The sequence below is a fragment of the Haliotis rufescens genome, unplaced genomic scaffold (genome assembly GCF_023055435.1).
Source record: "Haliotis rufescens isolate VD_foot unplaced genomic scaffold, xgHalRufe1.0.p SCAF_17, whole genome shotgun sequence".
Classification (NCBI taxonomy): Eukaryota; Metazoa; Mollusca; class Gastropoda; order Lepetellida; family Haliotidae; genus Haliotis; species Haliotis rufescens.
Genome location: NW_025963857.1, coordinates 14,469,118 through 14,575,719, shown reverse-complemented (window position 1 = coordinate 14,575,719; position 106,602 = coordinate 14,469,118). Strand labels below are relative to the sequence as shown.

At 42.2% G+C, this 106,602-nt stretch overlaps 1 protein-coding gene across 1 annotated transcript; it reads right to left on the bottom strand.

Moving 5' to 3' along the window:
* Positions 1 to 264: 264 nt before the first annotated feature.
* Positions 265 to 63,761, bottom strand: LOC124140864 (sodium- and chloride-dependent transporter XTRP3-like). Its single transcript, XM_048397620.1, has 11 exons — positions 63,495 to 63,761; positions 50,370 to 51,016; positions 31,980 to 32,287; positions 30,452 to 30,613; positions 26,230 to 26,340; positions 22,523 to 22,724; positions 18,207 to 18,334; positions 17,213 to 17,414; positions 16,507 to 16,666; positions 10,847 to 11,009; positions 265 to 4,041 (listed from the first exon to the last, which is right to left on the bottom strand). Exons 2-11 carry the CDS (start codon positions 50,695 to 50,697, stop codon positions 3,808 to 3,810), a joined length of 1,998 nt encoding a protein of 665 aa, XP_048253577.1. The 5' UTR covers positions 50,698 to 51,016; positions 63,495 to 63,761; the 3' UTR covers positions 265 to 3,807.
* Positions 63,762 to 106,602: the final 42,841 nt, after the last annotated feature.

The window sequence follows — 106,602 nt, the reverse complement described above, 5'->3', positions numbered from 1 at the left end:
TAAACTTGTTTATCATAACTACCTATCAATCAGTGTACATCAACCTTATCTGTCATATAAACATCTATCTATTGTTATGTATATATATCGTGCTCATACCTAGTTTGTACATCATTTGCTTGATAACGGTGTTAGAATCTACACCGAAACGTCGCCCAATTGTAATAAAGAAGTTGCTCATCCATAACAATGTTGTCTTAATGCGGACGTATACCCGATATTAATATAGACAAAAACAACAATCTGTTATCTCTAACTAAGACATTTTATTGTATAGTTTAACGTCATATAACGGTTCATTTATCTACAGTTAAAACTCTCTCCAATAAACATTCTAAACTACTTTATCATCACAAAATAAATTTGAGATTTGGAAACCGAGTCCATCACCAAAATGAAATTCAAAGCAGAAATGACTAAAATCAAACTAATCTGTACTGCATTTCTTGTTTTCTTCAAGATGCAAATACCAACGACGGTGCCTTTGACGAGATACAATTGTAATATCTGTGGCATGGTATTGGTGACATGACGTTGGTAAGCAAATGGAACGTACATTATTCAGCACCTTGTTTTCATGGTTAAAAGCATGAGTTCAAGTATCAATCATGAGTGGTTCACAATAGATGCCAGTATCAATCATGAGTGGTTCACAATAGATGCCAGTATCAATTATGAGTGGTTCACAATAGATGCCAGTATCAATCATGTGTGGTTCACAATAGATGCCAGTATCAATCATGAGTGGTTCACAATAGATGCCAGTATCAATCATGAGTAGTTCACAATAGATGCCAGTATCAATCATGTGTGGTTCACAATAGATGCCAGTGTCAATCATGAGTGGTTCACAATAGATGCCAGTATCAATCATGAGTGGTTCACAATAGATGCCAGTATCAATCATGAGTGGTTCACAATAGATGCCAGTATCAATCATGAGTGGTTCACAATAGATGCCAGTGTCAATCATGAGTGGTTCACAATAGATGCCAGTATCAATCATGAGTGGTTCACAATAGATGCCAGTATCAATCATGAGTGGTTCACAATAGATGCCAGTATCAATCATGAGTGGTTCACAATAGATGCCAGCGTATGCCAGGCATCTGCATTTGTCCTTCAACCGAAATGCTGCTATGCTGTGCCTGTTGGACTAGGTTAGATATGTGAATAAAATATCATAAAAATATTTGTGTTTCTCACCACTTTCCGACCTGTTAATAAAGCGAAATAAATAAAATTGGTTGGTTTGTTGGCCGCACTCAGCAATATTCCAGCTGTATGACGTCGGTCTGTAAATAATCGACTCTGGACCAGACAATCCAGTGATTGATATCATGAGCATCGATCCACGCAATTGGGATCGATGATAAGCATAAACAAATACGGTAAGATAATAATTGTGTTAGGATTATAGGCCTGGGAAATAATATCTATATATGTACCCAATTCTATACAATTCTATTCAGTTCTTCTCATGGCTATATGCTACTCAATTCTACCACATTATCCGGGCACGGCGGCTCAGACGTGAAAGACACCGCAATTCGCTATGAATTGCGTCCCTTAGGCGTGCAAGGATCCTATTCAATTCTACGATTCGGCCTGATCATGATCCTTGTTTGTCAGCACCATACCCCTTAATTTCTCCCAGATTAAGCTGACACGCCGTGATATAACTGAGATACTGTTCCAAACGGCGTTAAACCCAACTCGCTCAGTGGTATTATATCACAGTCCTGTTGTCTATCACAGGCAGGCACATGACTCTACACAACCTCGACGTATCATATAATTTATAGCCAGAAATAACATATATACTTCATAACAGTCCAAACTTGAATTGAAATTATGACACAATTTAACACATAGATATATATATTATATTGCTGCAGAGGTTTAACATCCCGTCATCCACTCATCGTTACGTCTTGGTGACAGTGCAAGCATCTGATTCCACACATTTGTTCATAATAGTAGGCTGGGTAGTCCACCGTTTGTTCGTCACGCAGAAGATCTGGGTTCGATTCCCTACTATCCCATAAGGGGAGGTGGAGTAGCCATGAGATAACAATGTTATCCGGAGACCGAGTTCGAATCATGGGTACAAAGCCCTAAGCTCATTTGACCCCCTTCCCGTGGCTAATGTGTTACTAAACAAGAGTAAAGCTTATTCTCCCATTGGGTAGTGTAGTGGTTGAAGCGTTCGCTCGTCACGCCCAAGGCCCGAGTTCGATTCCCCACATGGTGTGAAGCCCATTGGTGTCCGCTGTGATGTTACTGGAATATTGCCAAAAGCGGCGTAAAACCATTGTCAGTCATTGTTCCTCAGCATTATCTCCAGGCTCGCCTAAACGCCTCATCGAATACCAGGCGGTCGGGTAGCCTAGTGGTTAAAGCGTTCGCTCGTCACGCCGAAGACCCGGGTTCGATTCCCGAAATGGGTACAATGTGTGAAGCCCATTTCTGGTGTCCCCCGCCGTGATATTGCTGGAATATTGCTAAAAGCGGCGTAAAACCGTACTCACTCACTCACCCATCGAATACCAACTGAAAATGGACATTATTATTAAGCAAATGATCAACAAAGAGACGAATGACTAATAAATATGCCCCGTTAACACGTAGACAGGATAACCCAATTATACAAACATCAGTCTCCCACGTCTCCAAAACTTTTGTTCTCATCAAGTATACATGAATGTTTCCGATACTGATATAGGATTTATACACCATTCCAAGAAACAATGCAATTAAATCACTGATTATGTTCAGGTATCCTTGTGGCTGCTCTACATTAAAACATCACGCAAACATCAAAGGGCTCTTACATAAAAGTTCTCAAAACCAAAACTGAATAAAGACGAAATTTCACGACGAAGCAGTCGAGCCTATTTCAGAAATAAGTATGAAATGGACTGTATGCACGAATAATTTTCTTCGAATAAATAGGAAACAAAACAACAATAACTTGCAATTATTCTATGAGCTTTGGGGGGCGGTCGGGTAGCCTAGTGGTTAAAGCGTTCACTCGTCACGTCGAAGACCCGGGTTCGATTCCCGACATGGGTACAATGTGCGAAGCCCATTTCTGGTGTTCCCCGCCGTGATGTTGCTGGAATATTGCTAAAAGCGGCGTAAAACCAAACTCACTCACCCACTCACTATGAGCTATGGCGTCCAAAGCACGCTCTCACTATCAGATGTGACGTCATTAGCCTGCATTCCCTACTCCAGGAAGTGACGTCACCAGTCATGCCGGTGTTCTGAAGCTGCAACGGTGGGCTTGTAGTGTAGTTAACTCACAAGACAACGAGAAGTAGCTGTACAAGCTCGGAAAATAGATTCGATGTTACACATCTTCACTTCAAAATATACATGCATATATAATCGAATCTTTGATTGTTGCATTGGTGAATAATGGGCGAACGCATTGGCCTTTTGTACTGGGTAATGATATCCGCAACACTCTGAAAACCAATTTTGCACGGTCATATAATCCTATCCAGCTCTCCGACTCCATGAAGTTAATCCAGTGACTTTCATCTACTAACATGACGGCTACACATTTATAATTCACTCATACAATTCCCCTTTAACAGCTACAAACGCCCAAAGCAGCACATGGTTATCAACACTTTCTATTATCATGCTATCCGGAAATCGTCTGCTCCAAGTTAAATGAAGGTCAAAGGTGATGTCAGTCGCAAATCTGATCACGTTTCCTCATCGCTGCAGATTTTTCCATTATTCGAAAATTGTCTGCTCCAAGTCAGATGAAGGTCAAATAGATGCAAATGAAGGTCAGTCCCTAAAGCCGAACAAGTATTTTTCCATTGGTGTAGAATAGTGGGGTTGTATTCCTCTTTCTTCTCGGAGCTCCTCTGCTGGGAAGAACGCCGGTGGTTCTTCCTTGACCTCCACGAAGCCGAAGTATTTGACTAGTGCCACTCCCGGGATCCACAGAACAGACGCAAGGATGAGGATGACAGCCAGAATCTGACACCACCACGGCCAGGGCAGCAGCACCGGCATACCCTGTCGACAACAAAACATATGACCTGATGAGTAGAATTTTATATTAAATCACAACCGACCCAAGGGGAGACGAAGATGCTTAGAATAATATCACATGAGCAATGGAAACTGTTTCGTCGGATAATAGAGACTTGACCTGGGTCGGTGTTTGTTGTGGTGGACTGAAGTCTCTTAGGGGCGGTCGGGTAGCCTAGTGGTTAAAGTGTTCGCTCGAGACGCCGAAGACTCGGGTTCGAATCCCGACATGGGTACAATGTGTAAAGGCCTTTTCCGGTGTCCCCCGCCATGATGTTGCTGGAATATTGCTAAAAGCGGCGTAAAACCATACTCACTCACTCACTCACTCACTGAAGTCTCTTAAACTACTTTCTTTACTTATAAGCGGCAGAATCTCTGCATTGTACACAGCAGACGTATTCAAACTTAAAATATCGTCTTTAGTTTCAACAAAGTAAGTAAATGTGCTCCCAAGTGACTGGCGTTCTGACCATCCTTTGAATAACTTGTTTGTTTACATGCCGTCGCCTCACAGCACGACTACTGTGCGATATCAGCCAACACACACACACACACACACACACACACACACACACACACACACACACACACACACACACACACACACACACGCATATATACATATAGTGAGCCCAGAGAGGTGGGCATTAGTGAGTGAGTGAGTGAGTTGGGTTTAACGCCGCTTTTAACAGTATTCCAGTTATATCACGGCTTAATGTGGGAGGAAAGCCCGAAGTCATGCAGGTCTAAGACGTTTACCACTTCGGTGAAATCCACGAGCTGAAAAACCTAGAAACATAATTGGGGCGAACCGGGATTCGAAACCACCATCATAGGTTTCTGGCGTGCCTAAGGGACGCAACTCGGCACAGCGAATCGCGGCGCCTTAGACGACTGGGCCATCCGTGCCCCCAGGTGGACATTAAAAGTGACAAAACCCTTTTCAAAATCATAATAAAATCTCTGCCAAGTTCATTGTACGATTCCGACAGTATCATGAGCATGTGTTTATGAGACACTATCAAATAGGGATGATACCAGTTGCTCGCGTAAAGGTGAGCGTATCCTGTCCCGCTGGTTGTAATCGTCTCAAACACATGCAAATGCAAGTCAATTGTTTAGGTGAAAAAAATGGGCAATAACATCCGACACAATTTTTGAGCAAGCGTTGTATGATGCTCTTTAAAATCTCTATGGAAAGAGCGTGCTCGATTGCACTTCAAAGGTTGTGAAATTTAGACTCCAAAGGCTGCAGCTGCTGGAGTATTGCTCAACATAAACAAATTCCATTTTTGCCCAGACTGGTCAGGTTAAATAGGTGTGCTTGTGTTAATGGCTTGCAATCTCTATATTCCGCGTCCATCCATCAGTGCATCGTCTCTAGTCAACGACTACATTGTCATTCCGCAGCTGTTGTTCCTGATGCCGGCCTTAAAGGATGGTATCGTTAGACAGACCTGACAAACTGCCTTTTCCTGCTCCTTTGCCTCTCATTAATAATACGGTATTGATCAGTTAATGGGACCCTCGTTATAACAGTGTTTTCAAGCTTTTAGCCATCATGTGCCGAGAGCCTTGTATAGCCTAAGTCAGGAACACTATTGACTTGTCGATATACTCGCATACTGTTTGGGACGAAATAGGTAAAGAAAATATTTTGAGTTAACAAGTAGTAATTATTGAGAACAGATATTTCAAGAAACGCCATTACCATATATGGAATGGTAAACGTACAGATCCCTTGTTTGAGTACGTTTATTGGGGTTGTTAAAAGCTTTTCATAGCGTCTTAACATCGTGTTGAGGATCAAACGACAAACATCATACTCTATCATTGTTTGGAAATTCTGAGTAAAGATAGAAAGTTTGTTTTTAAAGTGCATGGTATTTGTTTTAATGTCATGAAGAATATAGAACGAAGCGCCACTCGTGGTTTATTCTGCCAGCAGTGTTTTATTGTACGATAAATAACGATCACGAGTCATTTATTTCTTAAATATATTGACACTCGGAAGAAAAAAGTCAATGACCGGTGTGTGAGTGTGCGTTTATGTGCGCGCGTATGTGAATGTGGTGTGTGAGTGTCTGTGTGCGTGTATGTGGCGTGTGTGTAGTGTGTCTGTCAGCGTGTGTGTGTGGTAATGAGGCGTGTGTGTGTCGTGTGTGCGTGTATGTAGTGTGTGTGTCTTTGTGTGCGTGTGTGTATGTGGCATGTGTATGTAGTGTGTGCGTGTGTGTATGTGGCATGTGTGTGTGGTGTGTGTATGTGTGTGACAGTGTGTGTACGTGTATGAGAGTGTGTGTATGTGTGCATGTGGCGTGTGTGTATATGTGTGTATATGTGTGAGAGTGTGTGTATGTGGCATGTGTGTGGTGTGTGAGAGTGTGTGTATGTCTGTGTGCGTGTGTGTATGTGTGTGAGAGTGTGTGTGTATGTGGCGTGTGTGTGGTGTGTGCGTATGTGGCTTGTGTGTGGTGTGTGTATGTGGCGTGTGTATGTGGCGTGTGTGTGGTGTGTGCGTATGTGGCGTGTGTGTGGTGTGTGCGTGTGTGTATGTGGCGTGTGTGTATGTATGTGAGAGTGTGTGTATGTGGCGTGTGTGTGGTGTGTGCGTATGTGGCTTGTGTGTATGTGACGTGTATGTGGTGGGTGCGTGGTGTGTGTGTGTGTTTGGGAGTGTGTGTATGTGGCGTGTGTGATGTGTGTGCGTATGTGGCGTGTGTGTGGTGTGTGCGTGTGTGTATGTGGCGTGTGTGTATGTATGTGAGAGTGTGTGTATGTGGCGTGTGTGTGAGAGTGTGTGTGTATGTGTGTGAGAGTGTGTGTTTATGTGGCGTGTGTGTGGTGTGTGCGTGTGCGCGCGCGCGCGTGTGTGTGTGTGTGTGTGTGTGTGTGTGTGTGTGTGTGTGTGTGTGTGTGTTCGTGTGTGTGTGTGGCGTGTGTGTGGTGTGTGCGTGAAACTATTACCCTTACATGTACAACGTTATACATGATGTTTCAAGTGTAGCTGTGTTTTGGCGCACCAAACCTTTTTTTTAATGTTCAGTGAACGTTTCTGCTGCCACTCTGGGTTACCTGAAGCTTGTTTTCAATTTGTTGTTGCATCATGTACAAGTTGCAGCCTCCGTTGATAAATAAATCACCAATAAAGCAGATGTTGCTGTTTATTTGTTTTGAGGAAGACGATTCCAACGGGAACGGGGCTGTCCGGGTTGATGAGATCTCGCCGTCTTTTAGATTTAAAAGTTTTGAAAATTGTTTTCAGGAAAGCGTAATGATTCTGAATTTTGCCGCAAGGGCCTTTTCTCATTCGTCTTTGAAGGAGAAATGGCTTTTATGCTTGGCAATGTTCGCCTTCATCACACTCCACAAAATCAAATAGTAACTGATCAGATTAATTGAAAACGCAACCGGGAGTTGATCTAGTTATACAAACACGTAACCCTCAACCGCTGGCGTGAAGCTGAGTGAGACTCCGTCAGTGTCATACCCTTTATATAAGCAGGTGTGTGCTTAAGTCCAAAGATGGACGAGATCTCGTCTCGCGAGAGTAATCAGAGACATTGGGTTTGGATACTTGATTGCAATGTTTCTCTGAGGCTACTGAAATTCTACTTTCAAATTTGGTTAAATATAAAACTATTGATTTCAATCGGAAGGCAATAAAGCTCCAAGGTTCCAAGGCTCCACAGCAGGGTTGTACTTAATCAGTTGATCAATATTGGTTTCATGGGGAAGTAATCTCCTTACAGCAGCCTTCCAATACACTTGAGATAGAAGCCTAAAGTTCACATGCATTTAATCAACATGTTGTTTCTATATATAGTAGTGGTAGTGTTGTTCCTACAACCGACATGGGCTATGTTTGTTTGGAGACACAATACTACACTGTTCATTTAAACTAATAGTTAACATTTAGTAATTCACGAGTCCAAATAATATTTGCTACACATAGCTACAGATAGTCATGTCCCCGAACATAATTTACACAAAACAGGTCACTCGGCAGTGGAGTCTAACGCCGCAGACAAATATTCCAGCCGTACCACAGGATGTAATAATCGAGTCTGAATTAGACAAACAAAGGACTGAGTGTATGATCAGTGACCTACGTCGTCAGGTAACGCTAGGACCAGTCTTAGTGCCTGATTATCCAGTACCAAGTTTAGTCAACTCTACGACCGGCTTAGGTTACTGGGGGTGAAGGGATCGTTATCGTGTAGGTTACTTGCGATAAACTGCCGGGCAAAAGAAAGTATACACCCTTTTTTGATGGTGGCTAAAAATGAAAAAAACCAAAATAACAACAACAAATGGTTATTCGATGGTGTATTTGATACGGGTATCATTGTTGTGTGTTGGACCTTCAGTTTGCAATGTTGCGGCGACTGTTTTCAGCCACGTAACGTTTTGATAACGTTTGTCATTTTTTGGTCCGATCGAATTTTCAAGTGTATACTTTCTTTTGTCTATCAGTTAATGTACCCCCCGGAACTGTTTTGTATGTAGAACTGTACCCTGACCGAAAACGTAACGTAACGTAAAGTAACGTAACGCAGCGAGTCTGGAGATGAGGTGAAATTAGGTTTAACGTCGCGTCCAAGATTATTGCACTTATATATCGACATGCAAACACGCGCGCGCGCGTGTGTGTGTGGCTGCTTGTTCTAGTCCGGACTGATGCCGATTTATAGTGCTAGCCCACTGAGATACCATGCCGCAGTTGAACATGAATACCCCACTCAGACACAGTATACTGACTCCGAGCCGACCAGTCCTTGTTTTAGCCCCTCAATGCCGAGAGCCAGACAGGGTAACAATAAATACCATCTTTTAACGTCTTTTGGTATGACGCGGCCGGGGAACGAACCCCGGACCTTCCGCTCTCCGGGCGGACGCTCTATCACTAGTCCACGGAGGCGGTCTCGTAGCGAGTCCATTACATGGGACCCGTGAAAATGCCGGGGTAGAATAGGTCTTCAGCAACCCATGCTTGCCGTAAAAATTGACTATGCTTGTCGTAAAAGGCAATTAACGGTATCAGGTGGTCAGGCTCGCTGACTCGGTTAATGCATGTCATCGATCCCAATTGCGTGGATCGATGCTCATGATATTAATCACTGGATTGTGTGGTCCAGACTCGAAGATTTACAGACCGCCGTCATATAGCTGGAATATTGCTGAGTGCGGCGTTGAACAACAAACAAACAAACATTACATAGTGTTCGAAATCTGTTTCAGTTTAAAGTAGGACTAAGCTAGCAAATTGGCAGTTATACAAAGTTTCTTGTCCTGCTAGTTCAAACTGTACAGTGTATATCAGTTCAGTGTTTATGGTTATCATTCAAAGACAATGGCAGAATTGGCACCGGACAGTGGAAAATTGTCCCTGTTAGCCTGTAACATCAGCTTCACATCCTGCGGGGGTAGAAAAGCGACTGTTGTGTGGGTACATGGAACACATGAGTGAGTGAGTGAGTTTGGTTTAACGCCGCTTTTAACAGTATTCAAGTTATATCACAGCGTGTCAGCTTAATGTGGGAGGAAAGCCCGATGTGATGCAGGTCTTAGACGTTTACCACTTCGGTGAAACCCACGAGCACGGGTATGGTGCTGACAAACCTAGAAACATCATCGGGGCGAACCGGGATTGGAACCCACAACCATAGGTTTCTGGCGTGCTCAAGGGACGCAACTTTGCACAGCGAATCGCGGCGCCTTAGACGACTGGGGCACCCGTGACCCCCATGGAACACATGGTGCTCCAACACGCACAGTCATGAATAAACTCAGCAGAGGTGGGCCCACCGATGAATGTATATATCCAGTAGTTTCAATTCTAGGCAGCGGGGGGGGGGGGGGGGGGGGGGGGGTACATTCTGTCTTTTATATATATTTCGGTCAAGGTACATTTCTGTAGTACCCTATTCGACAACGACTCCTTCAGCGTTACGCGGGACCAGTCCTACCTTAAATCTGACCGTGGCTACCTTGGCAGCATCCTCACCTCAATCCAACACCTCCATCAACATAAACATGTCTACCGATATTTACTTTTAACCCATACCGTCAGCCATTTCCGTCAGACGCATTTGACAAATGGAGGCAGTTCAGATCTAAGTGCAAACGCTGACTATTCCGCACCCGCAACTGCACACACTCTCATGCATAACACACTTGTATTAACGCTGAAACGGGTTATCTGCCACGCAAGCACCACAGTCTCACAAACATACGCACAGGCATACACACATACGCACACACAGGTGTACCGGCAAGGGTTAACGCACATACCCTCATGCTTAAACACACTTGCATTAACGACCCGTAAAGATCCGGGGTAGAATAGATCTTCAGTAACCCATGCTTGCCGTAAAAGGGGACTATGCTTGTCGTAAGAGGCGACTAACGGGATTGGGTGGTCAGTCTCGCTGACTTGGTTGATGCATGTCATCGTATCCTAGTTGCGTGGATCGATGCTCATGATGTCAATCACTGGATTGTCTGGTCCAGACTCGATTATCTACAGACCGCCGTCATATAGCTGGAATATTGCCGAGTGCGGCGTTAAACAACAAACAAACAAAAATACAAAAAGACTTGCATTAACGCTGTTACGGGCTGTCTTTCACGCAGACACCGCTGTCGCACACGCACACGCACACGCACATGTACGCGGACATTCACGCACATGACACTTACATTTAGGCTGAGATTTACGGTGTCACAATCACACGCAACATTAACACACATACATTCCCGTACAAGCACACGTAGCAACGTCTACCTTATTAGCGTCCCACGCCTCGTACACTACTCCGTCCCTAAAGATGGCGAACAGGCTGGCTATAAAGATGACCAACATGGCGGCGGGCGCCAAGAATCGCCAGCAAAACAGGAAGAAGTAGCTGGGGCGTGAACCAAGCATCAGTTCAATGTCCTCGCTCAATCTGTAAACACAATTAGGCGTGTGGGTGTGTTATTTATAACAGTATTTGATAGTTATGCGAAGGTGTGTCGGCTTAAAGGGCATTCACACTTGCCTTAGTAGCTGCAGTTATCCTTAGAGATATTAACGTAGCCAAAAAAACACCAACGTGTCGAAATATGTCAAAATCTTCACTACGTCGAACAACGTTTCTCTATCAAAGTGTTACCAGGGAAATGTCCGTCAAATTACAGACAAGTACGTTGTACTAGAGTGAACAAAATTGAAGTACGAAAAGGGTGCTACACATTATCTACGTTTTCCTACGTTAAGCTACTTTAGACTACATTAAAGTACAGTAGCTAGTACATTTAGGTACGTTGAACTACATTTAAAAGCGTTACAACTCGGGTAAACAACGCCCATTTCGCGAAGAGTACAGCGTATATAAAGAGACATGTGGTTTTCATCATTCTTTCACTTTTGAATTCCTGACAAAGCACATATATATTTCATTCCTTTCGTCATTTTGGTCTTAGTTAGGGTTAGCTTAACCAAAGTCTAGCCATGAGGAAAACAAGAAACAGGAGAGGTCAAACCCCAGCTTCTGACATTGATGGGGTTACTGAGGTTCCTGAGAATGTTTCTGGGGTTGCTGAGGATCCGATCTATGAAGGCTTGCAGGATATTGATAAAGTTGATGCCACTCCCCCAGATCCAGAAAGCCCTCAGAGTTGCAATGTCCAGGAAGAGGCAGCTGGCGCAAGTACAGTCACGAGCGAGGACGCAAGCAAAGGCACATGTACAGCAACAACAGTCCCAACCTCATCCACATCTGCTATCTCAGACGCAAACACAGCATCAGCAGCCACACACCATCCCTCCTGTCACATCATCCACCAGTGGGGACTACAAGATGGCTTCAAATATTGCGGTTTCACATCAGCAACAGTTTATCAACAACCGCAGCAGGGACAGTCAGAGCGGTCTTCAAGTGCACCTCCAGCACATTCACTACAGGACTTCCTTGAATTCTAGAGTGGAGGTTTTGAGGAATGAATTGACCTTTGTTCCTGTTTGGCAACCACTGTTACCACTGCCTGGAGGATCAAAGACTGTAGATGCTTCCCTATATTTTTATTTTGTATGTTTGTTTGTATTTTAAACATAAAGTTAAAATTTAAATACAAATGTGATGTTGTTGATATGATATGATATGAAAACAGCCAAATTATTAACAAAGAGAGTTGTGCTAACAAACCAAAACAACCTGCTTGTTCCTATTAAAAGGCCATTTGAAACAGCTTCTATAAATAAGGTCCTATTTTCTAATATAGATAGAATCTAAATTGAAAATAGATGTTGGAAGACCCTCATTTCAATTAAAGGTAAAGCTTATATTTAGTTTAAGCTGCTTTACTGTATTTAATCGGTCAAATCTTACCCTTTAAAGGTTTTCAAATGTTTTGATAAAGACATCTTTGCTTAGTATTCATGCAAAATCTGATATTATTTTGTCGAAATTTAAGAGGTGAAAAGGAGGGTCAGAACTTTTGGGTCGTACTTTACATTTTGGCTGCATTTTTCCTGCCATGGAACCGACCCCACGGGTAAACAAAGGTAATGTTTCAGGTAAATCCGCTGCTTCTTGGCTACTACTGTGTCACGGTTACCCCAATAAGTGTGATTCATGTCCTCTAAGTTGGCTGTGTCCCGCCAGGCACCAGGTACCAAGTTGTGGTTTGCATCTTCCTTGTCCAGGATCATGACATCATTGGAGGGGTTCCTTTCTCTCAGGTAGTTGTGCAGCACCACACACGTTCTCACTATCAAAGATGCAGTATCTACCTGAACCTGGACAGTGCTCAGCAGACACCTGAATCTGTTTGCGAGTATCCCAAAGGCATTCTCAACCACACGGCGATCTCGAAAGGCGTTTATTGAATACTAGCTCATCGTGTGCCAGTCCCCGGCGTGAGAATGGTTTCATTAGCCAACTCTGCATGGCAAAGGCATCATCTGCAATGATGTAATAACGGTTATAATTAAAGGTATATCAACATCGTCATATGGTAAAGGCTCTGCATCTTGTATACCCAAGATTCCCTGTTGTATTGATTGGTGGAGGGCACAGTGGTTCCATATTTGGCTATCGAAGCTAGACCCAACATCACAACCTGAATCCATCGGAATTGTAATCTGCATCAACCAGGCCTATTAATACAATAGAGCAGAACCCCTTGTAGTTATAATACGTAGAGCCTGAATTCGAGGGCTTTTGTATGGCGATATGCTTGCCATCAAGAACACCCAAGACATGTGGAAATTGCCATCTTCCTTGAAATCGCTCTGCCACTTGTAACCCATCTTGGGGTTCGATAGGAGTCTTCATAACCTCGGCTTCTATGACATCCAAAATAGCCTTACACACGGAAACAATAATCCCTGAGATGGTGTTGTGAGCAAGTCTGACATTATACATCAGTGAGTGGTATGAGTCTCCAGTAGCCAAGAACCTTAATGTCACAGCCAGCTTGAGTCCAGGAGACACAGGATCACGCCATCGGGTCCCATTCTTGGTGAGGCGGTCCTCTACCCTTGTTCATGGAATGTGGCCATGTCCAAGCGCAGAAGGTTCTTGAAAGCTTCAGAATTCTTCCATCAGGGCGTCATACTGACCATGGATTGATCTGCGCAGAAGCCAGTCACGAGCCCACCATCGTCTCTGTTTTCTCTGCTTCTCTTCGTCCTCTTCAAATTGCATGAGACACTGGGCATAACATAGCAGCTCTTTGTTCACAACAGCCCAGAAGCGTATCATATTTACTCTTCTATCACTCATGTTGTGTCTGCAGAGTTCAGACAACAAATGATCAGACTGATGTCATCATGGGTTATAAATATCACGTGTATCAACCCATACTTGCTACCTAGTGATCTTTAGTTTATCTTAGTTTAACTTATTTAAACGTATTTTAACTTACTTTAACTTACTTTTGCTAAGAGCACACCTAGCAAGACGTGATATAGCATTTTCAAAACGTAGATTACTGTACAAATACTTACTTCACTGTACCGGACCGTTCTTTAATGTCAATAAGGTAAATGTAGTGTAATGTAGTATAACCGGGTCATGTGAAGTTGAACGAAGTTAGACGGACTTGTGCCCCTACTATGATGTAGTTTACCGTAGTTGTTCGTAGATATTTTTATGCCTTGATAACCACGATGTTCGTTACGTTTGGTTACAGTAGACTATGGTTATAACTACGGCAAACTACATCAAACTACATTAAACTAAATTACTACTACGTTAACAAAAATGTCAGCTTACGTGGCTATCTGTTGTGCTACACAACAGATAAATCCCTAAGTGCGTCTTTTTCACGTTAATGGCTATGTTATAAACACAGATAGCCACGGACAGCTACGATGAACCACGTATGGATACGTTACACTACGTAAGATTTTTCTACGCTTTAGTACGTTATTTAACGCAAGTGTGACTTAGGCCTAATGTGGGAGAAACGCTGAGCTGTGGACGTTCACCACTCCAATACTGAAACCCACGATCATGATGAAGCGCTGACAATAAAGGATAAGAAAATTAGGTCGAATCTTGGGTTAGAACCAACCGACAGGGCTCCTGGAACGGATAAGGGGCGGAACTCCGCACATATATCAGAAATGCCTTAAAGCACCTGTATCGCTACATTGTATATCAGAATTTACACGTTTAAGAAAGAACTTGCATGTGTCTATACTTGGTTGATGGTGACTCGTCCAAAGAAACCATACCAAACGCAGAGCAGTGATGCCATTTTATTCCTAGTAGATTATTGCAGTGATTCGGTGTGGATCCCAGATGGATCCTGTAGTGCTTGGAAGTGATGGTGTACGTATTCCGCATTGATCCTGGCAATGATCTGTTGTGGATCCCAGATGTATCTTGGTAGCGATCTTGTCAGTAATCCTATATGTATTCCGGTTGATCCTCTGTGGATGCAAGATGTATCCTGGTAGCGATCCTGGCAGTGGTTCTATGTGGATTCCGGATGGATCCTGGCAGTAATGCAAAATGTATTCCGGGTGGATCCTGGCAATGATCTGTTGTGGATCCCAGATGTATTCCGGGTGGATCCTGGCAGTAATGCTATATGTATTCCGGATGGATCCTGGCAGTAATGCTATATGTATTCCGGGTGGATCCTGGCAGTAATGTTATATGTATTCCGGATGGATCCTGGCAGTAATGATATATGTATTCCGGGTGGAACCTGGCACTGATCTGTTGTGGATCCCAGATGTATTCCGGGTGTATCCTGGCAGTAATGTTATATGTATTCCGGGTGGATCCTGGCAGTAATGATATATGTATGCCGGATGGATCCTGGCAGTAATGCTATATGTATTCCGGGTGGATCCTGGCAGTAATGTAATATGTATTCCGGATGGATCCTGGCAGTAATGATATATGTATTCCGGGTGGAACCTGGCACTGATCTGTTGTGGATCCCAGATGTATTCCGGGTGTATCCTGGCAGTAATGTTATATGTATTCCGGGTGGATCCTGGCAGTAATGTTATATGTATTCCGGATGGATCCTGGCAGTAATGCTATATGTATTCCGGGTGTATCCTGGCAGTAATGCTATATGTATTCCGGGTGGATCCTGGCAGTAATGTTATATGTATTCCGGATGGATCCTGGCAGTAATGATATATGTATTCCGGGTGTATCCTGGCACTGATCTGTTGTGGATCCCAGATGTATTCCGGGTGGATCCTGGCAGTAATGTTATATGTATTCCGGATGGATCCTGGCAGTAATGATATATGTATTCCGGGTGGAACCTGGCACTGATCTGTTGTGGATCCCAGATGTATTCCGGGTGGATCCTGGCAGTAATGTTATATGTATTCCGGATGGATCCTGGCAGTAATGATATATGTATTCCGGGTGGAACCTGGCACTGATCTGTTGTGAATCCCAGATGTATCCTGGTAGCGATCTTGTCAGTAATCATATATGTACTTCGGGTGTATCCTTTGTGGATCCCAGATGTATCCTGGTTGTGATCCTGGCAGTGGTTCGATGTGTATTCCGGGTGTATCCTGGCAGTAATGATATATGTATTCCGGGTGTATCCTGGCAGTAATGTTATATGTATTCCGGGTGGATCCTGGCAGTAATGATATATGTATTCCGGGTGTATCCTGGCAGTAATGTTATATGTATTCCGGGTGTATCCTGGCAGTAATGTTATATGTATTCCGGGTGTATCCTGGCAGTAATGTTATATGTATTCCGGGTGTATCCTGGCAGTAATGTTATATGTATTCCGGGTGTATCCTGGCAGTAATGTTATATGTATTCCGAGTGGATCCTGGCAGTAATCCTATATGAATTCCTGGGTAGATCCTGGCAGTGATCCCTGATTTATCCTGGGTGGATCCTGGCTATTCGTTTCCTAAGTGGATGTACAGACTTTCCATCGTGAACACTCACGAATACTCACTGTTTTAATCCGTAGATGTAGGAGACGGCGATGCATTCAGTGAAGGCGATGATGAGGAGCGGGATGTTTGCCGAGAAGGAGTCAAAGAGGGAGAAGACGTAGGGCCCAGTTGTCGTCCCGAAACAGAGCGAGACCACACAGGAGACGAGGCACACGATCCCTGTACGGGAGAGGAAGGCACATGCTACTTAGACATGGAAAATAACATCCTAAAATATGCCTAGCCTAATTACACCGGTCTTGATTCCATGTGTGAGCAATATTCCAGATATATGACGACGGTCTGTAAATAATCGAGTCTGGACCAGACAATCCAGTGATTGACATCATGAGCATCGATCCACGCAATTGGGATACGATGACATGCCTCAAACATGTCAGCAAACCTGACCACCCGATCCCGTTAGTCGCCTCTAACGACAAGCATAGTCGCCTTTTACGGCAAGCGTGGGTTGCTGTAGACCTATTCTACCCCGGATCTTCACAGGGTCAATTCCACTGAAAAATCGGGTTTAATACCCTAATATACGAGTCAGGTTAAATCTCCTCAGTGCATATTTTTTTAAATACCATCCCAGCGTTCTCCGTCGCTGCCAAATAGCCAAATGCGACGTTCATTTCAAGCCATTCATTCGATTACTAATACGGAATAATAAGAATGTGTATTTTTGTTTATGCATGGAGCGATGAATAATTGTGATCTTACCACAAACGATCTCCTTCCTTATGCGTGGGAACAGCATCATGTCGTTGATAGATGTAAGAGCGCCTTCCAGCGTCCCAAACATGGAGTCTAGACCTAAGGTCAGTAGCATAAGGAAGAACAAGACTGCCCAGAGAGGGGCCACGGGGAACTGGTTGATGGCGTCCGTGAAGGCGATAAACGCCAATCCTGTCCCTGAGGCTGACTGCAAGATAAATTCAGGATTATTCTCTTCCGGCCTCAAAAAGGCTCATTACTTGATGACAAAAATACTATTTCAAAAGTGTATGCATTTCCTGTGGTTTAATGTTTGTGACAGCAGCACTGATGGTATTTCCTCCCTCGCCCAGCAGATCCGGCCCGGCTAAGGGGTGTAACTCTGCACATCGAATTGCTTTACTTTAGACCACCTGGCCATCCGTGACTCCAACATAATGTTGTTGATAAAAGCGACAAAGACCTTTCCATATTCATAAGAATCTCTGCTAACATCAGTCACAAACACATGCAAAGGCAAGTCAATTGTTCACCCGAAAAAACACGGGAACCCTTGTTAAAAAAGGGAATTGCATCAGACAAACATTTTGCAACTGATGCGTCAAATTTGGAAATATTCTCCACATATCCACCATAAAATGTTTTTAAAGACATATACGTTGTTAAAAAGCCGTATAAGATAGATGAAAAAACCCGCTATGAGAAGGTTATAAATTAAGAAAATTGGCACATTTGATCAAACTTAATGATTTCACAAAGGGGCTAAAGCTGCTATGAACATATTGAGACATGTTCCCTGGAACTATCATCAGACGTGTGAAGATTGTTGGTATCGATCATTATATTAGACAGCTGAATGGGATGAATCTATTCATAATTGATAGCTTAAATTCTTCGTCTCTCGCCCACTCACTTGGACCAGACAGAGGTACGTTCAGCAGATCACCAGGATGGGTATTTTAGGCTCGAAGTTCCTTGCAAATCCATGATGGGAGCTTACCTCTTCAATGATTTTCTTAAAGTTACATTCTGTGGTATTCTGCGATGACTCCAGGTAAGGACCCATTGCAGAGCTGTGGTTGCCGTGGTCAGCTAAACACTGCTCGTAGGCCATCGTGGCCTTAAAACCTGGAGAGAGTCAGGCAACGTTTATAGTATGACTTAAACAACAATGAAACAAATGACTAAACTATTATGTTTAAGGGTAACATACGAGGGTCGTTCAATAAGTTTTGCAACTTGGCATTTGTGTTGACACAAACAATGTCAACTTGTGGCAGGTGTGACACTAGTCATAACATCAGGTTGACACATGTCATAACAAGTTCCAGACACAACAATAAGTTAGATGTGATGGCTTCATTCACCTAAGGTGTCTCAAAATGAACAACGCGCTGTAATAAAGTTCCTTACATGCTCCGGTTCACAAGTCGAGAACTGCACAGGCAGTGGATTCGAACAGTTAAATCACCCACCCTACAGCCCAGACTTTGCCCCCAGTGACTATTTCCTGTTCCGGCAATTGAAATCTGCCCTACGTGGAAGACGCTTCCAGGATAAGGAGGACATAAAGGCTGCCACAGAGGCATGGTGAGAGGGCCAATCTGCGTAATTCTATAAAAGTGGTATTAAAAGCGTAAAAGACAAATGGAATAAGTGTATTGAGGTGAATAGAGATTATATTGAAAAATATAAGAGCAAAAGATATTCTGCGACTTGCGACTTTTTGAACGCCCTCGTATTCTATAATCCTTGGCACAATAACATATAAACGTCTAAGACCTGCATCACTTCGGGCTTTCCTCCAACATTAAGCTGACATGACGTGGTATAACTAGAATACTGTTCAAAGCTGCATCAAACCCTACTCACTCACTTACTCTCTCTCCCTTCATACTTTTTGTAAACAAGAATCAATTCTTAATGTGAGCGAGAGTAAATCGATATTGGCTGACCTGCCTTTCGGATTTCTCGATCAAAACACAAGACTTAAATACTGGATATAAAAATATATCTATTTTAACCAGATCACGCAATGTAATCTTCTACCTCTCACGTTAAATAAATCATATCACAGCTGCTAAAACTCATCTCAGAGTCACGTTAGAGCTGAAATGCAGTTTCGACAGTCACAGTTTATTAGTGTATTACTGGCTTCACTTGGGTGCGAGAATTTCGGTGACTGTCGTGGGGATATGGGATATATTCAGATACAAGATTTATTTATCCTGATTTAGAGGTTCAAGGCCTGGAGAAGATTCATCCTCTATATATCCAGGCCTGGAACACCAGCACCATCCTTCGGAACCATTCCCGTTGTTCCCGCAATCTCAAATTACCTGCGGGGCGGTCGGGTAGCCTAGTGGTTAAAGCGTTCGCTCGTCACGCCGAAGACCCGGGTTCGAATCCCGACATGGGTACAATGAGTGAAGCCCATTTCTGGTGTCCCCCGCCGTGATATTGCTGGAATAATGCTAAAAGCGGCGTAAAACCAAACTCACTCACTCACTCACTCAAATTACCTGCCCTTGAATTTCACTAACATTTTACCGACCAATTATACGTCGAGATGAGGAAAGAGGAAATGGGTAGGGGAGGACTTGCCACCGCCATTTTAATAGGACATGAAGACATCCGTTCCATCAGAAAGATTTTTTAGGGCTTATTTTGCGTGTATGTAATTTTTTCAATGCTGAATTTCTCGCAAGCTCTATCGTAAATTCATGGGACTTGGCCGCCATGTTTTTGATATTGCCAACCCAACATTGAGGCTGGCTGGTAACTCGCATTCTGATTGGTCCGTTAGACAGAGTAGGTAGCCAATCCAATTGGCTAATGAAATTAAGGGTGGATAATTTGAGATCGCGAGAACCACGGGAATGGATACAGAGGTTAGTGTAGATTTATCGAAATGCAAGCCCTGGATATATAGACGATGAGAGAACATCCAGTTCTACGATCTTGTCCAAAAAATGAATCATGAATACAGTTAACTAGTTTTATGTACGGATCTTTTAACTTTACTATTCGTCGGTGCCATAGTAGAATTGCTTATCTTTTTAACTGTCATTCGAGAAATCTTTAAAGGAGATAGATACTTAAACTTTGCGATAAAATCTAAAAAAACTCCTATAGACTCATTTGTATCAAATCAACCTGAGCGGCCACACATCTGCCAAAAAATCAATCTTGATCTAAATCGGTTATTGTGCGATGTTCCTTCACACATAAACCTCATAAAAAAACCATCGAAAAAATCCGGTTTTTAACCCTGACGCGATCGTATAATGGGATCAGATCCACGATCTAAAAGTGCTGTTCACCGACATTCTCTGATACAACCAGACTTGTTTAACAATAGCGATCTCATGCTAATTGTATCTAACTGGCTCGCCATGTCTGTCAAGATGTTAGGATTCCAGACACCAAGGTGGAACCCGTAACAGACCAAACTAGTTCTTGTAGTCCCTTGTGCAAACGCCATCTACCGGCGGATGTGTGTACGCCACCTAGCGGCTAGAGTGCAAGGGCGTGTAATAAGGTAGCGCTGTCGGTAAATGCGGTGTTGGGGACCATGATCGACTGGTTGCTATTCTCTTGCCCCTAAATTTGTTTGTAAGTCAATCATCTATCAATAACACCAATGTCAGCGTGGGGTTTATGTGTTCGCTCGTCACGCCGACGACCCGGGTTTGATTCCCAACATGGGTACAATGTGTAAAGCCCATGTCAGGAGTGCCAACATATTTCTGGAATAGCGGTGACATCGTCGAAAAGCAATATTCACTCACTGCGGTGTTTCTCGGTCATATTTCACATAAGCATATATTTTGAAAAATGTTTATTCTGAATTAAAAAAAGACCTTTTTTTCAAATTATCTAAATAGGGTGCGGTGATGTCATGTCAGCGGAATGATTTTACCGAGATATTGCAACACGTGTGTGTGTGAGTTCGTGTGTATGTGTGCATGTATTTTGTTTTTGTTTATTGTATGTGTGTGTGCGTGTTTGTGTGTGCGCGATCGTGCGTGTTTTCTAAATGATGGTAAGCGTTTTTTTCAGACTTACAGGGTTACACTAAAGAAGTTAAGATGCCTTCGACCAATGCCAGCATTTCAGTTCCCCTTTCTCCGAAATTCCAAAGAATCCAGGAACAATGGAAAAAAATGACCTTACTTCCAGCTCGACCCAAAGTGCAGTCCAAAATAGCAACAACAATATTTCATTTGAGCATTTAATGTGAAGGTACAAATAGTAATTGCGGGTGATGTCACCAAGAGTCTGCTTGAAGCTAAAAGAATCAATAATTCCTTTGAAAGACGCAATAATGGTGCCCCGAAACAGGGTAATCTAATTTATTTAGGACTAAGTTTAGAGCAAGGCTTAAAATGTGCTCGACTGCGCAAGGTTAGAAAGACACTAATCTGCTTGTTTGGGCAAAGAGAACCAGAATAGACTAGAAATGGGCGAAGGTTAAAGAGGAGGTGTCACGATAACTGTTTGGAACTGGAAAAAAACATTCGATACCATTTGCGATATGTGTGCAGATTAAACCACTCGAAATCGGTTTTTGACCATTTCAAAATTGCTTTCATAACCTTATTAAAAAAGTTATTCAAGAACTCTATGCTTAACTTTGAGAAAACTGTGGGATTCAACCCTGCGAGATGCACGCGGCATGTTAGTTTGATATGGAAGGAAGGTGACCGGTTCGAACCCACGATCTGGGCAAGCCCTAAAAGGGACGTTAGTGTGCAGGGCGATTTGGGGCGCCTTAGATGTCTGGGTAACCAGTGCCGCCTTAAACGAGTGGACGGGTTTTCATGCAGTGTATGAGAACAGTCCCCCCCCCCCCCCCCCCCCCCTCACACACACACACACACACACACACACACACACACACACACACACACACACACACAACCCCCATTCCCCCCCCCCCCCCCCCCCACACACACACACACACCCCCACACACACACACACAACCCCCATTCCCCCGCCCTACACACAGACATCACCACCACTCTACGCCAGCTGCCGTAACAGTCGTTTACGGTGGGGATCGAGCGGTCAAAGTCGCTGCTTTTGATGTCGTACTTTCAGAGTCGTTACTGTACAGGTCGCCGTGATATAGCTGGATCCTTGCTGTGTGCGGCGGTTAAGAACATTCATTCACTCACTAACTATTTTGTCGGGGACCATATATAGCTCAGTGATGCATGTGCTTGTTTGTAGATATTATGGTTATATTCCATTGGTACCATTGGATAAAAAACATTTCATGCGAGCATATGTTCATATGTTTACTAACGTACCTAGCACGGAGAAGACGACGGTGGCGGTGAAGATGGAGGTGAAGAAGTCACAGATGGTAACGAAGAGCGTCTCCTTGAGGAAGTTACTCCTTACAGGGTTGTAAGAGGAGAGCGCGATCAGACAACCAAACGCCAGTCCAAAGGAGTAGAAGATCTGCGTAGCAGCGTCCAGCCACACCTGGGGGTCCTTCAGTCGACTCCACTGTAGAACATGATGTTATGTCCATTATTTAATCGGCAGATTGTGAAATACTGTAAATAGTGAAATTAATGCGACTGCAAAAGAATGCGACCACTGGCCCCTGGCCAAAAATGCGACACCCCCTTCCTTTATTACTTACTTACTTACTTACTTACTTAAATTAGGAATTTAACGTGCGCTTTCCGACATGTGCGTATTTCGCGCACGGGCCCGCCAGGCCACTTAGGGTATGTCCGAAAAGGTGAGGCAACCTAGGTGGGCTTTTTTTAGGGTTGCTTACTTAATTTGGAGAACAAATTTGGAATTTTGAAATATGCCATGCAAAAGGTGGAGAGGGGGACTAAAAAAGTTTTTGTGTTTTTATAGGTTTAGAATTTTAGGGTTTATTGGCAGCTTGTTTGTTGTGCTTTTATTTTTAAATGCGGCCAAGTAGGCCTGTTTTGATAAGATATATGCCTAGTGCTTTAAATGTTTGTAAGTCATTTAGGGGGTATAGTACCGTTGCTAGTGTCATTTGATTGTTGCAATTAAGTGTGGATTGGAGTGTTGTTCTGTGTCGCAGGTAATGTGTGTAGTATAGTATTTCGTGTTCAGGCGTTTCTTTTAAGTTGCAGTTGCAGCACCTTGAAAATTGTAACCACATAAAACCTGACCAAAGTGGCTTCAGGAAGGGACACTCGTGTCTAAATCATATTCTAAGACTGGAAAATGAAAAAAAAAAGCTCAGTTAAACAGACAATACCTAGCCGCAGTATTTCTGGACTTCAGCAAAGCCTTCGACATGGTATGGCATGACGGACTCCTCTCAAAACTAGCACAAAATGGAGTAGAAGGGAACATGGCAAACTTCATAGACAGCTTCCTGCAACACAGGTCGCTATCAGTTAAAATATGGAAAATCGATCTGATTCTATGGCACTGGACAATGGCACGCCACAAGGCAGCATTATAAGCCCAACCCTGTTTAATATCATGATCAATGATCTTTTTGCCCATGTCAACTCTCCTACCCAAACTTCTAAATTCGCTGATGACGGAGCAATATGGGTAAAGCGCAGAGATATTTCACAAATCAGAAAAAAACTACAGTCAGCCCTGGACGGAGTAGATCAATAGTGCAATAAATGGGGATTCACCCTTTCAAGTGAAAAAACTGTTGGAGTTCTATTCAAACTCCGGGGGAAAGATGCTATGATATCCCTTGTCTCTATAAAAGGCAAACCAATCAAATTCGAAAAATGTGCAATATTTCTTCGGGTGATCCTTGATCAACACCTCACTTGGCGCAAACATATAGAATATGTGGAAAACAGATGTCAAAAGGACCTGAACGTATAACGGGCAATTTCAGGCACATCTTGGGGCACATCGAGGGACACTCAGCTGGACCTCTACAAATCTCGTATCAGATAAAAAATTGACTATGGTTGTGAGGCTTTCATTCAGTATCAAATACTGTCTTGAGGCGCCTAGACAATACAATACAAAGCCCTAATGCTGGCCACAGGCGCAGCAACAGGCACCTCACTCCCATTGAAACTAAGAAGAGAGCAGGCAATATTATCGTACAGGGGACGAACATCAAACCCTTTGGTTAAAAAGATGTGGCAAGACAAAAACACTTGAGATGAAGCCCCAGCTCCAGGCCATAAAAAAACAAAAACACAAAAAACGCCCCAAACTAATACAACATATACTTAAAAGCGCCAACAATCTACGTGAACTAGGTAAAGACATAGAAATAGTTTGGATCCCTGCCCACGTTGGAGTGTTTGGCAACGATCACGCAGACAAAGCAGCCAAATCAGCACTGAAATTAGAAGAAGTAAGCATCAACCTACCAATATAAAAAAAACCCCGAAACTAAAAGTCTCACAAAGGAGAAAATCTTCCAAAAGTGGCAAAATAACTATCAGAAATGTGACTGCAAACTAAAACACCTGCTACAAAAGCCACTCAAAAAAGCAAAAATCCATCATAAAACCAAAAACAATTGACAGAGTAAAAACTAAACTACAAATAGGCCACACTAAGTTAAACTCCCACCTACACCAAATTAAAAAAAACACCAAACCGGTAAATGCCCCCACTGCAACTTAAAAGAAACGCCTGAACACGTAATACTATATTGCACACATTACCAGCAACACAGAACAACACTCCAATCCACACTAAATTGCAACAATCAAATGACACTAGCAACGGTACTAAATCCCCTAAATGACTTACAAACATTTAAAGCACTAGACATATATCTCATAAAAACAGGCCTACTTGGCCGCATTTAATGAAAAAAATAAAAGCACAACAAACAAGCTGCCAATAAACCCTAAAATTCGAAACCTATAAAAACACACAAACTCCCTTTAGTCCATCCCCCCCCCCACCCCACCCCCACCCCCCACCCTCCTCCACCTTCTGCATGGCATATTCCAAATTCCAAATTTGTTTTTTCAAATTAGGTAAGCAACCCTAAAAAGCCCCACCTAGGTTGCCTCACCTTTTTGGACATACCCTTTTCGACCAAATACCAAATCGCCTGGCGGGCCCGTGCGCGAAATACGCAGCGTATGCCTAAGTGGGTATTTCTGCTATCCAAAATGTCTTATTGTTGAGATAAATACCATGTTTAATAATGCGAGCAAAGACCATTTTTTCGCATTTAATTCACGCTCGCGTTAATTTACAGATTTACAGTAAACTGCCAGGCAAAAGAAAGCTTACACCCATGTTGGATTGTGGCTAAAATGAAACAAATAAGAAATTTTTATTCGAAAGTGATGTATTTGATACGGGAATCATAGCTATGTTTTGGACTTTAAGTTTTATGTTTCGGCGACTGTTTTCAGCCTTGTAACGTTTTGATAACTTTTTTAACGTTTTGGGGCAATCCAATTTTCAAGTGTATGGTATTACTTTCTTTTGCCCGTCAGTGTAGTTACACGTGATGCAACAGTGGCTCTTATCTCAGACAAAACAAATGAAGTTTACTGGTCTGCAAGAATTATAGCCCAACTGGTGTGTGATCTCTGAATTGGTGTCTCATTTGAAAGTCATATGATTGTCTGCAGACACGCGTAACATCATCCTAGATACGGCGTTCAGTAATGATCCAAGTGGGAGTCTAGCCAAAGCTGGGGGCAGCCGCACTTTAAGCAGGCGTACAAGTACATTTCTGACTCATACCACTGTGTTGTAATATTCTATTTTCAAATAGGAATGTCATTGTTCGTGTTTACTATAGTGTTTGTTTCTGAGAATATTCGCCCCCAATTTCTGCATAATTGCTGAAGCGGTGTTAAATGTGTGTGTGTGTGTGTGTGTGTGTGTGTGTGTGTGTGAGAGAGAGAGAGAGAGAGAGAGAGAGAGAGAGAGAGAGAGAGAGAGAGAGAGAGAGAGAGGGGGAGGCTCTGCGGCCACTGCTACACCCACCACACAACGGAGGCGGTCGCTCTGAGGAGCATGCATTTGAGAACGGGAGAAGTGTAACATGGTTAAGTCTCACCTCTGGCACAAACAGGTGCTCCAGTCCCTTCTCGAAGCCGTGCAGTGTGACTCCCCTGAAGAAGAAGATGATGAGCACGAGATAGGGGAACGTCGCCGTCACGTACACCACCTGGAGGACATAGAACATGGTTGTATACACGAGTTGTGTCCCCTGTCACGTACACCACCTGGAGGACACAAAACATGGTTGTATACACGAGTTGTGTCCCCTGTCACGCACACCACCTGGAGGACATAGAACATGGTTGTATACACGAGTTGTGTCCCCTGTCACGCACACCACCTGGAGGACATAGAACACGGTTTAATACACGAGTTGTGTCCCCTGTCACGTACACCACCTGGAGGACACAAAACATGGTTGTATACACGAGTTGTGTCCCCTGTCACGCACACCACCTGGAGGACATAGAACATGGTTTTATACACGACTTGTGTACCCTGTCACGCACACCACCTGGAGGACATAGAACATGGTTTTATACACGAGTTGTGTCCCCTGTCACGTACACCACCTGGAGGACACAAAACATGGTTGTATACACGAGTTGTGTCCCCTGTCACGCACACCACCTGGAGGACATAGAACATGGTTTTATACACGAGTTGTGTCCCCTGTCACGCACACGACCTGGAGGACATAGAACACGGTTTAATACACGAGTTGTGTCCCCTGTCACGTACATCACAACTTCGAGTAGCGGACAATCACACGGTGGACACGGTGTATACATGACTTTATGTATACTCCCTATAATGTTGTGTACCTTCCCCGAAGCCATTTGTTGTTCCAAAGAGACTCCGAATCTGCATGAATCTGCATTTTCCAAAACTGACGGAGCAGAGAGGATACAGACTGATATGGGTGTGTCCGAGCTGGACGAACGTATCCCATCTGCCCCCTGCACGATCTCCACTACAACTATCCCATCAAGCTCCCGTACGATCAGGGCCACGTTCAGCAAAGCCATCTTAGCTCCATTGCCGTTTCGTTTGTTTGTTGTTTAACGCCCTACTCACTCATGAGCATCGATACCACGTAATTGAGATACGATGACATGCATCAATCAAGTCAGCGAGCCTGACCATCCGATCCCGTTAGTCGCGACTTACGACAAGCATGGGTTGCTGAAAACCTTTTCTAACCCGGATCGTCACTGGTCTATTGTCGTAAGTCCGATCGACTTAGCGCTAAGATCTCTTTGTGGAACGCGCCTCTGGACTGTACTAAAAGTAACCCAACAAAGTCCGCCATTACTACCATCCACAATATCTCGCCACATGCTTTCAAGTCATTTCTGAAAATGCCCGTGGCACTCCTTAATTAGGGACATGGAGATTTACAACGTCGAAAGCATATACAAGCACCATCAATCTGATCAGTGTAACCACATTGTCCAGGCTGATGTTCCCACAATCAGCAAATAATTCCTCTTTGGCAAATTTTTCCTCTTCAAGACACTATTAAGGTGGCTGAGTTGATTGAATACTCACTACTCTCAACTTGTAATGGGGATGCAATCATAGGAAGAACCATTCTGGAAGTGGTGGTGGTGGGGGGTGCAGTGACGTGGTATGTGCTTCGAATTGTCAGCCACATGCACGACAATGGAGGAATGGGAGGTCGAAGGAGTCGTCGAAGGCAGTGGGGGATGGTGGGGGAGGAGGTAGAGGGAGGGGAAGAGAAGATGGCGATCTGCGCTCTTGAGGTAGAGAAATTAGTAGTCACATGGGCGAGGAAGAAAAATGTAAAAACGTTGTACAGGAAACGCTGAACGCTTAAATAAATTCCATTACCTAACATGTCAGCGTTACTGCACTATGAAACCCGTTTAGATCAATGATTTTCCTTCAGTTTGGCAACATTCGTTTGGAAGTCTGCAGATCTTCTTTTCTGAATAAAGAACTAGCGTTTGTGGGATGTACGTATGATCAGGAAAACTTGCATGTTCCGCCATACTGAACACAGTCAGCGTTAACTACCTGAATTCAACTTTAATAATATCACGACGAAGCAAATACTCTTAGAAACGGAATCCAGAATGATAAAGAACAAGTTACTTTTTTAATGCACCTGGTTTGTTTGTTAGGAAATGAAGGCCAAATTCTATGAATATACAAAAGAGATGAAAAGGATAAACTGAACTCTTCGTCGAACTATTCACAATTTATGTTGTTATATCAATATCTTCTTACAGGTGGGGTAGACTAGTGGTTAAAGTGTTCGTCACACCGAAGATCCGCGTTCGATTCCCCACATTTCTAAGACCAATTTCTTGGGTCCCTCGCCCTGAATTTGCTGAAATATTGATAAAAGCGGTGTAAAACCAAACTCACCCACTCTACTCAAAACAAAGAAGTTGTTATCACTAAGAACGTAACGACACTTTCACAGTGACTAAGTTGGTTGGAGTCACTTTACATATTAGTGTTTCAGCTGTATGTAGGCTGAACGAGCTAGATAAGCCCCGTGATGCAGGGCGTTCACGTTCACCACGCTTGTGAAACTCACGCACAGGGGGTTGATGCTGCAAACAACAATGGCGATAATCTTGTCGAAACTGGTTTTCGAACCAGAGCCCCGTTCCACAAAGCGATCTTAGTGCTAAGTCTATGTTAAAGTATGGGAGTTAAATCGTCTTAGTGCTAAAATCGCTTTGTTGAACGGAGCCCAGGAAGAGACGCGCTTGTCGGGAAAGGGACACAACTCTACCCACAGTTTAACACTTTTCATTTCAAGGCTACTCGTGTCTTTTTTAATGAATTTTGACATCATATAATTCATAAATGTGCTGGAGCATGCTTATTATTCAAATCATTTCTTACTTCTCTGGTGATCTCTAAGTCCAGATGAGCTACACACGTGTGGGTGTTCCTATACAAAATCCCCGGCTTCCATTAAACTCGAGAATATGTCAGTATTTCATTAGATTTATAGGACCGAGATATAAATATACGTCGACATGGGTATTTGGGGAGGAGATGCTATCAGAGGCAGACACAGAGCTTCACTTTGCCAGATTAGATGGCGGCCTGCTCAGAAGGTGCTGAAGAATCGATGAAGTCTTGTCCAGATGAATGCCAGCGTCCGTTGCCGACGTGATGCTCGTGAATGGTTCAAGTCCGGGAGAGTGTCAGGTAGATGTAGTCTCCGAGGCATCCCCGACACCCTATCATGGAGTAAACTACTGTTGGACATCATCGTCTCTAAGCACGCAGACAATTAGGCCACTGGTGTTGTTCTAGAGACACCGGTGCTTGGCTTCCTGGGAGTGGGCGCTGTTTTAAAATCGAACAGGTATTCCCCATACATCAACCAGCCCATCGTTATTGTTTTGTGTGCTGGAAGCTAATCATTAATTCAGTGTCATCGTCAGGTTCAAGAGAGTAGGTTGTTATGTTGGCGGTGATTTACGCCGGGGTAATGGAGATGACCCTGTTTAAACCGAGGCAGGCAAGTGTGGGAGAGGGTGAGGATGGGAGTTGTCAGACATGGTCATGAGAAAACAGGCTTGTACTGAATAATATTCGTTCGTACACTTGTACCCTCAGGGATGAGTCGTCTAGAATAAACACGCTATATTACGGCAGTATGTGGACAGAGATATATAATAGACCAGCACCTGTACTGAAGGTCGACTCTGTTTAGTGAGTGAGTTGGTTTTAACGACGCTTTGAAAAGTATTTCAATGATAAACACACGAGCAGGGTAATGGTGCTGACAAACCAAGGATCATAATCTGGGATTCGAACCAACTATAACGAATTTTCGTACAACTAAGGGACGCAACTCTGCACAGCGAATTGTTGCTGACAAAGCGAGGATCATAATCAGACAAATCTGGGGTTCGAACCTGAAACCAGTGGATCGTGTGACTATAAAGGGACGCAACTCCGTACAGCGAATTGTTGCTGAGAAAGCGAGGATCATAATCAGACGAATCTGGGGTTCGTACCTGAAACCAGCCTATAATAAACAATACATAGAAAGTGAGTGAGTATGGTTTTACGCCGTTTTTAGCAATATTCCAGCAACATCACGGCGGGGGACACCAGAAAGGGTCTTCACACATTGTACCGATGTCGGAAATCGAACCCGGGTCTTCGGCGTGACGAGCGAACGCTTTAACCACTAGGCTACCCGACCGCCCCTGATACATAGAGAAGTTAAGGAAAACAACATAACGGCAATTAAATATAAGAATGGGTTTACAACTCACCTTTCCGGAGGACTTGATCCCCTTAATGATGCAGCAGTAGACAATGATCCACGCCGCCACGAGGCCGACACACATCTTCCAGTTGAGGTGGGGTGGGGACTCCACGGTGGGGGCAGTGTTCAGCGTCTCGCGGTACCAGAAGTACGTGGTGGGGCTGCTTTTCTTATGAGAGAGGGAAAGAGATAACATCAGACTCATGGGACAGATTGTGAATGAAGACAAGAATTAGTGGTACAAACTTAGAGAACGCGTATGAATTAGCCCATATACCAGCCTTCCAGTAGCATTCGGGTTACCAATTACCTTTTGTTTGTTTGTTTGTTGTTTAACGCCGCACTCAGCAATATTCCAGCTATATGACAGCCGTCTGTAAATAATCGAGTCTGGACCAGACAATCCAGTGATTGACATCATGAGCATCGATCCAAGCAATTGAGATCGATGACATGCTTCAACCAAGTCAGCGAGCCTGACCACCCGATCCCGTTAGTCGCCTCTTACGACAAGCATAGTCGCCTTTTATGGAAAGCATTGGTTACTGAAGACATATTCTACCCCGGATCTTCACAGGCAACCAGTTACCTACTTTATACGATAGAGCAATGGATATTGTATCATATGCTGTAATCAATAATTATATTACCGTAATCAATGAACCGCCAGATGAAATATAATAAAACCTCCAAGCACAGAGCATGAATTTTGTTTTTGTTTTATGGTTAATAGCAATTATGTAAATTATAAATACTATATTCTATGTGACAAATCATGAGATATGGCACCCTATGGGTGAAGAATAACAATTTGACTTTTCATTATATTTGAAAACTACAGCATCTTCGGATCACATAAATACAATTCACAAGCTTCAATTCATATTTATTACAGAAATACATGACATCACACATGGTTATCTTCACTGAAGTAAGTTGACGTCAAACGTCTTATGACGTCATAGCTGAATTGTATTCTAGCACCTATAAGGTCCCCATTCGTCACCACTCGCCCCTTTCCGTAACCTGTAAGAAGACTCGCCCCCTATCGATGAATGTTATGTGCGAAAATACGACAAACCACTCAGAATGCGCGTATGATTTCAAGTTCTTCGTCAAAGAATCCCTCAGAAATAATTTTTGATTTTACATATGTCTTGCATCTAAAAAAATACCCAAGACACAGTTTAATGTGTTCAATCATACTGTATAATTCTGCATGTCCAGATGTGCTTTAAATTGCATCTGAAATATATATAATATATGGGGAAATAAATGTGAACCATTACGCAACGAGTTGACAATTGTTTTAGGTATGCCCGTTTGCGCTAAGACCGAACCCGGTCGCAAAAATGGCCACGAGAGGGGCACGAGTCGCTATTCGGCTTGTCCCGGAATAACACGAGTTGGTCACGAATGATAAGGTCCCCTTTCTCCTGGTTGGTCACATATATAGGTAGGACGTGTAGGGGGGTAAGAAGTGTGTCTCACCTGATTGTGGTAGGAAGCTTATAGGGACAAGAATGTTGTCTTACCTCACATTCCGGATCCAGAATAACTGTGCTGTTACCCTCCACCCGATGGGGGCATGAGGCCCAGGGGAGAGGACTCTGAAAGCTCTGGCCGAGGTAGATGAGGCACCATGCCATGATGGTGTTGTAGTAGAGGGCTACGTTGAAGGACACCACTGCAGAGGCGATGCCAAGGCCCCCCAGGTAGGGGGATACCTGGCTCCATGCTCCAACGGCTCCTTTCCTCAGACGCTGACCGATCGCAAGTTCCAGGAAGAAGAGTGGTATACCCTCTATGGCCAGCATAATGGCGTATGGCACCAGAAACGCCCCTGTGAAGAATGACATGGTTTGAGTGCAATGATGAACATTGCTCCTTTGAACTGCATCATAAATGTGTTTTTTGTTTTTTTGTTTTTTTAACGCCGCACTTAGCAATATTGCAGCTGTATGATGTGGGCCTCAGAACGGATATCGGGGAACTTTTATTAAACCGTCTTGATATAATAATATTTGACCTCGGAAGAAACTCGGGTGATATTCTTTAATTTTAATTCATTCCTTGTGAGTGAGTGAGTATGGTTTTATATTCCAATATTCCAGCTATATCACGGCGGGGGACACCAGAAATGGGCTTCTCACATTGTTCCCATGTCGGGAATCGAACCCGGGTCTTCGGCGTGACGAGCGAACGCTTTAACCACTAGGCTACCCGACCGCCCCTCATTCCTTGAGATTTCGCTGCAATATTTATGTTTGTGTTTTGTTTGTTTGTTGTTTAACGCTGCAATATTTCAGTTATATGATGGCGGCCTGTAAATAATCGAGTCTACACCAGACCAACGTTTGGTTGATATCATGAGCAACGATTCACGCCGTCGGTGTACGATGACACTCAATCAACCAAGCTACCGAGCCACATCACGCGACCCATCAACTCGCTTCGTACGAAAATCCTAGTTTGCTGTGACCAGGGCCCTCCTGCACAAAGCGTTCTTAGCGCTAAGACTATCGTAAGCCTATGTTAAAGTATGGGAGTTACGATCATCTTAGCGCTAAGATCGCTTTGTGCAAGTGGGCCCAGGTCTAATCCTGGTACCATATAAATTCCTATATAATTGAACGTGATCCTTTTCTGAAACAACTTTGCAGACTTGTTTCACCGCAACACATACCAACTTTGATGCAGATACATGTTTTTAAAAAAAATTAAAAAGGCGTGCATCGTATAGTTGGTACATATATGGCGATGCGGTATAACAATTTATCGTGCACTACAACCCTACGACACCTGTAGGGTTAATCTTGTTTCCGTTTTACCTTCCTCATCGCCCGAACCTTGAACCGCCATCCAATCAATTTGTATTTAACGCGAGAGCACATGAAACTTAAAATAGACAATGTTGACCTTATATATAATTTCTTTTCAAAAGGGATGTTGCCTCTGTTCATAATTCTCACTGGTATCAACTGTATTAAATCGACAAGTTTTACATTAGTTTTCAATCTAACTAAGCTCCAACAGCGTCTTACCAGGGGACTCTATTATGTTATTGGTAAACGTGATGGGAGCATTATAAGGTGTATTGATTGGCTAAGTTGTCTGACAAGAGTAACCACCATCTTTATCTTCATCAACGTCGAAGTTTAAACACGTAAACGAAAGGATCACTTTACAGTCAATGAATCCTTCCTCGGTTGTCTCCCTTCGAAGAATTCTCCTCCATCAACATTCGATCTAATAAAGCCGACAAGCTGTTTGATATCTTGATTAGCCGGGATCCGGGTTAATCGATGAGTGCAGAGCAAATACAACACATGCACATTTCACTTCATCATCTTGCTAGACGCAGTTGCTGCTGAGGGCGTACCTACTCGCCTAACAAACGCTTGGCACGAATAAGATGGCGTCGATGGGACGGCCCACGTGACGAAGCTCTGTATGAGGTGGTCGGGTACAACTGTTGACGTTCACGTTGCGTGATGTCGATGTGGGAATCTCTGGCTTAATCATGATCATTTCCCGCCCACAACTGAACATGTCGTGCGACAGAAATAACATTGAATGACAGCCACGGATCGCTCAGTACACATATATTGTCCCGAGGTAACTATCTATGAAAAGCTTTGCGTTTAATGAGGTCGTATTATCCTTGTCGTGACATGGACTTTTTATGTGATGTATTGAGGAGATAATATAAAATTATTATGATTCATCTTTATTGAATATTAACGGACATGGCACAGTCGTCTGAGGCGCCGCAATTCGCTTTGCAGAGTTGCGTCCCTTGGGCACGCCAGAAACCTCTATTTGAGGGTTTGAATCTCGCTTCGCCCCTTTATAATTGCACCATGCCCTATATAGATGTATATGTATATTTTGGACAAGGCACTGGTTGGTGCAAGTCAAAATATAGTCTGTGTTCTGTTTCATGTTTCTAGGTTTGTCAGCACCATGCCCATGCTCGTGGGATTTACCAAAGTGGTAAACTTCTTAGACCTGCATCACCTCGGTCTTTTCTCCCACATGAAGCTGACACGCCGTGATGTAACTGGAATACTGTTCAAAGCGGTTAAACCCAACTCACTCACTCATCTTTATTGGAAGGTGATGGACTCCTTTTAGAAATAATATAGGGTGGTATTGATGTTCCTTTTTACCCTTATCCGAAGTTGGCAGAGTGAGCTTCAACATACAATTACAGTAAAGTACGGTTATAACGAACTCAAAGGGACTACTAATTTTAGTTCGTTTTAACCGTAGTTCGTTATAAGCATATATACAGCATAACTACAGCAAATAGTCGGGACCAAAAAAGAAGTTCGTTATATCCGTCAGTTCGTTATAAGCGTGTTCGTTATAACCGTAGTTTACTGTATATAAAAGGGAGTAAGTTCAATCGCCATACAGCTAGAATATGGAGTGAGGCAAACGATCAACCGATGGCATATTTGACTGACTGAGGCCTAGGCCTTGTGATGTGTATGTGTGCGCGCGCGGAAATTGAACAATATATTTTTTGGGTAAAATTTTCCACTTTCGTAATGGAAAAGATGTACATAATTAAATTTGAGTTAACTGACAAATACAGTGGCTTTTAAAATCATTAAATTTTAAATCCTGTGTTTTTCATTTAATTTTGGTCTGATTCTCCTCAGATACCGATGCATTCAGAAAACTTCCAATCCAGTATTCAGTTATCTTGAGGAACGACCGTACACCAGGGACGTGAGTTTAGGGCAATGCTACATCTCAGAGATAATTAGATATTTATGTGTTTGTTGGGAGCTATCGATCTTAATTGACGATAACACTGTTTAAGGTTAACCTCCAAGTGACCTCTAACCCTGCGTCAGTCCCTGCAGGAAGGGCAGCCCAGGGGAACAGATGAACCAGTTTTAATTAACGGAAATACAAGTGAGTGCATATTGTTTTACACCGTTTTTATGAATATTCTAGCAATATCACGACGGGAAACACCAGTAAATAGCTTCAAAGACTGTACCCATGTGGGGAATCAATCCCGAGCTTTCGGCGTGACGAGAGAACGCTTTAACCACTAGGCTACTCTACCGTCCAACAGGAATAGAAGCGTGAAATAGTCATCAAATCATATCAATATTAACTATACCTGCATTTAACGGTACATTTGCATATGATGTTGTGTTAGCTCATGATACATTGTGGAGTTTTCGCTATCATGGAGGCTCATGTACTCTCCTTTTCGGAAGGAACGCTTCGATAAAATGACAATAACGACTGTATTATTTGTTATCCTTCGATAAATGGAACTGAAATCCAGTAAATGTCTTAATTGACCAGCGTATTCCATGATGGCAGGAGTGAGATGATGATTGTTGTTCTCAGTATTACCCCAGCTATGTCAAGATGTCCTTAAAATACGTCCGGACCAGATGAACCTGTGGTTGATAACATGAGCAACGACCCCGCCCGTCAAGGCAAGGCAAGACACCCAGTCAGACAGGTCAGACAGCGTAACCAGTCAAGCCTCTAAAGTCCACTGTCGCGTCCCTTAGGCGTGTCGCAAACTTATGATCATGGGTTCGAATCCCAGATTGGTCGAGGACCTGGTTGGTTGTCAGCTTCATACCCGTGCTCGTAGGATTCCTTAAGTTATACTCATATGCATCACATGCATCACCTCGGGCTTTCATACCACAACAAGCGTGATATACAGTAAACTACGGTTATAACGAACACGCTTACAACGAACTGACGGATAAAACGAACTTATTTTTTTGGACCAGACAATTATTGTTACAAGGAATAAGCGGGATGATAGCCGCATCGATATTCCTCTGAATTGAAGTAAAATTGCAGAAATTCTGCAACATTTTTCGATCGGTAAGGGGGCACGGGTGGCCCAGTCGTCTAAGGGCACGCCAGAAACCTATGACTGTGGTTCGAATCCCGGTTCGTCCCGACTATGTTTCGAGGTTTGTCGTACCGAGGTTTGGACCACCGAAGTGGTAAACGTCTGAAACCTGCATGACACGGGCTTTCCTCCCACATTAAGATGACACGCCCTGATATAACTGGAATACTGTTCAAAGGAGTGTTAAACCAAACTCACTCACTCACTCATAAATTGACTCCAACAATAAGCGAGGGATATTGGACGCCTGTTCTACACAGAAATCCCCTGCAAAAAGAACTGCAAATATGACAGAAATAACAATGCTTTATGTAATGCTGAGAGTATATAAATGAACCCAAATCTTGCAACAAACCTTGTACCGATTGCAAACTGGTTTCATTGGAAAATAAGTAAAAAAGCGAACCATTAAAAGATTAATATTTCCAATTGTTCCAAAGGAAAATCAATGGGATACTGAGGGTTGTTTACACTCAAAGAGGTCAAAGGTGAAATATGAGTAAAAACAGATGCATAAAATAATTTTTTCAGTGATTGACTATGTGTTGAATGTCAACATCAGCATTTCCTTTCATCACAGTCAAAAGTATAATCGGTTATGTCTGTAATTACGATACTTTCTATGGCATATTCAGATATGCTACACGTTATACGTAACCCCACGTTTCTCATCATATTTGCACCAATCTCCTCTAGGCCCCCTATAAATAGGAGCTTCCAACGCTAATTTGTCTTCTATATCGCCAACAACTCCAACAACGACTGACATTTACGACAATGAACAGGAAGCAGCGAATCGATCAATGGTAAACATCCTGTATGGTAGATATCACACCTATAGTCGAGGACATCCTTGCGTTAATGTTGACTTAAATCCGCGGGACAAAGAAGGTAGGATCGAACGGAACGAGCACACAAGAAATCCAAGTGACATGATTGATAGGATGCTCGCTTTCCCATTAACGCATGACTCGCAAACTATAAATGCTGTATGTTTTGTTGATTTTGTGACATTTATTAATTCATGTCTGTGGCCAACGCAGGTTTGTTTCATTCTCATTCTATGCAACTTGTCGTCAGTCAGATGGTACATGTGAGCACAGTTGTAAATGAATAGTGTTTGAATATTCGTAATCTGCGAGAAGACTCGTCAGGACGGGCGATGGCGCAGTCCACTGAACTAATACAAACCCTGAAACCACCGACTGTAGACATGTAAAAGGCGACTAACGGGATCGGGTGGTCAGGCTCGCTTTCTTGGTTGATGCATGTCATCGATCCCCATTGCGTGGATCGATGCTCATGATGTCAATCACTGGATTGACTGGTCCAGACTCGATTATTTACATATAGCTGGAATATTGCATGAGTGCGGCGTTAAACAACAAACCAAACAAAACATGGTTGTACGGAAGCTCATTAGAGCCTTCATTTTTTATCTTGAAAATTCGAAGTACTTAGTTGAAAATTTAAGATAATAATAACAAAATTATCTTATACTATCTTTAAGTTTATTTAGCTGAAAATTCAAGATACTAACTTGAAAATTCAATATAAACTGAAATCAGTTAATGAACTTCCAAGGCTCCACGTTCTTCTTTGAGCTGACACAGTTGCCAGATTAGAACTTAAATTTTCAATATAAGAAGTTAATTTTTCATGAAAGCTTCTTGAATTTTCAAGATAATTTTGTGTGTGGCCCTCATGGATTTCCGTATGGTTACACTGTGGCCAGATACACGGTAAATATTCTGTTGAGAGGTATCTAACTGCGACACCGATGCTAGCTGTGTACAACAACTCTGTTATTATCTAACATCCACTGGTTGGCAATACAAATATGGCTTCGATTTGGGCCATTATGACGTTCTACTTAAGTCCGATGCCCATTTTCAGAAGCCCTGTCGGAGGGTAAATTAAGGAATATCTTTGAACTTGTTATACCCTATATTCCAAACCATTACACCAAATATTTCCCTTGACAATGCCTTGTCAACACTTGTGTTATGAACCTGTTAATACAAAAGGGTCAGGTTTCTGTTTCGGACACTGTTAATATTTTAAGATACAGAGGTCGCAGCCAAAAGCTTTGTTTGTTGTTTAATGCCGCCCCAGCAATCTTCCAGCAATGTGAGGGTCTGTAATTAATCGAGTCTGGACCAGACAATCCAGTGATTGACATCATGAGCATCGATCTACGCAATTGGAATACGATGACATGCATCAACAATGTCAGCGAGCCTGATCCCGTCTCTTGAAGTTGTCTCCTTCAGTTCCTACTCATTGGCAAACTGGCATTTTCACACTGAAACTAATCATGAAAGAAATTCAATGTGCAGTTCAATGCCACGGAAGGCAATCCACAGCTGTCAAAATGCGATGTCGCTTACCGGGGAAGACTCCAACTTTCCATTCAAACGTTGAGATTGGAAAATATTGCCAAAGGAAATTATTGCGCCTGTTGAAAAATAATGAAAAAAACTCACAAATAGTTTTAAAAACGTGTTTGAATGATATCGATTCCAAGATGTCGCCTTCAGTTGGACGAAACAGTGATAGTTGAAAGAGAGAATGAGAGAGAGTGTGTGTGCGTGCGTGCGTGCGTGCGTGCGTGCGTGCGTGCGCCAACTAACGCCGGTTTTATAGTGCTAGCCCACTGAGATACCATACCGCACTTTAACACGTATACCCAGGTCCGACAGGGCATACGGACTCCTCGTTTTATTCCCTGTATGTCACATGACACAAATCTCAAAAGCACGTGTCAGAATTCAGTCGACAAAGGCAGAATAACAATACTCGGCAATAATGATTTTCTTGAGATCGGAGAGAAGGATATTCATTTGGTAGCGTGAAAACAAAGCTTCTCTGCTCTAGTCGTCTTTGTGAGTCTTCAAAAGTAAGACGAAAAGTAGCCTCTAATAACATGATTGAAGGCAATGAAATCAACGGGTGAGCCTCACATGGAAGGAATTGGGTAACAGTAAATCTTTTGTTTTCGACATCACATGTTATAGTGGTGTGGCCACAAACAACTGAGTCAATTAAGCTGATTGTTTCGCTGTTACAAGTCAGTTGAAAAGAGGAGGTGAGGTGAAATGGATTTTAACGTCGCGTCCAAGATTATTGCACTTATATAGCGACGTTCATGTACGTGTGTGTGTTTGTGTGGATGCTTGTACTAGTCCGGACTGATACCGATTTATAATGCTAGGGCACTGAGATACCATGCCGCAGTTTAACATGAATACCCCACTCAGACACAGTATACTGACTCCGAGCCGACCAGTCCTTGTTTTAGCCCCTTAATGCCGAGCGCCAGACAGGGTAACAACAAGTACCATATTTTAACGTCTTTTGGTATGACGCGGCCGGGGATCGAACCCCAGACCTTCCGCTCTCCGGGCGGACGCTCTACCACTAGACCACGGAGGCGGTCGTTGAATAGAGGAACGTGTAGTGATCAAGTACCCGTGGATACTTGTTTGGACTTGACTGGACCTTATCAATCAATCCTCTATAGAGAGACATTCCACTTATCTATAACTACCATATTGTAATAGCATATAAATGGGTGGATGGATTCTAGGTACCAAACTTAGGAAAGTGATAAATAAGTGTAAACTATATTAAAAATGGATTTACTTGCTGTTATATATGTCATGGCATGACAGGTGAGGTGAGGTGAGGTGAGGTGAGGTGAGGTGAGGTGAGGTGAAAAGGGGTTTAAGGCCGCGTCCAAGATCATTGCACTTATATAGCGACGTGCATGTACGCGTGTGTGTGTGGCTGCTTGTACTAGTCCGGACTGATGCTGATTTATAGTGCTAGTACACTGAGATACCATGCCGCAGTTTAACATGAATACCCCACTCGGACACAGTATACTGACCCCGAGCCGACCAGTCCTTGTTTTAGCCCTTTAATGCCGAGCGCCAGACAGGGTAACAACAAGTACCCTCTTTTAACGACTTTTCGTATCCTGGGATCGAACCCTGGACCTTCCGCACTGCGGGCGGACGCTCTACCACTAGACCACGGAGGCGGTTCATGGCATGACAGATGACTGTAGTAACATGAAATAATCGGGTGTTCTTATACTTCTTTTGAGTAACAAGACAGATTAACTATAATAGTTATATGAAATAATCGGGTGTTCTTAAACTTCTCTTGAGTAACAAGACAGATTAACTATAGTTATATGAAATAGTCGGGTGTTCTTATACTTCTTTTGAGTAACAAGACAGATTAACTATAATAGTTATATGAAATAATCGGGTGTTCTTAAACTTCTCTTGAGTAACAAGACAGATTAACTATAGTTATATGAAATAGTCGGGTGTTCTTATACTTCTTTTGAGTAACAAGACAGATTAACTATAATAGTTATATGAAATAATCGGGTGTTCTTAAACTTCTCTTGAGTAACAAGACAGATTAACTATATTTGTATGAAATAATCGGGTGTTCTTATACTTCTTTTGAGTAACAAGACAGATTAACTATAATAGTTATATGAAATAATCGGGTGTTCTTATACTTCTTTTGAGTAACAAGACAGATTAACTATAGTTATATGAAATAATTGGGTGTTCTTAAACTTCTCTTGAGTAAAAAGACAGATTGACTATAGTTATATGAAATAATCGGGTGTTCTTATACTTCTCTTGAGTAACAAGACAGATTAACTATAGTTATATGAATAATCGGGTGTTCTTATACTTCTTTTGAGTAACAAGACAGATTAACTATAGTTATATGAAATAATCGGGTGTTCTTATACTTCTTTTGAGTAACAAGACAGATTTACTATAGTAATATGATAGAATTGGGCCTCTTTAACTTCTTTTGAGCAGTACACATCAAGTTCGCACCGTCATGAGACGACAAGCACTCGGAAAAACGACGTGAATTCCTTTCACGTTTGTCGAAAGTCTGGTCATGCCTTTCCTGTTTTTGGGTTGTCTCCAGACGGACACAGGAAGTAGTTTAGTGTGCGAACTATATTTTAAATGAGGCTTGAACAATCCATCCCTAGCCAGGACAAACGTATCCCAATTAAAATGCCAGGACCACGGTTCAGGGTTTCAATAGATCCCAATATTCACCCCAACGTCCCCGAAGGCGCGATAACTCGATGTATATTTCCGAGAAGTGTTTTTTTGGGTGCAAATTCGACAAATAACACACATTTTTCTATATTTTCGAACACATCTTAATTTAAACTACCGTCAAATCCATAGCAAAACGAACGCACCCAATAAAAGTGCCAGTAGCACGATTCAGCATTTCAATAGACCTCAATACTGCCGCCAACGGCCCCACAGACGAAGATAACGAGACACGCAGCTTGGCCTGAAGTTACTCCACAAATATAATCAGTTTGCCAACAACAGGGGACTCAATTCAAGCATCTGCCTGATCAATTCTTCCTTGCCCAGTCAGAATGTGATAAGTGTTGGATGAACGGAATACAAACCGGGGTAATTGGATTGTTATCTTACATGTATTACGGTAGGGACGAATAAATTGATTTGTTTGCCTTTAGTGACAGGTTTGTGTGCAACTTCTTATCCCTTATCTTTTAAGAATCCAAAATACTAGAACCAGTTCAACTCCCTGAGGAGAGTCATATTTCTTCAAAGAGAATCCCCTACCCTAAGGTTTTGATGTAATTGCCTGAACAGAATACTGATCGACACAGTCATAGGCGGCCTATGCCTGGAGCTGGAAGTCAGAAGAATTGTACTTTCCTTGAGATAATGGTCATATCTAACCACGAAGAAGATCCATTTACGTCCATTATACACCATACTGCCTTAGTCTGTAGTCGGTAAATATTTATCATTCCGTTGACGAATTGTTTGACGTCATTTACAATTACAACACGTCAAAACCCTTGATTTGATTTCATAAGGCGGCGAGAAGAACACGGCGAATATAAATGTTGGTGATGGCCAAATACCCATTTTCTAATGTACATGCCGTAAAAGGCGACTATGCTTGTCGTAAGAGACGACTAACGGGATCGGGGGGCCAGGCTTCCTGACTTGGATGATGCATGTCATCGTATTCCAATTACGTAGATCGATGCTCATGATATCAATCAGTGGATTGTCTGATCCAGTCTTCCCGTGCGAGGCGTTACACAACAAACAAACAAACTTCGTTGACGTGTATGTGTAAGATTTGTACCAATACACGAAAACAGGGAAACACGAAATGATCAATTCTTGGACCTTTACCACTTTAGTGAAACCCACAAGCACGGGTAGGTTGCTGACAAACAAGAATCATAATCTGGTCAAATTGGGATTCGAACTCAAGCCTAGTAAACAACACTACAGAGAGCATTGCCCCTTCGTTGCTTGGGTTTGTTTGTTTGTTTGTTATTTAACGCCGCACTCAGCAATATTCCAGCTGTATGACGGCGGTCTGAAAATAATCGTGTCTAGACCAGACAATCCAGTAATTGACATCATGAGCATCGATCCACGCAAATGGGATACGATGGCATGCATCCACCAAGTCAGCGAGTCGGACAACCCGATCCCGTTAGTCGCCTCTTACGACAAGCATAGTCGCCTTTTAGGACAAGCATGGGTTCCTGAGGACCTATTCTACCCCGGATCTTCACGGGTCTCGTTGGCTGGGAACCTAGCTGCAGATGAATACTAGATACGTCCGCCGCTTGAGTGTGCATGTGTAAGTGTGTAAAAATACATTCCATTTCACGCTAGACAAATTACTGTCCATATTCACCTTATATCATCAACGCGTGTGATTTTTATTGACATTCTGGAACATCAAGTCGTATAGGAACTCGCGCTGGCAAATGAAATAGCTTAAACAGCCATAAGAACAGAGCGGCTATTCGCAAAGAGACGGACGTGAATTGTTCGGAAACGAGAGAACAATGGCTTACATAGGAAATCATTGCACTGCAAATTGACACTGGGTAATTCTCATCGATTAATGCAAATATATTGGCAATGAAGCCAGAGACTCCATGACGATGGAATGGCGGAAATGGCATTGATGGTGCAGTGTGCGCCTTCTCGGGCATAAATAGTTTAACAGCTTGAGAATATTATCATACAAACTAGAGAATTATTATTCGACCTAAGGGTCAGTGACTGGTGTCGTTCACCCCCCATCTCCTTCCTTGTAATTAATGTGTTTTGGGGGTCGACTTCGTCAAAGTAACCATATTATTCTTCGCCTCTGTTTTCCGTATTGGAGAAACGTATAGCGTTTTTCGTCAATATTTGCATTAGTTTTTTAGATTTGTCCTATTTTATTACTCTAATTCCAAAATTGTGTTTAAACAACGTGCCCTAGTACAAATTTACAATTTGCATAAATGTTTTTGGTGTCAGTGGTAACTGAACCACGGTATTGTATGAGACCAGGCAATTATTGTTGCAAGAGGTATCGATATTCCTCTGAATTGAAGTTAAATTGCAGAAATTCTGCAACATGTTTCGATCGGTAAGGGGGCACGGGTGGCCCAGTCGTCTATGGAAGGATTGCTGTGCATAGTTGGAACCCTAGGGCACGCCAGAAACCTATGACTATGGTTCGAATCCCGGTTCGTCCCGACTATGTTTCGAGGTTTGTCAGCACCATACCCGTGCTCGTGGATTTCACCAAAGTGGTAAACGTCTGAGACCTGTATCACTTCGGGCTTTCCTCCCACGTTAAGCTCACACGCCCTGATATAACTGGAATACTGTTAAAAGCGGCGTTAAACCAAGCTCACTCACTCACTTCAACGGTAAGATTTGGGTTTGGGTGTGAATGTGATGTATACTTATAGATGCACCTATTATATCATTGTATGAGGAGTAAGCTGGCGTCAATCAGAGGTGAGTGAGTGAGTGAGTTCAACACGACTTTCAACTTACAGTATTTCAATTATTGCGCGTGTCAGCTTGATGTGGGAGGACATCTCGGACGGATGACACAAAGAATAGATATAAGATTAATATCCACAGTGGGATTCGAACACATGCCATTTTCATTGCGGGTTAACATAATAATAAGGTCACCTTGGGTCCACCGGAAGTGAACTGTCCTATGAAAGGCATTGGGATAACTGACTTGTAGAATCCTGAAATGAAATGCCCCAAGTAGTCTGTTTACTAAATAACGCGGCACAAAATATATCTTATCGTTTCTCAGGTCTTTATATTAATTGGTTAATGGGTCTAAATTAGATTTATTGTTGCCATGTTTGTGTAATTCTATATAAACAGTTTATTTGTCAAAGTAATTAATTTTCAATTTGCGATTTTCTTTGTTTAATTTTACAAAAAAAATTGGCCTAAACAATTGTTTTAAACTAGATTCGAACCCTTCATTCATGTTTATTAGGGTCGATGGATCCGAAAAGAAAAAGAAAGAAAACGATCAACGAAAGCAGTTCTTCTTGTCATGAGCCGACCATTTGATATTCCTTTGTTCCCCCCCCTTTGGCCCTTAAATCACTAGTGGCCTTAGAAGGGGACCCGTGAAGATTCCGGGGTAGAATAGGTCTTCAGCAACTCATGCTTGCCGTAAAAGGCGACTATGCTTGTCGTAAGAGGCGACTAACGGGATCGGGTGGTCAGGCTCGCTGACTTGGTTGATGCATGTCATCGATCCCAATTGCGTGGATCGCTGCTCATGATATCAATCATTGGATTGTCTGGTCCAGACTCGATTATTTACAGACCGCCGACATATAGCTGGAATATTGCTGAGTGCGGCGTTAAACAAAAAACCAACCAACCAACCTTAGAAGGGATGTAGGGGTCGCATTCTACCCGACTCTATTTCTCTCTCACACCCACCACACCAACTCTAACCCACACAAGACCCCGCACTCAACTTTCGGAAGTATTGTTCACTGGTAGCTCCTGACAATCGATAGATGTGTTGAAAACAGCAATCTCTCGATTATAGACATTCAACAAAACAAGACTGACTTTGAAGCGTGTAAACATAACAGGTCCTTTAATGTCATCAGACGCCGTCACCATGGCAACAACATCAACGAAGGCATCATAACAAATATGAATATGGCATTTTCACTGACCAACAGCGTCTTGCACATACAAAGGACATCACGAGGGTGAGCGGCTAATTTCTTCTGTGTTGATCGACTCCCAAGAGAAGTCTGCAAAACATCATTACTTTCACGAAATTACGCCCTAATCAACAAAGCGAGAAAGGGAAACGTTATTTTATTATTCCCTTGATGACTTTATCGAAAAACGAATTATACGATGACGAATGAGATTGTAACTCAGCAGTTTTTCATCCCTACTGGACTGGCTGCTTAAAAAGCTCAAAGGATATAAAAAAAAGCGTAGTATTTTTATTCGGCGAATGGATAGCTTTCTTGAATTTGTGAATTAGTTAACTTTACAACAAGATCTGAGAGCTGGTTAAGGGGCAATAACATATTAAGATATTTATAGTTCGGAATACAGAAAATTATCACGATATTAAAAGCACGCCTGTTTCTTTTTATACTTGTTCTGATATTTTTTTCTGAAGCGTGAATGGTAAGCGGACGAGCCTGCAAACATTGTGTGTTTGTGTTGACGAAAGTGAGTGAGAATGGTTTTACGCCGCTTTTAGCAATGTGCCAGCAATATTATGGTGCGGTACACCAGAAATGAGCTTCACACATTGTACCCAAACGTGGCGATCTTTCAAGTATTGAATATAGAATGTCCATGCAGATTATTTGAGTCCCACTCACAGGAAGAGAGAATGTTCAAGATCCATTAAATGAACTGATTGAGTAGATTTTGTTTAAGACCTCAGTCAGCACTGGTCCAGCTGTATCATGATGGTCATGAAATAATTGAATCTGGACCAGACGAACCAGTGATTGAAAGTATTCGAGCAACGACCCACGCATTCTGGGCAAGATTGTAATCAGTGAAATTGGACACCTGGGCTCAGAATTCGGCACTCCGACATGCATAGCGTATCCTTTCCTTCCTAACCTCTTGGGTTTGATTGATTCTCTTGCCGCCCTTAGCAATATTTGGAATCAAACCCTATTCTTTGGCATAACAAGCATAGGTTTCCCCCCACACATTACCCCACTGTCCGTCTTTTTTGGCCGTAAAAGGCGGACCCGTGAAGATCCGGGGTAGAATAGGTCTTCAGCAACCCATGCTTATCGTAAAAGGCGACTTTGCTTGTCGTAAGAGGCGACTAACGGGATTGGGTGGTCAGGCTCGCTGACCTGGTTGATGTGTGTCATCGTATCCCGATTGCGTGGATCGATGTTCATGATATTAATCACTGGATTGTCTGGTCCAGACTCGAGTATTTACAGACCGCCGTCATATAGCTGGAATATTGCTTAGTGCGGCGTTAAACAACAAACCAACCAACCAACGTAAAAGACGACCAAATGGATTGGTTGAGGGCGTGTGTCATTGTATCAATCAGTGGATTGTCTGGTCCAGACTCGATTATTTACATGCGTCGTCATATAGCTGGACTATTGTTTAGTGCAGCTTTAAACCAAAACCAAAACAAACACAAACAGAAATATTGCAGCTATTAATAATATCAAAACAAGGAATACATTAAATGGAGAATCTCACCCGAGTGTCAACCGAGATCAAACCTATGAAGACGAGTTGATGACGTCAGAATGGTCTGCAAAGCATTATGATGCTATTCCAAAGTTCTTGATCTCACCCAAACATCTGCTGAGGAAGCCAGTCTTGAATCATGATAAATGCGCTTTACACATTCTACCCAGATGGGGAATAGACCTCGGGTCTTCCTATTCGTGAATGCACAACATCTGCCCCATCTTCCAGAGGCAAGAGAGTTAACTGGCTTTAAAAAGTCGAATTTCCACCCTTGCCAAACGAGGATGGTATTATGGAGTTAGATTTTGGCTGGGCTAACGAGTCTATGCATAGTCCAATCAAAATCACGAACCGAAATCCGGTTCGTAAACTGGCATGCAGAGTTCGGTCGATTGCAGGATTTGGACAGCATGTGCACAGCAAACTCGTTGTCAACAGATATTTTCCAAATCGTTTCAAGTTTTTAATCAAGGTGCTCACGTGATTTGATGCACTTCGCGGTGTAAGAACCGTTTAATCACAATACAGATCTTGATTGTCGATCAGATCGTCTTGACTGGGCGCCGCCATTTTGTTTGAAGCAAATGCTAGTGATACGAGAGGTTGAATCTGATTGGTTCATAGGGGGGGCATAGAAGGGACATAATTCGCAACAGCCACTGGTAGCGCTATGATCGGGCCCAGGAATTCCAGCCTAGTTCGGCAAGGGTGGAAGCTGGACTTTTATAGTCAGTTAACTCTCTTGCCTCGGGAGGATGCATCTGCCCCTAATGAATGAACACCTAAAGCACACCATTCTTTTCAGTTAGGATCGATTATCTGTATCCCCTTTAAACGTTTGTAATACTCTAATTCATCACCCATCTATACGTACACGGGCACATTTTTTATTCTAAGCAAGATGTTATTTCCGTCATGTTTTACTAATGCCATGTTATCTCAAAGACGCAAAGCGTAACTGACATCCCCACCACAAGCCTTCTTTCAACAGGAATTTTTTGTCATCTATGCTCACTGGTGGTCACGAAGTAAATAACTTGCCTGTATACAGAACTTCTGAACTTCCTTCTCTCTTTAGACTTAGATTTGAATAGTGAGTGGTCTTCAGTCGATGCAGAAGCATATCGGTTATGTCAATCCAAGACGATGATCTCCCTTTACGTACGCGATCAGATTAACATTATTCCATTGAAATTACTTTTAACTACCTCTTCACAACACGTTACCTTGGAAACGTATACACATCATTAAAAAATGCCAAGCACACACGTCAGCGGGATTAAATCACAAATTATTGAATTTCGAATAATTGTGATGTATGCTACCTTACTCTCAATTTCCATTATCGCATTCGTGACTCGCGATACTTAACGAATTTGGTATTATGATTGTCCAAGCACGTCCAATGTGTTATTCTGAATAATGTATTTTAGTGGGCGTCATCGGGCCCGGTGTATAACACACATAGCAGAAAGACCACCATGACCCAAGGCTCAGGCAATGTAGGCTAATGATGTTCGCATTAAGATGTTTATTAAAGACCACCACAGCGTCCCTAATTACCACCTCTTAAAATAAGCACATCAAAAGGCTTCTTGGTTTTTAGTTTCATTATACACTAGGTATAATGTATCTCGGAAAATAGCATTTCATGAGAAAGGAAACACGGCCAAGACCATGTGCTTTAGGATCTTGGTTGCGGGATAAACTTTGTAGCAGGGTCATCACTGTAGATTGCTCTGTCATTTCTAATGGAATATATGTCAGGGAGTAGTAAGAGAATGTTCCCCTAGGGGGCGTATGTCGCTGGGAGCAAGGTAATGGATATAGGCCACTGCTTTATATGGGAAACACAGCTGACAATGGACCTCATTAGAAATTTAATCAGTGGATGGAACGTCACGTGTATGTTGTGATGCGACGTGATTACTTCAACAATGTTAACATGCTCAGAAGTTGTTTGATCAAGGTTACAACACTCAAGGCCTCAGTAAAGCTTTCACGAAGTTTTATGGTAAACATGTGAAGGACATTTCCAAATTTGACGCATCAGTGACAAAATTGATGTCCGATGCAATTCCCTATTTTGACTTGTACCATATGTTCCCATGTTTTTTTCAGGTGAACAGTTGACTTGCCTTTGCGTGTGTTTGTGGCGGATGCCACCGGTGGGGCAGGATACGCTCACCTTTTCGCTAACACCTGGTATCATTACTATTTGATAGTGTTTCATAAACACATGCTCACGATATAGTCGGAATTGTACTATCGACTCTGCTTAATGCAGAGATTTCTATTGGATATGGAAATGATTTTGTAGCTTTATTTATGTAAAGAACAGAATAGATTAATCTTGAATAAATTTTGTATATAAATATTCACATTATTTTGTTTACATCAAATGGTTTTCCCTACCTTGGAAACCTGGTTCCTCTTCCTTCGTTCAAAATACAAGGAATGATTCTTACATGAACAAAGACTAACCACATCTTTTCTAGATTCTTCAGGTAAAACCCGATAAAACAGGAAAATAAAAAGTCCCATTTATTTAGTGTTAAATGTCGTCATTGCGCCCATGGTTTGAAAGTTCTGCAATAATAACAGGTCCTCTTGTGTGTTTATGTGAACGTCATGGCTTATTTGAAGATGAATATCATTTGTTCTTCTTGTCCATATCTTAAGAAAAGCAGGGAAAAACTATTTGCATGTATATTTAATAAATATCGATCATGCATTCATCAATGTCCTGTAAAAATGTTAATTTTAACAGAGGCTTAGTCAGTTTATTTGAAGAGACATTTGACTAGTTACTCTCTTGAATTGGCAGCAATACATCACACTTCATTGTACATTGCATTCAGGTATTGTTTTAATATTTAATAGCAAGTGACTGAATTAATGACCTGGGTCGCGTGGCATCCAATACTGAATAAACTCTCTCTCTCTCCCTTCTCTCTCTCTCTCTCTCTCTCTCTCTCTCTCTCTCTCTCTCTCTCTCTCTCTCTCTCTCTCTCTCTCTCTCTCTCTCTCTCTCACTTTTTCTCTCACTCTCTCTAAAACTTTCACTTTCTCTCTATCACTCTCTCTACACTCACCTCACTCTCTCTTGCTCCTCTCTCACACTCACCCTCTCTCGCACTTACTCTTTCTCTCTCTCACTCTCTCTCTCTCTCTCTCTCTCTCTCTCTCTCTCTCTCTCCCTCTCTCTCACAGTATCATATTTATCACATTCGTATCCAGACATAACAGCCAAGATATATTATATAAACACGATATTTCACCGCTTTACGCTTTACTAACATTAAGCATTGTTTGATGAGGAGACCACTTTTTTCTATAAAATACACTAATAAGCAGCAAAACATTAATCAATGCAGAATCCAGCAAGGAATAGTTAAAATAAAACGTACCTCCTCCATTTTTCTGTGTTAGGTACGGGAATCTCCATACGTTGCCAAGTCCAACAGCGTAACCAATCAGCGACAGCATAAACTGAAACCGGTTATCCCACAATTCCCGTTCCTCGCCAGTATGGCGGCTTATCTTTTGCTCGAGATCAATGCGCAGAAGATTTGCAGTGGATGCTATTGGTCCAATACTGAGCGTACTTCCGTAAGATGGTGTTGATGCGGTGAGGGACAATCGAGGATCGTTGCTAGGCTCCGGGACTTCCTTATTCAGATTTGGCAGAGCGAGGCGGTCCATCTCTATGCCTGGATCCAGTTCTTGATCCGACATCTTGCACCAATATTATTCCAACAGTTATTTCGGAACAAAATCCCAAATTCTTACACTGTAATATATCCTCCAATGGTTGTCTTCACAGACGATACTAGCACAGCAACATGGCGACGCAGACGCACTCCGAATTTAAGAATATGATGACGGAGTAGTACTTTACAATGTTCACTTCCTTTCACTTACGTCACTTCCGGTCCATAACAGTTACTTCCCTGAGTTTCACTTCCGGTGTACACTAGTCCCCAAATATGGGCCTTCCCTATACATGTTCTCGTGACGTCATACCTGGATGTAGCACCATTGTGACCGCATAGACCTGCAACACAACCATCCGGGCCTTTTATATAATTATATACTTTATGAAGATAAAACAAGAAAGCACATTACGTAATATATAAACCTTTTAGCCACCCCTGGCTGTATGTCTACCGGGGTTATGCATGTCAAAATATTAATATCTGAGGCAGTATCAACATCACGCTGACAAAATACTCTCTTCTGTGTTCATAATTCATGAAACGTGGAAAGTTCATACATCGGAACAGCCATCATTCTATTGATTGACTCTCTCACCTTTCAGAAAAGGCGGCAATTGACATACCTTTCTCATGGACACCAAGACAGGCGAGACAGTTAGAGATATAATACTTGTTTTAAGACCACTAGGTATAGCAGTTCGTTATAACGCCTTAAGGTTTGTACAACTAAAAGGCAGTAAGTTGGTGCAATTCATCTCGTTATTATACCATAGGGCATTATATTTCTACAGCATATACACCCACCGGAATAAGACGTCTCGTAATAATTCCATTGGTTCTTTAAGTGACATTTAGAAGTTTGTTTGATAAGGGAGACAATTCTTCGGATACACATCTTCTTTACTATAACGAGGGGCGGTGGGGTAGCCTAGTGGTTAAAGCGTTCACTTGTCACGCCGAAGACCCGGGTTCGATTCCCCACATGGGTAAATGTGTGGTGTCCCCCGCCGTGATATTGCTGGAATATTGCTAAAAGCGGCGTTAAATCATACTCACTCACTTTTGTAATGAATGCGACGTTTCGTTGGAGGTACTAACAGCGTTATCTTATCAAATGGTGTTCAGAATTGTGAGGTAGGAAGGTTATTTACATATGGATGAGTGGTGTTTATACAAGGTTGAAGGATAATAGATGAAGTTTACACAACATGTAAGGTTGAAGTATGAAGCCTGCTAGCAGTACATGTTAAAATAAATAAGATAAACAGACATGCTTGAAGAAAACCATACAGTGATTGATATGGACAGGTTATTGGAAGCCAGAATTAAGATGAGAAGAAGATTAAGATCTCCCTTGTTCAGAATGTGAGCGAGTGAGTTGGGTTTAACGCTGCTTTTAACAGTATTCCGGTTATATCACGGCGTGCAAGCTTAATGTGGGAGGTAAGCCCGAAGTGATGCAGGTCTCAGACGTTTACCACTTTGGTGAAACCCACGAGCACGGGTATGGTGCTGACAAACCTTGAAACATAATCGGGGCGAACCAAAATTCGAACCCACAATCCTAGGTTTCTGGCGTGCCCAAGGGACGCAACTCTGCACAGCGAATCGCGGCGCCTTAGACGACTGGGCCACCCGTGCCCCTTAATTCCATCAGGTTCATACAACGAAGACGAACTGGTATAATGTGTCTAATAATGCCACACGGTTAGTATGGAACATTCTGGCAACTGGTATAGGACTTCACGTGTTAACGTTCATAAGATTCTTACAATCATGACGCAGTCAAAGGGAATAACATGACTCGTGATGATGCCATGGCTTAGTTAAGTTAAGAGTTGGTTTAAGTTCGAAGCGGTCAGCTGGTATTATGCGTCTCGTTATTCCGCCATTAGATTAAAAACAGCATGTACAGTTATAACACACCTCGTTATGGCGCCATAGGGTTTGTACAACACAGAGGCATTCAATTGGTATAATACATCTCTCAAATAACGCATTTATGTGCCCTCGTTATAACACCCTTAGGTAAGAGCAGTATGGAGGCAGTCAACCTGTATAACGGGACTCTATATAACGCCGTGAGTATAGTGCCAGGATATGCAACAACGTTATATATATATGCACTTGCTTGATAACGGTGTTAGAACCTACACCTAAACGTCGCTCTTAATTGTAATAAAGAAGTTGTTCATCCATAAATTCTTATCCTTACTATGTAACAACGGTTGTGACATTTTGATATGTTTCACAGGACGTTTGGACTAATGCCGATTTTATAGCGCTAGCCAACTGAGAATCCATGCCGCAGTTTAGTATGCATACCCCACGCAGACATAGTACACTGACTCAGGGCCAACCAGCCCTTTTAAGGCCGAGCGCCAGTCAGGGTGACAACAAGTACCATTTTGTAACGTCTTTCGGTATGACGCGGCACACGCCCAACCACTTGACCACGGAGGCGATGTGAAAGGCGTGACATTAACTGCATTTGGCAATATATACTCAACGTCATTGAAGATTGTAAGAGATAAAACGTCGCATTTTCATCTTCCAAGAGTGCAGCTCAGTCGCATCTAGAATGAACAATTTAATACCCACATTGACTTGGGCGTTTATTGCACGTGCATGTGCTAAACCACTGGTTGCGTTCAGGTGTGTGATTCTCCATCACCTTGCAATCTTGCAAATCATTGATTTTAATAGTCGTTGTTTGAAGACAGCTTCCAATCAGTGTGACACAGACACACTGTCAACATACCCAGACATATTGACGCGTGTTGTTCATGCTTGACACCCTACATACCTAGGAGACTCTTCAATACTGACGCTGATTACACTTCCCTGACAGTTATGATGTGGGTTTGTATGGTGGCCGAGAGGGGACATCGCTTTCTCGCTTTCAGTCATGGCCGCGAGAAAGCGATAAAACGATAACACAAGACGAGAAAGCGGTAACACGAGACGAGAAAGCGATATTCATTTCTCGAATCGCTTTCTCGCGGCCGTAATTGAAGGCAGGAAATGGATGTCCCCTCTCGGCCTCCATAGTTTTAAGATGGAGCCGTTGTTACATGTGGGGAGATTGTTTTATCCCTTGTTTGTTGCGTTACAGTGACTAACATTAAACTACGCCCCGTTTATCCGGAAACTCATTTTCCTAATGCTAACATTAAGGAAAACATTAAAGTGACGATTACCAACGAGCATGGGTGTTTTGTTATGATTATGAAACACTTTGGTTAATGAAAAGAAGATGAAAAAGACATAGGACCATCATAAGACACCTTTGTTGTGGACGTTTTATACCCGAACTGTTGCTTGTTCTGTGAAAATACTCTGTGTCCACAATCAGAAACCTTTGTTTTTTCTGCTAATGATGCTAGCACTATGCGGTTGCCTGTATTTGGCCTCATTTGGAGCATGCATCAGACGACAATCGGAGATCGATTATCTAAAGGTTAACGTGGCAGCGCCATACTTGCACCACTTGAAGTAATGGAAACACAGAGAATAGTTCAAAGCCAAAGTAAAACGCATTCAGTAGTTCAAACTGGCAGCATTAAGACTTCAAAGAGATTCCATTCTGATATTGCGAAATTCTTAGCATTCGTCGGAATTCAAAGGTGTGGAAGCATTATTGGGATAAGTATGTTCACAGAACACTTTCGAGACAAATTAATGTCATATTTCGCCAAACTCAGCAAAATAACAACTTTATCAAGATGGTTGAATGATTGAATCGGGTCCAGGGAAACCAGTGATTGACGGCATGAGCACCGATTAACATTGTTAGGGCACGATGACACACAACCGGCCAAGTCACACATTGTAACTAGCCGATCCTCAATGGTTAGCACTGATGGCAAGTTTGGGGTTCTGGGCACCTTGAGTTTGTCCTGTGAGAAGTGTCATATCTCTATCATGAATCACAAAACAGTGGTATGGAAAAGAATTTAATATATCAACGGTCAAAACAATTTGTTTATTAATAATATGGCCAGACAACTGTATTTTCCTGTTTCATGGATTTTCCTGAGGAAGCAGACAAAAGAATGAAAAAAGATGTTTTCCGATTGAATATTCTGAATTTTTTTTCAAGGGTCTCAAAAAAACATTTCTTCTATCAAGCAATACAGTTCATTTCAAAGAAATTTATTTTGTCGGTAAACCAAGAAGATGTATTTGTGCAGCCTAAAATAACACTAACTGTCCAAGTGTTGTTCAACGCTGAAACTGACTGGGGGTATAGTTTGCCTCTTATCAGGGTTTCGACCAAATTCGGGGGCACGGGTGGCCCAGTCGTCTAAGGCGCTGCGATTCACTGTGCAGAGTTGCGTCCCTTGGGCACGCCAGAAACCTATGATTGTGGGTTCGAATCCCGGTTCGCCCCGATTATGTTTCAAGGTTTGTCAGCAATATACCCGTGCTCGTGGGTTTCACCGAAGGGTAAACGTCTGAGACCTGCATCACTTCGGGCTTTCCTCCCACATTAAGCTGACACGTCGTGATATAACTGGAATAATGTTAAAAAGCGGCGTTAAACCCAACTCACTCACTCACTCACTCGACCAAATTCACGTTCTGTTTGTGCAGTATCTTGATTTGGAAGACGTCATGCCCCTCCTTCAGGAACCTTTGTGACTGCATAAAATAAAAACAAGACATATTTGTTTCGTTAAAGAAAAAGAAATGACTCCAGCAACTATTTTTGATGGATGGGTCTACAAACAGAAGTCCACAGAAGCAACTACGTGAATGTTTCTTGATATGGCTTGAAAACGTTTCACCAAACCAAAAACTCCACTAACTCAGAGAAAGACCGCATGGTCCTGAATTTGGAAGTTGCATATATTAATTTGCCTTTGCATGTGTTTGTGATGGACGCCAGTTGTGGGGCAGGACATGCTCATCTTTTCGCGAACACCTGATGTCATCACTATTTGAATAATGAACTCTGCTTTCATCAGATATTACAATTATGGGAAGGGTTTTATCGCTTTTAATTATGTGAGCTATTAGACAAGAGACAACAGCTGCCTTTAACTGTTGCTGAGCCATTTTAATGGCAGTAGAGCATCGCACCGTATTGACTTCATATGAAATTAACAGATCACCGTTGCATTGGCACGACAACAGAACGGGACGCTGGAATCTACAGATAGCAGTTATGTTTTAAAAAGTAGATGAATAAACTATAATCAATACACAACGGATGTTATGTAGTGGACTGATAAGGCACTTTCCTGCTCAACTCCAATGTCGCCTCAACGTAGAACGATATGAAACTAATCGAGTGAGTGATTGAGCGGGCGGGCATTTAACTGGTGTTGTTCTTCCAAGTATGACAAATAATTATAGTGAGTGAGTGAGTGAGTTGGGTTTAACGCCGCTTTTAACAGTATTCCAGTTATATCGCGGCGTGTCAGCTTAATGTGGGAGGAAAGCCTGAAGTGATGCAGGTCTCAGACGTTTACCACTTCGGTGAAACCCACGAGCACGGGTATGGTGCTGACAAACCTAGAAACATAATTGGGGCGAACCGGGATTCGTACCCACAATCATAGGTTTCTGGCGTGCCGAAGGGACGCAACTCTGCACAGCGAATCGCGGCGCCTTAGACGACTGGGCCACCCGTGCCCCCCACAAATAATTATAAAAGCTTCGAAGATTTGGTATTGATTCTTAAGAAATTAACCTGTGTTTAAGTGTGTTAAATATTTGAGTGTCAAGTATTATATATTACTGTTTCGAATATGGGTGCCACCCTTTGCTGGTATCACAGGCCGGGGTGTTGCTGGGGTATTGCTAAAAACCGCGATAAACCCAACAAATGGTTTAACTGGCATAAATGGTTTCATCGATTAATCTTTAAATTAAAGCGACAAAACCTTTTCAATAATCATAAGAAATCTCCAGTAAAAGCTGAGTCAATTTACCCTTCCGGCTATATCATGATCATGTGTTTATGAATAACTATCAAATACTGATGTTACCAGCGTATCCTGCTCGCCGATGGCATCCAACAAACACATGCAAAAGCAAGTCAATTCATCTGAAGAAATACGGGAATATTATGGCACAAGTCAAAATATGGAATTGCATCGGACATCATTTTGGTAATGTTCCTCCACATGTCTACAATAAAACTTTGAAGTTTTTACTGAGCTTGAGTGTTGTAACCTAGATCAAACACATTTTGAGCACGAGTGGTGTGACACACCTTGACACTTTGACGAACGATCTCGACAGAAACTACAATATTTGGTGTTTTTATATCATCCTCATATCAATAACTAAATGTTTATGTTGACATCCAATCTGACGTTCACTTGTCTAAAAATACTCTTTTTGACGGAGGTTGTTCAATCGAAACAATAATCTCATATCCTTAATTTGTTCAACACATAGGTCAAGACCCATGTGAAATGAACAAATCTTTGTTTGATTATGCTGACTCAGCGACAATTGTATTGTCAGGCAACTCAACAGAATTGCAAGTTGGAGCAGCTGACGCCAGTCTGATCAAGTTTCTGGGCAGTAACACCGCGTGAATCTATTATACACCATTACCTAAGGATCCGACAAATGATTGTCTTTAAAGGCGGTGCGGACTGGGATTTGTCCCCGACAATATTGAAAAACAAATTGCGTTAGGTTTTAATCCTCGGTCGATAACGATCGTACAACACCAGTGGCACAGCCAGCCATTGTTATGTCTCAGTGGTGATTGGCCATTTGAAGAGAAGTAGTGAGTGCTTTTCGATGCTGTAGCTGTAACCATTTGAAGATATTACTGAATACATTCTGGAAATGTCGCGGACAAAAACCGATAAAGGAGACTGAGTTTTAAAAAAATTCGGTGACATTTACAAAAAGTACTAAACCGTCGCGATGTTTCCAAACAGATATTTATAAGCAAATTCCAATGAATAAATAAATACAAAGGCTGAAACATAACACCAGTACCAGCGTTCGTCATCTGTTACATGCTATTAACGTTGCGAGTTGAATGGAACAGCACGAGTGCTCAAGTACACCTACATATATGACACTGAGTCTGATGCCAAGATGTTACCCATAATAACGGTTTACCATTCAACAGCTTGCATGTAGAGTCTCTCCTCGTCCTAGTAGCATGACCCTGTCCTATTAAGGTACAGTGCGGCTCGTTGACGCAGCAAACCTGGTTCTTCTCGGTCGACTGGTCAGTTGAATAGTTTGACTCTGGCCATTAAAGAGTTCCTCATGCGAATCTATGGAATTTCGTTCTCGTGGCCAAAAGGCATGCATGACCTGACATGATATGCACTCTAAAGGGACAATTGAACAGTTGTCCTTTAAAGTTTTAGATGTTATTTGTAGATTAATGTTTAGTTAACATAAACAAACTGCCGGGTGTAAGAAAGTATACACTTGAAAACTGGATTTGACCAATAACTTACAAACGTTATTAAAACGTTACTAGACTGAAACCAGTAGCCGAAACCTCAGATCCCCTAAACACAACTATGATATCCGTATGTAATTACCTACCTTCTTCTTGTTTGTTTTATTTTTATCCATCACCAAACATGAGTGGATACTTTTTTTTGCCCGGTTGTGTAGTTGACCTAAGAGTGAGTGAGTGAGTGAGTTGTGTTTAACGCCGCTTTTAACAGTATTCCAGTCATATCGCGGCGTGTCAGCTTAATGTGGAAGGAAAGCCCGAAGAGATGCAGGTCTTAGACGTTTACCACTTCGGTGAAACCCACGAACACGGCTATGGTGCTGAAAAACCTAGAAACATAATTGGGGCGAACCGGGATTCGAACCCATAATCATAGGTTTCTGGCGTGCCGAAGGGACGCAACTCTGCACAACGAATTGCGGCGCCTTAGACGACTGGGCCGCCCGTGCCCCCAGTTGACCTAAGAGAAATGAAGTGTCATGTGTCGGCAGGTTATCAAGTCCGGTCAGACTATCCAGTGGTTGATAGTATGGACAACATTAAATTATCACACCAGTTTTTCAGAAATCAAGGCCGGAGCACATGAGCCAGTGATTGATAGAAAGAACGACAACAAACGTCATAGAAGTATGAACGTAATCAACCTTGGACCAGACACGTGGTTGATAGAGTGAGCACCAATGAGCTGTAATGACTCTGGAACAAGCAAACCGTTGAGAGATGGTGTGAGATTCGACCCGCTCTGTAGCGGTGCGATGACAATGTTTACAACGTATTGTTATAGTGGGTACTTCCGGTACTCGACAGAACAATCTCATTCCACTCGTCTTCTACAATAATGCTGCAATTAGATTATCGACCTCTGCAGCATAGTTTTTTCCCATGACGCCTCCGTGGTCTAGTGGATAGAGAGAATAAGGTTGGTGGTTCGATTCCGTCACAGCATCACACAAAAAGTTCTTAAAAGATGGCACTTGTTGTTACCATGCCCCTGATTTTCTGAGTGGTAGCCGTGTTAAACTGCGGTATGGTATCTCAGTGGGATAGCACTATAAAACCGGCTTTCCCCCTTTTCTGTCGGTGATACAACACATACCTCGTTGGGGCGGTCGGGTAGCCTAGTGGTTAAAGCGTTCGCTCGTCACACCGAAGACCCGGGTTCGATTCCCGACATGGGTACAATGTGTGAAGCCCATTTCTGGTGTTCCCCGCCGTGATATTGCTTGAATATTGCTAAAAGCGGCGTAAACCCATACTCACTCACTCATTCACTCACATACCTCGTTGTTCTGATTGGTGCAAGATAAGGCGGCCATCCAATCAGACAAACACTAGGTAAGGGCTCACAGAACGTTTTTCTGTTCTGATTGGTGCACGATTATGTGTTCATCCAATCACATGTGCCTCCAGACAAAGGCGACGGGCTTACAGTACATGACGCGATGCTCTCATTGGTGCAAGGCAATATGCTCATCCAATCAAATGTGCTACTTGGTGCACATGATGCTCAAATCCAGAGACTTCATCTGATTATTATTTCGTCCAAAGTTTTGGGGTAATATCCGTATTCCTGTCATATAAATGCTCTTAATTTCATTACATTGCCTCCGTGGTCTAGTGGTTTACCATCTGCCCGGAGAGCGAAAGGTCGTGGGCTCGATCCCCGGCTGCGTCGTACCAAAATACGTTAAAAAATGGTACTTGTTGTTACCCTGCCTGGCGTTCGACATTAAGGGGCAAAAACAAGGACCGGTCGCTTGAAGTCTGTTTACTGTGTCTGAATGGGAGATTCATGTTTAGCTGCGGCATGGTATCTCAGTAGGCTAGCACTATAAAAATCGGGATTAGTCCCGGCTAGTTCAAGCAGACACACACACACACACACGTCGCTGTATAAGTGCAATTATTTTGGCGACGTTAATCCCCATTTCACCTGACATTACATTGATTTCTATGACAACACTTCACGATCTTGACACTGAGCAGGTATTTCTCGGAGACAAGATGGCGGTACACTAATGGTACAAACAATTGGCTAGTTAAAACAGCACTTACATCGCATAGTGCATTTCTTCATATGTGATGCTGAAACGCAGTGTACACACGCAGATGAAGTATTGACGTTGTTAGAAATAACTATAATAGCCATGACAAGCAGAGTGTTCAGGGGCAGAGACTACAACCTGGCACGTTACGAGCAGACAGGTCCACATTAGGCCAGACCTTTAACGGCTGCGGCTTTGCATAAAACAGCAGACAGCTTCTAATCTTGAGAGGCGGTGGGGTAGCCTAGTAGTTAAAGCGTTCGCTCATCACACTGAAGACCCGGGTTCGATGCCCATTTCAGGTGTCCCCCGCCGTGACATTCCTGGAATATTGCTTAAAGCGGCGTAACACCATAACACTCACTCTAATCTGGAAGTTGCCAAGAGGTGAATCACTTAGCTGTGAAAGAATGGGCTGAATGGAGCAATGGCGAGACATTCAGACAACTACAATCATTGTGGTAGACTTTGAGGTGAGGTGAGGTGAAATTGAGATTAACGTCGCGTCCAAGATTATTGCACATATATAGCGACGTGCATGCACGTGTGTGTGTGTGTGGCTGCTTGTACTAGACCGGACTGATGCCGATTTATAGTGCTAGCTCACTGAGTTACCATGCCGCAGTTTAACATGAATACCCAACTCAGACACAGTATACTGACTCAGAGCCGACCAGTCCTTGTTTTAACCCCTTATTGCCGAGCGCCAGACAGGGTAACAACAAGTACCATCTTTTAACGTCTTTTGGTATGACGCGGCCGGGGATCGAACCCCGGACCTTCCGCTCTCCGGGCGGACGCTCTACCACTAGACCCCGGAGGCGGTCGGTAGACTTTGATACATCACATGTAACATGTACCGGGACTCTATAACCACTGGTTTTATACACGTGTTGTGTTTCAACACAAATGACACTCGGAATCTTCCTTTCTGTTTCGCGTTATTTGTCCATACAGAAAGACCCGCTAGTCAGGAACCCCGCCCTTCTCTCGGATGCTTTTGGGAAAATCTATATTCAGACATTTCCACCTTACTTTGTGTCCATGGTCCGTTAATCAGGACATTTGTTAATCCGGACTACATCACTGGGAAACGCATCGTCCGGATTAACAGGGTTTCATTGTATACTGGGGCACGGGTGGCCAAGATGTCTTAGGCGCCTTGGACACGCCAGAAACCTTTGATGGTGGGTTCGACCCGATTGTTTCTAGGTCTGTGTAAAATTGTTTTGGCCATGTCAGATTAACTATAGTCATGTGAGAAAGTCTGGTGCTTTTTTAAATTCCTTTTAGCAGTATAAATGTTATTTTAAAATAAGCCAAACAATCGGACTTCCCTACAACATCATGACGATATATATCTGCAATACTGTTCAAAGGGGCGTTAAAACAAATTCACCCACCCAAGTAATTGTATATTTGGCACAAACAATCCATGCCATCTCCTAATTGTAAAGTACACATGGATAGTCGCGTTGCTTTTCACAAATTGAGCAGAATACATTGTCGACATTGATAAATTTCGTCTCTACAATTAAGACATGGCAAGAAATTTGACATCCGCTTCAATTAAGCTCACAAATGCAATCAAAGTCAGTCAACAAGACTTTAACGATTTCTGAATATTTGTTGATGAAAAGGGGCAGAACTGTCATCGCAAACAAGAACTAATTTCAGGCTACCAGAAAAAAAGTAGTTTTTAAAGTGAGGTTTGAAATACAAGTGTTAAACAAATACAGGCGGATATCGATTGGCGAGTGTTTGTTGTGAGCTTCCATGTCCAACCATCAGAGCATGGCACAGGTATTCGCCAGTAGCTCGGGGTTTTGCGCAAACATCAAACATGTCGAAATGGATACCACACATGAGAACATTAAAATTAGGGCTGGCGTTTGCGAGAAATATAATTATTGCAGTAGTCGTTCCATATCGATGTTGAGGTCTGCCGTTATTTTTGTTTAGATGAAAGGATGCATTTTTTATGACGTAGTTCTGTTTAAAGTCGCAATAGACGATATGTCTACGTTTTTTCTGCATGGAATCGTTCAAACACGGAGTATTGGGATTCAGGGCAACCGTAAAGTCTTATCAGATGTGTTGATCGCAATTACCGTTTCATTACCACTACTCCAATTTGTCAGTAGCAGTAGTAGAGGTAGTAGTGGTAGTAACAGGAGTAGTAGTAGTAGTAGAGTAGCAGTAACGTAACAACTACGGTCGTGGTAGTTGTAAACGACCCTAGTAGTGATAAAGTCATTGGAGCAACAGCACAAATGTGAAGATGAATACCCTTAAAACATTGACGTTTTGAAATTAAATAAATCACATTGTTATGATCACTAAGGTAACGTCCATCTTGGGTGCTGCGATAGGGGCCTGAGAGTCTTGTTTGAAACACATAATCTGGAATAAATGTATTTGTCGTCAGGTTCTAGCCAAGGAAAAACATTGGTCGCTGAACATGATATTCTGAAATTATTTGGCACCGCCTTCCATGATAGTAAACAATAATGCTTTGAAACACTGGCTGAAAATATAATCTGTTTCCTACAAGCCGAGGCCATGAATAAATTGTCAGTCACTGCCGCGTCACAGGTACTAAGCAGAGAGCATTGAAGTAGCGGTTCGACATGGCAAATTAGAACATTATTTTGACAAAACTCATTTACGTGTAAATATTTACCTGATAGTATACATATGAACATCAGGTTTCAACAAAAAGCAATTCCTCAAACGACGGGCATAAACAGTTTGTCTTAGACAATAATATCGTCTTCTTTAATTGGTTAACGTTTGGGAATGGCACTGAGGTCCAAACAGTTATGTCGACTGTCGTGTCAATTTCAACCTCAATCACAATCACCAAGAGCAACGGCGTGGACGGCCAAGTCAGGTTTAGATGAGATTTGATAGGAAATCGATCACTCCTTGGGGTATCCAATAACGATCAGAAAATGAACCGTATTGACGAAGAGTGCCATGATTAGAACCCTCTATTTACTTACTAAACCTATATCAATAACTCCATACTTGAACATCGCGATTACCGAGAAGAGGAAACATTACCATTAGCAACCAATGTCCAATACATACAATTGCAGCAAATCTATAATGTCTTATATTGGTTTGTTGGTTTAATGTCAATCACTATAAACATTTAACTGACCTTTCCAAAGAAACTTCAGAAAATGATTGCTAAAAACCGCATCATATGAACTAGGGACACAGTTTACAATCGGCTCCAACTTCTCTTGATTTGTTTTCTCAACGAATCGATGAAAGATTCAATAGCAATAGGAAATTTCACCATAGTCGACTTACCTGAGTTCGGAAGGACTACGTCCGCAGCCTTTGGTATAACGAATAAAATATAGTTAGAGGTAGCTCCTTCAATTCAAAACAATTTAAGCGTCCAAATCACAACATTCTTTATCCGAAGGACCTGAAGAAATCCTCCGCCAGAGAAAACAGGTCCCAAGTCAGGGTAGACGAACGCTTTGCGAGTCGAGGGATGGTGCCGGTGGACCTCTCTCCTGGCGTATTGATTGTGGCTCGGCTAGCTTTAATCAGCCACCAGAACTAGTTGTACTGCAAGCAGTTCTCACAGTCTCAACTGCGGCCGGTTAATTAGAACCAGTGACAGGAAAATAGCATTTGCTTGTAGCAGCAGGTGTTGATAGTTGTTTTAGGGCGATGTAATGAGAATTCGGTGATTTCATCAGATCTGGCGTGGGGCTGAAGATAGTGCAGCGTAAATGTTCCCTGGTTAGATATGATCACTTAATATAGTGGGTCGGAAGAGTTCTCGTATGCGGCAATCTGATTTGAGATCTGATAAAAAACATTACTGTGTAATGACTATTTATTTATTGTTTTACGCCGTCAGCAATATTCCAGCTGGAAATAATCGAATCTGAACCAGACGAACCAGTGATTGATATCATGAGCAACGTCCCACATCATCCGGGTGCGATGACACACACACAGCCCATTAACCCTCGATTCATTTAGGGGGCGGTCGGGTAGCCTAGTGGTTAAAGCGTTCGCTCGTCACGCCGAAGACCCGGGTTCGATTCCCGACATGGGTACAAAGTGTGAAGCCCATTTCTGGTGTCCCCCGCCGTGATATTGCTGGAATATTGCTAAAAGCGGCATAAAAACCATACTCACTCACTTACCTGATCCATTAAGTCGCCTCGTACAAGCATTGTTTGCTGGGCCCTATGTTAACCCGGAATCTGGTACACTCTGGTTTCACAGAAGATAAGGAAAACCATTTAGGAATTTTCCTTTGAAGAAAATGTGTTACCCAAAATATGTAATAAATAATCTTTACTTCAAACAACTAATTACCTTTGAAAAAGGACACGAATTAAAAGCGAAGGATTTAATTTCGGCTGAAGCGGTATTAAATGAGACTCACAAGGTCGTTGCAGCGTTATTTAAGACAACGGAGAGCCGGATAACTAACACCTCCAAGACAATGCCTATCAAGGACAAATATCCCGTTTCAGAATCAAAGCACAAGATGCCATTATTCATAACATATTCTCTCTATTACCATTCAATGCATTACCAGAAATGCGAGTGAGTGAGAAATTTGACGAGAAAGAATCTTTTCATATAGCGATTCATCTCCCCTCGAGACTGGCTGTTTGCTCGGCGCTCCGACGCAATTCACACCGCCTTTGATTACAGTTGCTTGTGTTTCATGATCAGAGGATCGGGACCCATAATATCAACACTCACGGACAAAGTGAAAGGTCAAACGCAACACGAGATTGAATGTTCACGCTACAAAGTTACCACAACCTTTACCGTCGTGAACTTCAATACCTTGATAAAAAAAACATCAAACTGATTAATGTAATCTTCAAAACATGGTAATCAAAAACAAATCAAACAAAGAAACTAACAAACCACAATACAAAAAAACCCCAAAACAAACAAACACGTAAATAAAAACAAAACCAAGAAATGATGATGATGGTTATGAAGAGGGGGTGGTAGCTCGTGCTGACAATGCAACTAAATTCATAATAATCAATTTGGGATTCAACGCCATGATCATAGGACTATGGAACAACTATGGCATGGTTACAAGGCCAAAGTGAAGCTTTCAAAACATTTTGTGGTAGACATGTGGAGGAAATTTCCAAATTTGACGCACCCGTGACCAAAATAATCGCCTGATGCAATTCCATATTTTTGCTTGTACAACATAATCCCGTCTTTTTCAGGTGAACACTTGACTTGACTTTGCATGTGTTTGTGATGCGTGCCAACGGTCGGGCAGAATACGTTCACCTTTTCGCGAACGCCTGTTGTCATCACTATTTCATAGTGATTCATAAACACATGCTCATGATATAGTCTGAATCGTACAACCGAAGATTTCTTATAAATATGGAAAGGGTTTTGTAGCTTTGACCTACATAAACCAGCCGCGGCAAGCAATGTTATCCGACGGAGTGTCACTTTCTGCTTCACGAAACAACATGTGGTTAACATCAATGATGCAGACACCAGCAACGTCAGCGATGTAGTCAACCGTGGTGGAATGAGTTGCTGGTTCTATTGTGAGCCTTGGTTTTCTGTATCAAACTTGTGGTTCACCAAAACATCCTTGCTTTGTCAGCACAATGATTGTGTTTGTGTGGTTTACCAAGGCTCCTTGGTTTGTCAGCACAATAATTGTGGTTCCCCAAAGTTCATTGGTTTATCAGCACAATAGTTGTGGCTCCCCACTATTCCTTGGTTTGTCAGCACAATAAGTGTGGATCACCAACATTCCTTGGTTTGTCAGCACAATAATTGTGGTTCACCAAAATTCCTTGGTTTGTCAGCACAATAATAGTGTTTCGTCAAAGCTCCTTGGTTTGTGAGCACAATAATTGAGGTTCACCAAAGTTCCCTGGTTTGTCAGCACCATAAGCATGTTTGTGCGTTTCATCAAAGTGGTAAAAAGTCAAGGATATTTGTGCAAATTTGGTCAATTTAGAAATATTGTTCAAAAGCAATGCACTTACTCATATTCCCAATATCCCAATTCTAAAAGTCCAAATATTTCAAGATTTTTATCTTAATGAGTTTCAATGATCCATTCATGTAATTTTCACCACTACGGTTATAACGAACTTAAAGGGACCACTAAATTTAGTTCGTTATATCCGTAGTTCGTTATAAGCAAATATACAGCATAATTACAGCAAATCGACGGGGCCAACAAAAAAGTTCGTTATATCCGTCAGTTCGTTATAAGCGTGTTCGTTATAAATGTACTTTACTGTACTCCCAAAGGAATCAGTTTCAGCAAACACTCGAGATTGCTTATTCGTTGACACACATTAATTATTTCTTCTGTGGAAACTATACAATTTGTATCTAAAAAACATTCAGATACAACCATTAAGATTACAGAACGCGGATCTGTGCAAATTAAAACACATCATTGTAATTTATGACAATAGACGCATCTATTGACAAAGGCTTCTGGTCTAGACCTACACGCATCGATAGCACCAAATATCAAATACCCAGATTACTGGCACGCATAACGCATCCTTGGCAACGCTATTGTTCTTTCATCTCTATTTATGATTGTATATATCCATCGACAGCTAGATCGTGTTGTTATTAAACATAATCTGTGACAGTTGTCCGAGGCCATGTATTATCCCTTGATTTACATCTTCGTTCTCTAATAAAACATATTACACAGCGAGGAGGATGCCTGATCGTCATCCCATTCCGTCATAGTTTCAGATATATCACCATCTGTCACAACCCATGCTTGTCGGAACAGACTACCATGCTTGTCGTAACAGACTATCATGCTTGTCGTAAGAGGCGACTAACGGGATCAGGTGGTCAGGCTCGCTGACTTGGTTGATGCATGTCATCGTATCTCATTTGCGTGGATCGTTGGTTATGGTGTCTATCACAGGATTGTCTGGTCCAGACTCGATTATTTACAGACCGCCGTCAGACAGCTGGAATATTGCTAAGGCGGCTTTAAACAACAAACAAAATACAAAAAAGCACCTGTCAGGATTGTCTGGTCCAGACTCGATTATTTACAGACCGCCGTCAGACAGCTGAAATATATAGCTAAGGCGGCTTTAAACAACAAACAAACAACCCACAAAAACACCTGTCAGCTTATTGTGGGAGGAAAACATTAAGTGATGCTCTGTGATGAAGCGCACGAACATGGAAATGGTGCTGATAAACCACACCCAAACTATCCCCTGTCAAACACGTGGATTAGGCTCCCTTGAGTGAGTTGGCAGTTTGCTCGAGCCGTCCACGAAACAACATCAAATATACAGAAACCAAAGGCAACAATAACATCCGGTTGGTACAGATTGGTTTCTAACTTTACCGTGACGTGTCGTAGATGTCGTGGGGGTGTCTACCGAAACATGGAGGGCGAGAGTTGATCGATTTTCCAGACCTTGTGGGACTTGTCAAAACAGCCATGTTGGACAGTATACAATGCACAATGGACGAAATAGTCGCTAAATACTGAGATTGGCTACCGGCACATTGAAACATTTTCATTTCTATACACTATGGAGCAGTTAAGTGTTATCGCACCAGTAATTCAAAAATGGGTGTTACTGTCTGGTGATGTGGAACTTAATCCGCCCCCCTCCTCCCCCCCCCCCCAAAAAAAAATAAATAAATAAAAAAAATAAAATAAAATGATAAAATTGATAAAAATCAGATAGACATTGACATCGATACTTCATTCCAAGGCCCTTAGTATGAAAAGAGATTATATTATTGACGTTGCTCTTTCCCACCCAACATGTCCCATTACAAAGACTAAGGTGAGTGGTAGGCAGTTGTGAAGATGTGAAGATGGTTATGCAAGTCAGCGTCATGTTGTCTTGGAGAATGTCTTGCCCTCGAACCTGGGCGAGATTACCCGCCTTCAGGTGTGATATGACGTCATGGGATTGGCGAGTGCCGTGTTCGTCGAGTGAAGTGATCACACCTTCGTTTACTGCTTTTTGGTTTAAAAATAACTTCATCAACGTTGGCAGCAGGAGAACCTACTGAAGAAAATTAATGTATGTATGTATGTATGTATGTATGTATGTGTGTGTGTGTGTGTGTGTGTGTGTGTGTGTGTGTGTGTGTGTGTGTGTGTGTGTGTGTGTGTGTGTGTGTGTGCAGTAGAACACGGATAGAGCGAACAAACGGATACAACGAACTGTTAAAAAATCCCCGATTTATCTCCTATATATTATCATATAAAATTTACGTACATAACGAACCCTCTACAGCGAACTAACGGATATAGCGAACTGATATCTGATCACCGACAAGCCCATCTACCACTGATTAGTGACGTGTATAGCGAACTGAGAAATCTCACTCAGAGTCAAGTGTCACTGACAATTGGCTGTACGCAATCAGACGCGAATCAACACAATTACTGGTGACGATTCAACCTAGTTAAACTTGCATTATGTTAATCTTAATTATGATCAAATAATAACTTCAGATACAATTTCGTCCGACCATTGCATTAATAATTTTGGTACTTTTTAACTGAATCACCGGTAGATGCGGGAGGAAACGTGTATAAACGTGAATTGTATTTTGTTTTAGCCAAGATGGCGGACGTTTCCGGGCGAAAACGTATATAACGAACAACGAATATAACGAACTGATTTCTCCGGTCCCTTGTAGTTCGTTATATCCATATGTATGTGTATATGTTATATGTATGTATTCATTTTAGTTCAATCACTGTGAGATTTCGGCGTTTCCCTAGTCCGTCGTACTTGTTGTTAGAGCCATCTAACATGGAGTGTAAACAATTATCCGTCTAAATGGGTTGTCTATAATGAGCCGTCTAAATGGGTTGTTTGTAATGATCCGTCTAAATGGGTTGTCTAAAATGATCCGTCTAAATAGGTTGTCTAAAATGAGTAGTCTAATTGGGTTGTCTACAATGAGCCGTCTAAGTAGGTTGTCTAGTCTAAAATGAGTAGTCTAATTGGGTTGTCTAAAATGAGTAGTCTAATTGGGTTGTCTACAATGAGCCGTCTAAGTAGGTTGTCTAGAATGAGTAGTCTAATTGGGTTGTCTAAAAGAAACCGTCTAAATGGGTTGTTTGTAATGATCCGTCTAAATGGGTTGTCTAAAATGATCCGTCTAAATGGGTTTTCTGTAACGGGCCATGTAAATGGGTTGTCTGTAATGATCCGTCAAAATGGGTTTTCTAAATGATCCGTCTAAATGGGTTGTCTAAAATGAATCATCTAAAGGGTTGCCTAAGTTATCCGTCTAAATGGGTGGTCTCAAATGATCCGTCTAAATGGGTTGTCTAAAAGAATCCGTCTAAATAGGTTGTCTAAAATGAGCCGTCTAAATGGGTTGTCCGACTCTGTGCCTGATTGTATGTCATCGTGCCACGATGGTCTGGAGCATACTCATGCTTTCAGACACTAGTTTGTCTCGTCGAGACAAGTATTTCCAAAGGACATATTAACTCAAGATTCACATCCCACTGTTGTGTTGTTTCTCAATATTCATTTGATATATTTGTCAACCTCAACTGAAACCCGGTCCCGTGTTACACGCATGGCACACGCGTGTGTGACGAGTGACCCACGCGTGCACAACGGCATGCACACGCGCTGCACACGCGTTGCACACGCGTTGCACGCGCGTGTTCAACGGGAGCTCAACCCGTGTGTAAACCGTTGAGCACCCGTGTCACATGCGTGTGACACGGGTTCTCACCGTGTGTGAGGGGAATGAACTTCTGGGAAGGAGTGTATCTGAATGTAGGGTTGAATAACATTCAGCTTCACTCAATATACAATATAGTATAGACCATTTAACATTTATCATATAAATGATGCATAGTTCAAACATAGATTTCGACCCGTGAAGATCCGGGTTAGATTAGGTCTTCAGCAAACTATGCTTGCCGTAAAAGACGACTATGCTTGTCCTAAGACGTTGACTCGCTGACTTGGTTGATGCATGTCATCGATCTCAAATGCGTGGATCAATGCTCATGATGTCAATCACTGGATTGTCTGATCCATATTCAAATATTTACAGACCGCCGTCATATAACTGGAATATTGCTGAGTGCGGCGTTAGACATGAAACAAACAAAGCAAACAAACAAAATCGATTTTGCTGTTTCTGTCTACTCATTCAGTATAGGGGCGGTCGGGTAGCCTAGTGGTTAAAGCGTTCGCTCGTCACGCCGAAGACCTGGGTTCGATTCCCGACATAGGTACAATGTGTGAGGCCGATTTCTGGTGTCCCCCGCCGTGATATTGCTGGAACATTTCTAAAAGCGGCGTAAAATGATCACTCACTCGCTCATTCAGTATAAACCCTCCACTGCTGGTGCATGGCTGGTAGTGTTTCTTTGATGCAGGGACTCGCGTAAGCTTCTCCACAGACACTGCCAATATCTGCTCAGTGTAAACCAGGATCCTTTCTGTTGTCTCGTGTTCAGCCCAAACGGAAGTTGCATTCAGGACAAACCAGATCACGATGAGTTTACCGACCGGTTCTGACAGCAATAGTAAGACCACTGCCGACTCCCATCCTCACGGGCAGACTAGAGATCCACTTTTGTGAGGGTAAATGAAATTCGATGAAGAATATCGTATCTTCTCTCTCGTTAATCTTCGCCATTCCAAATTCAGGCCTTCGTGATATCCCAATTTGGTATTGAAGGAGACAATCGAGTGATGATATTTCTATCCAACAACTCACAATTGATGTCGTCTGCTCCCACGAACGTAACCTCAGTTTTCGCGCCAAATCCTCTGGGAAGTGAAGTGATCATTTAAACTGTGTATGATAGTTTCTGAAAGCTCTTGTCTATCTCAGTCTCATCAGTGGAGCTTTAAAACACCGAAACCGGCCGTGAAAAAAGCAGATATAGCTGTATTGACAGACATGATGGGTAAAGAGTATGAGGGGGAAGAATGGTTGCCACTTTGGTCGCCCTCCTCAGCCTATTCTACCGAGAGACTTGGCAAGTAGAAGACCTGTGGTCGGGGGTACACTGCAGATATTGCATAGGTTACAGAAGCGCCACGTTTACAATATCAGAGAACGAGAGCGTACCAAATTCTTTAAAGGTGCTACCAATGTACCAAATCCGGAACAAACGCAGTTGGAAGGTTGGTGTGATGAACAATTTTTACCCAGATGTTGACAGCTAACGGAGGTCTTAGACGTTTACCACTTTCGTGAACCCCACGAGCACAGGTAGGGTGCTGACAAACCTAGAAACATAATCGGGGCGATTCAGGATTCAAACCCACAAACATAGGTTTCTTGTGTGCACAGCGAATTGCGGCGCTTAAGATAACTGGGTCACTCTTGCACCGTCAAAACCGCTGGATCTTGGGGGTAAGTCACGAAGATGTTTATCACACGTCAAAGATCACGCTGATAAATCAAGGGTGACAATCAGGATCCTGGTACAGATAAGGGACATTACTATGTACATCGAACTGCGGTGCTGCGAACCACAAGGCCACCTTTGTTCCTTTGTGCATTGGGGTAGCCTAGTAGTTAAAGCAATAGCTCGTCATGCCGGGTTCGTTTCCCCTCATGGATATATTGTGTGAAGCCCATTTCCGGTGTCCCCCGCCATGATGTTGCTAGAACACTGCTAAAAGCGGCGTAAAACAATACTCGCTCACTCATCTTCTCAACGAATTCGAAAGCAACGAGTGACGTTACTCTTGTCTAACATCAGTGAAGTACACCCAAATACTCCTGACACCAGTGGAGCAAACGACTCCTACGGAACAGGAAGTGACTTGATGGAGCACTAAACTTGAAAGTGATGAATGCGACACTCTAACGTGACACATATATGAGAGTCAATTTCCGTAATAATCATTTGAAAGAATCAATCATGTCATTTTTAAGCACGAGTCCCTGATAACATACTCATGTCAGTGATGTATTGCACTTGTTTAAATCATAAACGCAAATTTCAATCTTAACAGATGGGCAAATTTCGAGAGGACACGGCGAACTGTTTTCATTCTTGGATCGAAAACATACAATTTATGCCCAGTGTTGTCATGTTGTAAGGCCCACTTAATACAGTTAAAAGGAAAATACGCTGTTTTGTACAGCGATCAGGTGAGTGAGTGAGTTGTATTTAACGCCGCTTTTAACAGTATTCCAGTTATATCACGACGTGTCAGCTTAAAGTGGGAGGAAAGCCCGAAGTGATCCAGTACAGCGATCAGGTGAGTGAGTGAGTTGTATTTAACGCCTCTTTTAACAGTATTCCAGTTTTATCACGACGTATCAGCTTAATGTGGGAGGAAAGCCCGAAGTGATGCAGTACAGTGATCAGGTGAGTGAGTGAGTTGTATTTAACGCCGCTTTTAACAGTATTCCAGTTATATCACGACGTGTCAGCTTAATGTAGGAGGAAAGCCCGAAGTGATCCAGTACAGCGATCAGGTGAGTGAGTGAGTTGTATTTAACGCCGCTTTTAACAGTATTCCAGTTATATCACGACGTGTCAGCTTAAAGTGGGAGGAAAGCCCGAAGTGATCCAGTACAGCGATCAGGTGAGTGAGTGAGTTGTATTTAACGCCGCTTTTAACAGTATTCCAGTTATATCACGACGTGTCAGCTTAAAGTGGGAGGAAAGCCCGAAGTGATGCAGTACAGCGATCAGGATGTTATGTTTGTAACGCTCAAAAGTGTGATAAGGAAGAGTGGAGTTTATTTTGATTTGCAATATGTTTTAGACAGTTGTCAAGGCAACACACCGTGAGTAGTTGTGTAACCGGGTGTGGTAGTGTATCACAGCGGTGCTCACAGTGACACTTCCTTCTCATTGTCAGTGGCGAGTAAAGGACATTCTGACTATCTCTCAAGGGCCAGTTCCACAAAGCGAACTTAGTGCTACGACTGTAGTAATTACCCTTATGTAAACTGGACTTAAGATCGTTTTGTAATACAGGGCCCAAAATGTGAGACAGTGCCGTAGCCAGCCCTTGGATTTTTTTTATATAGAAAACAGTGTTATTTGAATCATGAAAATACAAGTTGGGGACAAGTGATACTTGTACAAATATTTGCCTCCCTGTCAACAAAAGTTAACTACTGCCTTGTGTGAGTGGTAGTTAATACATATTTATGGTTTCATTTTGTTTTCATATCGAAGTTTATTGGTAATATTTTGGGCAAGTGAAATATGAGTGTATGAGTGAGTGAGTTGTGTTTAACGCCGCTTTTAACAGTATTCCAGTTATATCGCGGCGTGCCAGCTTAATGGTGCAAGAAAGTGATGCAGAAGTGATGCAGGTCTCAGACGTTTTACAACTTCTGTGAAACCCACGAGCACGGGTATGGTGCTAACATACCCAGAAACATAATCGGGGCGAACCAGGATTCAAACCCACAACAAAGGTTTCTGGTGTGCACAGCGAATTCCGGCGCTTAAGATGACTGGGTCACTCTTGCACCGTCAAAACCGCTGGATCTTGGGGGTAAGTCACGAAGATGTTTATCACACGTCAAAGATCACGCTGATAAATCAAGGGTTATAATCAGGATCCTGGTACAGATAAGGGACATTACTATGTACATCGAACTGCGGTGCTTTATACCACTAGGCCACCTTTGTTCCTTTGTGCATTGGGGTAGCCTAGTAGTTAAAGCAATAGCTCGTCATGCTGGGTACAATTCCCCACATGGGTATATTGTGTGAAGCCCATTTCCGGTGTCCCCCGCCGTGATGTTGCTAGAACACTGATGAAAGCGGCGTAAAACAATACTCGCTCACACATCTTCTCAACGAATTCGAAAGCAACGAGTGACGTTACTCTTGTCTGACACCAGTGAAGTACACCCAAATACTCCTGACACCAGTGAAGCAAACGACTCCTACGGAACAGGAAGTGACTTGATGGAACACTAAACTTGAAAGTGATGAATGCGACACTCTAACGTGACACATATATGAGAGTCAATTTCCGTAATAATCATTTGAAAGAATCAATCATGTCATTTTTAAGCACGAGTCCCTGATAACATACTCATGTCAGTGATGCATTGCACTTGTTTAAATCATAAACGCAAATTTCAATCTTAACAGATGGGCAAATTTCGAGAGGACACGGCGAACTGTTTTCATTCTTGGATCGAAAACATACAATTTATGCCCAGTGTTGTCATGTTGTAAGGCCCACTTAATACAGTTAAAAGGAAAATAGGCTGTTTTGTACAGCGATCAGGTGAGTGAGTGAGTTGTATTTAACGCCTCTTTTAACAGTATTCCAGTTATATCACGACGTGTCAGCTTAAAGTGGGAGGAAAGCCCGAAGTGATGCAGTACAGCGATCAGGTGAGTGAGTGAGTTGTATTTAACGCCGCTTTTAACAGTATTCCAGTTATATCACGACGTGTCAGCTTAAAGTGGGAGGAAAGCCCGAAGTGATCCAGTACAGCGATCAGGTGAGTGAGTGAGTTGTATTTAACGCCGCTTTTAACAGTATTCCAGTTATATCACGACGTGTCAGCTTAAAGTGGGAGGAAAGCCCGAAGTGATGCAGTACAGCGATCAGGATGTTATGTTTGTAACGCTCAAAAGTGTGATAAGGAAGAGTGGAGTTTATTTTGATTTGCAATATGTTTTAGACAGTTGTCAAGGCAACACACCGGGAGTAGTTGTGTAACCGGGTGTGGTAGTGTATCACAGCGGTGCTCACAGTGACACTTCCTTCTCATTGTCAGTGGCGAGTAAAGGACATTCTGACTATCTCTCAAGGGCCAGTTCCACAAAGCGAACTCAGTGCTACGACTGTAGTAGTTACCCTTATATAAGCTGGACTTAAGATCGTTTTGTAATACAGGGCCCAAAATGTGTGACAGTGCCGTAGCCAGCCCTTGGATTTTTTTATATAGAAAACAGTGTTATTTGAATCATGAAAATACAAGTTGGGGACAAGTGATACTTGTACAAATATTTGCCTCCCTGTCAACAAAAGTTAACTACTGCCTTGTGTGAGTGGTAGTTAATACATATTTATGGTTTCATTTTGTTTTCATATCGAAGTTTATTGGTAATATTTTGGGCAAGTGTAATATGAGTGTATGAGTGAGTGAGTTGTGTTTAACGCCGCTTTTAACAGTATTCCAGTTATATCGCGGCGTGCCAGCTTAATGGTGGAAGAAAGTGATGCAGAAGTGATGCAGGTCACATACGTTTTACAACTTCTGTGAAACCCACGAGCACGGGTATGGTGCTAACATACCCAGAAACATAATCGGGGCGAACCAGGATTCAAACCCACAACAAAGGTTTCTGGTGTGCACAGCGAATTCCGGCGCTTAGGATGACTGGGTCACTCTTGCACCGTCAAAACCGCTGGATCTTGGGGGTAAGTCACGAAGATGTTTATCACACATCAAAGATCACGCTGATAAATCAAGGGTGACAATCAGGATCCTGGTACAGATAAGGGACATTACTATGTACATCGAACTGCGGTGCTTTATACCACTAGGCCACCTTTGTTCCTTTGTGCATTGGGGTAGCCTAGTAGTTAAAGCAATAGCTCGTCATGCTGGGTACAATTCCCCACATGGGTATATTGTGTGAAGCCCATTTCCGGTGTCCCCCGCCGTGATGTTGCTAGAACACTGATGAAAGCGGCGTAAAACCATACTCGCTCACACATCTTCTCAACGAATTCGAAAGCAACGAGTGACGTTACTCTTGTCTAACATCAGTGAAGTACACCCGAATACTCCTGACACCAGTGGAGCAAACGACTCCTACGGAACAGGAAGTGACTTGATGGAACACTAAACTTGAAAGTGATGAATGCGACACTCTAACGTGACACATATATGAGAGTCAATTTCCGTAATAATCATTTGAAAGAATCAATCATGTCATTTTTAAGCACGAGTCCCTGATAAAACATATTCATGTCAGTGATGTATTGCACTTGTTTAAATCATAAACGCAAATTTCAATCTTAACAGATGGGCAAATTTCGAGAGGACACGGCGAACTGTTTTCATTCTTGGATCGAAAACATACAATTTATTCCCAGTGTTGTTATGTTGTAAGGCCCACTCAATACAGTTTAAAGAAAAATACGCTGGTTTGTACAGCGATGAGGATGGTTTGTTTGTAACGCTTAACAGTGTGATAAGGAATATGTTTTGGACAGTTGTCAAGGCAACACACCGGGAGTGGTTGTGTAACCAGGTGTGGTTGTGTATCACAGCAGTGCTCACAGTGACACTTCCTTCTCAGTGTTAGTTGTGAGTAAAGGCCACCCCCCCCCCATCCCTCCCTCCTGTATGTTTTTTAATAGAAAAACAGTTTTATTTGAATCATGAAAATACAAGTTGGGGACAAGTGATACTTGTACAAATATTTGCCTCCCTGTCAACAAAAGTTAACTACGGCCTTGTGTGAGTGGTAGTCAATACATATTTATACTTTCATTTTGTTTTCATATCGTAGTTTATTGGAAATATTTTGGGCAAGTGAAATATGAGTGTGTGAGTGAGTGAGTTGGGTTTAATGCCGCTTTTAACAGTATTCCAGTTATATCACGGCGTGTCAGTTTAATGGTGGAGGAAAGCCTGAACTGATGCAGGTCTCAGACGTTTACCACTTCTGTGAAACCCACGAGCACGGGTATGGTGCTGACAAACCTAGACACATAATCAGGACGAACCGGGATTCAAACCGTGATCACAGGTTTCTGTCGTGCCCAAGGGACGCAACTCTGCACAGCGAATCGCGGCGCGGCCACCTGTACCCCCAGTAAAATATGAAGAGGGCTTGCAACAGTTTTTTAAACAAGTCCTATCCAGTGCACTTCGGACACTAATTCATACACTGCCCCTTAGTACTCGAGTTATGAACAGATTTATACAAATGTGTGTTTTCGAAGCCATTGATACTGGGAGTTTTGTGAAAAAAACCATTATCCGTGATATTGCTGGAATATTACGAAAACGGCGTAAAACACGACTTACATATTCCAGATGTCTGTGTAAGGTCAAAATGCCTCTAAAACAAATTGTTTTCATTGATCGAAAATTGTCCTTGACGCCATACAGAAGGTGGCGAGTTAATTTAACTGCAGCAGATTTGTAGGAATGAGAGCCTGTTGAATAAAGGAACTGACGGTTTAAATATTAAACACACATCTGTGGATCAATGAACGGGGACATGCTGCTCGTCTTGATGCCGTGGTTACTGCAGGAATTGTCTTCAATGAGACATATATATATATATATATATATATATATATATATATATATATATATATATATATATATATATATATATATATATGTATGTATATATATATATATATATATATATATATATATACACACACACACACACACACACATATATATGCGTGCGAGTGATTGAGTGAATATAGCTTTTCGTCGCTTTTAGTTATATTCCAGCAATATCACGGCGGGAACTCCAGAAATGGGTATCACACATGGTACCCATGTTTGGAATCGAACCCGTGTCTTTGGCGTGACGAGCGAACGCTTTAACCACGAGGCTACCCTACGGCTCCTATGCGTGCGAGAGGTCGTATAGTTTAGCCAGAGTACACCCAAACATGCCAATCATATTTGTCTGGAATAGATCTCCAGATTTATTCCTCCATTACACTATATGAGAATTGATTGTGGGACCAGCCGCTTTCAGAACATGAAGTGAAGGGAATATATATTGTAAAGCGTGGATGTTTCTCAAATATTCTCCACCAAATTACCAAAAGTATGTTTTTGTAATATTTTGTCCTTATTTTTTTTACATAATAATTTATTCTGATTGAGTCCACATATGTTTTCACGAAAGTGGCATGTGGTGCAGACCCGCAGTTGGTGTGTTAAACTTACTGCACTCGGAAAAAATACGTTTTGACCTCAGTCCGCAATGACACGACACTGAAGTAGCCGTCCAGTCAAATCACACTCATGGTCGAGGGAAACGATGGATGTTAGTTATAGGAGTGATGGAGGTGGTGACGATATACAGATATATTACACTAGATAATTGACGAGGATATTTTCCCGTCGTCAGTATATGTCCTCTTGTTATTCGTCAGTCGGATATAAAGCCAGGGACTCACGGTGATCATATACTGGTTGGCGGGATGTAAAGCGAGGGACTCACGGTGATCATATACTGGTTGGCGGGATGTAAAGCAAGGGACTCACGGTGATCATATACTGGTTGGCGGGATGTGAAGCAAGGGACTCAAGGTGATCATATACTGGTTGGCGGGATGTAAAGCAAGGGACTCACGGTGATCATATACTGGTTGGCGGGATGTGAAGCAAGGGACTCACGGTGATCATATATTGGTTGGTCGGAAGTAAAGCAAGGGACTCACGGTGATCATATACTGGTTGGCGGGATGTAAAGCAAGGGATTCAAGGTGATCATATACTGGTTGGCAGGATGTAAAGCGAGGGACTCACGGTGATCATATACTGGTTGGCGGGATGTAAAGCAAGGTACACACGGTGATCATATACTGGTTGGCGGGATGTTTTCAGTGATCCATTCATATAATTGACCCCGTTATTTTACATTTTAGGAATCTGTTTCGTCTGATAATTGAGACTGATTATTCTCTGGCGTTGACGTTTCATCTGAAGTATAAAGCGTTAATACTTGACAGTGGCACCAGTGTCAACAAAAACACCAAAAAATCATTCCTTGTCCATTTGGAATCGTATCGCATATTGCCCTGTTCTTCTTTCTATGCCTTCATTATGATCACAGATGCAGGTACATTTTAAACCGACCAAACCCAAAACTAACAGGTGAGCTGTAGAATAATGGTGAAACTAAAATTTCTCCAAGAAACAACAGAAAGGATACGAAGTAAAATCACTAATTTCTAATCATTGGTGTCCCTCCCCCCCCTCCCCACCCCGTTGTTACTTATTAATAGTTATCCTTAAAAAAAATACTTGAAATCCTCAAAAGATTCAGGGTAAAATCGCTAAACACAAAATGAATGCATTTTTTAGTAATTATGGAAGCTGAAGAATTTCAGTTTTCAATTTCAGTTTACCCACCTCGTAAATTTTGTTCTCAATAATAAAGTGTGAACAATAATTTACCCGAGAAAAGTTAATATACACCCATACGTTTTTTGAACATTTATTTTCAAACTGAGCTATTTAGAATTTGATTAAAAACCACCCATTACGATTACAGATGAAGGATATGTTGTCTGTCTGTAAAATAAAAGACGCATTTTAACCTATGACAAAAGATTTATTGGCAAACGTTTCTGTTCCAGACCTACACTCACCAATAACATCAAATGTCAAACACCAGATTTACTGACATACATAATACATTCGTTAGTCCTTGGCAACGCTATTATTCTTTCATCTCATTTGATGATTGTATATTTTCCCCGATGGTTAGATCGTAATGTTATTAATCATAATCGCCATGTATCACTATCCTCCATCGATTATCCAGTGTTTGACATCTCCACTCTATTATGTATGCATGCATGATCCCTAACCTTCATCCATTTCAGAAAGATTTCCACCCGTCAGCTCATTGGGGGGGGGGGGGGGGGGGGGGGGGGGGAGAAGCATTAAGTGATGAAAAGGACTTTGAGAAAGCACACAGGCATGATGTTGATAAGCCACAGGTAATACATTGGTGCTTTCAGTCTGAATATAGACTATGCTATTGACATTCCTCTGTTTTCCACCCAAGATATCCCATTACAAAGACTCGGTAAGGTGAATGGAAGGCAGTTGTGAAGATGATTGTCTTGCAAGTCATCGTCATGTTGTCTTGGAGAATTTCCTTTAACGCCTTTACTCAGCAATATTCCAGCTATATGATGGCGGTCTGTAAATAATCGTGGGATTGGCGAGTAAACACACCTGCGTTGTGTGATGTTTTCTTTGTTAATATAGCTTCATCATCGTGAGCAGTTGAGAGTAAAGGAGAATCTACTGAGCAAAATCAATGGATTTGATTTATCCTTGACATAAAACGTCGATATGTAATTGTTTTCAGAGGGTAAAATGGGAGTTATGTGCCTTTACCCTTTTGCCTATCTTCAAGTTAATTGAAGAAAGCTGAATTGTAACAAGAGTGATATATTCCTTTCAGTCCAATAGCAATTATCCATATTCGTTGAATATGTCCTCAGTCTCAAATGGGGTTGCCTAAAATAGGTTGTCTGAACTGAATTGTCAAAAGTAGGTTTTCTAAAGTCAGCTGTCTAAATGGGTTGTCCGACTCTGTGGTGAATGAGTTGTCTAAAATGACTCGTTAAATGGGTTATCCGACTCTGTGCCTGATTGTACATAATCGTACCACGATGGTCTTGAACGTGCTCATGCTTTCAGTCACTAGTTTTCCTTGTTTATTCAAAGGGAAACATTCTGACTGTAGGGTAAAATAACATATACAGGTGCACCCGAAGAACAAATACTCTATATACCATTTACGATAGTCTTACACGTTAGGCATATATGCATCGTGTGCTTGATCTGAAGGTCTGAAAGTGATTCTTTGATACTGGAGTCAGCGTCATCTTCTTCACTGACCACGCCATTATCTGCCCAGAATAATCCAGGATCATTCTCGTCTGTCGCGATCAGCCCAAACGGATGTTGCATTCAGGACAAATCAGATCACGATAAGTTTACCGACCGGTTCTGACAGCAATAGAAAGACCACTGCCGACTCCCATCCTCACGGGCTGACAAGAGATCCACTTTTGTGAGGGTAAATGAAATTCGATGAAGAATATCGTATCTCCTCTCTCGTTAATCTACGCCATTCTCAATTCGGGACGTCGTGATATCCTAATTTGGCGTTAAAGGAGATAATCGAGTAATGATATTTCTATCCAGCAACTCACAATTGATGTCGTCTGCTCCCACGAACCTAACCTCAGTTTTCGCGCCAAATCCTTTGGGAAGTGAAGCGATCATTTGAACTGTGAATGCTAGTTTCTGAAAGCTATTGTCTCTCTCAATCTCATCAGTGGAGGTTTAAGACACCGAAACCGGTCGTGAAAAAAGCAGTTATAGCTGTATTGATGACATAATGGGTAAAGAGTATGGGGGAAAGAATGGTTGCCACTCTGGTCGCCTTCCTCAGCCTATTCTACCGAGAGACTTGGCAAGTAGCAGACCTTTGGTCTGGGGTACACTGCAGATATTGCATAGGTTACAGTAGCGCCACGTTTACAATATAAGAGAACGAGAGCGTACCATATTCTTTAAAAGCTGCTACCAATGTACCAAATCCGGAACAAATCGCAGTTGGAAGGTTGGTGTGATGAACGATTTTTACCCTGATGTTGACAGCTAACATAGTACGGGGTAAAAACCGTTGTGAGTGAGTGAGTGGGTTTGAAGGCCACTCTGAACAGTATTCTAGTTATATCACAGCGTGCCAGCTTAATGTGGGAGGTAATCCCGGCGGAGAAACATAATCGGGGCGATCCAGGATTCAAACCCACAAACATAGGTTTATTGTGTGCACAGCGAATTTCGGCGCTTAAGATGACTGGGTCACTCTTGAACCGTCAAAACCGCTGGATCTTTTTGAGTTTGATGCCTCTCTGAGCGGTAGTTCAGATATTTAATATGGGGGTAAGTCACGAAGATGTTTATCACACATCAAAGATCATGCTGATAAATCAAGGGTTATAATCAGGATCCTGGTACAGATAAGGGACATTACTATGTACATCGAACTGCGGTGCTTTATACCACTAGGCCACCTTTGTTCCTTTGTGCATTGGGGTAGCCTAGTAGTTAAAGCAATAGCTCGTCATGCCGGGTTCGATTCCCCACATGGGTATATTGTGTGAAGCCCATTTCCGGTGTCCCCCGCCGTGATGTTGCTAGAACACTGATGAAACGGCGTAAAACCATACTCGCTCACTCATCTTCTCAACGAATTCGAAAGCAACGAGTGAGGTCACTTTTGTCTGACACCAGTGAAGTACACCCAAATACTCCTGACACCAGTGGAACAAACGACTCCTACGGAGCAGGAAGTGAATTGATGGAACACTAAACTTGAAAGTGATGAATGCGACACTCTAACGTGACACATATATGAGAGTCAATTTCCGTAATAATCATTTGAAAGAATCAATCATGTCATTTTTAAGCACGAGTTCCTGATAAAACATACTCATGTCATTGATGCATTGCACTTGTTTAAATCATAAACGCAAATTTCAATCTTAACAGATGGGCAAATTTCGAGAGGACACGGCGAACTGTTTTCAGTTTTGGATCGAAAACATACAATTTATTCCCAGTGCTGTCATGTTGTAAGGCCCACTTAATGCAGTTAAAAGGAAAATACGCTGGTTTGTACAGCGATCAGAATCTTTTGTTTGTAACGCTTAACAGTGTGATAAGGAAGAGTGGAGTTTATTTTGATTTGCAATATGTTTTGGACAGTTGTCAAGGCAACACACCGGGAGTGGTTGTGTAACCAGGTGTGGTAGTGTATCACAGCGGTGCTCACAGTGATACTTCCTTCTCATTGTCAGTGGCAGGTAAAGGACATTCTGACTATCTCTCAAGGGCAAGTTCCACAAAGCAAACTTAGTGCTACGACTGTAGTAATTACCATTATATAAGCTGGACTTAAGATCGTTTTGTGATACAGGGCCCAAAATGTATGACAGTGCCGTAGCCAACCCCTGGATTTTTTTTTTATAGAAAACAGTTTTATTTGAATCATGAAAATACAAGTTGGGGACAAGTGATACTTGTACAAATATTTGCCTCCCTGTCCAAAAAAGTTAACTACGGCCTTGTGTGACTGGTAGTCAATACATATTTATGCTTTCATTTTGTTTTCATATCGTCGTTTATTGGAAATATTTTGGGCAAGTGAAATATGAGTGTGTGAGTGAGTGAGTGAGTGAGTGAGTGAGTGAGTGAGTGAGTGAGTGAGTTGGATTTAACGCCGCTTTTAACAGTATTCCAGTTATATCACGACATGTCAGCTTAATGAAGGAGGAAAGCCCGAAGTGATGCAGTACAGCGATCAGGTGAGTGAGTGAGTTGTATTTAACGCCGCTTTTAACAGTATTCCAGTTATATCACGACGTGTCAACTTAATGTGGGAGGAAAGCCGAGAGTGATGCAGTACAGTGATCAGGTGAGTGAGTGAGTTGTATTTAACGCCGCTTTTAACAGTATTCCATTTATATCACGACGTGTCAGCTTAATGTGGGAGGAAAGCCGAGAGTGATGCAGTACAGCGATCAGGTGAGTGAGTGAGTTGTATTTAACGCCGCTTTTAAGAGTATTACAGTTATATCACGACGTGTCAGCTTAATGTGGGAGGAAAGCCGAGAGTGATGCAGTACAGTGATCAGGATGTTTTGTTTGTAACGCTTAACAGTGTAATAAGGAAGAGTTGAGTTTATTTTGATTTGCAATATGTTTTGGACAGTTGTCAAGGTAACACACCGGGAGTGGCTGTGTATCACAGCAGTTATTTGAATCATGAAAATACAAGTTGGGAACATGTGATACTTGTACAAATATTTACCTCCCTGTCAAAAAAAGTTAACTACGGCCTTGTGTGAGTGGTAGTCAATACATATCTATGCTTTCATTTTGTTTTCATATCGTAGTTTATTGGAAATATTTTGGGCAAGTGAAATATGAGTGTGTGAGTGAGTGAGTTGTGTTTAACGCCGCTTTTAACAGTATTGCAGTTATATCACGGTGTGTCAGCTTAATGTGGGAGGAAAGCCTGAAGTGATGCAGGTCTCAGACGTTTTACCACTTCGGTGAAACCCACGAGCACGGGTATGGTGCTGACAAACCTAGAAACATAATCGGGGCGAACCGGGATTCGAACCCACAATCATAGGTTTCTGGTGTGCCCAAGGGACGCAACTCTGCACAGCGAATCGCGGCGCGGCCACCCGTACCCCCAGTAAAATATGAAGAGGGCTTGCAACAGTTTTTTTGTTAACAAGTCCTGTCCAGTGCATTTCGGACACTAATTCATACACTGCCCCTAAGTACTCGAGTTATGAACAGATTTATACAAATGTGTGTTTTCGAAGCCATTGATACTGGGAGTTTTGTGAAAAAAGATCATTATCTGTGATATTGCTGAGAATATTACGAAAACGGCGTAAAACACGACTTACTCACATATTCCAGATGTCTGTGTAAGGTCAAATGCCTTTATAGCAAATTGTTTTCATTGATCGAAAATTGTCCTTGACGCCATACAGAAGATGGCGAGTTAATTTAACTGCAGCAGATTTGTAGGAATGAGAGCCTGTTGAATAAAGCAACTGACGGTTTAAATATTGAACACACATCTGTAGATCAATGAACGGAGACATCCTGCTCATCTTGATGCCGTGGTTACTGCAGGGATTGTCTTCAATGAGACATGTATATATATATATACACACACACACACACATATATATGCATGCGAGTGATTGAGTGAGTATGGCTTTTCGTCGCTTTTAGTTATATTCCAGCAATATCACGGCGGGAACTCCAGAAATGGGTATCACACATGGTACCCATGTTTGGAATCGAACCCGTGTCTTTGGCGTGACGAGCGAACGCTTTAACCACCAGGCTACCCCACTGCTCCTATGCGTGCGAGAGGTCGTATATTTCAGCCAGAGTACACCCAAACATGCCAATCATATTTGTCTGGAATAGATCTCCAGATTTATAGAAGCATTAAGTGATGAAAAGGACTTTGATGTCCGTGTAAGGTCAAAATGCCTTTATAGCAAATTGTTTTCATTGATCGAAAATTGTCCTTGACGCCATACAGAAGATGGCGAGTGCATGAAGCATTAAGTAATGAAAAGGACTTTGAGAAAGCACACAGGCATGATGTTGATAAACCACAAGTAATACATTGGTGCAGTTACTATATGGCTGAAATATTGTCGATGTGACGTAAAACATAAACTCACTCACTCACTCACTCACATTGGTGCATGTTGACGAGTTGACGGTTATACTTCATTTCAAGTCCCTTCAGCCTGAATATAGACTATGCTATTGACATTCCTCTGTTTTCCACCCAAGATTTCCCATTACAAAGACTCGGTAAGGTGAATGGAAGGCGGTTTTGAAGATGATGGTCTTGCAAGTCATCGTCATGTTGTCTTGGAGAATTTCCAACCTTCGAACCTGGGCGAGATTACCCACAGACAGGTGTGATACGACGTTTGTTTGTTTGTTTCTTTGTTTATTGTTTAACGCCTTTACTCAGCAATATTCCAGCTATATGATGGCGGTCTGTAAATAATCGTGGGATTGGCGAGTAATCACACCTTCGTTGTGTGATGTTTTCTTTGTTAATATAGCTTCATCATCGTGAGCAGTTGAGAGTAAAGGAGAATCTACTGAGCAAAATCAATGGATTTGATTTATCTTTGACATAAAACGTCGATATGTGATTGTTTTCAGAGGGTAAAATGAGAGTTATGTGCCTTTACCCTTTTGCCTATCTTCAAGTTAATTGAAGAAAACTGAATTGTAACAAGAGTGATATATTCCTTTCAGTCCAATAGCAATTATCCATATTCGTTGAATATGTCCTCAGTCTCAAATGGGGTTGCCTAAAATAGGTTGTCTGAACTGAATTGTCAAAAGTAGGTTTTCTAAAGTCAGCTGTCTAAATGGGTTGTCCGACTCTGTGGTGAATGAGTTGTCTAAATATGACTCGTTAAATGGGTTATCCGACTCTGTGCCTGATTGTACATAATCGTACCACGATGGTCTTGAACGTGCTCATGCTTTCAGTCACTAGTTTTCCTTGTTTATTCAAAGGGAAACATTCTGACTGTAGGGTAAAATAACATATACAGGTGCACCCGAAGAACAAATACTCTATATACCATTTACGATAGTCTTACACGTTAGGCATATATGCATCGTGTGCTTGATCTGAAGGTCTGAAAGTGATTCTTTGATACAGGAGTCAGCGTCATCTTCTTCACTGACCACGCCATTATCTGCCCAGAATAATCCAGGACCATTCTCGTCTGTCGCGATCAGCCCAAACGGATGTTGCATTCAGGACAAATCAGATCACGATAAGTTTACCGACCGGTTCTGACAGCAATAGAAAGACCACTGCCGACTCCCATCCTCACGGGCTGACAAGAGATCCACTTTTGTGAGGGTAAATGAAATTCGATGAAGAATATCGTATCTGCTCTCTCGTTAATCTTCGCCATTCTCAATTCGAGCCGTCTTGATATCCTAATTTGGTGTTAAAGGAGATAATCGAGTAATGATATTTCTATCCAGCAACTCACAATTGATGTCGTCTGCTCCCACGAACCTAACCTCAGTTTTCGCGCCAAATCCTTTGGGAAGTGAAGCGATCATTTGAACTGTGAATGCTAGTTTCTGAAAGCTATTGTCTCTCTCAATCTCATCAGTGGAGCTTTAAAACACCGAAACCGGTCGTGAAAAAAGCAGATATAGCTGTATTGATGACATGATGGGTAAGGAGTATGGGGGAAAGAATGGTTGTCACTCTGGTCGCCTTCCTCAGCCTATTCTACCGAGAGACTTGGCAAGTAGCATACCTTTGGACTGGGGTACACTGCAGATATTACATAGGTTACAGTAGCGCCACGTTTACAATATCATAGAACGAGAGCGTACCATGTTCTTTAAAAGCTGCTACCAATGTACCAAATCCGGAACAAATCGCAGTTGGAAGGTTGGTGTGATGAACGATTTTTACCCTGATGTTGACAGCTAACATAGTACGGGGTAAAAACCGTTGTGAGTGAGTGAGTGGGTTTGAAGGCCACTCTGAACAGTATTCTCGTTATATCACAGCGTGCCAGCTTAATGTGGGAGGAAATCCCGGCGGAGGTCTTAGACGTTTACCACTTTCGTGAACCCCAGGAGCACGGGTAGGGTGCTGACAAACCTAGAAACATAATCGGGGCGAACCGGGATTCAAACACACAAACATAGGTTTCATGTGTGCACAGCGAATTTCGGCGCTTAAGATGACTGGGTCACTCTTGAACCGTCAAAACCGCTGGATCTTTTTGAGTTTGATGCCTCTCTGAGCGGTAGTTCAGATATTTAATATGGGGGTAAGTCACGAAGATGTTTATCACACATCAAAGATCATGCTGATAAATCAAGGGTTATAATCAGGATCCTGGTACAGATAAGGGACATTACTATGTACATCGAACTGCGGTGCTTTATACCACTAGGCCACCTTTGTTCCTTTGTGCATTGGGGTAGCCTAGTAGTTAAAGCAATAGCTTGTCATGCCGGGTTCGATTCCTCACATGGGTATATTGTGTGAAGCCCATTTCCGGTGTCCCCCGCCGTGATGTTGCTAGAACACTGCTAAAAGCCGCGTAAAACCATACACCTCATACATCTTCTCAACGAATTCGAAAGCAACGAGAGTTGTCACTCTTGTCTGACACCAGTGAAGTACACCCAAATACTCCTGACACCAGTGAAGCAAACGACTCCTACGGAACAGGAAGTGACTTGATGGAGCACTAAACTTGAAAGTGACGAATGCGGCACTAACATGACGCATATATGAGAGTCAATTTCCGTAATAATCATTTGAAAGAATGAATCATGTCATTTTTAAGCACGAGTTCCTGATAAAACATACTCATGTCATTGATGCATTGCACTTGTTTAAATCATAACACAAATTTCAATCTTAACAGATGGGCAAATTTGGAGAGGACACGGCGAACTGTTTTCGTTCTTGGATCGAAAGCATTCAATTTATTCCCAGTGCTGTCATGTTGTAAGGCCCATTTATTACAGTTAAAAGAAAAAAACGCTGGTTTGTACAGCGATCAGGATGGTTTGTTTGTCACGCTTAACAGTGTAATAAGGAAGAGTGGAGTTTATTTTGATTTGCAATATGTTTTGGACAGTTGTCAAGGCAACACACCGGGAGTGGTAGTGTATCACAGCAGTTATTTGAATTGTCATCGCGCATGTTGACGGGGAATTAGCTCTTTGGTGAATAAAGGACAAAATCGACATCACTGTCCCGGAACGCTTTAGGCACACCATGTAAACAATAAACAACAATTGCACAATGAGCGGAATACCTGCTCTGACAACACAAACACAGCGATGAGCGGACCTTCCAGCTCAGGCGTACAAGAGGTGAGCGGAGCTCCAGCTCACCTCAGGGCGTTTCCTACGAGCGGCACATCCTGCTCGAGGTCGTCCCTATGCCAGCACTCAGAATACCAAGCCTGACTAACACCCAAGTAACTGTGTAATGGTAGCACATATATAGTAATGAACAACAATGGACAGACAAAGAGACAATGACGTTGCTCTGGACATTGGACATGTGGGCGTGATTAACCAACACAGTTCATGGGATGATCAATTAGGGCAATAAATGCCATACTATAAAAAGCAGTAGTTAAAGGGAAGTGATATGGTAGTCCAGGCTGACTGACAGTCAAAATACAATGAAATGTTGGTGAGGATTAACAACGGGCATTAGTGTCTTATAAATAATGACAATTAAGTTATGGAGACATATACATGTCATGGCTACAGGGTAATTAGCCTTTGCAATCAAATGTACTTCAGACAATGGTAGTCGTAAATCAGTCGCTATGACAACTTCCCTCCGTTCCGTGAAGCTTGGACCCCAAGCTTACATGAGTCCAAATTGATATGTGTGACACGTTTTCACCAACGGAAACAATTGTGCAAAATGTTAACATAATCAGTTAGATGAGTTCAGGATATTGTTGAAATACGTGTGCATATATACCTATCCAATGACGGTATGAAAGTGATCATCTAGCCAGTTTGATTTAGTGGCAGTTTGAAAACTAACCAAGTATTGAACACACAACGATAAAACAAATATAACATTTGTTACATCAACCAAGTATTCTTTGTAATGTGCAATTTCACTTTGAGGTAAATACAACTTTGCACAGATTCAATAAATACATCATTGAAGGTTCTTTGAATTCAGGAGTCTAGCTTGGCGGTGCGACTCAGTACCGAATAATGATAATGAGTAATGTCATAAAAAGTACGAATTAAACATCTCAGCAACTATTTCGCATAAAGAAATTTGAAACCAGGAGTCTAACTTATCGCGTGACTCAAACGGTACTTGTGGGTACTATTGCCCCTTTAAGTACAATGGGTGCTCTTCCCGTGTCTTTGACGGAGCTTGCCCAGATATTGTGGGTGCGATGCCCTAGAAAAAAATAATCCTTAATTCCGACATCAAAACTCTGAAATGCTGAATACTGCTGCGCTGTTAATTACTTAATACTGACATACAATAAACATGTGTGGGGGTGGCTCACCCAAGAATATCCCTAATCTAAATTCAAAGCCCTAGACAATACATTCAATTTTGTACCAAACTGTGCACATTAATAACTTGTAACAAATGACAAATTTTGTCGTTTAGACTTTTGAAATTACGAGTCGAGCTTTAAGGTGTGACTCGATAACCCTACAGCTTAGGTTTGTCTGGGCCCTAGCTGCAACTATATGTCTGGCGTGGCATGGAGACATTTCAAAGATTCCCTACACAATAACTTCAAAGATCTAGCTATAGTTTGACTAAAGATGTAATTTGGAGTATATTGCACATATACAAAACTGAATTTTGGAAAGACACATTTTGGTATTAATATACCGGCTTTGGTTAAACATACCTGGTTGCACTATTCAACAGTCACACAATATATATCCTTGATTGAGTCCATGTAAGTAAACACAAATTTGTAAGTCCCAATGAGATATCTTGTACACAGTGTCCATCTTGTAGGTGCCCGTGAGGTGGCTTCTGTATTGTGGAGGGTCTGCATGATGATGGCTGTGGGATAGCCGTGTATACTTCTTTGGTCCTGTGTATGAACAAAATCTTGAATGGGATATTTCATCAGGAAAGTTGGCATCGGAGAGATTCTTGTTGTTTTCTTCAATCTTGTTTCTTTGCTCTTCATGGCTGAGTAGATGATTGTTCTTCAGGATGGTAGGCATATAGAGGTAACTGGATCGGGAGGAAACTCAAGAGTTACTTTACCCGGATTCTCCACCAGTTGTCAACGCGCATGTTGACGGGGAATTAGCTCTTGGGTGAATAAAGGACAAAATCGACATCACTGTCCCGGAACGCTTTATGCACAACATGTAAACAAAAATTATTACACAATGAGCGGAATACCTGCTCTGACAACACAAACACAGCGATGAGCGGACCTTCCAGCTCAGGCTTACAAGAGGTGAGCGGAGCTCCAGCTCACCTCAGGGCGTTTCCTACGAGCGGCACATCCTGCTCGAGGTCGTCCCTATGCCAGCACTCGGAATACCAAGCCTGACTAACACCCAAGTAACTGTGTAATGGTAGCACATATATAGTAATGAACAACAATGGACAGACAAAGAGACAAATGACGTTGCTTTGGACATTGGACATGTGGGCGTGATTAACCAACACAGTTCATGGGATGATCAATTAGGGCACAAAATGCCATACTAAAAAAAGCAGTAGTTAAAGGGAAGTGATATGGTAGTCCAGGCTGACTGACAGTCAAAATACAATGAAATGTTGGTAAGGATTAACAACGGGGATTAGTGTCTTATAAATAATGACAATTAAGTTATGGAGACATGTCATGGCTACAGGGTAATTAGCCTTTACAATCAAATGTACTTCAGACAATGGTAGTTGTAAATCAGTCGCTATGACAGAATCATGAAAATACAAGTTGGGGACATGTGATACTTGTACAAATATTTACCTCCCTGTCAACAAAAGTTAACTACAGCCTTGTGTGAGTAGTCAATACATATCTATGCTTTCATTTTGTTTTCATATCGTAGTTTATTGGAAATATTTTGGGCAAGTAAAATATGGGTGTGTGAGTGAGTTGTGTTTGACGCCGCTTTTAACAGTATTCCAGTTATATCGCGGCGTGTCAGCTTAATGGTGGAGGAAAGCCTGAAGTGATGTAGGTCTTAGACGTTTTACCACTTTGGTGAAACCCACGAGCACGGGTATGGTGCTGACAAACCTAGAAACATAATCGGGGCGAACCGGGATTCGAACCCACAATCATAGGTTTCATGTGTGCCCAAGGGACGCAACTCTGCACAGCGAGTCGCGGCGCGGCCACCTATATGAAGAGGGCTTGCAACAGTTTTTTGTTAACAAGTCCTGTCCAGTGCATTTCGGACACTAATTCATACACTGCCCCTAAGTACTCGAGTTATGAACAGATTTATACAAATGTGTGTTTTCGAAGCCATTGATACTGGGAGTTTTGTGAAGAAAGATCATTATCCGTGATATTGCTGATAATATTACGAAAACGGCGTAAAACACGACTTACTCACATATTCCAGATGTATGTGTAAGGTCAAAATGCCTTTATAGCAAATTGTTTTCATTGATCGAAAATTGTCCTTGACGCCATACAGAAGATGGCGAGTGCATGAAGCATTAAGTAATGAAAAGGACTTTGAGAAAGCACACAGGCATGATGTTGATAAACCACAGGTAATACATTGGTGCATGTTGACGAGTTGACGGTTATACTTCATTTCAAGTCCCTTCAGTCTGAATATAGACTATGTTATTGACATTCCTCTGTTTACCACCCAACATATCCCATTACAAAGTCTCGGTAAGGTGAATGGAAGGCAGTTTTGAAGATGATGGTCATGCAAGACATCGTCATGTTGTCTTGGAGAATTTCTAGCCTTCGAACATTGGCGAGATTACCCACCTACAGGTGTGATATGACGTCATGGGATTGGCGAGTGCCATGTTCATCGAGTAAAGTGATCACACCTGCGTTTTGTGATGTTTTCTTTTGTAAATATAGCTTCATCATCGTGAGCAGTTGAGAGTACAGGAGAATCTACGCAAGAAAATCAATTGATTTGATTATGTCCCTGACATAAAACGTCTATGTGTAATTGTTTTCAGATGGTTATATGAGAGTTATGTGCCTTTACCCTTTTGCTTTTCTTCAAGTAAATTGAAGAAAACTGAATTGTAAGAAGAGTGATGTATTTCTTTCAGTCCAATTATCCATATTCGTTGAATTTGTACGCAGTCTCAAATGGGTTGCCTAAAATAGGTTGTCTCTGTGGTGAATGAGTTGTCTCAAATGACTGGTTGAATGGGTTATCGGACTCTGTGCCTGATTGTACGTAATCGTACCACGATGGTCTTAAACGTGCTCATGCTTTCAGTCACTAGTTTTCCTGTTGCAGACTTGTTTATTCAAAGGGAAACATTCTGACTGTAGGGTAATATAACATTCAGGTGCACCCGAAGAACAGATACTCTATATACCATTTACGATAGCCTTACACGTTAGGCATATTTATTTATATAAATTTCGCTCCTACCATCTTATTTCTTTTTACTTATTCACTATAACAATCACACACCCCCCACCCCCTCATCCCCCCGGTGATGCATCCTGTGCTTGATCTGAGAGTGATTCTTTGATGTTTGAGTCAGCGTCATCTTCTTCACTGACCACGCCATTATCTGCCCAGTATAATCCAGGATCATTCTCGTATCGCGCGGTCAGCCAAAACGGATGTTGCATTCAGGACAAATCAGATCACGATGAGTTTACCGACCTGTTCTGACAGCAATAGAAAGGCCACTGCCGACTCCCATCCCCACGGGCAGACAAGAGATCCACTTTTGTGAGGGTAAATGAAATTCGATGAAGAATATCGTATCTCCTCTCTCGTTAATCTACGCCTTTCTCAATTCGGGCCGTCGTGATATCCTAATTTAGTGTTAAAGGAGATAATCGAGTAATGATATCTCTTTCCAGCAACTCACAATTGATGTCGTCTGCTCCCACGAACCTAACCTCAGTTTTCGCGCCAAATCCTTTGGGAAGTGAAGCGATCATTTGAACTGTGTATGCTAGTTTCTGACAGCTCTTGTCTATCTCAATCTCATCAGTGGAGCTTCAAGACACCGAAACCGGTCGTGAATAAAGCAGATATAACTGTATTGACAGACATGATGGGTAAAGAGCGTGAGGGGGACGAATGGTTGCCACTCTGGTCGCCTTCCTCAGCCTAATCTACCGAGAGACTTGACAAGTAGCAGACCTTGACCTTTGGTCGGGGGGACACTGCAGATATTTGCGCAGTCACAGGTTACAGTAGCTTCGCTTTTATACTATCTGAGAACGAGATGTACCTTATTCTTTTAAAACTCCTTCTAATATACCAAATCAAGGACAAACTGTAACGTTGGTGCGATGGACGATTTGAACCCTGGTGTTGATAGCTAACATTGTAGGTTGAGTGAGTGAGTTAAACGCCGCATTGAACAGTATTCAAGTTAAATGACTGAGTTTCAGCTCAATGAGGGACAAAAGGCACCTTAAGGGATGCAGGTCTCACCGCTTTGGGGAACACCACGTGCACGGGTATGGTGCTGACAAACCAGGAAACATTACCGAGACAAACCAGGATCCGAAAACACGATAATGGGTCATGGTCTGATCTGCACAGCAAAATGCGGCGTCTTTGACGACTGGGTCACTCTTGTTCCCTCCAAACCGTTGAATCTGTTTAGTTTGACGCCGCTCTGAGCTGTATTAAATAAATAATGTGAAATAGAAGTAACATGTTGATCACACATCAAAGATCACGACGAAAGGTCAAGGGCTTTAATCAAGATCCTGGAACAGCTATGGGACGTAACTATGTACATCAAACTGCAGTAACTTATACCACTAGACCTCCCATGTTTATCTACTCAAAGACGATAGGTAAATGTGCAATCAAGGGAAGAACGAGTGAACGTGTCTGAGAAAAGTGGAAACACTCGATTTCTCCTACCCCGTGATGTCAATTAGATCAGTAGCACCTTATTCTGACATCAGGGAAGCACAACACGAACATTCCTACCCCGCAATGACATATAGATCAGTGGCACCTTAGTCTGACATCAGTGAAGCAAAACACGAATATTCCTACCGCGTGATGTCAATTAGATCAGTTGCACCTTCGTCTGACACCAGTGGAGCAAACGACTCCTACGGAACAGGAAGTGACTTGATGGAGCACTAAACTTGAAAGTGACAAATGGGCACTCCAAAATGTCCCATATATGAGAGCCAATTTCCGTAATAATCATTTAAAACAATGAATGTCTTTCACGTCATTTTTAAGCACGAGGAACTGATAATACTGGCTCAAGTAATGCATTGAACTTGTTTGAACCTTAAAGGAGAATTTCAATCCCAACCAATATGTTAAACTGGAGAGGACACGGCGATCTGTTTTCATTCTTGGATCGAAAACACAGTTTTGTCATGTTGTAAGGTCCACTTGATGCATATTAAAGAGAAATACGCCGTTTTGTACAGTGAAGAGGAAATTTGTTTGTAGCAAAGCTTATTTAACAGTGTGTTAAACATGAGTGGAATGTATTTGGTTTTGCATTATCGTTTTGGACAGCTGTCAAGGCAACACACACACATCATTGTTATCTTTGTATTGTCTATATTTAAATGAAAATGAGAATGAAGTCAGTCAGATGGACCATTTGATATATTCAGCATGCAGAAGGTCGTAAATCAGTATTTCAGCTTCACGGCCATAGAATCGACCAAAGACGACATCCATCTTTATTGGAAACCATTTAGTTGTGCATAAGATTAAGAAACAAGATTTGCTTCCATTGGAACAGAAGGGCACGGACTGATTGTGTTTGCAGTTCATTCACCAGCATGTCTGCCTTAACGTTGGGTTGTACCATCCTCGTTTATCCAGTTTGTTATGACTCAATTAGTCTGTCTTGCAGACCCTGATACAAATATATATCAAATACAGCCCATGCAAGTCTATAATGTTTGGCAAGTCTAGATCACTGCAGTATCTGAAAATGAAGAGAGTCACTGGGCTCCTTTTTTATTATATTTTTATTAAGATAACTGAACAACTGGTTTTTTTTATGTACGATATGTTCATTTCAGAGACTAGATTTTAGTCTATGACTCAATGTTATTGCGATAAATACGCTTGACCCATCGGCCGCGGTAGCTTCGCTTTGACCCCAGTTCGTAATGACAAGAGCAAAGAAAAACTGTGGATGTTAGTCATAGGAGTGATGCTGATGGTAACGTCACTTCTTAACCGAAACTATGGTGGTGAATGGTTCCAGGGTATTTATCGAATAGAATAGAGATATAATACACTCGATAAACGAAGATAGTATTTTACCATGGTCAGTTCATATCCCCTGCTATTGGTCGGTCGGATGTAAAGCAAAGGACGCGCGGTGATCATGTACACGGTGAATTGCGTTGACCAATAAAAGTGCCGCCATTGTGGTACCTGATGACCCACCAATAACAGTAATTGTGATATACAGCGTTGCATCTCTGCTTATCGTGGCCAATGGTGATATAGAAATGATCGTCAACATATTTTCATGTTTGATGATTTCCTAATTGACAGAAAGATTTTTCTCTCCATTTTCTGCTGCCAGATATGATCAAGCGACCCATGTATGTTTACTGGAGACCTGCACGCTAGGAAATGTCAACCCGGCTTCAAGGACACTCGTTCCAGTAATTGTGATCTTCAGCGTTAAATCTCTACTTGTTCTGGCCCATGGTGAATGAAAACAATGGTTGCACATCGCTCTGTTAGCGGTGATCGTATCAGCAGAGATCTACCTGGGATAACGAAGGGGGGCGTTGTCTCAGTTTTCACCCATACAGGTAACATGTATAACAGGGGGGGGGGGGGGGGGGGGGGGGGGGAGAAGCCGAAACTAAGATATAAATAGAGACAGACATTTTTCCAATGACATCGAACAAGAATTGTTGATTTGTGAAAAAAAACCAACCTGAATCAAACTGAAACGTTGATTGTGCCTCGTCAGAGTCGTATGTGATAAAAGGCATGTAACTCGTTAGTTCCGTCTGTCAATACATGTAGATACTTGTGTCTTTAGACATTTTAAACATATATTGATTAAGGCAGAGTAAAATAAAAATGAGAAAAATCAACACAATAGCCCAAATGTCCGATAAGTGTTTAGGTAAAAATGAGGCGATCACCATTATAAAGGCAATCCTCACAAACTGAATGAGCGTTTTAGTCATTACTTAAGCTGAGGAAGTTCACTTTTCAATTTCACTTTACCTCCCTCGTTACTTTTGTTTTCAAAAACAAAGTCAGCGTGGGCACAAATAAACACGTGAAACGTTTATTTACAGCCTTAAATAGACGTATTCTTTTGATATACATTTTCCACCTGGGCCATATAGAATTATATTCAGAAACATCCATTACGATTACAAAACACGGATCTGTTGTCTGACTGAAAAATTAAAACACATAATTGTAATCTATGACAAAAGACGCATCTATTGACAAAGGCTTCTGTTCCAGACCTACACGCATCGATAACACCAAATGTCAAACACCAGATTGCTGGCATGCATGACGCATCCGTTAGTCTTTCTTTCATCTCTATCGATGATTGTAGATTTTCCCCGATGGCTAGATCATGGTGTTATTAAACATTATTTATCCTGTTATCCATGGCCATGCATTACCATCGTCGATTATCCTGTGACTGGCATCTTTAGTCTGTGATGAAAGACCTGACACACCGAGGATGATGCATTATCATCTCCCCATTCCCCGGAAACCCTCACGCATTTCACATGCATTAACACGTCAGCTTATTGTGTGAGAAAAGCATTGAGTGATGCATAGCCAGTTACAACTTTGACGAAACCCACAGGCATTGGTATGGTCCTGACAAATCACAGGTAGTAGAATGGGCAAATATGGAATTCGAACTTAAAACAATTGTCATTATATGGGACGAAACCGAGACCTAGCGACGTTAGAAAGCGCTTGGCCACGCGGGTCCCCTCCAGCTGGAATGAGTGTTGACAACCAGTCGACGGTTATACTACATTCCAAGCCCATTCTATATTATGGAAATAGACTATATTATAGACGTTGCTCTGTTTTCCACCCAAGATATCCCATTACAAAGACTCGGTAAGGTGAATGGAAGGCAGTTGTGAAGATGATGGTCATGCAAGTCATCGTCATGTTGTCTAAGAGAATTTCTGGCCATCGACCCTGGGCGAGATTACCCACCTTCAGGTGTGATATGACGTCATTAGATTGGCGAGTGCAGCTGTTCGTCGAGTGAACACCTTCGTTTTCACGACTGAGTGATGTGTTTTTTGTTGGTATTAATAGCTTCATCATCGTGGGCAGTTGAGAGTACAGGAGAATCTACTGAAGAAAATCAATGGATTTGATTATATCCCTGACATAAAACGTCGACATAAAATTGTTTTCAGAGGGTTATATGAAAGTTATGTGCCTTTACCCTTTTGCTTTTTTTCAAGTAATTTGAAGAAAATTGAATCATTTTAATTGAATAACAAATATCCCAGTTCGGTTTCAGGGTTCAGAACCCCAGTCCCCATACTTGTTGTAAGGGCCGTCTAAATAGGATGTCTAAAATGATCCGCCTTAATGGGTTGTCTAAAACAAGCCGTCTAAAGCGGGTTGTCTACAATTTGCAGTCTAAATGGGTTGTCTGAGACTACATTGAGCTTTCTAAATGGGTTGTCCGAGTCTGTGCCTGATTGTATGTCAGCGATGTTATGTCAATGTGCCTGGGAGTGGCAGTGTGACATTTACTTCTGAGTGTTAATGGTAAGTAAAGGACTTCCCGACTTTTCTCACGACAAGTTACAGATTACGCGAGTATTTGGGGTGGTTTAGCCAAGTAGTTAATCTTTGGCTCGATATGCCGAGGACTCGAGTACAATTTCCAGCAATGAAACAGCCTCCCTCCCTCTCTTCCTCACTCACTCACTCACTCACTCACTCACTCACTCACTCACTCACTCACTCACTCTCTTTCTCACTCTCTTCCTCACTCACCCACTCACTCTGTTGTCCTGTATCACAAAACGGTGTTTCAGTCAGAAACGTGCTCGTGCTTTCAGTCACTAGTTTGTCTAGTCCAGACTAGTTTACTGAATGGACACCATTGTGGCTGTTGGCTTAAATAACATTCAGCTTCACCCTAAGAACAAATATTGTGAAAACCATAAACGGCAATCATTCACGTGATTTCAAATCACTTGAAAAGTACATTTTCTGTTTCTGTCTACCAATTCACTATAAACCTCTTCTTGTGATGCATCATTTGCTGGACCTGATAGCGACATCTTCTCCACAGACTCCGCCAATATCTGCCCAGCGTAATCCAGGATCATTCTGTTGTCCCTTGTTCAGCCCAAACCGAAGTTGCATTCAGGACAAAATCAAATCACGATGAGCTTACCGACCGGTTCTGACAGCAATAGAAAGACCATTGCCGACTCCCATCCCCAGGGCAGACGAGAGATCCACATTTTGAGGGTAAATGAAATTCGATGAAGAAAAGTGTATCTCCTCTCTCGTTAATCTTCGCCATTCCCAATTCGGGACGTCGTGATCTTCTAATTTGGTATTGAAGGAGATAATCGAGTAATGATATTTCTACCCTGCACTCCAGCAACTCACAATTGATGTCGTCTGCTCCCACGAACGTAACCTCAGTTTTTGCGCCAAATCCTGCGAGAATTGAAGCGATCATTTGAACTGTGTATGCTAGTTACCGACAGCTCTTGTCTCCCTCAATCTCATCAGAGGAGCTTTATGACAGCGTAACCGGTCGTGAATAAAGCAGATATAGCTGTATTGACAGACATGATGGGTAAAGAGCGTGAGAGCCACTCTGGTCGCTTCCCTCAGCCTAATCTACCGAGAGACTAGACAAGTAGTAGACGTTGACCTTTGGTCGGGGAGAGACACTGCAGATATTGGTGAAGCGACATAGGTTACAGTAGTTTCCCTTTTACATCAACCGAGAATGAGGGCGTACCTTATTGTTTAAAAACTCCTACTTGTATATCAAATCCAGAACAAATCGCGACCCGTGAAGATCCGGGGAAGAATAGGTCTTCAGCAACCCATGCTTGCCGTAAATGGCGACTATGTTCGTCGTAAAAGGCGACAAACGGGATCTGGTGGTCAGGCTCGCTGACTTGGTTGATGCATGTCATCGTATCCCAATTGCGTGGATCGATGCTCATGATGTCAATATCTGGATTGTCTGGTCCATACTCGATTATTTACAGACCGCCGTCATATAGCTGGGATATTTCTGAGTGCGGCGTTAAACACCAAACAAATAAACAAGAAAGCAGAACAAATCAAATAAACAAGAAAACAGAACAAATTGCAGTTGGAAGGTTGGGGCCATGAACGATTCGGACCCTGGTGTTGATAGCTGGCACAGTAACGGTTGAAAACCGTTGAGTTGAGTTGAGTTGAGTGAGTATGGTTTTACGCCGCTTTTAGCAATATTCCAGCAATATCACGGCGGGGGACACCAGAAATGGGCTTCACACATTGTACCCATGTCGGGAATCGAACCCGGGTCTTCGGCGTGACGAGCGAACGCTTTAGCCACTAGGCTACCCGACCGCCCCGAAAACCGTTGAAGTGGGTGAGTGGGGTTTTCAGGCGGCTTTGAACAGTATTCCAGTTATATCATATTGATGTGTGAGGAAAGCAAGTAGTGATGCACGTTTACTATTTTGATGAGGCCCACGAGCACGGGTATGCTGCTAACAAACCCAGAAACATAAAACCAGGATTCTCACCCACGAAGATACTTGTGTTTAGCTTTCTGACCTGCACAGCAAATTGACGGCGCTTTGGGCGACTGGGCCACTCTTGCTCCTTTAACGCCGCTCTGAGGGGTATTTCAGATATTTTATATGGGGGAAGTAACGAAGATGTATACCACACATCAAAGATCACGGTGATAGATCATCAGGATCCTGGTACAGCAAAGGGACGTAAGTACACAGATCAAACTGTAGTGCCTTATACCTTAAGCCACATGTGTTCATTTTCTGAAAGACGATAAGGTAAGGACTTACACAACGAAAGCAACGAGTGACGTCACGTTTATTCTGAACCTTTAGTCAGACACCAATGGAGTACGCTCGAATACTCCTTCCCTGTAATGCCAATTAGATCAGTTGCACTTTAGTCTGGCACCAGTGGAGCAAACGATTCCTACGGAACGGGAAGTGACTTGATGGAGCACTAAACTTGAAAGTGATGAACACGGCACTCTAACATGACACATATATGAGAGCCAATTTCCGAAATAATCATGTGAAAGAATGAACGTCTTTCACGTCATTTTAAGCACGAGGAGCTGATAAAACTAGCTCGTGTCTTCAACGCAATGCACTTGTATGAACAATAAACGCGAATTTCAGTCCCAACAGATGGGTAAAATTGGAGAGGACACAGCGATCTGTTTTCATTCTTGCATCGAAAACACACAATTTATTCCCATTTTGTCATGATGCAAAGTCCTCTTAATACAGTTACAAGAAATACCCTGGTTTTTTTTACAGCGAGCAGGATTTTTTGTTTGTAACGCTTAACTGTTTGTTAAGGAAGAGGGGAGTTTATTTTGATTTGCATTGTGTTTTGGACAGTTGTCAAGTCAACACACACATCATTGTTGTCTTTGTATTTTTATATGTCAATGACATTGAACAAGAATTGTTGATTTGTGAAAAAAACCCAACCCTGAATCAAACTGAAACGATGATTGTGCCACTTCAGATTCGTCTTTGTATTTTTATATTTTAATGACAATGAGCATGAAGTCAGTGAGATTGACGATTTAATATATTCAGTAGGCGGAAAGCTACCACAGGCATAAATTGACAAAATAATAGACCCGTCTTTATAAGGCACTCACTCACTCACTCACTCACTCACAAAACGATCTTACGTCCAGGTTATACAATGGTAATTGTTACAGTCAGATTTCAACAAAGATGTGTTTGTCGAGTCCATTGATTCTGGAAGTTATGTGAAAAAATACCCAGTAGTTTCAGACCATTATCCAGGGCCGTATTATTGCTGGAATATTACTAAAACGGCATAAAACACTTATATATTACAGATGTTTGTTTAAGTTGAAAATGATTTAACCGCAAACTGTTTGCACAGATCGAAAATTGTCTCTGAGGCCACACGGAAAGCGGCGACTCAATTCGACTGCAGCAGATCCGTAGGAATGAAATCCTGTTGAATAGAGCAACTGACAGGTGCTTCTCAAGTATTGAACACACATCTGTGGATCAATGCACGGGGATATGCTACTCGTCTTGATGCCGTGGTTACTGCAGGGAGTGTCTTCAATAATACACATGTATGCGTGCGAGAGGTAGACTAGTTCAGCCAGAGTGCAGTCACCCCTGCCAATCATACATGTTGAAATTAGGTCTCCAGGTTTAAGATTCCAGTACACTCGATGAGAAGCGAATGTGGGGCCAGCCGCCCTCATAGAGAAGTGAAGAAGCTGCAGCAGTGTGCTTGGATGATATTATGTAAGACGTGGATTTTTCTGAAATTTACACCCATCGAGAAATATGTAGTCCTTGATTATGTATATTATAAGTTTAGTGGTGTGCACACATATTATCAAGTAAATGTCATTTGGTGCTGAACTGCATTTGGTGTGCACTGGTGTGTGATTGCATATTGTTTGGTCGGAAGTAAAGCAAGGGACTCAAGGTGATCATATCTTGGTTGGTCGGAAGTAAAGCAAGGGACTCAACGTGATCATATGTTGTTTGGTCGGAAGTAAAGCAAGGGACTCAAGGTGATCATATATTGTTTGGTCGGAAGTAAAGCAAAGGGACTCAGTGTGATCATATGTTGTTTGGTCGGAAGTAAAGCAAGGGACTCAATGTGATCATATCTTTTTTGGTCGGAAGTAAAGCAAGGGACTCAATGTGATCATATCTTTTTTGGTCGGAAGTAAAGCAAGGGACTCAATGTGATCATATCTTGTTTGGTCGGAAGTAAAGCAAAGGGACTCAAGGTGATCATATATTGGTTGGTCGGAAGTAAAGCAAGGGACTCAAGGTGATCATATATTGTTTGGTCGGAAATAAAGCAACGGTCTCAAGGTGATCATATATTGCTTGGTCGGAAGTAAAGCAAGGGACTCAAGGTGATCATATATTGTTTGGTCGGAAATAAAGCAAGGGACTCAAGGTGATCATATATTGGTTGGTCGGAAGTAAAGCAAGGGACCCAAGATGATCATATATTGGTTGGTCGGAAGTAAAGCAAACGACTCAAGGTGATCATATCTTGTTTAGTCGGAAGTAAAGCAAGGGTCTCAAGGTGATCATATATTATTTAGTCGGAAGTAAAGCAAGGGACTCAAGGTGATCATATATTGTTTAGTCGAAAATAAAGCAAGGGACTCAAGGTGATCATATATTGGTTGGTCGGAAGTAAAGCAAGGGACCCAAGGTGATCATATATTGGTTGGTCGGAAGTAAAGCAAACGACTCAAGGTGATCATATCTTGTTTGGTCGGAAGTAAAGCAAGGGACTCAAGGTGATCATATATTGGTTGGTCGGAAGTAAAGCAAGGGACTCAAGGTGATCATATATTGCTTGGTCGGAAGTAAAGCAAGGGACTCAATGTGATCATACATTGTTTGGTCGGAAGTAAAGCAAGGGTCTCAAGGTGATCATATATTGTTTGGTCGGAAGTAAAGCAAGGGACTCAAGGTGATCATATATTGTTTAGTCGAAAATAAAGCAAGGGACTCAAGGTGATCATATATTGGTTGGTCGGAAGTAAAGCAAGGGACTCAAGGTAATCATATATTGGTTGGTCGGAAGTAAAGCAAGGGACTCAAGGTGATCATATATTGGTTGGTCGGAAGTAAAGCAAGGGACTCAAGGTGATCACATATTGGTTGGTCGGAAGTAAAGCAAGGGGCGCATGTCCCCATTTCGTTAATGGCTGAAAGATTTGTTTCTCCATTTTCTGCGACCCATGTGTGTTTACTGGAGACCTGCACGCTAGGAAATGTCAACACAGGCTTCAAGGACACTCGTTCCAGTAATTGTGATCTTCAGCGTTAAATCTCTACTTGGTCTGGCCCATGGTGAATGAAAACAATGGTTGCACATCGCTCTGGTGGCGGTGACCGTATCAGTGGAGATCTTCTTGGGATAACGAAGGGGGCCGTTTTCTCAGTTTTCATCCATACAGGGAAGATGTACAGCAGGGAGGGAAGGCCGGAACTAAGATTGCTATAGAGACAGACACAATTTCAGGATATGGAACAAGAATTGTAGTTTTGTGAAAAAAACTGAAGCAAAATTCCATGTTGAATAAAATTATTACATTCAGTTTCTCTGCTTGTATGGCCTTAAGGACTATGCGAATTTGAAACATTTAGTGAATTGATGTACGATCATGGTGTAGATGCATATGATATGTGTATATATGTAACTAGTTGGATCCGTATATGAATACCTGCACATGTTTGTATCGTATGGTAAAGACATTTTGCACATATAATGAGTCCGGATAAATTAGAACGCCAGAAGGCTGGCTCTCAAACTTTAGGGACGGTGGGGTAGCCTTGTGGTTAAAGCGTTCGCTCGTCACGCCGAAGACCCGGGTTCGATGCTCCACATGGGTGCAGTGTGTGAAGCCGATTGTTGGTGTCCCCCGCCCAGATATTGCCGGAATATTGCTAAAATCGGCGTAAAACCATACTCACTCAAACTTTAATATAATCGCCCAATGTATAAGTGTTTGGCTGTGCAAGCAGTGAGCACCGCTTTAGAGGAAGCCATCGATCTACACCGAAAGGCTGGACGGCCTTAATACGTCACAGTGGAGCACACGACATAAGTGTTATAACTACCGGTTTGGACCCTTATGTGGATACAGGGTATAATAGGTTCCAGCAACCCCTGCATATCGTAATAGTGAATTTTAGGTGAAGAGCACTAAACTTGGCACACTCATACATTGAACTAATCCGAACATTCTGGATATGGATCCAGCTCAGAAGCGCCCCCTGGTGGTAGAAAATCTAAGATGGCCTCCAACATTGCATGTCATCGTTGCTCACAATATGAAGCACTAGATCGACTTAATTTACATGCAGGGCAAAAGAAAGTATATGAAAACTGACCCAACAATTACAGTCCCAAAAACACTGCAAACTGAAGGTCCGAAACATAACTATAATACCCATATCAAAAACATCACCATCGAATAACTTTCTTTTTCGATTTTGGCCACCGGCTGTTTATGTGTAGAAATCTCTGTGACGCTAAAATCGCACGACGTAGTTAGCATCATCTTGGGATTAAGCACCGCTGGTAATTAGCGCTCGATGTCTGCCTTTAACACAACCACTGATACACACGGTACGATACCATTACCAATACCGAAACACACCGTGTCATTTCTTGAAGCCTCCTTTCTGAGGGTTTGTCATTTGGTTCAAAATACATGTAATACAAATGACATTTCAATTCTCAACACTAATTCCTTCACTGATTGAATTTTACCCCAAATCGCCAATACCATTAAGGTAGTAATTAAAACTAGCCAAAGCCCTTCTCTCAACACTAAACCCAGAATACCAAATTGCGTGTGAGTGGCAGGAGGATTTAGTAATTGTGTCGTGTGTTGCATTTACAACACAGGTCTTCAGGGACGCAGATAAAAGGCGTATAAAACTACCATTAAACTCATTCAGAGGATTCACACCGGAAATAATGGTATAGGAATTGATTTCTTTGGATTGTTTCTTTAACTGCCGACCATTCTGTGTTATTCCGGGATTGTTCACCAGCCATCTGACGCACTGTTTATGAGCGATAAATGAGACGGTGCATGCTAGAAGCGAACAAATCGTCCCTGATTATTCAACCAGTGTCACAGTGTCGTCCCTGTTGGAATCACCGTCAGCGTCGTTAGCGTCTTCACCGACGTACAGCGGCGTCATTTTCCTTAAAGATTTAACGTTGGAATCTCACTACTCCATGTGCGAACACGCGCTGACGACCTTCTCGACAACAAGGTCTCATCGTGAAAATACTGCTTTATCTGTTCACGTATTCCTAGTGGCGTCTGAGAGATCAACATAAGCCTCTACAATGCCAAAGTGAACAATCAGAATTTGTTTCCAATGGTCTACAGGGGAATCTATGGCAGCCTGGTGGTTAAAGCGTTCACTCGTCACGCCGAAGACCTTGGTTCGATTCCAGACATGGGTTCAAGTGTGAAGTCCTTCTCTGGTATCCCCCGCCGTGATATTGCTAAAAGTGGTGTAAAATCATACTCACTCACTCACTGACTGTCGTTTTGCATAATTTGATTTATTTGTAAAACATATTTAGTTTTTTTAGTGAGTGAGTGAGTGAGTGAGTGAGTTGGGTTTAACGCCGCTTTTATTCCAGTCATATCGCGGCGTGTCAGCTCAATGTGGGAGGAAAGCCCGAAGTGATGCAGGTCTCAGACGTTTACCACTTCGGCGAAACCCACGAGCACGAGCATGGTGCTGACAAACCTAGAAACATAATCGGGGCGAACCGGGATTGGAACCCACAATCATAGGTTTCTGGCGTGCCGAAGGGACGCAACTCTGCACAGCGAATCGCGGCGCCTGGAATTGGACGACTGGGCCACCCGTGCCTCCTATAGTCCTTTTAAACTACATACACCAGGGACCAAGTTTAATACTATGATAGAGACATGTACCCTCAGTTGAAACTGGTTCCACGGATCCTGATTCAGCAATAGATCAATGTCACAAGTGATTGCGTTCACTCCCGCGAAAGTGACCAATATGTTAGACCATACAATAACTGTTCCTTGTAAAGACTGGTTCTTGGTATTTCTTGCGCTACGATAACCTCATGGTGGGTAAAGACGAAATCTGGTCGCGATCTTTTCCAGCCCATAATTTTATTTTTCACAAACAGACATTGCCATATTAGAACTCGAGGAGCAATAGAATATACCCCAAGGTTCATTTTATCATATGTTCATTTTCAATATCTTACGTTATCGATATTATATCCCCAAAATAAACTGAACTGGCGCTTAGTCGGCAGTCAAACAATACGTTTTATTTTTAAAATTATAACTTGATTTAAATCTTTTAAAAAATATGATATTGTTTTCGTAAATTCACAACTGCTAATATCTAAGACATCTTATCTTTGAAAAATAATAAATTTACTTTTTTTCGGCACAGATTGTAAGCGGTAGGGGGTAGGTTGCAAATTCATTTTTTACCCCAGTCTTCATTGAAGCAACGACCTCCAGACCTCCCCACCAACATCACTGCTGCTGGTATTGAGGTACTCGCGTCACACGAAATGTATAGTCTGTGTACTCCAAAAATGAATATTG

Bases quoted from the DNA above. Each gene is read 5' to 3' on its own strand.
- LOC124140864 (XM_048397620.1), bottom strand. From the start codon at position 50,697: ATGTCGGATCAAGAACTGGATCCAGGCATAGAGATGGACCGCCTCGCT. The intron at 30,614-31,979 runs GTAAGACAACAT...CTCTCTCATAAG, and splicing joins TTCTGGATCCGGAATGTGAG to AAAAGCAGCCCCACCACGTA. The intron at 17,415-18,206 runs GTAAGCTCCCAT...TTTATCTTGCAG, and splicing joins TTAAGAAAATCATTGAAGAG to TCAGCCTCAGGGACAGGATT.